The sequence below is a fragment of the Pleurodeles waltl genome, chromosome 3_1 (assembly GCF_031143425.1).
Source record: "Pleurodeles waltl isolate 20211129_DDA chromosome 3_1, aPleWal1.hap1.20221129, whole genome shotgun sequence".
Lineage (NCBI taxonomy): Eukaryota > Metazoa > Chordata > Amphibia > Caudata > Salamandridae > Pleurodeles > Pleurodeles waltl.
The window spans coordinates 436,125,930-436,255,331 of record NC_090440.1 but is presented as its reverse complement, the minus strand read 5'-3'; the positions used below and the strand labels follow the sequence as shown (position 1 = coordinate 436,255,331).

Sequence of the window (129,402 nt, the reverse complement as noted above, 5' to 3'; positions counted from 1 at the left end):
CAAGGACACCTGTATCACAGACAGGATTGTTTTTGTGCAGGAAGGAACACCCTCCTGCACAAAAAAAATACATGGAGGCATTATCCTCTTTCTATATGTGCTGCAGCACACATAGAAAGAGTAAAAATCGATGAGAAATACAGATATTTCTTCTCACTGCGTCTCCCCTGGGGAGAGGTAAGATTTTGACGCATGCCCAGGTTTACAGATTCTTGTAAAAATTGTAATGTGTCCAAATCCATGGGTGTTGTGTGGGAAAACCCACCACAATGCACATGGAATGCCTCCCTAACGCAGTGTAAGGCAACGCAATGACTTGCGCTGCATTTCCTTACACCATATCTACAAGGCCATGAAAAGCAGCACAAAGTGGCTTTGCGTGGCCTTGTAGATACGGGCTTGCACTATGCACTGCCAGTGTCTCACAAAAAGTGACACATCCACGGCTCACTGACCTTGCAAATAAGCCCCTAGCAGTTTATAAACCACAGCAATCACCCAAAAGGGGGTCCTTGTGGTAAGGATCACAGACAAGATGCAAACAGGAGCCACTAGGAACATCATAGAGTCATGTCTTGAGGGATTCGCTATACATTAGGGGCCAGATTTATCATAGTATTGAGTTGCCCTTGTGTCATGCAAGAAGTTGTAAGAGCAACACAGTACTAAAGTTAGATTTACCCAGAAACGCAAGGCCACATTGTGTGGCCCTGCATTGCTTGGTAAATTTGTAAATTTGGTGTGATGCAAGGCAGTGCAAGTCGCTGACTTGCATTACTCTGCCCTGGGAAGTCATTCATGGGTGGTGCATGGGTGTTTCCACACATCCACCCATGGATTTGTGGTGCACTCCTAGATTTATCAAGACTGGTAAACTTGGGAATGTGCCAAAATCTTACACCTTCCCACCATAGGTGCAACGAGGATAAACATCTTTATTTCTCCTTGTTCTGCCCTCTTTCTACGTGTGCGGCATTCTGGTGCTTAGAAAGAGAAAATGCCATAAAGGATTGTTTTTGTGCTGTAAGGTCTCCCCAGTCCTTTCTACAATGTAGTCACCCCTGCACCATGGCGCAAGGGGTTTTGCATTGGTGCTAGGCAAAAGACTGTGCACAAGCGCAGGCAGAGAGCAGGACTGTGCTATACATTGGTGAATATAGCACATTCGGGCCCTCTCACACTCATGCAGTGCAGAGCAAGTTGTCTTACTGTGCTGCATTGCATGAAAAACTAATAAATCTGGCTCTCGATGAATGTGCATCCAATGAAGGGCAGAGGGTAGATAATATTTAGCAGCAAACAATGAGATGCATGGTCAGATGGGAACAGGAAATCACCTATGGGCACCAAAATAAATGTGAACTTGCAAAGACACGCTGTATAAGTGATTTTGAAGGTATGGAACATTCCATAGATATGAGCTTGCTGCAGACAATGTTCATTGCAACATCAGGAAAATCAACAGAAACAAGCATTGGCAAAGCCAATAGGTCTTGCCTATACAAGAGCTATTGGATTGGCAATGTTTTTTGCCATGTTGTACCTCAGGGTGGCTGTTGTTCAATAGGCTAAAGGTTAGTGGCTTAGAGTGTCATAGAGTGGAGTGGGGGAGTAGTGTTGTAGAATGTATTTGTTGGAGTAAAGTAGTGGGAGTAGAATGTCAGATTTGAGTAGAGGAGAGTAGAGCTCAGTGATTTAGTGGCAGAGTGTCGTAGAGTGTAGTGGTGTTGAGTGCAGTGGGGTGGAATATGGAGTTGGGTTGGAGTGGATTGAGGTAGTCTGGTGGATTGAACTAAAGTAGAGTGGGGTGGATAGGCTGGGGTAGAGTGGGGCGGATTGGTTGGAGTGGGGCAGATTGGAGTGGGTGGACTGGATGGGCTGGATTGGAGTGGGATGGATTAGATTGGATTTGGGTGGGTGGGTGGGTGGATTGAACTGGGGTGGTAGGCCTGGGGTAGGTTTTATTGGGGTGAGGTGGATTGTGTTGGGTGGAGTGGATTGATTGGAATGGGGTGGTTTGGAGTGGGGTGAATTGGAGTGGGGTGGAGTGGAATGGGATGGGATGGATTAGACTGGACTAGAGTGAGGTGGATTACATTGAACTGCAGTGGGATGGATTGGATTGGGGTGAGGTGAACTGGAGTGGAGTCTGGCAGATTGGAGTAGGGTGAATTGATCCACTGGATTGAAGTGAAGTGGATAGGACTAGAGTGGACTACAGTGGACTTGAGTGGGTAGATTAGACTAGAGTGGGGTGAATTGGATTGGATTGGAGTGGATTGGAGTTGAGTAGGCTGGATGGATTGGATTGGAGTGGAATGGACTGAACTGTGGTGGGGTGAATAGGATTGGGGTAGAGTGGGGTGGATTGAAGTGGAATGGTGAGGCATGGATTGGAGTGGATTGGAGTGGGGTGCACTAGATGTGGTAGACTGAATTGGAGTAGAGTTGATTGAAATGAGGTGGGGTGGATTGGATTGGGGTGGGGTGGAGTGGACTGGGGTGGGGTGGCTTGGATTGGAGTCTGGTGGATTCGGCTGGGGTGGATTGGATTGGGTGGGTTGGACTGGGGTGGATTGAATTTGGGGTGGAATGGAATGAGGTGGAATGGAGTAAGGTGGATTTGAGTGGGGTAGAATGGAGTGGGGTGGACTAGAGTGGGGTGGATTTCAATATAGTGGACTGGATTGGGGTGGGGTGGTTTGGAGTGGAGTGGATTGGATTGGATTGCAGTGGCATGGATTGGATTGGATTGGAGTGGAGTCGAGTGGAGTGGATTAGAGTGAAGTGGGTTGGACTGGATTGGAGAGAGGTGGATTGGATTGAGTGGGTGGACTGGATTAGGGAAGACTGGATTGGGGTGGAGTGGATTGGATTGGGGTGCCGGGGATTGAAGTGGGTGGGTTTTTGGAGTGGGGTGGATTGGGGTGGGGCCAACTGTACTGGACTGGATTTGAGTGGGGAGGATTTTGATGTGTTGTACTGGGGCGGGGTGGATTTGGAGATGGTGAATTGGAGTGAGGTGGACTGGATTGCAGTGGGGTGGATTAGATTGGTGTGGAGTGGACTTTTAGGATTGGGGTGAATTTTTTAAAGTGGGTGGATTGGCGTGGGATGGATTGGAGTGGGGTGAATTGGAGTGATGTGGGGTGAATCAGAATGGAGTGGGGTGAATCAGAATGGAGTGGTATGGACTGGACTACAGTGGGGTGAATTAAGGTGGTTTGGAGTGGGGTGGATTGCTGTGGAGTGGGGTGGATTAATGTGGACTGGATTGGACTGGAGTGGGGTAGATTAAGGAGAACTGGTTTGGAATGGGAAGGGCTGTTGTAGGGTGGGTGGATTAGAGTGGGGCAGAATGGGATATCGGTGGATTGCACTGGAGTAGGGAGGACTGGATTGGAATGGAATGTGGTGGAACGGATTAAAGTGATGGATTAGGTTGGCCTGGATTGAAGTGGGTTGGATTTGGTGTGGGGTGGAATGGAGTGGGGGAATTGCACTAGAGTGGAGTGCATTGTGGTGGATCTGACTGGAGTGGGGTAGATTGAATTTGGCTGTACTGAGCTGGTGTGGGGTAGACTGGAGGGGAGTGAGGTGGATTGTGGTGGACTGGAGTGGGGTGAAATTGGATGGAGTGGAGTGGATTGTATTGGGGTCAGGTGGATTGGATTGGAATGAGCAGATTGGAATGTGGCAGACTGGACTGGGCAGACTGGAGTGGGGCAGATTGGAGTGAGGTAGACTGGAGTGGGGCAAACTGGAGTGGGGCAGATTTTTTCAGATGCCTGTGGGACAGATTTTTGTAGGGTTAATTGTTTTGGACTAGAGTGGTTCTGGTTTGGAATGGGACAGTTTGGAGTGGGGCAGATTGTATTGGATTGGAGTGGTGCAGACTAGAGTGTTGCAGATTGTTTTGGAATGGAGTGGGGCTGATTGGGGAGGTGTGGATTGGAGTGAGGCAGATTATTTTGGATTGGATTGGGCCAGATGTTTTTGGATTGGAGTGAGGCAGATTGTTTTTGATTGGAGTGGGGCCGATTTTGGGGATTTGGAGTAAGGCAGATTGCTTTGGATTGGAGTGGGGCAGATTGTTTTGGTTTGGAGTAGGGTAGATTGTTTTGGATTGGAGTGAGGTAGATTGATTTGGATTGGAGTAAGGCAGACTGTTTTGGATTGGAGTGGGGCAGAGTGGAGTGAGGTGGAATGTAATGAATTGGAGAGGGGTTGACTGGAGTGAATTGGATTGGAGCAGGGTAGATTGCGGTGGGGTGGATTGGGGTGGATTGGAGTGGGGTGAGGTAGATTGGGGTGGAGTAGGGTAGATTGGATTGAGGTGACGTTGACTGAATTGAATTGGGGTAGATGGGTTGGGGTGATTTGAGTGGTGAGGGTTGTTGTGGTAGAGCAGATTGTTTTGGATTTGAGTGGGGCAGATTGGAGTGGGGTAGATTGGAGTGGGGCTGACTGGAGTGGGGCAGACAGGAGTGGGACAGATTGGAGTGGGGCAGACTGTTTTGGATATAAAAAGTCAGACTGAAGTGGAGGGGATCAAGTTGGAGAGAAGCAGATTGGAGTTGGGAAGATTATTCTGATTGTAATGAGGCATAATTGGAGCTCGCAGATTGGACTTGGGCATATAGGAGCCGGGCAATTTGGAGCCTGGCGGCATGAAGTGTGGCAGATTGGAGCCTGGCGGGATGAAGTGTGATGGACTGGAGTGTGCCAGATTTGATTGTGGCAGACTGTTTTGGATTGAAGTGGGTCAGATTGTTTTGTATTAAAGTGGGGTAGATTGTTTTCGACTGAAAGGGAACAGATTGGAGTGGGGCAAATTGTTTGCAATGGAGTGCTGAAGATTGTTTTGGGCTGAAGTGGGGCAGAATGTTTTGGATTTGGAGTGCGGCAGACTGTTTTGGTTTGAGTGGGGTAGATTGTTTTGCATTGGAGGGGCAGATTGGAATGGGGTTGATTGGAGTGGGGCGGATTGTTTGAATTGGAATGGGAGAGATTGCTTTGCATAGGAGTGGGACATATAGCAGTGAGCCAGATTGGAGTGGGACAGATAGTTTTAGATTTGAGGGGGGCAGACTAGAATTGTTTGGATTGGAGAGGGAGAGATCTTTTTGGATTGGAGTGGGGGATAATATTTTGGAATGGAGTGGGACAGATTTGAGTAGGTGAACTGGAGTGGGACAGATTGTTTTGGATTAGAGTGGGGTGGATTGGAGTGGGGCACATTGTTTTGGTTTGGAGTGGGGCAGATTGGAGTGGGGCAGATTAGAGTGGGGCAGATTGTTTTAGATTTGAGAGGGACAGATTGGAGTGGGGCAGATTGGAGTGGGGTGGATTGGAGTGGACTGGAATGCGGAAGATTGTAGTGAATTGGATTGGAGTACGGTGGATTGGAGTGGGGTGAGATAGATTGGGGTAGAGTCAGGAGGATTGGATTGGGGTGAGGTGGACTGAATTGAATTTGGGTAGTTTGGGTTGGGGTGAATTGGAGTATTGAGGATTGTGTTGTGGCAGATTGTTTTGGATTGGAGTGAGAAAGATTGGACCAGGCAGATTGGATTGGGGCAGATTGGAGCGGGCAGATTGGAGCGCGGCGGCTTGGAGCATGGTGGATTGAAACATGGCAGATTGGAGCGTCTGACGGATTGGAGTGTGGCAGATTTGAGTGTGGCAGATTGCACTGTGGCAGCTTGTTTTGGACCGGAGTGGGGCAGACTATTGTGAATTGGAGCAGGGCAGATTGCTTTGAACTGGAGTAGGGCACATTTGAGTGAGGCAGAATGTTTTGGATTGGAGTGGGGCAGATTGTTTTGGATTTTAGTGGGGCAGATTGTTTTGGATTGGAGTGGGTCAGACTGTTTGGACTGGAGTGGGGCAAATTGTTTTGGATTGGAGTGGAGCAGATTGGAATGGGGCAGATTGTTTTGGATTGGAGCAGGACAGTTTGTTTTGGACTGTAGTGGGACAGATTGGAGTGGGGCAGATTATTTTGGATTGGAGTGGGACAGATTAGATTGGGCGGATTTGAGTGGGGCAGATTGATTTGGATTAGAATGGGGTAGATAGGAGTGGGGCAGATTGTTTTGGATTGGAGTGGGTAGATTGTTTTGGGCTGGAGTAAGGCATACTGTTTTGGATTGGAGTGGGGCAGATTGTTTTAGATTGGAGTGGGGCAGATTGTTTTGGACTAGAGTGGGGCAAATTGGAATGGGACAGATTGGATTGTGGTAGCTTGTTTTGGATTGGAGTGGGAGAAATGGTTTTGGATTGGAGTGGGGCAGATTAGAGTGCGACAGATTGCATAGGGGCAGATTGTTTTGGATTGGAGTGGGACAGATTGAAGTGGGGCAAAATGGAGTGTTGCAGATTGGAGTGGGGCAGAATGAAGAGGGGCAAATTGGAGTGGTCAGATCGGAGTGGGGAATAATAGCTTGGATAAGATTATGGCAGATTGGAGAGGGACAGATAGAAGTGTGGCAAACTGTATTGACTGAAGTGGGGCAAATTGCTTGGGATTGCAGTGGGACAGCTTGGAGTGGGGCAGATTGTTTTGGAGTGGAGTGGGGCAGATTGTTTTAGATTGGAGTGGGATGCACCGCTTTGGATTGGTGTGGGGCAGATTAGAGTGGGGTGTATTGTAGTGAATTGGATTGGAGTGGGGTGGGGTGGATTGGAGTGGGGTGAGGTAGATTGGGATGGAGTCGGGTGGATTGGATTGGGGTGAGGTGGACTGAATTGAATTGGGGTAGAGTGAGTTAGGGTGAATTAGAGTGGGGAGGATTGTGGTGGGGCAGATTATTTTGGATTGGACTGGGTGGATTGGCGAGGGGCAGATTGGAGTGGGGTAGATTGGAGTGGGGCTGATTGGAGTGGAGCAGACTGGAGTAGGGAAGATTGGCATGGGGAAGATTGAAGTGAAAAAGATTGGAGTGGGCAGACTGTTTTGGGTTCAAATGAGTCAGACTCCAGTGGAGAGGATTGTTTTGGATTCAAGTAGGTCAAATTAGAGTGGAGCAGATTGGATCTGAGCAGATTGGTTTGGATTGGAGTGCAGCAAATTGGAGTGGGAAGATTGGGGAAGGACAGATTGGAGAAGGGCAAATTGGAGTGTGCCAGATTGGAGAATGGCAGATTGGAGTAGTGTGGCAAATTGTTTTGGATTGGAGTGAGACAGGTTGGAATGGGACAGATTGGAATGAGCCAGATTGTATTGGATTGGAGCGGGGCAGATTGTTGTGGACTGGAGTGGGGCATCTTGAGTGGGGCAGATTGGAGTGGGTCTGAAAGTGGGGCAGATTATTTTGGATTGGCGGGGTGATTATTTTGGAATGGAGTTAGACAAACTGGAGTGCGGAGGACTGGAGTGAGGCAGATTGTTTTGGATTGGAGACGGGCTGATTGGAGTTTGGCATATTAGAGTGGGACAGATTGGAGTGGGGCAGATAGTTGTGGATTGGAGTGGGGCAGATTGTTTTGGATTGGAGTGGGGCAAATTGTTATGGATTGGAGTGGGGCAGATTGTAATGAGGCAGATTGTTTTGGATTAGTGTGGGAGGTATTGATTTGGATTCAAGTGGGACAGTTTGGAGTGGGGCAGATTGTTTTGGATAGGAGTGGGGCAGATTATTTTGGATTGGAGCGGAAAAGATTAGAGTGGGGGCGATGTGAGTGGGGCAGAGTCTTTTGGATTGGAGTGGAGTAGATAGTAGTGGAGCATATTATTTTGGATTGGAGTGGAGCAGATTGTGTTGGACTGGAGTAGGGTGGATTATTTTGGATTGGAGTGGTATGGACTGTTTTGGAATGGAGTGGGGCAGGTTGGAATTGGGAAGATTGGATTGTGACAGATTGTTTTGGATTGAAGTGGGAGAGATTGTTTTGGATTGGAGTGGGGCAGATTGGAATAGGGCAGAATGGAGTGATACAGATTGGTGTGTGGCAGATTGGAGAGGGGCAAACTGGAGTGGGCCAGGTTGAAATGTGGTAGAATATTTTGGATTGGAGTAGGGGAAGATAGAAGTGTAGCGGATTGTATTTGATTGGAGTGGGGCTAATTGCTTGGGATTGTACTAGGGAAAATTGTTTTGTTTTTGAGTGGGAAAGACTGTTTTGGATTGGAGTGGCACAGAGTTTTTGGATTGGCATATGGCAGATTGTATTGGATTGGGGAGTGAAAGATTGGAGTGGGGCAGAATTTTTTTAACTGGGGTGGGGCAAATTATTGGACTGAAGCAGAACAGATTACTTTAGTTTGGGATGGAGAATATTGGAGTGGGGCACATTGTTTTGAAGTGGGGCAGGTTGGAGTTGGGCAGATTAGAGTGGGACAGATTGAAGTGGGGCAGATTGTTTTGGACTGGAGTGGGGCAGATTTAAGTGGGGTGGATTGGAGTGGAGCAGATTTCTTTTGGATTGGAGTGGGGCAGATTGTCTTGGATTCAGTGAGGCAGATTGGAGTGGGGCAGATTACAGTGGGACAGATTGGAGTGGGGCACATTGTTTTGGATTGGAGTTGGATTGGAATGGGGCAGAATGGAGTATGGCAGAATGAAGTGGGGCACATTGGAGAGAGGCAAATTGGAGTGGGTGAGATTGGAGTGGGGTAGAATATTTTGGATATTGGGCAGATAGAACTGTGTCAGATTATATTTGATTGGAGTGAGGCTAATTGCTTGGGATTGCAGTGGGGCAGATTGGAGTGGGCCAGATTGTTTTGGATTGGAGTGGGGCAGACTGTTTTGGATTGGAGTGGCGTAGATTTTTTAGATTGGCATTGGGCAGCTTGTTTTGGTTTGGAGAGGGAAAGACTGGAGTGGGCAGATTTTTTTAGATTGGCGTGGGGCAAATTATTTCAGACTGGAGCGGGACTGATTACTTTAGTTCGGGAGGGGGCAGATCAGATTGGGTCCCATCGTTTTGGACTTGAGGAGGGCAGATTGGAGTGGGGCAGATTGTTTTGGATTAGAGTGTGGCAGATTGGACTGGGACAAACTGTTTTGGATCGGAGTGTGGCAGATTGGATTGGGGCATATTATTTTGGATTGTGGCTGATTGGAGTGGGGCAGGATGTTTTGGATTGGAATTGTGCAGATTATTTTTGACTGGAGGGGCCAGAATGGCTTTGATTGTCATAGGGAAGATTGGAGTTGGGCATATTGTTTTGGAGTGGGGGAGTGTGGAGCGGGACAGCCTGGAGTGGGTCAGATTGTTTTGGATTGGACTGGGGCAGGTTGTCTTGGATTGAGTGGGGCAGATTGGAGTGGGGCAGATTAAAGTAGGACAGATTGGAGTGGGGCACATTGTTTTGGATTGGAGTGTGAAAGATTGTTTTGGATTGGAATGGGGAAGAATGGAGTAGGGCAGAATGAAGTGGGGCAGGTTGGAGAGGGCCAAATTGCAGTGGGTGAGATTGGAGTGGGATAGAATATTTGGGATTGGAGTGGACAGATAGAAGTGTGGCAGATTGTATTTGAGTGGAGTGGGGCTAATTGCTCGGGATTGCAGTGGGGCAGCTTGGAGTGGGCCAGATTATTTTGGATTGGAGTGGCGCAGACTGTTTTGGATTGGAGTGACGTAGACTGTTTTGGATTGGAGTGACGTAGATTTTTTAGATTGGCATAGGGCAGCTTGTTTTGGATTGGAGAGGGAAAGATTGGAGTGGGGCAGATTTTGTTTAATTGGCATAGGGCAAATTATTTCAGACTGGAGAGGGACAGATTACTTTAGTTCGGAAGGAGGTCACATTGTTTTGGATTGGAGGAGGGCAGATTGGAGTGGGGCAGATTGATTTGGAATGGAGTGTGGCAGGTTGGATTGTGGCAGGTTATTTTGGATTGGGGCTGATTGTAGTGGGGTACAATGTTTTGGATTGGAATGGTGCAGATTATTTTCGATTGGATGGGTCAGATTGGCTTGGATTGTCATAGGGAAGATTGGCGTGGGGCATATTGTTTTGGAGTGGGGGAGTGTCGAGTGGGGCAGACTGGAGAGGGTCAGATTGTTTTGGATTGGACTGGGGGAGACTGTCTTGGATTGAGTGGGACAGATTGGAGTGGGGCACATTGTTTTGGATTGGAGTGTGAAAGATTGTTTTGGATTTGAATGGGGAAAAATGGAGTAGGACAGAATGAAGTGGGGCAGATTGGAGAGGGGCAAATTGCAGTGGGTGAGATTGGAGTGGGATGGAATATTTTGGATTGGAGTGGACAGATAGAAGTGTGGCAGATTGTATTTGATTGGAGTGGGGCTAAATGCTCGGGATTGCAGTGGAGCAGCTTGGAGTGGGCCAGATTGTTTTGGATTGGAGTGGCGCAGACTGTTTTAGATTGGAGTGACGTAGATTTTTTAGATTGGCATAGGGCAGCTTGTTTTGGATTGGAGAGGGAAAGATTGGAGTGGGGCAGATTTTTTTTAATTGGCATAGGGCAAATTATTTCGGACTGGAGAGGGACAGATTACTTTAGTTCGGAAGGAGGTCACATTGTTTTGGATTGGAGGAGGGCAGATTGGAGTGGGGCAGGTTGATTTGTAATGGAGTGTGGCAGATTGGACTGGGACAGATTGTTTTGGATTGAAGTGTGGCAGATTGGATTGGGGCAGATTATTTTGGATTGGGGTTGATTGAGGTGGGGCAGTATGTTTTGGATTGGAGTGGTTGAGATTATTTTCGATTGGAGGGGTCAGATTGGCTTAGATTGTCATAGAGAAGATTGGAGTGGAGCATATTGTTTTGGAGTGGAGGAGTGTGGAGTGGGGCAGACTGTTTTGGATTGGAATGAGGCAGATTGGAGTGGGGCAGATTATTTTCCATTGGAGTAGGACAGATTATTTTGGATTGGAGAGTGGCAGATTGTTTTGCATTGGGGTAGATTGGAGTGGGCGGATGGTTTTGGATAGGAGTGAGTGGATTTGATTGGTGTGGAGCAGACTGGAGTGAGGTGGATTGGAGTTGGACAGGTTGTTTTGGATTGTAGTGGGCTAGATTGGAAAGGGGCAGAGTGTTTTGACTGGAGTGGGGCAGATTGGAAAGGGGCAGATTGGAGTGGGGCAGACTATTTTGGACTGGAGTGGGGCAGACTGGAATGCGGTGGACTATTTTGGATTGGAGTGGGACAGACTGATTTGGGGCAGATTATTTTGGATTGGAGTGGGGCAGATTTTTATGAATTGGAATGGGACTTGGAATGTGCAGATTGTTTTGGATTTGAGTGAGTTAGATTGGAGTGGGGTAGATTTATTTTAGATTGGTGTGGGGCAGATTACTTTGGATTGGAGTGGGGCAGATTTTTTAGTTTGGCATGGCGCAAATTGGAGTGGGGCACATTGTTTTGGATTGGAGTGGGGAATATTCCTGTGGATTGGAGTAGGCAAACTGGAATGGGGCAGGTTATTTGGGATTGGCGTAGGGCAGATTGGAGTGAGGCATATTGTTTTGGACTGGAGTGGGGCAGATTGGAATGAAGCAGTTTGTTTTGGATTGGAGTGTGGCAGTTTGGACTGGGGCATGTTATTTTGGATTGGAGTGGGACAGATTGGAAGGGAGTAGAATGTTTTGAACTAGAGAGGAGCAGGTTGTGTTGGATTGGAGTGGGGCAGATCATTTTCCATTGATGTGGGGCAGACTGGAGTGGGGCCAATTGTTTGAGATTGGAGTGGGGCAAGTTGTTTGAAATTGGAGTGGGACACATTGTTTTGCTTTGGAGTGAGGTAGAGTGCAGTGGGGAGGACTGGAGTGGGGCATATTTTTGGGGGATTGGCGTGGGACAGATTGTGGTGGGGCAGATTGTTTTTGACTGGTGTGGGGCAGATAGGAGTGAGGCAGACTGGAGAGGGGGACATTCATTTAGATGGGAATGGCACAGATTGAAGTGGGGCAGATTGTTTTGGTTTGGAGTGAGTGAGATTGGAGTGGGGCAGATTGTTCTGGATTGGAGTGGGGCAGATTATTTTGGATTGGACTGGAGCAGATTGGAGTGGGACAAATTGATTGGATTGGGTGGTGTGGTTTTTTAGATTGGATAGGGGCATACTCTTTTGGATTGGACTGGGGCAGGATAGGAATGGGGAAGATTGCTCTAGATTTGAGTGGGGCAGATTGGAGTGTGCAGATAGTTGTGGTTTGACATGGGGCAGATTGGAGTTGGGCCAACTGTTTGGGATTGGAGTGGGGCAGATTGGAGTGGGGCGGACTGTTTTTAATTGGATTGGGACAGAATGGAATGGGACGGATTGGTAGATTGTTGTGGACTAGAGGGCAACAGATTGTTTTGGATTGCAGTGGGGCAGATTGGAGTGGTAAAGATTGATTGGATTCGGTGGGGTGGGGTGGATTGTTTGGATTAGAGTGGTGCATACTGCTTTGGATTGAAGTGGAATAGATTGAAGTGGGGCAGCTTGTTTTAGATTGGAATGGGAAGATTGGTTTTGATTAAAGTGTGCAGATGTTTTGGATTGGCGTGGGGCAGACTGGAATGGGCTGACAGTTTGGGATTGGAGTGAGGAAGATTGAAGTGGGGCAGATTATTTTCAATTGGAATGGGACAGATTGGAATGGGATACGTTGCAGTGGGGCAGATAGGAGTGAGGTAGATTGTTTGGGACTTAAGTGGGACAGATTGTTTTGGATTGGAGTGGGTCAGATTGGAGTGGGGCATATTGTTTTGGATTGAAGTGGGGCAGATTGTTTGGACTGAGTGTGGCAGATTGGAGTAGGGCAGATTGTTTTGGATTGGAGTGGGGAAGATTGGAGTGAGGAAAATGGTGCAGGTTGTAATGGGGTGGGTTGGGTTGGGAGGACTGGAGTGTGGTAGATTGGAGTGGATTGGGGTGAGTGGTTTGGTTAGGAGTGAGATGGCTTTGGAGTGGGGTGAACTGGACTGGTCTGGGGTCAGTTGCAGTGGAGTGGGGTGAACTGGCATGAGGTGAGGTGGCTGGATTGGCATGAACTGGAGGGGATTGGATTGGGGTGGGTAAATTTGGGTGTACAATATGATTATGTGCTAAAGCATAATTTCTTAAATTACACATAGGAAAGACACAATGTCACGTTGCAATCTTTCAAACAAAATAATCATCACCTTTAGAGAACAGCGCTTATAAGCCAAAACAAAATATGAGTGAAAACTGAGAAAAGAAGACTTTGCAAAACAAAAGAGTTAACTACAGAAAATAAAACTTTGCAGTTATGTTTGTCCTGGTGGGCACGTTTTTAGCCAGTCACACGCCTTCCGTTTAAAGGGCCCTAAAAGTTAAAAAGAAGCACCTTAATCATGCTGGGAGCAGCGGACGAGCACTGGTTATGTTGAATCAATCAGTGCTTGGTACGACTCCACAGACAGGAACGGAAATGGTGCCAGGCCTGCAGTGTCAAATTACAAGGTTTTAAAGAAGAGTGTCATGCAAGCAAACAAATGGCTCCAAGCCCTTTTCAGATAACAAGAGTCTTTCAGGCAAGATGCATGCGCTAGTGCATCCTCTAGCAGGTTCAACCCTAAAAACCAGCCCAGCAGACCATATAACAGGCCGACAAACAGTCAAAAAAGGGCTCAAACGCTGACCTATTGAACCGCCCCTTTGAGCATTGCCTGATTTCCATCTAGGCCAGTCAGACCCTGAGAAGGTGCGACCTCCTGACCAATCCAGTTGATTGTGGTGAATAGTCAGTAGCCTACAAGTTAATGAGTTGAGAAAGCTGGCAGTGAGATAAGTTGATAACTCGCATGAAGATATGAATGAGGCCACTTATGGTAGGTCTGCAATACCAAGAACAGTGATCAGAAGAAAATAAACCTTAGAAATCGGAAGCACAAAAATCCTGAATTCGGAGACCAGTGCTTGGTGGCATAGCCCAAACATTTGTCTCACTACAGAACTGTGTAGTCTTTGATTTCATGGCATGCCCCCTTTCAAAGCCTGCTCTCAACAGGTGTTAAAAGTGCCAAAAAAATGACGCAAGGAAACCTGTTAGATTTCCTTGCGCCATTTTTTCGCACCCCCCCTTACGGGGGAACGCCCCTTTTGCATACATTATTCCTGGCGCAGGCATAATGTAGCGAAAAGGGTTTCAAAGTGGCTCAATGCATGCATTGCGCCACTTTTTAAATATGGTGCAATGTTTTTGGCCTTCTAATGCCACATTAGTGTAAGAAAATTATGGTAATGTGGCATTCGAATGGCACTAGGGGCTCTTAAATATGCCCCACAGTTTTGAATAAGTTCACAAAATAGTGCAAAGGTGATCATAAGCAAAGGAGACAACAAAAAAGACAAAAGACAATTTCTTAATAGAGTTCCGAGAGAGGTATTCCAAAGCAAAAGTTCTATAGTACCAGTAAATTATTTGACTGATTAAAGTCTCTCAGTAATGTTTTTATGCAGAACGGTTTTCGACGGCGTTTTGTCCTACACTGATTCATAAGGTCATCATCACGACAAAACGAAGAATAACTGAGTATTAAGGTTGCAAAAGCTGTGCCTTCAAAATGGTAGGATACAATTAAATCAAGGTGACTTTTGAATGGATGGGTGAACGGAGTGCCGCTAAGTGGTATAGCGTGCATCCATTTCTTAGGAATCAGAAAGAGGAACAGGTGCTAGTGGTGGTAAGGTTTTGAAAGAGTTGCCGTAAGCACGGTGATTAAATATTACCGTCCAGGATAGAACTAAACCGTCTCCTATGGCTGCCTTCAAAATCCAAGTCCACCCTTAAATAGCACATTTTATTATTGCAGAGTAAGTAGGTCAGCAATTTACCACCCAACTACATGAATCCATGGCTTCAAGGTAATTCCAAGAGTACCAGTTAATCCAATCCTGCATTTTTGCTCCGAATCCTTGTGGCAACTTCTTTTGCTTTCTGTACCATAAGGCCCTTTTCCCCAGGTGGGTGGTGGTTAGCACACTGAGTACATTTGGTTAACTGAATGATCCTTCTCTTCAGCAGGAACAGTTTCCCATTGCAAAGAAGGTCCACTCAAGCTGTATATTTTTAAAAATAAAAACCCACACACCCCTCAACTCTGCAAATACATACATCCCTAGTACTGACTAACTGACTAACTGACTAATATCAACACTATTTTGAGGAGTACGTAATAAACATGCCAAGCTTTTCTAAAATTACAAAAGTAGCTCAGGTATTTGGATAATATTAGAGATATTTCAGTATAAAATAATGTATGTTAAAAGTTGAGATTGTTAACTAAATGTAACACAGTCATTATTTTATTATCTTGACTAAAAGCCAACCAATATGTATAATACAACAATTAGGAAAAGCATTGTTATCATACAATTACCCCAGCTTACATCTGAACTGTGGTAAAAATCTAAATGAACATCAACATATAGAAACTCCTTGTGAGCCTTCACTACAGGCCTCCCATTTGAACCGTATTTAGGCTGCTCCTTAAAGATAACCTGGTGCTATTTCGATCCTACTGGATAACGCAAAAGCTTTATGGCTCATAATAATATGGAACTCAATAAGGACAAACGTTTTTCCATGGCAAAACACCACAAAGTAGGTAATTGCTTCCAGCCATCCATCCCTCCTAATTTGTTCCTTTTCCTCCTATATTGCAATCTCACACACTAGCACTGTTCACATTGGCATTCCACTTTGCAAAATATGCGGGTATTGGTAACACCCTAAGTCTAAGCTTTAAATAGCGACAGCGTCAAGTCTTGTGTGAAACTAATTTATTTAGGAATCAATGTCTCTTCAAAGTGAAATAAAAAACTTATGTTTGATCTGGTTATAAATGTTTTGAAGAAAGCACAGAAGGCAAATTGGGATTTTTGCACAATCTGCACACAAATTCACTTCATTAAAATATTTAATGGGTATGGGAAGAGTGACTAGAGGGATCATTTTGCAATTCTTTTACTTCTTACCCACTTCTATTCTTGGATTTCATGGCCAACTCATTTACTTTTTGTGAATCATTCCAGTGACTCAGGAAATTGTGTTCTCATTGTTTTATCCACGGCTAAACACGTTAGTGTAACAATCTAGTATTTAAACCACAGAAGTGGTTGCTATTAATAATGTATCAAAGAATGCTTTAATTGGATATATCCACAACTCTACCAATTGTTAAAATGCATGAGAAGAACATAGCAAAAGTCTAGGGAGAGTGTTCTGAGTGTTTTATTTTATTACTGCCCATAAAATAACTATTTCATAAAAAAAAGATTTTACAGAATTTGACATTAACAACTATATGAGCAGAACAACACGCACAGAAGATACAAAAGATAAGATATTATTTACATATATAATATAACAGCACCCGTTTTTCTTTTTATTACAAATATATGTTCAAAGTGGAATCCGTAAAAACATAAGAAGGTCCTACAAAAGGAGTAAAGAAAGGTGGTAGGTATGCAGACAGGCATCTCCAGATCTGATATGAGGTTTTACACTCTTCAAAATACGTCTTTTGCTATGGTAACAGAATTCAGCACGACTTAATAATTCTCGTTTCCCCACACATAAGATGGCCATAAAGTATATTTTGTGAGGGACCTTACAAGGACTACAATTGTCAAAAATAAAGTTAAGTTAAAGTATACCATATTTCTGTCTATCAAACTTTATTTGTGAAAACAATGCAGAATGCATAACAGGAAATAGTATGTATCACCTTATTAGCCCATCGAGAATGCAAACATGGATGCCTCTGGCCAGTATTTGATGGACACATTAGCACAAACATCTTAATGCTGCTTTCCTTCTGCCTGGCTGAAGGAGCATCCTAGTAGTTACATTGGATCTCTTGCTCATCTTCCTCCTGTCATCTTCTCCTTGGACCACACCATGGCTAGACCCGTATGCTAGCTTCCTAAGCCAGCTGTCCTGTCTCTGGAACAGACGCTAAGATATTTGGCCGAGCTTCAGTGACATCAACATGGCCTGATATGTCCATGTCAGTGCTACTGCATCCCGAAGCTCGCCTAATCTGAGCCTCCTGTGTACATTTTAACACTAAAAGTCACAGTAAATTTCTCAAGTCCTATTGAAAATGTTCAAAACCTGCTTGTGTGGCTTCTCATTGACACTGGCTTTAGTACTATAGTTGTTTTAACTTTGGTTAAAGGCTATTCTCATATGCAAGTTGCAGTGTACTGCATTTAAAGGTAGCTGTCTCAACCATCAAAGCTGGTGTTAGGGCATAATGTCTTACCTTAGACTGTCCTGAGGCAGACCCTTTTTCTTAACCGCTGGTTATTTTTGTGTAGAACTATTTATAAGGTGCTTTTCTGTTTGCTGTAGTTCTCCAGGCAGGGCGTTACACAAACGAGGGACCTGACTGCTGATGCCCGACCACTGATTTCCTCTAACCTGAGCTTGGAAAATATGAGTCAATGTTGGTCCTGCGAACTCAGAACTCTTAGTATTTTATATCGGGGCATCTCTGTGTCATCTATAGTGGGCAGATTTCCATATTATGTTTAGTATTAAGCACACGATTTTAAAACCTGCGTTATGTTGCACTGGGGACCAACTCAAGTCCTTAAGATTTGATGGGCTGTAACCATTGTCTATGGCGAATGAAGTTCGACATGGTTAGTTCCATAAACATGTACAACAGCAAAAGGAATGTGTGTGCTTCTGTTGAACTTGTAACTTGACTGCCATTACAGTTTGACATACATATTGGAAATAGCTCTGATTAGCATTTGCTCTCTGTAACTGTCGATTGTTCTAAAGAAAATATAGGCACACGCAATATTTTTCAAATATTATACTCCTGAGGCAGAACGTATCCTAACTTGAACAAAATAACAGAATATAGGGGCGGATATGGATAGAGCTCTAGTCCAAAAGCAGGACCAATGCCTCTTTTGAATTGTTTTCGATAGACACCAGCCCATTCTATTTTCTATTTAAATTCTATTCTTGACTTCCTTTAGCTCCTCATTCCGTGCAGTATTGTTAGATGGAAACCGACACTAGTGACAGTGGGGAGTGGGAATTACTGCATCTTATCGTTGGGAAGGCACGAAAACATAAAATGTGTTTTCACTCCATAGTATCATGATCTGTTTGCGTCTTGTAATTGGGGTGAAACCTATCGAGAACACTGGCAATATGTCATGATTTCTTCAATTTCCTTCGACTGGTGAACGACTAAACTGAATTCTTTGTGTCATTTTCACAGCTCCTCAAGGACAAATGTCTACGTAATCCAAGCAGGCGCATTTGTTGACTACTCATTGCATACAGCATGGTGTATAGTGCTTTTCAGTTACATGTTAAGCAGTGTCAATTCCACTTCAGTGTCCCCTTTGTGCATCTGACTTTTCTCAACTCTGCCTAGCTTTCTACCCTTGCCAGGGGACTCGTGGATACTGCCTGCCAGAAAGGAGGGACAGCAAGCTCTGCCCCAGCTCCATTTTATTCAATAGCACACAGACACAGGTCCTTAAACGTTAAAGCTAACAGTAACATGGGATCAGGCCTCTCCCATGGATCGCTGCACCTACGACCCTTCGGGAAGAAATGAAGCTACTCAGTAAAACATGTTACCTACACATTAGTGACACGTGAGGTCACAAAACTGCTGCCAAGAAATAGATCGAACCGTCTAGCACTGTACAGCCAGCTGGGGAAGGGAGAGGTTCAACCAATATTTCAGATTTCATGTCAATGGTTCTCAAAAGACCTCTGTGGCAGTAGTGTTCAGTAGGAGGGATGGTAATGACATATGTGCCAATATCAATAAAGATGCAACATTCCACTATGCAAAAGAGAAATAGGATTCCAGCACATACGAAATATTCAGCCTGAAAGCTGTGTTTTTGGGGAGTGCAGTGTTAACTCCATGTTACGGAACCAGATAATGTATGAAGAAAACAGCTTTTGGACTCTATCTTTGGTGGGATGAACTTTTGCAATCCATTCACCAGAGTTAAATGGTTGACTTTCATCAGGCGAGTTACAGAGCTCTCAGGTCAACATCACTGCACTTTCTCAGCAGCCTCTCTTCTATGTTATTAAAAGAAACAAATGCATTTGCCCTTTGACACAAAGCCAAACGAAACATATATATATATATTATTTTAAATAATTAAATATTAAACTGGGAGGCGGCGAAAAAATATTTAGATTGCCTGAAACCTTAAAATGTGCTCTTTATATATCTTAGTTCTTTATGGTGCAGTGTGGTCTTGTCAGTTCAATAAGCCCTCCAAAATGACACTGAAAGCATTCATTTAAAGTGACAAACTATTTGAATATCTTGTGACCATGCCTAATAAAGCGGCATTCATGAAGGAAAATGTTCGCATAAAGGAGACATTTAGCTCTTCTTATAGCAAAATACTCCGAACTTTTGCTGTTTATTCAGGAAACCAAAGCTCCTAACCCCTGGCTCTAGGGGTCCGCAGTTGGGACGAGGAGAGGAGATGGGGTACCGCACGCTGCCGTCTGCCAGCCATGCTGCGTCACAGCGATCCAGGTTGGCAAACTTCCAGGCAGCATAGAGTTGTCCGACCTTGGCGATTTCTGCTCCGTCCTCTTGACAGGCAGCCTTAGCCTCCTCAAAATTCAGTTTATCGGGATGCTCCAAGTAGTATACCTTCCCTGCAAATTCACAAAGAAGGAACATCATTTATGAAGAAATCAAGTACCGTGAGTGTGCTGAGAGAAAAACTGCAGCCATTTTTCCTTAAATCATTGTATCCCATCGTCCCACTCATCTTCCCTTCGGCATTTGTTCTCACTTATTTGGTTCGTGGGAAGAAATAATTAAAAGCCAAGTCAGTGGAGAAATGGTAAGCGCTGTAACCGAGAGTCGATACTGTTCATGGGACTGATCGGCTGCTCTACCTTCCCATGCCACAAGGAATGGCAGCTTGCATCTGGACATACTTCCGTATTCGTAAGCACTTTTTCAAGTCAATAGGCTCTCCCAGGAACCTAAACATTGACTTCAAAATGTGTAGATCAAGATCCTGGCGTGAACACACCTATTGGGGTATAAGGCTGAAGGAGAAGTTTAAAGGGGGGTTAACCTTTGCCCTTAGTCCTTCAGCAGACTGTTTGCCTTTAACCGGAAGCCTGGGTGACTCATGTTATGACCTCGCACGTCTTCTATCCAGCCTCTCTCACTGCAAGCCTAGGCGCACAGACGCTTTACTGAGAAAATAGATGTTAAATCTGGCCTGGGTAAAGTCATGCTCAGTAGAGCTGCCCCCAGAGCGGTTACACATTCATCACCTCATGGCCTGGGTAAAGTCATACTCAGTAGAGCTGCCCCCAGAGCGGTTACACATTCATCACCTCATGGCCTGGGTAAAGTCATGCTCAGTAGAGCTGCCCCCAGAGCGGTTACACATTCATCACCTCATGGCCTGGGTAAAGTCATACTCAGTAGAGCTGCCCCCAGAGCGGTTACACATTCATCACCTCATGGCCTGGGTAAAGTCATGCTCAGTAGAGCTGCCCCCAGAGCGGTTACACATTCATCACCTCATGGCCTGGGTAAAGTCATACTCAGTAGAGCTGCCCCCAGAGCGGTTACACATTCATCACCTCATGGCCTGGGTAAAGTCATGCTCAGTAGAGCTGCCCCCAGAGCGGTTACACATTCATCACCTCATGGCCTGGGTAAAGTCATACTCAGTAGAGCTGCCCCCAGAGCGGTTACACATTCATCACCTCATGGCCTGGGTAAAGTCATACTCAGTAGAGCTGCCCCCAGAGCGGTTACACATTCATCACCTCATGGCCTGGGTAAAGTCATACTCAGTAGAGCTGCCCCCAGAGCGGTTACACATTCATCACCTCACGACAGAATTCCAAGGCTGAGCAGCCCGGTGAGCTGGGATGTAACCTGCTGATGCCTGGTCATTTCAGGCTTCAGGCTCCACTGAGCTCAGGCTGCATAACTATAAATGGCTGCAGCGTTTAATCCAAATGAAGAAGTAACAGTTTGAGATTGCTAAACATAAAGTTACAATGGACATATCACCTGAAGTCAACCCGTCTCACCTTTCAGAGAGGAGGAGAAACAGAAAACATCAAACTGGTGCAGTTGCTTGTGGCGCTCGCCGTAGCTTCGGACTCCAGGAGCGGTCGCCTTTCCACCACAGGGCTCACGGGACAAGGTGATTGGATATTGTACGGTGCCGTCCAGTACCCACCCAGCATTGCACCAGTCCAGGCCCTCCTCCCAGGCCTGGAAGAGCTGATCAAATGACGCCATCATGGAATCCTGACCCTCACAGGCTTTTTTGGCTTCGTGGTAGTTCAGTTTGTAGCGTCCACGGTGTGGCTGGTATGGGAACACAACACCTGAAAAGAAAGAACACACCGATTGCCCAAAAGTTCGTTAAACAAGAAATTGGAGACATGGAGGAGGTGTTGTTAGTGGCACCTAAAATGCCCTACAAAGTGTGACGGAAACGCCTCATATTCAGTTCCAATTAATCTTTTGCTAGCAAGTTACTAAAGGGGTGTGAACAGCAGAGGACAACATACGTGTGCCGGGTGGAAAGCCCAAACCAGAAATCTCAACAATCAATGTCTATATATGGCTATGTGAAGGATGTGCTAACAGTACTTTACACATCACTGCCTGCTGAAACAAGTGGACAGTATAAAAACATAAAGGATAAAGCTGCAGGTAACTATGGTGCACATTGTGTAGCTCAGACCAGGGAAGTAGAGCTGGAGTAAATCAAGATGGCTGTTCCATTTGGATATCAACCTCAAGGTTCTACACGCTGCTAGTTCCCCTTACCTTGCAACAAAACTGATCATGCCTGGTTGGTCCACATCCTAAGGCACCTTGGAAACACTACTCTTAGAAACTCCAACTTTCAAAATGGAACATACAATGGTGTAATCCATCACTGCGACTGTGACTAGAATTTGGAGCTCTCTGCTTTAGAGTGATGCCCCATTACCTTTCTGGTCACCTTCAGAAAACAACCTTCCTCGTTCCAACCTTTTTTTCCCCTTCACTCCATACTTTAGTCAGTTCTCTTAATCCTACCTCCCTTTTTCTCCCGTTTTTTCTCTTTGATTTTGTTCTTCCTTTTTTGTTTACCCTGCTTCCTAACTTTATGGCTATGCGCTTCTTCATATATTTGCACTTCATGTCTACTCCGTTGGTTTATACCTTCAAATCCTGATAGTCTTGCAATTCGAGTTGATGTCTTGTAATCAGCTACTAGCCTTACAGCACACTCTTCTTCTTGCTTTCCTTGCTCTGATACTTCTTCCTACTTTTACAATTATTTTTTTGCTGATTCTGACATTGTCTAGTTGTAGAAGAGTGTGAGATGGGGTGTGCACAGTGGGTAATGGTGCATACATTTCTAGGAAATGGAATATGATTAGGGGTTCAAGTGGTGCATTTTACAGCCAAAACATTCCTTAGTCATTATCCCCAATGTTTCTTTGTCTAAAATGCCCTATAAACACCAAGTCAAGACCAGAACTACCCAAACAAGCAGTGTGTTTCCTACCTGTAATGCCTTCCGTGCACATTCAGATTAAGTTGATCTACTTTCAAAGAGAAGATTTGGTTTAGGAAGCCGTCTCACTCTCTGCCTTTTTCCTACCATAGTGCTAACCACTTGGCACGTGTCACAAACTAGTATGTCACCTGGTCCGCCCGTGTCACATCTATTTACACTTAAAACCAATGCTTAATGCATTTAATAAAATTAAAAGCACTGGAGTCCAGAGTCTGATACCGAGGTTGCCTAGTTTTGATTTCTCCCCATGCCTCAGTCTACTGTCGAACTAACTCACGGATACAGTGAGGTGATTTCCTATTTCAATATCTTCCTCTGTAGCTTATTACAAACGTTGCAGTGCACTGTAGCTACGTAGTTCTATATAATGCAGTGACCTGTCAATTTCAAGAAACTCTGAAAACATATTTATATAAATGTAATTATTACTTTAAATGTACTGACTCCATTTTAAATAGTTTATTGAATGAGTGACTAAAAGCGGAGGGTTGTTGGACGAAAAACAAAAGTCCAGAATTCCGACCCTTGCAGGTTGAAGAGAGGGGAATAAGTTGGGGTGCTCGGCTCGGACAGGGTACTTTGTCTAGGAGTGGGAGAAGCAGGGAACCTCTTCAGGAAACAGGGGAGACGTCGTGATCTAAAATAAGAGAAAGATGACATCGGTGTTCCCATTCTCGTGCTTAGCAACGCCTGGGGCGGGGGAGGGAGGGTTTGCAGGACTACCGCGGTTGCCCTTTCTGATTCCTGGGCAGGCTTTGGTGCAAACCGTGCTCCCCAGATACAGAGAGCCCAGGTCGCCGTGATTAGGTGAACGACCACCGCAGAGCTCTACAGTTTCCAGATAGGTTATGTGCTCCGGGATATTTTGTTGCAATGTGGTACTTGCAGTCTGATTTAATAATAGCATAAATAGAACTGTAAGCCCCAAAATGCAAAGCAGAAACCTGGAATGGATGAGTCACATGCATGAATCTGTGAAACCTGAGGTTCTGCTATTTTGGCCTCATATGAAATGTTCTACATTTGCCAGACTCCTACAGGTATTCCCGAAATGCTCCTCAAATGCGATTCGTTCGTCTGCATGGTTGCAGATGGGAGTGTCCGCCCTTCAACATGCCGCCTCCGGTCTGTCATCATTGGGGGTGGCTGTCACAAGCCTGCAATTTTTGGTGAAAAAATGTGTATACAAATTGCATCAAAGCTGATAGCGTTCTCGAGATAACATTTAAATGGATTTTCACATTGGATTACCTAAGGAAAAAAGAGACTGCAAAATGTGTAGGGCGCCCAACTTGTGTTGTTTTAGTCATTTTAGCACATTACTTTTGCCAGAGAAGTAAACCAAGGAAACATTTTTCTTGAAAAGAAACACCTACTGATAAATAACAAAGTATGTGCCATAAAGTCAGTGTAACAACAACCTGGAATTTCTAGGCAAATGTTTCGTTTCACCATGCCTCATTTTTTTTTAGGTCGAGTATGGGCTCTATGTCGGCTTTTAACCACGCCCATCTCACGCCCATCACTTTCACTCATTCGTGGGCTTGCCTTTAAAAAAATCTTTGTTATCATTGGTAAATGATTTTTTGTCCCTCCTTGAGGCAATTTTGTTACTGCCTTGGCCATTGACCCTGTTACATGGATAATTGCACATTTGCCGATATGTTTGACTGGGAGCAAACTTCATTTTCTTTTTGTGTCTCTCCTTCGCACTCAGGCTCATGACGGCTATGGCACTTTGAATCAGCTCACTTTTGTCAACTGCTTTACTTTACATTTTCACATTTATGTGAAAAGAAAAGACCAGTTAGGAATTTACAACGCTAATAGCTCTAACTGGAGCAAACGCGAGACCAATTACATTTCAAATGCTTGTTTCTCTAGGGAGATGCCATCAGTCCTGGGTTTTCAGAGGCATCCGTTCTGCACTTTCAGGCAGGATGTTCTTACCTGCTGCAGTGCAGATGTTGTCTTCCCTCTGCTCCACCACGCACCTTCCTAGAGCCTGTGCCCTGCTACTAGCTCCGATACAAAATATGGGGAAAAGCACTTCCCCTGTGTTATGAGGGATGAGGCCTTAGATACTACAATTTAATACAGCTCACAGCAGACCTGTGTGAACTTGTTTACCGCACTTCATGCAAGAGACCCTGTTCACGTGTAAAAGGACAGAAATATGACCAATCAGAAATATGACCAATCACTGTGTGGCTTCAAATAAAGCAACACAATGATTGGCCATGGTTTTTAATATGCCCGCCCGCACTGCCTTTGAAAGTGAGGCAGCAAGTATAGCCAAATCTGAAGCTCATAGTGTTGCTATCATGCTATTTATAGAAGTAAACAGCATGAGAACCACACAAGGATTGGTTGGAGCAGGTTTAATCAAGCGTGCGGAGAGAGACTAGGTGGCAGCACTGCCTTCCCCCTGGCTACCTAACACAGCACAGATTCAAGGGGTGGAAGTGCGCATGTGGGGCTGGACACAGCAAGAGACCTGTCGACCCAACATACACATTTGACTTTATCCTAACCCTGCAGCCTGACAATCAAAAGGATAGGCTGTGCCTTGTCCAAACAGCACCGTGGATGAGGATTTTTTTAAAATAAGGAACATAATAGAATAATGTTTAAGGCATGTGGCAGCTGGAGGGGGCAGCGGGGCATTGCTCTTATGCCCCTTAGGAGCAACCGGCCCTGCAATCTATGAGAACCACCCACAAAAGACAAAGGGTCTGATTTAAGAAATGTTGTGCTGCACTTAGTGCAGCGCCACTTTTGTTGCGGCCCTTAGCACCCCCTTACCGCCACCATGTGTGTGCCGTATTTAAAATGCGCCGGATCATGGCACAGTGTAGCGGGCAATAGTGTCAGAATTCCTGACGCTATTGATGTACTCTGCAGGAGTAGCGCCAACATTTTGGCTCTACTCCTGCAGAGTACACAGGGGCCCATTGTATTCAATGGCATGCCCCCTTTTAACGCCTGCTCTGAGCAGGCCTTAAAAGTATAGAAAAAAATGGTGCCAGGAAATCTCTTAGATTTCCCTGCACCATATTTTCGTCCTCCCCTAATGGGGCACACCCCTCTTGTATACATTATGCCTGGCACAGGCATAATGTGGAACAAGGGTTACAAAGTGGCACAATGCATGCATTGCACCACTTTGTAAATATGGCGCGTGCAAAAAGCCACTTTAGCGGCGTCTTAACGTCAAAGCATGACGCTATGGCGGTGCTAAGACCTCTTAAATCAGGCCCAAAGAACGAGTTGCGAGAAAAGATTGCATTCACTTTCAATACACGTGCAAACATCTAGGTCCAGATAGTGGGTGCGCAAACTGTTGAACAATCAGCATGAGGGTGGCCAATTTAGGGATTGTCGCATGACTCCAGGGTTCGGAGGCCTGAGGCCTGCTCTCCTCAACAGCCATCCTTTCACATTGGTTCTTCAGCTGGACCTGGGTAGGCTTTGGGGATGGCTACTTCAAATGTATTATGGTGCAGCTGGAGGAGTGGTGAAACACAACATGATGGAGGCTTCCCTTGCAGTACGTGAAGAGGGGTGTGCCCCTGAGTCTCACAGATATTAATTTTCCTTGGGCTGAATGCCCCCCCTCCCCGAAGAACAAAGGGCCTCTAAGCAGTTGGGCACCCCCCTTGCACCGCAGGGGCTGCAGGAACCTGGGTTATGCTTCTCAGCTGGAGCACACAAGCATTGAGCAGGCAGGCACTGGACCAATGTTCTCGTGGCTTTTATGAAGCACTTAAAGTCTCGGCCATTTTAAGAGATCTCAACCATTTTGTTCGTCCTCGGTGCTATAAAAGACTCATGGCTGATTGATACGTAAAATGAAGAATGGCATAATAAATTGCACCATAGCCATACTCACAACAAAGAAACCGTAACTACGTACTTTTCATCTTGCTTTCGGTTAGGCGTAAAGAATCAATCATCATGAAGGAAATATCCTACAGGTAAAAATATAGGACGAAGCATAGCCATATCCATTGCTCTAACTTTTACCTAAGGTTCTCTAAACCTCTAAATCCTTCCCTGCCCACCCCTACCTTTGTCAGCTGTCATGTACTGCAATCATAATTCTCATTATGAACCATTAACCATACCGTGATTGTAAAGTACCCTGACTCCATCATTAACCCTGACTGTAACCCTGCCCGGGCCCTGGATTCCTCCTTTACTCCAACCACTACTCCAATCCTAACATCGACCCAGCTTTTTCATCCCTAGCCTATCCTTAATTTAAACCATAACCACTTTGCATTTAATGATTCATTTTTGTTTTTCCATTACCCATAATAACTGCATGCTAATTACTTTTCTTCATAATGGAATTTCTTCATTTTGGTTACTGTAATCTTTATTATGGCTTCTTCATTTTCACATAATGCTGGTTAATGTGCATTCTGAAGATATGTCCTGATCATAATGAAATAACATCTCAGTAAGCATCCTTTGTATTATTGGTAGTTGGAAAAAAGCACATCCTTTTTTTGCTTCAAACACAGAGAGCTTGTTACAGCTTATTAGAACCAAATACGCTTTAAAATGTTGGCAAAGAGTGACACCCAGTGGTCAGAGAAATAAAAAAAAAATGTTTGTCTTTTTGCAACCCTATAGTTCACATTCTACGTTTATAAAACGGTACGGTACTTACATTAATAGGCTAACTTAAACAAAGACAGACTAGTTCACTTGTAAAAAAAAAAAGGCATTGCCCTTGATTGTGGTTCCTGTGTCTTGCATCCATTTAATAGCTCCCTTATAGATACAAAAAATGCGGAGTTATGATAAGAATATCCATTACCACGCTTCGAGATCGCGGATGAAAAATTGCAGAACTGTGACGGCGAAGCTGGTTTTCATGCTAGTGAATTCAGTTACAATAAGAATTTCAGTTTTCTGTTTTTTTACAAAGCATTTGTAAATTATCTCTTCACATTGGTGATAGTGTGGGGAATTGAATGCGTTTTCCAGGCCAGCTCTGAATATGAGGTGTTTCCAAATCCCAGAATTGGATTGGCCAATGCTTTTGGTTTTACCCCGGGGCCTGACTTGGCTGATTTTCATGCTGTGTGTAGGGTAGTGGGAAATCTGGCAATATGCTTGGCCTAGAGTTTGGTCAGCTGATCTGCATGATAAGAGAACGCAGTATATATGATCAAAGTCAGCGTCGAGCTCAAGTAACGGGAAAGAGCGAGAGAATGCGAGAGAGAACAAGCGAGAGAGAGATGTAGGGGCGAGAGACAGACTATGGGCCTCATTTAGAGCCTGGCGGACAGGATACTCTGTCAAAACGCTGCCAAATATCACTTCTGCTGAAATCTAGATCCCATGGAATACATTGGGATTTAAATTTTGGTGCACAGGATATCTGCCACTGTTGTGACGGATTGACCCATCCCTCGAGCAGTCGCGGATGGCGTGAGGGAAAAGGCGCAGGGCGCGCTGTCCGCTCTGTGCTGTCTCCTCAGACTGCAGGCACAGGTTCCCAGCCTGTCCTGCGGCCAATCCTGACGCAGCGCAAAGCAACGTCAGGATGGGCTGGGAGTACCCAGCCAGGGTGCTCCCAGGCAGACTGGGAGCCTGTGCAGGTTCTCTCTAGCCCAGCAACTATGTTGCTGGGCTGGAGAGAGCCGTGTGCGCTTGTGTGTTTGGCCGGCCCTAGACGGCTGGCCAAATATACTTGCGCAATAAGGGGGAGTGCTGTCCACTCCACCTCCGTCCACGTCATGCCAGTGGCCCGCCCACTTTTACAGAAACAGCATAATAAACTAAGTTTATTATGCTGTTTCTATAAAAGTTTTACAGCTCCTGCTGCTGGCGGGGGGCGACGCTCCTCCGTCATAGTGGAGGAGCCGCCCCTGCCCTCGAGTTCTAAAGCAGGCCCTATGTGTCGTGTCTACGTGTTTTTCTGTGTGTATGAATGTGTGTGAATACATATATGGCTGAACCTTTCCATACTTTGCACAGTAGGAACAAGCCTGATTCTCAGGTAGCATACAAGAGTAATGTTTCTGATTACAGACAACATATTACTCATTTTTCAAAGATCCGAAGCAAATTATATCTTCTGTTCACTAAGCTTAAATCAACGTTAATCGAAGTTCCCCACCAGAAGCCTTGGAACACGCACCTTGTAATATTTTGTCTTGGAGAACACAACTTTGTATTTCTTAAATGTGGCCTTGGTGGAGAGATTACACAGGTCTTCCCTGTTCCTTTGTGCCATGGACGACGGATGCATCCTGGCTCTACAGTATTTACTATGTATGTTAATGGGACTGTAGAATTCTGAATAATTGTACTCCCAATGCCTTTAGTCTCATTGGTAAAACAATACACCCTCTTATTTGTCAATGACGCCTTTCCAGTCTTACATATGTGCATGGATTTTCAAAATATAGTTAACAAGTTCTCAAAAATCTGTAAGGGGAGAGGCTTAGCAATACACATCTCAATGGTTACATTTATAGTATTGAAAACCCCAGTTAAATCTTTTGACTTTGTATTTATGAAAATTGAACCTTTCTAGCAATGTTTTCAAATATTGACAACCTGGGTATTAGAGTTTGTTTTTGAGAAGTTGTCCCAGAATGTGCTTAAAAATTACAGTCTAATGATACTTTCACTGGTGCCATGGTTTGGCTACAGCCTCAGTAACTCAGGAGCTTTACCTGCCCTAGATGTCTATAAGGGGCAAACAGAAGTTGAAGCCACTTATGTCACAGATATCAATGGCCTTTATAACAGGTTAGCTGCCTTAGAAATGCAGGCCCAAATTTACAGGATTATGGCGCAGGGCAGCACACCAAGTCGCCTTGTTTCATTGCCCTGCGTCAAAGGGCAGGTATGTACTGTATCCATTGCATACAGTGCATTCCTGTCCTTTCCCCCTGCACTGGTGCCATTGCAGCAGCCTAGAACCAACTCAGGAACCATTGCACCATAGCGCAAGGGTGCCTGTGTTGCATGCAGGATTGTTTTTGTGCAGGAAGGGGAACCTTCCTGCACTAAAACAATCCTGGGAGGCTTTCCCTCTTTCTATGTGTGCAGCAGAATACAGCACATATGGAAAGAGGAAATAACGAGGACACATGCTGATATTTATCCTCGTTGCACCTTCCTGGGAGGAGGAGGTTTTTGGGGCATCTCCGGGTTTTACAAGGTCTTGTTAATCTGGAGATGCATCAAAATCCATGGTTGTTGGATGGGGACACCCACCGTAATGCCCAAGGAACGCCTCCCTGCTTAGGTATTAGGCCAATATATGGTGTGTGCATGGATTTAAACTATCAAAGATACAATGCATGGCAATTTGAGCTAAAGTTTAGCCACTAATCTCCTGTTAATCAGATAGATTGTACTACACTAACTTCAATGAGTTTTGAACACAACTGCTCGGACCCATGTACTACACTGGATTCAATGTGCTTTGGATACTACTAGTCATATCACTAGTCCCTTCTAGCACTATATCTGAACTACAAAAAGTCTATTGGTGCTGGGCTCAAACCATCAAACCACTTTGCCACCGTCAGCTTGGCCAAATGATTCAATCCTTGCTGATCTACTGCATTGCATAATGCGAACAGGAACTTAATTGGGTCGAGACACAGTCAGCTAAGTCAGTGTGCATCATGCTTTGCCTGTGGTATTTAAAAGTGTCATTGTTTACTTGCGAGTGAGGGTCAGTAGGCGGAGTCTCACAATACTGTTAAAAGTGTCTCTTGATAAAAGAAACAAAAGCACACCTTTTGTTTTCAACTCTGCAAGTATTATACAGCATACTATACAGCAACTAAGTTGAAAAATATGTGAATTGATAGTACTAATGGATACATTTTAGCGGGTATAGTCAATACTTCCAACTTTATTATTTTTGTCTCTCATTATTTATTTTCTGCCAAGAGTTTTGACCTTACGTTACCAAACCCATTTCATATCTTAATGTGCAATGAGGGTGGAATCTGTATGAGATTATTTGAGTTGGTTTGCTTCTCTTTCAAGTGTCCTCCCCAAGTTACTCTTGAGACTCCCTTTTGTGCAAAGTGATGCTTCTTACAGCTGGGAACTCTGGGTCTCTCACCATACAGAAGCACTACAATGAGGTATGCAAGCTCTGCACCCAGTTGTCATCAACCACCCTGAAGCAACAATTAGGGACAGAGAAAAAGCAGTCTTGACCTAGAAACTTCCTTATCTTCTACATCAGGAACTGCAGTCCGACCCTTCACTATTATCATCCACCAAAAAACAGTGCTTAGAAAGAACTAATCATCAGTCCCTCGATAATAAAGTCTTTATGCAATCCCTAAAGGGAGTCCTTCTGCCCAGCTCATCACTTCAGTGTCTGGGTCCCCGATATCTAGTCACTGGAACACAGGTAAAATACGACCACTGGCAGTGGAAACTCTTCTCACCCCTATTTTGTGTTGTTCCAAACAACGGACATCAACAGGGATCCCAATTTGCTCTTCTAATTAATAGTGTGAGACAAGCTTTAAGTGTGAACATCAAAAGACATTTGCTCCACCTTTGCTGAAATTCCTTTTTAGTGCTTGCACTATTTCATCTGTATCTTTTCTCACATTGCTATTACAATAAGGTTACAGCATCCTTTAGGTGCAACCTGAAGCTCTTGATATTTCCTTTTATATGCGTCCAGCCATTACTTTACTCTTCCAACCCCTTCACGCTTTCATCCCCTTCTTTTGAGTGACCTTCTCCTTACATTACATCCTTTTTATGCCTCCTCTCTCTGACCACAGTCTACTTTACGTAACGTGTTTACCTTTATCTTTATTATTGCATTTTTGCAAATTTCCCTACTTTCACTCCAAAATTTTAAATAAATCCACTCTCCTTCTTTGAAAGTTATATCTGAAACCTAACAAGACCTAATCTCCATTAACTCACCTATTGATCTCACCAACCATCTGTATGAACTCACACACCCTGTGCCCTCACCAATAATCACACCATACCTAAGTTAGAAAGAAGCTGTGTTAAATGCTGGGAAGAGTTTCCTTAAGACCACACGACTTATTACAATAACGAATAACCACTGGATTAACCGATAACTGTGGGTTCTGGAGCAGCGTGCTGCCCAGCGTAAACCATTCCAGTGTCTCATCAGGGGTATTAATCAGTATATAACTGCAATTACAATATAATGCAATTACTCTTACTTCCAGTTAAAGACCTTGGAGCAACTCTGATGAGTATATGATGGACTATATACACTCTATTCTTCTTCATTAATATTATACAATTCCAATTTTTATCGCTATTTGCAATGAAATAAAGTAAAAAAATGTCATGTGTATTTTTCTGGATGTGTAATTGTGAAATAAATATGTATCACTTACCCTTTTCCAAGTTGATAACATAAAAATAGAATACTTTGTTGTATTGTACCTGCCAAAACTGAGGCCCTGATTTAACAGGGCCTAGCGTCATTTTTGTGACGCTAAGGTGGAGCTAAAGTGGCCTTTTCCCCACACCATAGTTACAAAGTGGGGCGATGCACGAATTGTGCCACTTTGTAACCATTTGCGCTACATTATGCCTGAGCCACGCATGATGTATGCAAAGGGGGGCGTTCCCCCTTTAGGGCGGGGCGAAAAAATGGTGGAAAAAAATCTAAGAGATTTCTCTGCATCATTTTTTTTGGACTTTTAACACCTGCTCAGAGCACATCATTGTTTACAATGGGCCCCTATGTACTGTTCAGGGTTAGCAGCAAACGTTTGGTGCTAACCCTGAACAGTACATCAATAGTGTCAAAAATGTTGACGCAATTGCCCTCTACCCTGCGCCGTGGTGCGCCGTATCTTAGATACAGTGCACACGTGGTGGCGGTAGGGGGGTGCTACGGGGCGCAGGGAAAGTGGCGCTGCACTTGGTGTAGCGCCACTTTCCTTAAATCTGCGCCTGAGTGTTTTAGATTGGGATTCGAAATATTGGCTTAAAGCCTTCTGTTTTTTACCACAGGTCTCCGCGGTTTTTAAAGCTTGTTAGAGATCATAGAAAAATGATTCAAACAGAGAACTCAAGTGTTCATGTGACCTGACCTTTAATTTCCCGTCGGAAATAAACCATCTCTATTCTAGAAGTGCGGTGTCCAATAAGACAAGAACTGAAAGGATAAGCCCCTGTTAGGTGTTAAAGGGATCTGGGCTCAGTGCTTTGGTTTCTGTTGTTGGCGCTTGACGTGGTGCAGACAATCCCTAGAAACACGTGGGCTGCAGGAGATAAAAGAGCCGAAAGCAGCGCTTTGCCGCCAGCTGTTAATTGACCCAAAGGGGAGATGCTGGCAGCGAAACTGATTGAATCCTTTGTTGTATTCAGCTCGTGGTCTTGAGCTCTGTGAGCATTATTCAATCTGTATAAAAAACCTTTGCACCTTTCTGAGTGTCCTTCCAGGCAAGGGATACTAAGCAAACTTTGAATGTCTAACTGTGCCTCTTTGGGTCTGCATAACTCAGGAGGGGCAATAATACTCACTTACAGTCGCAATACATTCCACCTTATTCCTTTTCGCCTAGAAGCAATGCAGTTGTGCAGTGTGTGCTTTATGAGCAAAAATAAATATAAACACAAGCAACTATTTCTCCCTTTCTTTGTTTGCGCCGTGGAGTACAAGTCGATGCGAGCCTACAGTTCATTAAATGCACCTTCAAACCCCTTTTCTCTTCTTGAACCTTCCCAGCATGAGCACAAGTCTAATCTTTCGGTAAAAAAACACATTTCATAAAATCACTAAAGCCTGTCTGCTGCGTGCTCTTCGGCTCTTCGTGTCGCCCTTTAGGCAGAGCAACACCTTTGCCCCTCAGCTTCACTTCATGCTTCCTTGGTGGGCCCTCAAAATATTTTTCCACCTCTCTCTGAGTTGGCTCCTTATTCACCACTGCGATGCATTAAAATTCCTGGAGGTGGGAGCTTTAAGACTTGCCTTGACCGCCAGAGTGCTGCCATTTATCATCGGCCCACTTCATGACACTAGTGCAACACTGTGGTCAAGTGAGGTGGGGGGGCCGACCTGGGCCAGGAATTATTAGCACAATGGGGGGTACTGTTTAATACCTCAGCGAAAGCCTTCTATCTGGACAAAGAACACTTTATCTGAGCACTGATTGGTGAAGCTCTGTACCTGGAGAGACACTGCATACTGTGCCAATTTGAGAAAAACATTTATTACCTCGGGCTCGAAGCGCCGAGATATTTCCATTTGTGAGCTTCCACGTTTATCTGGGTCAAACACACTATTCCAAAGCAATCCCATCGGTGTACTGAAGACTAGTGCTGTTCTAGGCTACATCACATGCCCTCGGACTCCACCATGTCCCCACTCAGGAAGGAGCAGGACATATAAACATTGAGGCACAGCACTGACTGGCACTGCCAATCTAACAGCTCCTTCTCAACTAATGCCTCCTGCCACCCTGACTTAGCTCTACAGTTGGCTCTACAGAGGCTCCTCGAGGCGCTGTGGACAAGATGGAGATGTTGTCAGGTGGTTGCCCAGATCTGTCAAATTTTCCAGGAGGTGGGGCTTAGTAGGGGGTCTCTGGCCCCAACAAAGGGAGTACAGGCGAGGGGGTGCAACAAATAGGCTTCTACTTTGCGTCAAGTAGTGAGATGACCCTTAGGAAGAGAGCCAATGTTTCCGAGTAGTTTGAACATTTCCAAAAGTGTTTAGCCACTAAATGTACATTTTTCAGAACTCAGTAGGATGTTCTGTGCTAAGACTTTATTAGGGAAGTCTGGATGGCTCTCTGGTCCTCACAAGGAAACAGGATATTTGGATATTACCAGAGACACATGTACTTCATTAGGGGGTCACCGAGGGACATACTTTCTTCCTTGTAGTCGCCCAGAGGTGCAGATTATGCAGGAATTTCAATAGTTGAGAGGAGCCATGTGATTGGTTCCTATTAAGCATGAGATGTAAGTGTCCCCGTGCACAGGCACGACTTTCTACTGTAGGAACACGAATGGAGCATATGGAACATAAGGGCAAGTATTTTATGAAACAATAACGGAAGGTTAGGGTAACCTTTAATGATAATCAAGGGTTACAGGTCTGCCTCCATTACTCCTGATGTATACTTCCCACTTCTTATATGTTTGTAAGGTTTTACCCTTACTGATGGTATTTTGTCAACTTTTTGAAATTCATCAGCACTAAAAGCTTTGTGATGTCACTTCTTGTGATGTTATGTGGGTCAAATGGCATGCAATGTAATTTCAGCTAATTGTATAAGTGTGTTAAAGATTGTGGGATGTGATGTCCTCTACTCTCATGATTTTAATCCAATGCCCCTAGCTCCACAGAGGATGGAGTCCTCATGGGGTGCTAAGAGGTAAGATGGATGAGAAAAGGAGGGACAGTTCTAAAAGATAGTCTGCTGTCGAGATGCTAGATAAAAGAATCTCCTGCCATGAATGCAGCAAAAAGGCATGAAGAGAGAAACACCTAGTAAACTATGTACCAACTTTTCTGCTGGATGAAGATACCTCGTTGCTATTTGGATGTAACTGTTTCTTCACAATTACACCCACCCAGCTGTTCTCTGGATCATGTAACCCAATAACCCAGGTCTCTGTTCCTTGGCTTCAGAGGCACAGAGCATACACCAGCCATGATGTGCCTTTGGTCCTTTCCTCATGTAAATGCTACGGTGTCCAAGTCAGTCCGCACATCTCTGATACACAACTCCAGATACAATGGCCTAATAATGATCCTGTCAGAGATGGATACAATTACAAATAAAAGGTGAAAAAGGGGTGAAATGTTAACTGATTTTAATGAAAATGTCTAGGTGGGAAACAAACCTATCTGGTGGTACTAGGTCATTCTTTTGCCACTCACCAGAGAGTACTGGCACATGTTAGCCAACATTGCAGAAGTTGGAAACCAGTAACAACCCGGGTGCGAGGTAGCCTTGCGAAAGCAAAGATGTTCCAGGGGTGGCTTTGAGAGAGAAAATACCTTCTCCCAAAAAAACTTGAGAACAAACATGGGTAAGCAATACATTCTATGTTTTTAAAGCAAATACATTTTCCACATACATAGACTACAAGGAGACAGCTTTTGAGAGAAGCACGTAAAATAAGCCAATACGTCAAGTTTGTCCAGAGTAACCAAGGGCCACAAACTACCCATCAGACAGCATGAATACATGCATGCACAGGCACTGTGTACATTTCCTGTCGCTTATGTGTGCTCACATGTGTTGTCTGGATGTATGCTTTCTTATCTGTATGCTAGTTTGCCTTTTGGGGTCACGGTCTGCAGCAGAAAAATAAATGTATGTACGATTAGAAAATACTGGAAACAGCGCAGAATCAATGTTTGGTCCAGTTTCTTCAGGGGAAGCTGGTACGCAGCAGAACATGTGTCTATGCTCTCTTCAGATCTCCCTGTGTGTCATCTCATTGAAATGTCAGAGGACTGCAAAGGCATGGCTAAATTACAACAATGAGAGGATAGAGGGACAACTTTAATCCACTGGCAACCTCTAAGTCCTGCTCTTCTTTAGGATGCCCCTGACAGCGATGTGGTAGAAGCAGCTTTAATGCTTAGTCTTACACGTGTCATCTGCCATCTATTGAAAAGAGATTTCCAGCATAATATGAAAGTGTCTCTATTGGCCCCAGGTCACACTACAACATACATAAGTAACTGAGCACAGTTAGCTCAAGTGGGGCAATTCACATCTATGTCCCCATCTGCTAGACTCTGGTGTTACTCAAGGCTCTGCCTTGTCACCCGTTTTAATGAACATCTGTACGATTCTACTGGCTCGTTTGGTCTTCTGCATCAAATCTATGTAGATGATTCCCAGATATGGTGGATTTTCACAAACAGTTACACAGTGGTAAAACTCAAGCTCAAAGCGACGGGACTGGAATATCAACTTGTGCACCTAGCTGATGGTGATCTCCCTAGCAAGTCCAATGTCTTTGAGACATCAGAATCCGTGCAGTACATGGCAGAGGAGTGGAAGGATCTATATGGCAGGTCACTTCATGAAGGGGTCAGGGAACATGTGAATACTGATGGCTGCTACCTCTCCCCTGACTGAGAGGGAGAAGAAATCGGAAGCACTAGGAACACCAAGCAATACAAGATTCTGACATTCACCAGAGCACAAGAGATCTGTCCTATCTGACACAGATGGAGGTGGCCAGGTACGGGATCGAGGCCAACAATTTGCAGCTGATAGGGGTCATAGTCATTCTTTAAAATTCTTATTCTGATCTTTTCTCTCTATCCTAGCCTAATGCTCAACTGCATGCAATGATCTCCTTGTACTCCTTAGTCCTTTTGGGGGTATTCCTAGCTGTACCAGGCATCCACTCACGCTTACCTGCCATGGCCATCATGGCCAGCGGTAGAGGGATTGTTGTTGGGCAATCAACCAGCAAAAGCCCTGCAGCCGGTACAGCACCCGCTGTGTTATTCGGTGTCAGTTAAAAGTACTGAGGTACTCACTGCTGTTGAAGTCACCTTCAGTGGCTCATTTCCATATCTATAAGTTGGGGGGCCCGATGGCAGATGGGAAGACATTTATCTTCTCTATCAGGGGCAGGATCATGCACACAGGCAGATTTAGGTCTTGATATCACGGACCAGTGGCAGGGAAGGGAAAAAAAGGCATCTCTCTTCACCAGGCCAATTATTCCTCAGCAGTGCACCATGTTGGGGAGGTATTGCTTACTTCATCTGAAATAGCACATTTTCTCTGTAAAGGCCAATTACCCGAGCCAGACCACCACCTCTCCTTTAGGCCACCATCTTTCCCTCCAGACTGTCTTTCGTTATGTCTGGTCCTCCTCCACCTGCCCACCTAACACCTCGGCCAGGTTCAAATCCCCAGAGACGTCACCTCACCTTAGTCCATGCACCACCACAGGGTTCCTACAAGGGAACCAGTCATCTCTCTTGAGTCCAAACTAGATGCAGGCATCAGTCACGCCTAAGTCCGTGCCCGGCCTGCTCTGCACTAGTGGCCTACACTGCCCTTCCAAAGAAGGGCACAAACAGCCGGATTGACACAATGGGCTCCAAAGAGTCTGAAAAGAAATAGGGAGCAATGGCTAGCAATTTTGCCACCAAGCCTTCACCCCAGGAAGTAATCTGTAGGATGTAATAGGTTCCGTTGCAGAGTGCACTCGAACACTTCAGTCATATTGGCTATCCTGGCCCCCTCATCTTACTTTATGAATAAAGACTCCTATATTGTGCTAGTATATACCTGGCTTTCAGTCACTTTAATTCAACAAAACTACAAGGGTTTAAAAAAAGAGAGACACTGAAATTCTATGAGTATTAAAATGTGATCACTTAACAGATCATTGGATACATTTAAAATGATTATCTGTGTTCTCCAGAGTTCTAAGTCATGATTGGAAAGTTTTGCATAGCTTGGGTCCAGACTAAGGGATGGATGGTGTGAAATAATTCAAACAACCAAACAGAAAGCTCCATTAAACAGCAGATCATAATCTAGACTTTGCAAAATGGAAACTGGTTAAAGCAAGAGGGGAAATGGTAAGTGTGGCAGCTATATGGAATTCCCTAGTACCAAGTTTAAGAAACACTCTCGATTTGATTCTGGTTGTAAGGCACTGATACCTCAGCTGATCAAATGTTTTGGTCATATTAATAAAAAATTAACTTCGAAATAGTTTGGGTACTATTTGTATCTGCGTGCTTTGAACCGGGTGTCCCAGAATGCATGCAGATGTAAAACAAATAAATAAATAAAGCCACCTTAAAAATTCAAATAAATCAAACAGAACGTGAAGGGGCATGTTATGAGTACATTTGAAACCACAGCACATGATCCATTCCCACTTCACACAGACCCCACCCACGCCTTTAATGTCATATCTGTCACACAGATGGACAAGCTGGCTAAACACGAAGTTATCACTGGAACCAAGCTGTATTCGGGTGATGAGCCCATAACTAGGGTGAAACCAGTCTTGAGTTGCTTGTGTTCAGGTTCAGGGAGGAGCGGGCCTGGAAGCTCGGGCTGGACTCTTCCAATGAAGAACAGGGTCAAGACTGATTTGTACATGGCTTGGTCCAAACTGAGGTTGCATGGTGAGCAATAGAGCAATGGGCTGGTGATGCTATCCCGGAGAGATTGGCAATTTGTCAGACAAATTACAAGCATTCCTCCCATCACTTTGTGTTTCATAAGCAAAACTGAATCTGTTTTAAATATTTTTTCTACCTATATTGGGGTGGTGAAAGGGTTGCAAGATGTCAAATGAGGAAGAATTTGCTATATGTCAAAAATAACACAAATTCCACTTTTACATATAGAGCAGTTATCATTGGCTCTTCTCTAAATTGCTCATTCTCCATACATCAAAAATGCTAATAAGTATTCTTACCTCTTAGTTCTAGTTCCACGATCCCACTTTCATCCTCCAGACCATCAATCACCTCACACTTGTATTTTCCATAGTCTTCCAACCGCAGGTCCGAGATGACTAGGGATGCCTCCTGAGGACCCTTTACCTGCAGGTGCACGCGGCCACGAAACTCACCAAAGCTGCGGTGCTTCAGTCCCATCGCCACTAAAACATCACTGTCCTTGGTGTTGTCCTGATTCAGTTTAGACCACTTTATTCTAATCTTGCGTGGCGCTTCGAGCTTCGGCTCATAGTGGAAGTGACAAGGGAGAATGATGTTTCCACCACGGTGTGCAAAAAGAGCATCCTCTGGGGTCTTCACAATGAGTTTCACACCGTTAAAATGCACTGCTTGGAAGAAAACACAAAACCTTAGCAATAAGAAGGAAGTACAAGGTCATAATCTGTAAAAGCATCACGTTTAGGAGGAGTCAAGTCAAAGTATATTTAGTTGAAGTCTCTTTTGCATCTACCAACTACCTTTTTCATTCTCTTTTTTTCTGTTCAAGAACGAGAAAGGTACACCTGCCTCTAAAAAGGCCACAATTTGGACACTTCCATAAAGTCTTGGTACTGCTTTCCTTATACTGAAGTGGATAATCCACAGTCAAGTCATTCATGCTTAGTTTCATCTGAAGCCCACGTACCTTTCGTGCTGAGTTACACAGAATACGAGCAATATGAACTCCTGGGTAAAAACTATGAGATGGAACTTTTAATTTTTAGAGGTGATTTATGTGAATCAACATCACTGGTACACTTGAAGCAAACAATTCAGTTAAAGATTGTCACCTCTACTTAAGCAAATGGACACATAAAGTTCACATCAAGAAGAATTGTAATTGCATTGTAATTTCTACAGTAATTCATTGGATTCATTGAATTGGTAAATTTATATCCCCAAAACTACTTGGAAAATTCCATGTGCTTATTGACCCACAGGTATAATGCCTCTTTTGAAGATGTTCTTCTGGAGTTAATTTTCTATATATATGATGTTAACCAACATACAGTTGTCATGGAGGATTTCAATGACAAGGACCACTTGGGACTACACTCCTTTTGTAAACATCTCTAGGCCTCTTATTTGTGGCAGTTTTGTATTGGGGAATCTACAAGCTGTTGCTTCCAAATGGAGCCGTTGTTATTGGAATGCTTTACACAGCACTTTCCTTCTCAGACCAAGGACTGATTTGTTTTTGGAAACTCTACTTTAGGAAAGGTATATGTCATGCTGGTCCCTATTAGGAAGCCACAAGTAAGAGGGAAAAGCATCGTCACTTTAGAAGTGGTGGTTTTGGAAGCTACAGGATATATAAGCACATCTTTGCTCAACTAACAAAGGGAGGGGAAAGTCAGCAGAAGTACCTAAGCAAGAGCGAGGCTACTAATTTGTTTTATTTGAGTGTCAGAGTTGAAGACTTTGGAAACCGTACTATGGGGCTTTTTTAAGACTGTAAAAGAAAGGACAGTAGATAGAATACCCTCTATGTCAGTCTTGAGCCGCCAGCTCTGCTCATGAAATCCATGATTTCTTCACCAATGAGGTCTGTCTAATTCAAAAAACAATAGTCTCTCCAGGACGTCCCCTGATGGGTCCTGGAAGTCATCTTGGGAGAAGTCCTGTAGCCATCTCTTTGGCTGCTCTACAGTTAAAGTATTTGATCTAACTAAAGTTCACCCTGCAGAAGTGAGAGCCATTGCTAAAGGAATAAGCACTACACTTTGCCCTGGGGACTAAAGCCCTTCATTTTTATCTAATGACCTTGCTCCTTTTATAGGTGCGATTGTTGTTGAGATCATTAGTTGTTCATTGTCAAAGGCTTAATCCCAGCCTGCTTAAAAAAATTGTAGGTCACACCAATTCTCAAAATCCTTCTCTTGACCTAATCGAACCAGGCAGCTGCAGGGAGAATTCAGGGACTCCTTTCATGGGGAAGATTATGAAAGGTGTGACTTTGCAATTTACATTACAATTAGAGTGATACACCATGCTGGGGAACTTTTAATATGGCGCCCAACCCATAGGAGTACTGAAATAGCATATCTGAATGTCAAAGAAAGGCTGCTCTAAACAGTGGTCAGTTCTATATCACTGATATCATGAGACCCTTCTCTGTCAGCACCAGTAGGTGCCTGGGGTCACCCAGTCTTCCTTCAGTTGATTAAGTGCCCTAGCCATGGTGGCCACTTGTGGAGTATTTCATGCCTGTCCCCTTTGATCTATGCTCTTCAATGTGTATATGAAACCAATGCACAATTTGTTGACAGTGCAAGGGGTGGGGTTTTATATTTTAGCTGGTACTTCCCCTGACTGGCAACGCTGAGGTTGATATAGCTTGACTGACTAACATTACAGTTGATATCCAGACATGATGAAGCAGAATTGCTTGGCGCTGAATGGTAGCAAAATTATACAGTATTGCTAGTTGGCTCTAAGTCACTGCTGAAACACATCTCCTTTTCTCATATGGACTGGACCACTGGTGTAGAGCAAGATTAAGAGTATTAGTCTTTGATAGTTACCATGCTACGGAGGATCAGGTTAATGCCCTTGCTAAAACTAGTGAATGTTATAGCCATATATAAACTAAACTGCAGTTTTTCTTGTCTGAACTACACCAAGCTACCATTGCCCATGCCATCAGAGGGTTTCTAAGTGATTACTGTTATTCACTTTTTAGGCAGCACCGGCAAATATCTTGTGACAGCTCCAATGGCGCTAAAAAGCCACCCACCGTATGAGCTGTGATTGGCTACATTCCTGCAATTAAACTGACTGCCGGTTGCTGGCTGCATAAGCTTTCAGGTTTTAGTGACCATCTTTAAATCCCTTCATCGGAAAGGTTTCTAATCCTGAAATTCGCAACTAAAGGCCTGCACTCCATGACACTCTCTAAGGAGCTACTTCCAGAATTAAAGCTTTAAAGAAAGATACTATGGATAAGATATTGCAGTGTAAAAAAAATCAGCAGTAGAATGACTTCCCACGAGAATTGAGAAAATCTCCCGTTTGAAAATGTTTCTCTATTTGGATCTTTCTCATTGTTGCTTCGGGGGAAGGGGCAATGTGCTGGTCATTGGATACCTTTAAGGTAAGGCATCTAACAAATGTTTTTACTTGATTTTATACTTGCCCTGGTAAGACCATGTATTGTCCCTTGCAGCAGCCATTTTAGAGTCAGGCTTCACAAAACTCAATGTAGTTCATCCAGTAATCACCAAAAGCACTCTAATAATTGTTATGTCTCATTTTTTATAATACAATAATTTGTTCTTTATTTCTGATGTAGTTTTATGACCACACAAGTGTATTCTCTTTAAAAAGAACATAATTAATGTTTCACCGTATTTAAATACTTATTAACATCATAGTTCAAGTAAGCATTTAGTTATCATGTAGCATTTGTTGTTCTTTTGCTTGCAAAACTTGCTTTTCAAGATGGCTTCTGTATTCATTAAACAGTTCCTGCTAGATGTTGGAAATACTTTATCATAAGCATTGTAATGGAAGCGCTTCCTAGGAGGCGAATACGTGAGCATGACAGTGAAGGTGAAAAAGTCCTCTGAGCTGATTCAACCCCCTGGGTGCCTGGGACGAGCTAATCTTGCCCTCTGCCACAGTTCCCATGTGCCAGGGACGGGACCAGCTCGTCCTGCACCCACTCCATACCCCCTCCTCAGGGTTGGAAGGGGAATCACTTCCCCTTTCACACCTGACCTCCCGGCAATCTGATGACGTCAGCGCACTCACAGCGCGCTGACGTAATCAAATGGTGCTGGGGACGTGCTGGAAGCTATTTGCTTCCAGCACGTTAGGGGAGAGGACCCAAAGGAGGTGAGGCCTTCTCTTGGTGGGTGGAAAACAAACACAGGGTGAAAGGAAAGAGTTTGCCTGTGATCGTGGATCAGGAATGCACCACTAGGCACCAGGGATGTTCTCTTTGTGTATTTTGGGGGGCGAACCCTTGGGCATGGATTGCTCCTCTGGGGGCATTAATGTATCTGAGTTTTGGCCCCGGGGGGTTAGATCGGCCATTTTGTCGCCCGATTTGCCCACAAGGAACCAGGAATTATCTGTATTATAATGTTTTAGGCAGCGACCCCTTAGGCAAGGGTCACTGCCCTGGGGGCAAGATTTTTTTACATGTTTTTGCCCCCCCTGGGGCTAGATCAGCCATGTTTTCCGCCGTTATCACCCCTGGGGATTTGAAGCCCCAGGGATTGTGTTGTGTGTGTGCTTGTGTGTTTTCTGTGTCTTGGGGGGCACCCCTTGGGCAAGGGTCACCCCTCAAAAAGAGGCACATTAGTGATGGCCATTTCTGCCCCCTTGAGGGCAGATCGGCCTATTTCTTTTTAGGGGCAGAAGCCACCAATACGCTAGGGATTTTTTTCCCCTTTTTTTTGTGTTGGGCGGTGCCCCCTTTGGTAAGGGTTGCCCCCCAAAAGTAGCACAGAACTGTTGCCCATTTCATCGGTCTATTTTTTTAGGCCGGGGCAGAATCCACTTAGGCACCAGGGATCTTGGGTGTGTGTTTTGTGTGGGGGGTGACCCCTTTGGTAAGGGTCGCCCCCAAAGGGGACATATTACCAATGGCCTTTTCTGCCCCCCTTGGACAGAGCTGTCTTTTTTTTAGGCCCATCTGCCCCCAAGGGGAGCAGAGACCACCAAGACACCAGGGATTTATTTTCCTTTGTTTTATTTTTGTTTGGGGGCACCCCCTTTGGTAAGGGTCACCCCGCAAAAGTGGCACAGAACTGTTGGCCATTTCTGCCCCCCTTGGGGGTAGATTGACCTCTTTTTTGTAGGCCCACTTAGGCACCATTGAAAATGTCTAAATGCTTGGTGGTGGGGTGTTTGCATTTGTGATTATAACAGTTTACTTCTCCTTTTTGTTCTAGTTCAAAGCTTTTGCTTCCTTTGCTGTGGCTCCTTGCAGTTTTGGCAGTGGTTGACCTGTGGTTTACATAGTTGCCTGTTTTAGGTAAGTAAAAACAATTTATTCCAAAGGAGTATGGTTACCATGCATGAATGACATGTTTGTAGGTGGTGTACTAAATGCAGGATGGTGTGTGAAATTGTCCTTAGATTTGTGCACAATGATATTTGTGTTGTCTTATGTCTAATTTGCTTTTCTTTTGTCTTTTTGGTGGGATATCATTGGTGATTGCTGTGTCTGTGCAGAGTAGTTGCTGGTGAGTCTAGCTTTTTCAGGCAAGTGAGTGGTATAGTTTTTGAGTACACAACTCTTTGTGATAAATCCACACTTTGTTACTTACTTATTTTAGACCGTGCTGGTTGTTGTTGGTGCATTTGTCAAGTTACACTTCTTAGAAAGGATCATGGCTAGCTGCAGAGTGCCCGCTCAACAGATTGCTGGCATGCTTTGTGAGCCATCTTCTGATCATGATTCTGAGGCTGACTCTGCATCTGAGGCAGAGGCGAAAGTGAGAGATTCTGGCAGTGAGTTTTCAGTCCGGGAGCAATCTTCTGATGAGGAACCCACTCTCAGTTCAGGTGAAGGACCTGTTTTAGAGGAGGACACTGGTGTGCCAATAGTGCAGCTGCCTGTGGCTGAAAGGTTTCCCACCGGAAGACCTGACAGCTGGGTTGCCCCAAACATAGAGCAGCCACAGTTGCCTGCCTTTACTGGTCTCCCAGGGTGTAGAGTGAATACAGAAAACTTTTTGCCTGTCAATTTCTTTGGACGATGTATTTTTGGAAGAGATTGTTGAGCAGACTAATTTGTATGCGGAGCAGCACTTGAGGGACAACGCTGCCAGACTTAGGCCTCAGTCTAGAGGTACCCAGTGGATTCCCACAAATCTGGAAGAGATGAAAAAGTTCTTGGGTTTGTCTTTTTTGATGCAGTTGATAAGGAAGCTGTCACTGGCTTCTTATTAGCCTGCCAGTCCCTTGATGGCAACAGCTATATTTCCTGCAACCACGTCTCGTAATCAGTATTTGCTTCTTCTTTAGATGCTGCATTGTGTTGACAAAGCTTTAGCCTTGCCACAAGATCACCCTGATTCTGACCGTCTTTTTAAGATTAGGCCTGTCCTTGATCATTTTGTACATTGGTTTTCAGAGGTCTATTTTCCAGGGAAAGAAATATCTGTAGATGAGTCTCTGGTTCTGTTCAAGGGGCGTTTGGTTTTTAAGCAGTACAATCCTAGCAAGAGGGCACAGTATGGAATTAAAATGTATATGCTGTCTGAAAGTAGTACAGGGTAAGTGTATAATTTCCGGGTCTACACTGGTAGGGATTACAGTATTGACCCCCCCTGGTTGTCTGCCCACTTTTGGAGTTAGTGAGAAAATTGGGTGGGAACTTGGTAGACGACTGTTTAACAAAGGTCACCATTTGTATGTAGATAACGTCTACACTGGAGTGTAGTTGTTCAAGGAATTGTTCAGAGTAGACACTGTTGCTTGTGGCACAATCCATTCTAACAGGAAAGGCTATACAAGGGAGCTTGTCTGTAAAAAACTTGAGAGGGGACAGTGCAGTGCCTTGCGTAGTAATGAGCTGCTAGCTCGAAAAGACAGGAGGGATATGTACATGCTAACTACCATCCATGATGAGTGTACTTCTTCTGTGACTGTTTGGGTCAGGTTGCAGATGTGTGCAAAGCTGCTAGCATTTTGGACTACAAAAAGCACAAGGGTGGTGTTGCTAGAGTAAATCAGAGGTTGGAACCGTACACTGCTCTTCGTAAGTCTTACGTCTGGTATAAAGAGTTGGCCATCCATTTGTTTTATTTGGCAACTTTTAATGACTTTATTGTCTTCAAGGATTGTTCACCTGAGTCAAGGATAACATTTGTTAAATTTCATGAGTCAGTGATAGACAGCCTTATTGTGGTGGAACAGACAAGAGATCCTAAAGGAGCAGTGGTGGAGGATGTGGCTAGACTGAAATATCGCCACTTTCCTGATCACATTCCACCCACTCCCAAAAAAGACTTGCCCACAAAGAAATGTAGAGTCTGTGCCCAAAGAAGTATCTGGAGGGGGAGCCAGATATACTGCCCGGACTGTCCTTCAAAGCCTGGGCTGTGTGTTTCTGGCTGTTTCAGGAGTTACCACATACAGAAGAAGTACTGGGAACTACCATGAGCGTAAACTGTTGTTTTATATTTTCATATGTTCAGTTTCACAGTTGGCATTACTGTCATGTATTCGGTTTGAGCTTTTGTGTTTGTAGTTTTGTACTTATTTATAATCAGTTAGTGGTTCATGAATGGCGCTTGGCTGGCAGTGTGTGTGGAGTAGCGCTTGGCTGGCGGTGTGCGTGGAGTGGCGCTTGGCTGGCAGTACCAGCCAAACAGCAGACCACACTCTCCCATCAGCTGGTGTGATTGCTGTGTCAGGCATGTGGGCGTATGAAAGTGATGAGCCCTTGAACGGGGCTGTCTGTTGATGTGAGTGTTGTAATGTACTGGGCCTGCAGCTAGCGGACAGAATGGTCTTGTGCATGTCATGTATGAAAAGGTGTGTGAATGGACTGTAAAGCGGTTGGTGCCTTGACACAGCTTTATCGCTCACAAGCTGTGAGTCATTGGTCCTTTTTTTGGCCTTTCACTTATTAACAGTGCATTTAATTTTTGTGAAATCTCTTGTTAAAAAATTTTGATCTACTGATGTGAAATCACTTGTTAACAAAATTTGATCTACTGAACCAACACTCACCCTTTTGCCAAATCCAACCAGAATGTGTGGTAAAAATGACAAAACCTGCAGCGCTGTAATCGGGCGTCGCAGCACACCAGTGAAATGCTAGGTGTCTTGGGTGGGACCCCAATGATGAAGCATGCCACCAACTTGGTTGGTGGGTGAGGGGTCTTTTTAACATAATCTAAGTGCATTTCTTTTCACAATTTTTGTGTTTGGAACATCACAGGAGGACATGAACATATCAAAATGATCTATTACAAAACTACCTGGGTTTTGGGGGGAAAGGGGCACCTATGTTTTTGGTCCCAGTGTGGCCTTCATCTAGAGAAACTCACCAAACCCAGACATTTTTTAAAACTAGACACCCGGAGGAGTCCAGGGAGGTGTGGCTTGCGTGGATCCTCCAACATTTTCTTACCCAGACTCCTCTGCAAACCTTAAAATTTTCTAAAAAAAAAGCATACTTTTCTCACTTTTCTTTGTAGGATCACCGCGCAAGCACAACTTTCCTACTTCCCAGCATTTCCCTCAGTCTCTAAAGTAAAATGATACCTCATTTGTGTGGGTCCTCAAAGCAGAGTCAGCCTAAAGATGTTTAAAAGAAAAAAAAATTGCTTATCACCTCACTTTGCTATTCCCTCAATCTCTACACGTTTGTGGCCTTTTCCTGTTGCAGGCACTGGGCCACCCACACAAGTGAGGTATGTTTTTTATCAGCAGACCAAGGGGAACATTGGGTGGTAGGAAATTTGTACCGGCACAGAGATCCTACTAAGAAAAATGTGGAAAATGTGATTTATTTTTTAGGAGGAGTCTGGCTGAGACATTTTTGGGGGATCCACGCAAGCCACACCTTCCTGGACTCCTCTGGGTGTTTAGTTTTCAAAAATGCCTGGATTTGGTGGGGTTCCCTAGATGACCGCCGCACCTGGGACCAAAAACGCAGGTGCTCTCCACTGTGCAAAAACAGGATGTTTTATAATAGATCATTTTGATGAGTCCACATTGTGTTTTGGGGCATTCCATGTCACGGGCACTAAGCCTACCCACACAGGTGAGGTACCATATTTATCGGGAGACTTGGGGGAACACTTGGTGGAAGGAAATTTGTGGCCTCTCTTAAGATTCCCGAACTTCCATCACCGAAATGTGAGGAAAAGTGTTTTTTTTGTTTTACAAATTTTGAGGTTTGCAAAGGATTCTGGGTAAGAGAACCTGGTGAGAGCCCCACAAGTCACCCCATTCTCAATTCCCCTAAGTTTCTAGTTTTCAGAAATGTCCAGGATTGGTAGGTTTTCTTATGTGCCGGCTGATCTAGAGGCCAAAATTCACAGTTAGGTACTTTGCAAAATACAGTTTTCTTTAGGAAAATGTGATGTGTCCACGTTGTGTTTTGAAGCATTTCCTGTCACAGGCACTAGGCCCACCTACACAAGTGAGGTACCATTTTAATCTGGAGACTTGAAGAAATGCTGAGTGGAATGAAATTTGTGGCTCCTCTTACATTCCAGAACTTTCCATCACTGAAATGTGAGTTAAATGTTTTTTTTTCCCTAAATTTTGAGGTTTGCAAATGATTCTGGGTAACAGAACCTGGTGAGTGCCTCACATGTCACCCCTTCCTGAATTCCCCTAGGTGTCTACTTTTCAGAAATGTCCAGGTTTGCTAGGTTTTCTTAGGTTCCGGCTGAGCTAGAGGCCAAAATCCACAGCTAGGCACTTTGCAAAAAACAGGTCAGTTTTCTCTGGGAAAACGTTTATGTGTCCATGTTGCGTTTCCTGTCGCGGGCATTAGGCCTAATCAGACAAGTGAGGTACCATTTTTATCTGGGGACCTGGGAGAACACAGAATAGAAGAATAAGTGTTATTGCCCCTTGTCTTTCTCTACATTACTTCCTTCCAAATGTAAGACAGTGTGTAAAAATGACATCTGTTTGAGAAATGCCCTGTAATTCACATGCTAGTATGGGGACCCTGGAATTCAGAGATGTGCAAATAATCACTGCTTCTCAACACCTTATCTAGTGCTCATTTTGGAAATACAAAGGTTTCCTTAATACCTATTTTTGACTCTTTATATTTGACCAAATAAATTGCTGTATACCTGGTATATAATGAAAACCCACTGCAAGGTGCACCGCATTTATTGGCACTGGGTACTTAGGACTCTTGATAAACCTACAATCCCTATATATACCCACAACCAGAAGAGTCCAGCAGATGTAAAGGTATATTGCTTTTGAAAATCTGACATGGCAGGAAAAAGTTACATAATAAAACGTGGAGAGAATTGGCTGTTTTTTTCGCCTCAATTTCAATATTTTTGTATTTCACCAGTTTTTTTTTTTGTAGGAAAATCTTGTAGGATCTACACAAATTAACCCTTGCTAAATTCAGAATGTTATCTACTTTTCATAAATGTTTAGCTGTCTGGGATCCAGCACTGGTTTCACACCCATTTCTGTCACTAACTGGAAGGAGGCTGAAAGCACAAAATAATAGTAAAAATAGGGTATGTCCCAGTAAAATTCCAAAATTGTGTTGAAAAATTTGGTTTTCTGATTCAAGTCTGCCTGTTCCTGAAAGCTGGAAAGGTGGTGATTTTAGCACTGCAAATCCTTTATTGATGCCATTTTCAGGGGGAAAAAACACAAGCTGCCTTCTGCAACCCTTTTTTCCCATTTTTTTGAAAAAAACAACATTTTCCCTGTATTTCTTATTTTGTTTTCACATCATTATAACATAATAGACTTATATTTATTTGTTGCACACTGCAAAGGGGGACCACATTGTGTGTACTTTCATTGTTGTTTTTGGAGTTTGTATTATTATTTTTATATTGTTGCTGTTTTGTATTCTAAGAAGATGGTTATCATTAAATGTATCAATTTTAAAGACGACACATTATTGTTTGCAGCTCTCTGTTAACAGGAAATGTTTCCAAGCTAAATACTACTCATTTATCAACCTTGACAGGGTGAAAGGCAAAGTTGTGTTTTCCTAACTTTAACTGACCTGAAGCTTAAAAATACAAGTCTCCAGCAGGCACATTAACTTCCGTGATTTTTTGTTACCATTCTGCTCTGTGATCCACACTTTGCACAGATACATACATCTGTTGATGTTGTATTAACAAACCAAGCTGAATTATTTTACCAGGATCTGAACCTGTGATCTGCTCATTAGAAACAGTGCTTTCAAGTAACCACAATAAACAGGTGAGTTATCTTACTAGAATTTGAAAATGTAAAGCACAATTACATACACATTTCCGCAGTAGTCACATTAAACCCCTGTCCTGTTTTAGATGGAGGATAACCTTTCACATGTAGACTGCAGAAGGATCATCTGCAGTAATCAATTTCACCTCTTCCTTGATCTCACTAGAATTCAACTCTGCGACCACTATACTGCACTCATATTTCCATGAAAGAATATTAACCTACCAATCTTTTCTACTGAAGTTCCCTTGCCTGGCAAGGGACACAGATCACTGCATCACATGAATTAACCTTAGAATAAATCATCGTACTAGAATGTGAAACTGCGACGTGAAGGTTAGACTCAGAAAGCTAGACTAGGCACTTTAACCCACTAAGCTATCTTACTATGAATAAGAACTGTGACCAGAAAAATTACGTACAGATCTCTGCAGCAAGTACATTAACCCTCTGACCTATCTTCACTGAAAAGGTCCAGAAAGTGACAGAGGCTGAACTATCTAGGAAAAACAGCGATGTTTCCAGACTTGCCAGAGCTAGTGAAAGACTGGTAGCGCCTGAATATGTGATAGGTGACTGACTTTCCCCCACTCCAATTAGATTTGAAGGAAGTATCTGCACTCCTCGAAAGGGCGGTGACTGTGATTACTCGAGAATGGTGGGTAGTAGAGCTGTGACATATGAGACATCATTGGGATGTAAGGTACTCTCCTCCAGGCTCCTGGCAGGTACAGATGAGTGTCAAGTCTGTCTGAGCAGCAACAGGCCCCTTTCACATGAAAGAATTGTAGTGCTTGGGCCAAATTGCTCGCCTGTCAGATGCAACTGACATATGTTAGTCCTACTCACCTTGTAGACACACTAGCCTTTTAGGACTATCCCCGTTCCCCTATAAAGTAGTGCATCCTTCTCAGTTACTCGGAACACCTCTCTCTCTGTCTCTTTTTTTCTCCCAAGAAGGTGTGTGTTTGTGCCCTCCTTCCTGTTCGTCTCCTTCCTGCCACTAACCCCAGGCTTACATCCTACTACCTCACTCAGCCTTCATTCTTTACCTAGCATGTTTGCAACCTCTTTCAAACCTTGACCTCAGTCCCATTCGTACAACAATGGAATGGTTCGGGACTCTGAAAGGTCATTTAAAAACATTTTTCACCAAAAGAATACTAAACGTCGCTCCCATAATTTATTCTCCACAGACCCACACGCCAGCATTGCTGGCTGTCATATGACCTCACTCGGGAACCCTTTCCTAAAGGCGGTCTGTAAATCTGTCACAGGAAGGCATGTAAGCAGCGACACAGATCTTTCTGTGGCCTTCCTGCTTAGGATCTATGAATTCAAGTACAAACGTTAGGGTTCCAGGCGCGTGTTTTCTTTTACACAAATATTTTTCAAGTAAATGGCTGCAATATAAGAGATCGTCCATTAGATGTGTTCAATATTTAATGAAGGTGATAATGCTTTCGGGCGTGAAGATGCACCGCAAGCACACCAAACAATAATCCCATTAATTGAAATATATAAAGCACCCCGTAATTATGATCTAAAATTTGCTAGCAGGAAAGCTTGGAATGAAAAACACAAATTATGCATTTCATAAAGCTCTCCGCGCGCGGGAACATAAGGGCCCAGGCAAATTGAGTAGGAAAATCCGGAGGCATGTTCTGAAGCTGTTGGGGATGCAGGTAAATCGGTCGCGTACTGGGAGAAAATGCCAGTGCTTTTGGAGTACTGACAGAAGTCGTGCTTATGCTTGAATTTATTTAGAAAAACACGATGTGCGTCTTCACACTAAGAACTTTGGGCCAGATGTAGGAAACGTTTAGCGACTCGCAAACGGCAAAAATTGCCGTTTGCGAGTCGCTAAACGCGTTTCCCAATGCAGAAATGCATATTGCGAGTCGGGACCGACTCGCAATATGCATTTCAGAATCGCAAATAGGAAGGGGTGTTCCCTTCCTATTTGCGAGTCTGAGTGGTATGCAATACCATTTGCGACCGCGTATGCGGTCGCAAATGGTGTCGCAGTTACCATCCACTTCAAGTGGATGGTAACCCACTCGCAAATTGGAAGGGGTCCCCATGGGACCCCTTCCACTTTGTGAATGGACCCAAAAATATTTTTTCAGGGTTTGTAGTGGTCCAAGGGACCACTACCTGCCCTGAAAAAAAAAAAACGAAACAAAAGGTTTCGTTTTTTTTTTTAAAGTGCAGCTCGTTTTCCTTTAAGGAAAACGGGCTACACTTAAAAAAAAAAAAACTGCTTTATTGAAAGCAGTCACGAACATGGAGGTCTGCTGACGACAGCAGGCCTCCATGTTTGCGAGTGCCTATACTCGCTATGGGGCCGCAATTTGCGACCCACCTCATGAATATTGATGAGGTGGGTCATTGCGACCCCATAGCGAGTTGCAGTCGGTGTCTGAGACACCGTACTGCATACCAATTTGCGAGTTGCAAATTGCGAGTCGCATGGACTCGCACGTTGCAACTCGCAAATTTTTTATTTGCTACATCTGGCCCTTTGTGCTGTTGGTAATTGCGATGGCACTGAAGATGAAATAAGGCTGGGGGGAAGTTTATTGCGCTGCGACGCAACGCCGTCTCAAGGTGCGCACAGGTAAGGTACATGTTTGGCACCTCCCGGGACGGGTTTGTCAACGTGCAAAACACATGTGCTCTTCCCTCCTCTCTATTTGTGTTTCAACACTCCCACAGTCCTGTGGGAGTGTTGTAACAAAACACCGAATATTGATGCAGAGTGAATAAAAGAAATAACAAAGAATTTTAGAGCTGGCAAAATAGGTCAGTGATTTAAGTGATTGCTGCAGTTATCTATATGTGACCTGCAGGTCGTGAGGTTCAATATCAGCAGGACCAACGGTTGTTTTCATTCTTACAAGGTCGATAAGTGCTATTAAATGGGATACAATGACAATTGGTTAAAGAAACGTATTTATGGCAGAACTGTACCTTTGAGTGCTGCAAGGACAGGATATTGTTTTATGGACAGCGACAAACCAATTGTTGCCAATTATAAAGGTAGACATTTCAATTCTAAGCAAATTGGTATAGACAGATTTTGCAAATCAGTATGATTTGAAGGTCACTGCACAGGGAGTTTGAACATAGCCCGCCCCCGCCCACAAACCGGTGTGAAATATAGTGCAATGGTGCACTTTAATTACCAAAGTCCAGTAAACTGCTCAGAACATTTTAGGGTTTAAATACCTATTTACAGCGGTTTTGAGACTACTCCTGCAATGATTTCTTGTAAAATTGGGAGTAAATGTCCCTTTGCTTTCAAACATTCCACGTTTCCAGTTATGTCACGCAACACGCACGTAGACTGTCTCTCCCAACATACTAAGCTTTTATATTGAAATTGAAGCCTGTGGCTGTTCCCTACACGGAGGGCTTTTGAGCTACTGCCTTAATCCACTGAGCTATTGAAACCTGTCACAAAATGGTTACTTATGTTCTTCTGGACCCACCCACTAGATGGCAAAATAATGCTCAGCGTGTAAACCCAGAAAAGACTCAGGTTGCAAAACGTTGGTAATACCCACAGTACTAATGAGAAGAGACTGAAACCTTACATTCAGTCCAATGCACTTCAATTAAAAGTTAAAGACACCAGCATTTTAATGTCAACTGAACCTGCAGATTGGAAGCTATGCAGGCTATCAATGACGTTACTGAAATTGTATTGCATTTGTGAGTGTATTGCAAGTCATTAAGGAATTCCATAACCAAAAAAACATGAGGTAGGAGGCTTTGTGCTTTTCTATGGGCTGAGAACTCCGAGCTGACTTGCAATTTTCCTGCCTGACTTACCCAGTGAGGCGGTGAAGCTGAGAAAAAACACTTCCTTTCCCTTCCTTCCCCTTCTCTAATTGCCTTATGTTTAGGCTTGTGCTTACAATTTCTTAGCTAAGAAGCAAGGGATGGCTAGATACTGCAACTAACATTATGTCGCTTGGCATCTAAACTTAAGTTGTAGCCAACAGACAGAAGATAAAAGCCAGCAAAACAGTATTGGGGTTAAGAGACACTACCAGTTTATGAATAAAATATGCAAAATAATAATTGCTTGTTTGTCATACATCAGGGACAGAATGAGAAGTGCCCAGCTGCTGCTAACAAGGACCAATTATATGTTAAAGAGGTACTACAACTATGGAGTTGATAAAGAAATGTAGAATGAAAAAGGCAACATTGTCAGGGCCACTTAGGCAAGCACATAAATTCTCGTTCATCACAGTAGGTGGCGCTCTGTGCCACGGCTTATATCCTTTTTGTTTAGAGGAAGTTCTTCTTCTCCTAGGATATTCACCATTTTTTACCCATTGCATTTATAGAGGTTGAAAAGCCTACAAATGAACAGGGAAAGTAAGGCAGAGCCGTGCCAAGGGTCTGGCTTGGTTCTAAGAGGCTGTGCATGAGCTGAGCTTTGGAAATAGTTGACCTGTAACTCATGCAACACAAATCATGTAAAAACAGGACACACACTCCTCAACATTTTAAAAGATGAGTTTTAACATGCAGAAGTGTTTCACCTAAGTACATCAGATTATATCCCTGAATTGAAAGGCATTTATTAAAAGTGATAGTTTTTAAACATGAACTCTCCCAGCGACAACAGTGGAGTAACATTAGCCCCTGCAGCCCGCAGTGTGGGGGCATCCTGAGCTATAGGGGGCTCCTCAACACAGCCAGCACTGTGCACAGGTGGCAGGTCCATGGTCTGAAAGCTCCTGACTGGGTCGGGGGGCTCCTTCCATGTACTTTGAAGGGGCACCTCTCAAGTTTCGTTACACCACTGGACGACAATGGCATTAGTGAACTAAGAGGCAAGTCACTTGTCATGTGTGCTCAATATGTGGCCTAATTTGCTATTAGACATGCAGCTAAATTATAGTCTTTTATTCAAATAGAAGAGGATTTTGTACAGTGCAATTCCTCAACTCAAGTATTCGAAGGAGCTCTTATATGTAATAATAATGTAGAAAAAGGAGTCTTCATGAAACTAAATATTTGACAAACATCACACAATTTGGCCAAGTGGGGAAGCTACAACAGGTTTTCTAGTGTCACATTTTGCAATTCAGCCACTAGATGGCTACCAATCTCTCCTTGATGCTTTATTTTAAAGCCTGCCACAGGAGGGGAGAGAGTAGTTGGCAGTCAGAAGCCACGTGAAAGCTTGGCTCCCTTTAGTGCCGAGGGAACAAGATGACCTAAATTTAAACCAGAGCCGGGTATCTCGCTCGAGCATTCGGGGCCTCAGCCATCTATATACATTTATGATTTATTGCATATGGACACTGAACACGTGACCACCACGTACCTTCACCATTTCCATTGCCTGTACTGTTGTCGTCACCATTCTGGATGTGATCATAATAGAATCCATTGTAGAACGGGATGGCTCTACAGCCGACGAGCAGCTGAAGCATCACCACCGCTGCTACCACCAAACGCATCGCTCACGAATATGAGGATGGCTGTGAACGGGACGCAAAATATTCTGCAAGGGAATAAAATACATTATGCATAGCATTTCACACTATCACACTACACAATAAAACAAGACATTGGATTATGTAGCATATGTTTGGGGTCAGTGTCTGGCTAAAATGTAAAAGCTTGTTTAATGTAAATTAAAACGAGGCATGTTCAATACAAACCTACATGCACATTGAATCATACGATTTTCAAACAAAACTATACAACATTTACAAACTGAAGGTAATTGCCAAATTAGTTAGTATTTTAAATGTGTGTGTATCCCCTTGTTCATGACCCCGATCCCTCACACTGTGATTCACAGTTTTAAGGTTCAGGGATACTTTTACACGAAATTAAGTACTTAATTACAACCAGTGACAAACCTATTAAAATGTGGAGCATTTGAAAGAGAAGACATTCATCTAATGTATAAGTATAGAAACATTCATCCACTTTGTTTGACCTCATTACACTGCAGTGAGAATATCTATCTACCTTCTTTAGTACTTTGTGGTAATCCATTGGGAATTTCTCAATTTTTTCTCGCTCCTCATTGACATTTTGTCTTTTTTTTTTTTGCCATTATACAATCCGTAGATCCCTACATTTAACATATCTCCACATTCCTGCATATTCTGATTGCTCACCTGACATACAACAGAAATTAGGCCACATCGCGCAATGTTTGCAGTGGTTTACTAAAGTGCCCTCACTTGATAGCCTGGATTGGATATACCTGACATTGACTGTTCTGTGCACATCCCTATTAATCTCGCTAATATATTCTTTAGCTATTCCTTTTTTGAAGTGGTTATATGTCAATTATATATTCTGGCCTTGAAAAGGGCAGGGCCCTGCTTGGCATGAAAGGGTGAAACACGTGTTGACTGTTGGCTCTTGATTTTAAAGAAAGCAGAATACATTTTACCTTGCATGGGATCTCCGTTACCAATTCTTTATCAAGTGGATGAATGTCTCTGTACTTATTACATTAGATGAACGCCTTCTCTTTTAAATACTTTATATATTAATAGATTTATTTTTCACAAGTCTTAATTAACTACTTAATTGAATGTAAAAGTATGCTCTAACCTTAAAACAACTTTTACAAATTGTGATTTAATGTACATAAATGGTTTGTAATGAACCATATTATACACTTTTAGGGCCACATGTAAAAAGGTAATCATTTGCAATTACCAAATAGGGAATCTTAGTGATCCACTATTTAGTAATCACAAACATCAATGTATAAATGTGTCTTTGGCACATTTTGCGATTCCCAGTGGGTCGGAAATAGATCCACCTGATGAATATTAACGAGGCAGGTCTTGGTTTATGACCCATTGGGAATTGCTAAAATCACAGGGATAATGGCCTGCTGGAGTCAGCCCAAATGCAGCCCATGTACCTTAAAGGAAAATGAGATGTGTTTTTAAAAAAAAACTAAAGTTTTCTATTCATTTTTCACTTTTGTGGTGGACCACTGCTAGCTCTTAAAAATGTTTTTACAAACATTCTTAAAGGGTAAGGGGTCCCTTGAGGACCCCTTCTCATTTGCGAATGGGTTACCACCAACTTTAAGTTGCCAATAAAGTGCAAATGTTTTGCGACTGCATTTCTGTTGCAGAATATTCATACATACCATGGCAGTTCGGTATTAGTAAGGGGCACCCTCAAAATATTCTGCAAGTGAGCAAAATACATTATGCATAGCATTTTACACAGTCACATTGCACAGCAAAACAAGGCCTCAGATTATTTAGCCATATTTTAGGGTCAATGTCCTGCTAAAATGTCAACTTCTGCGAATCGGCCCGTTTGCGACCAGAATAAACTTTTGTGCATGTGGCCCTTAATACATTCGAACCTTTAAGTGCAGTTAAATTCTTGTTGGTGCTTTGTTGCTTTGTATTCAGTTGTATGCTTTGAGGCAGTGCATATATCTCTGTAAGGTAGTAGCATTCCAAATAATTCTTGAAAGCTTAGATAAGCACTCCTGAATAGTTTTGATAAGAAAAATTTGATTTATCTGTTCATGTTGCTATAGAATTGGGAGGCAATAAAAACACTGCATAGATAAGGCGGTTTGAAAATTCCCTGTTGGTTATAGTAGGAGGAGGTGATATTCACTGTAGAGTACCACATGCACCACAATAATAGTGGTTAAATGAATTGTATCTACCCTAACATAAATCAATAGGGCTGTTGCAACGTGTCAGAGTGGGGGACACACCTGGACAACACTGGGAAACAGAGCAGGTAAAGAAATTTGTGTTGAAGCCCTATTATCTGTACATGTAGCTGGAATGCATGCAGGAGAATGCCAGGGTATGTTGTTGTCATCACACCCACCTTTGAAAGACTGCATGGAGGGATACAATATTTTACCACTCTCCGGCTGCCCATAACTCTGCTGCAATTACCCCATTTTCCCCGTTCCTTTCCTCATCACTATCCACTTGCCTCTCTTCTTCCCCACCCCATTCTGTCACACTTCCCTTGTCCATTCCAGTTTACTTTTCCAGTTCACTCATTGCATGTTTTCCCCAGTCTAAACACTTGCCACATGTCCATGTCCCATCAGCAGTACAGTGGTATAATGTTGTACTACTGTTGCATAATTGTAATGGTATTTTGTTTGTGTTAAAAAAAGGGAGCTGCAGTATGCCTTTCATTCTGCTGCCCCTGTCATTAGTGTCTATGCTGTGACATCGCTCACCTATGGTCCTATAGGATGAATGTTGCAGGGGTCAGGGGGAGGTTTTAATAGTGGATTCCTCCAAATGTCTATTGGTGAGGGTTATTTGACAATGTGATGTGCAAGGGACAAGAGGTGCACACTGAAGACAATAGGGAAACAAAGTGCATATTATCACAAGACAGCCAGAATATACTACAAACACACCCTTTGTGCACAGCACTGTTTACTTGGAGCACAAGGGTATGGCCAATCACACATAGATGTAAGCATGCCTCTCAGTGGTGAATGCCACACATGATACATAAACAATGTACACCTAGCACTCCGGTGGGTTCACCCTAACAGACTGCTGTTACACCAGAAACACAACACACTCACAAAACATGTACCTGAACACAGATACACAGTAAACTATACATTATCATTCACTGACTTTTCCTTCATTGAAAAATATTCACCGAGGCTTTCTATCAACTAGAGCTTAAGATTGGGGGCTACGGGATATTTGGATCTTGCCTGTCTGCTTTTGGGTCACAGTGCAGTCCCACCCAAACCCCACATAAAGGACATGTGGTAGTTGAATTTTGTTTTTCTTGATTATTGTGATTTCAAACCGCACTTCGAACAATGGCAGGATAAGTACAGACCTTCCCTGAGACTTGCCATCACCAGGGGCTGCAGATCAGGGGCTGAGAGAGGACTGGATCCAATTCAGGGTTGCCCACCCATTCCATCTACATAATCACACACTGACATGTAGCTTCAGCCCCAAGTCAAGTGGAGTGTATCTTAGAGCCATTAGACCATTCCAACAGAGAAACAAGGTAAGGGGCACAACTGTTACAATCTAAATTTCTAAATCTACTCTTTGGTTTTTAGCATACTGTTTCATGGTCAACTCTTTTGGTAAGTTTAATCAAGTATTTTACCTTGCTGTTTTAAAATGCTAAAATGTTAGAGTGCATACACCAATAACGTGCTACCAGTTAAGAGGCAATACAGCAGTGAAGAGTTTCTATGTAAGACCATAATTTCAGCAATTACTTTTCTAATTTTCCATAATACTTCTCCTAGAATGACCTAATCTCCATTGGCAGTGTATAACATGTGAATAACGACCCTTTGCTGTCTACAGCAGGTGCCTCTTTCCCGACTGTGGAAGATCCGGTTATTAAATTCAATTAGGGGTCTATATTACCCTTACTGGCTTCAGATCCTGGTAGATATAATGCTTCCTCGTTAGAGAAGATAGAATGATTGGGGTCCCTGATACTATTCCAAAGCAATTCACCAATTTGTCATCATCACACCTTAACAAGGCAGCTTTATTTCCTGCAAATTTAAGGGGCTTTCTGCTTGCACTGGTTGTGTATGCTGACAACGTGGTCTTTATTAACCAAATTCCTTTGGGTCTTCAAAGCATTATTGGTTTTGTGACAGATAACTTCACTAACCACACAAGATTAACTTGTCTAAAACAAATATCCTAAAATTTGACAGGACATTTTTGCTGGCATTAATCTGGGATTAAAATCGAACACGTGTAAGCCTGTAAATATTTGAGGATGGCTTTAACACCAACCTAACAGCTTTACAGCTGACATACTGTTGGACTTTTTTGCTTATGCAGGGTCATCCTTAGTCTTTTTGCCTCCTGCCTCCTATTTGTTTCTGACCTGTTGCTGTTGGCTTTTGAACTCTGAGCACTTTACAACTGGTAACCAGTGCTGAAGTGCATATGCTCTCTGTGTAAATTGTATGTAATTGGTTCATCCATGATTGGCATATTTGATTTACTAGTAAGTCCCTAGTAAAGTGCACTAGAGGTGCCAGGGCCTGTAAATCAAATGCTACTAGTGGGCCTGCAGCACTGGTTGTGCCACCCACACAAGTAGCTCTGTAATCATGTCTCAGATTTGCCATTACAGTGTCTGTGTGTGCAGTTTTAACTGTAAATTCGACTTGGCAAGTGTACCCACTTGCCAGGCCTAAACCTTCTCTTTTCTTACATGTAAGGCACCCCTAAGGTAGGCCCTAGGTAGCCTCAAGGGCAGGATGCAGTGTATGGTTAAGGTAGGACATATAATAATGTGTTTTATATGTCCTGACAGTGAAATATTGCTAAATTAGTTTTTCACTGTTGCAAGGCCTGTCCGTCTCATAGGTTAACATGGGGGCTACCTTTAAATCTGATTAAAGTGTAGATTCCCTTTGGGAGCGGATGGGCATGTGGAGTTTGGGGTCTCTGAGCTCACATTTTAAAAATACATCTTTTAGTAAAGTTGATTTTAAGATTGTGCGTTTGAAAATGCCACTTTTAGAAAGTGAGCATTTTCTTGCTTATACCATTTCTGTGACTCTGCCTGTTTGTGGATTCCCTGTCTGGGTCAGTTTGACAGTTGGGCTGGTTGCACCTCACACTAGACAGTGACACAAAAGGAGCTGGGGTGTAGTCTGCATTTCCTGATGAGCCATCTGTGTTAGGAGGGTGGGGAGGAGTGGTCACTTACACCTGAAAGGGCTGTGACTGTCCTCACACAATGCCGTCTCTGACCCCCTGGTGAGTGTCTGGCCCTGGCCTGGGAAGGGCAGGATTTCACATTCAAAAGAGACTTTACTTTGAAGTAGGCCTATTTCAAAGGAGAAATTGGGTATAAGAAGGGCACCCAAAACCACAGACTTTAAAACATTTCTGGAAACAAGAGGAACCTCTGCCTGAAGAAGAGCTGAAGAGCTGAGGAGAAGTGCTGCCCTGCCTGTGACTGTGCTTTGTGGAGCTATCCTGCAGTTGCTGCTTCTGCCAGAGTAAGAGGGCAAAGCAGGACTTTGTGTGCCTTCCATCTTGTGAAGAAATCTCCAAGGGCTTGATTTAGAGCTTGCCTCCTGTTGTTTGAAGTCTCAGGGACAGCAAAGACTTCTCTCTGCCAGCACCTGGAGTCTCTGGAGAGCCTCCTGCTCTGACAGGTGGTGCCCTATCCAGTCCCTGGGCCCTTGGAAGGAAAGCTGGTGGAAATTCAAGGGAATCGACTTCAGACGACTTCGGACCGATGCCGCTGCTGAATCTGGTGACGCCGCCTTCAACCGACTCCGTGATCTTCGCTGGAACGCGACGACCTTCGCAGGCCAGACGCTGCTGCAGCCCTGCTAAAGTCCGCGACTCCGTGGAAGTCGCCGAACCACGTCGTGACCGACGCCGCTCAAAGTGCGCAGATTCAACATTTCGCACAGACGCTGCGATCCCCGACTTTGCGCATCGACTTGTTTTCACTCTTCACCAAAGGTACTATACTTGGGGGTCTATGCGACTCCGTGTCTGGCGCCACTGGTGTCGGCTTGTTGAGAACGACTCCGTCACGACGCCGTGCTAACACTTTATCAAAGCATTTTGTGTTTCTAAGCACTATTTTTGAGTTTTATCTTTAAAAATTCATAACTTGACTTGTGTATGTCGGATTTTTGTCTTTTTGGTCTTGTTTTGTTTAGATAAATATTTCCTATTTTTCTTATCTGGTGTCATTTTGTAGTGTTTTCATTAAGTTACTGTGTGTGTTGGTACAAATACTTTACACCTAGCACTCTGAAGTTAAGCCTACTGCTCTGCCAAGCTACCAAGGGGGTCAGCAGGGGTTAGCTAAGGGTGATTCTCGTTTACCCTGACTAGAGTGAGGGTCCTTGCTTGAACAAGGGGTAACCTGACTGTCAACCAAAGACCCCATTTCTAACACATACAATCTGTTGTTTTTTGCTCAGAAGAAATAATCTCAGGCTTGATGACTTTTAGTAGGTAGTATGATTATATGAGCCTTGAGAGACAATCACAGGTGTCTCTCAGCCAGAAATATTAATGAAGTAAGCAATTCACAGAAAATAATTAAAAGTCTGCAAAAACGGTTTCAAGTATTGTTTAACTGTGCAAGAAGGGTGGCGCCACACAATTCAAGAGAGTGAAATTTTCATTCTGCTTATGCAGACATGGATTGGGCTCAGGAATAATTATTTGTGATCAAATGTCGTGGCATATATTTAGACTTCTAGGGATAATAATCATATAGTCACTCTTTCTATTTTTAACAGGTTGATCCTACAATTCAGTGCAAAGATGGCATTGAATTTGCTAGCAACCATACAAGTATTTTGTAAAGTATAACTTGTACTGTTGGTTGAACCAATTGTGTTAGAGGAGCACCGTGTAAGATAAGTAAATAGATAGAAATGTGTATGTCTGCGGATGTGTGCAGGTGTAAGTATAAATGTGTGTCCGACAGCAAAATATAACTGAGCCTCTCTCCTGCTGGTCATAAGTCTTTCAAAATGTGTTTTTGTATTGTTTTCAGAAAAATCGAATAAAGTTAAAACAGGATTAAACCTAACTGAAAAGTTTTAAATAGTGTTTCCACGTGTGAAGTACCTGTTTTTTACTGCTTGCCCTTCCACAGAAAATGTAGGATGCAGCACCTAGCCCTTCAGAAAAGAACGTTTGCTTTCCAAGTCCCTGCACTACAATCGTCTTAATTTTCCAAAAAACAGTATATTTTCATCTCAAACCTGGCCGCAATGCCTTTAAAACTAGGGAAATTAACTGATATCATCAGACCCTAAGTACAGTCACTGAATAAACAGATGTCACTCTGTAATATTCGGATGCGTGTAATTTTGGAAGATCTGACCACTAAACAGAGACGGGAATAAAATAATATATTATATGTTTCTATTCTCTTTCTGACATCATGTGATTTTTTTAGACGTTCTCAAGTTGTTCATTTACATAGCACATGGGTTTGACTTAGATCACATGGAGTTAGTTACTCATCAGGAAATCACAGCAAGCATCAAGTAATTCAGCTTTAGAATGTAATAATATGACACTCTGTATTGAGAACACAGAAAATGTATACCCCTTTCCATCCTTTAATGTGAAAACATTTAATGTGAAAAAATCTATATTTCTTTAAGTGAAAACAGTGTATCAGATTAACAAGGAAACCCTTTCGGGGTGATGGGGTGGGAGTTCAAATCCAGTTGAAATGAGGTCAAGAGGAAACTTCTGAAGAACAGAAACAAACATGAGCAAATAAAGCCCTCCTTGTTCTAGCAGGCATCCATTCTGCACTATTAGCTAGCAGCAGAATGTGGCCTGGAAATTTTGAGAACTCTGAGGCCGAAACACATATGTCACTCTGTACATTTAATGCAGCTGGTATTTCCACAGTCCTTGAGTACAAATGTGATTTCTTGCACACAAGCCCTTGTTTTACCATGTCAGAGGAACATCAGACAGAACATCATCTGAGCCACAGTACTGCATCTTTGTAGTTGAGGAGGGCAGGGACATCAAAGACGACTCAAAGGAACATGAATAGAGAGAACGTCTGTAATTAAGAGTTGATGATGGATCACGACTTGAAGTAACAACCTCTTTTGTACTTTTATGATCTGTAATTGCGAACTATTCACTCTTCTGAAAAAACAGGCTTATGTATGCACTTGGATAATGCTTGGCTTCATGCACATGTGCCACGATTCCTTTGTTAGCATTGCCGCTAAATTATTTTGGTTAATGCACCATGTAACCGAGATCTCTTTGCAAACTGAAATCCGAGGCTTGGACTGTGCCAAGGCAAGCTATTCATTATTTTTCCAAATTCGACAAAATAAGTTACCTTGAATTCAGTCATGTAAGCACATATAGTTTGCAAAGGACATTGCTGCCTTACTTTTTGCTACACGTAGTATCATAATTTAGTTACCATGGGCAAGAATGGTTTGATATATTGAGGCTTCTTTTATCACCTCACAAGAGCGAGAGCCTGAGTTAAATACCTGGATTTTCAACACTTGACTTTAGACAGTTCTACATCAGATTCCTTAGTCCGCTGAGCTATATCACCACCCTAATAGGATAGAATATGGCTGGGCGGTGACATTCATGCGGATATATGATAGCACCGCAAAAACAGCTAAAATAGAAAATAGTATTGCCCCAAGCCTCCCATGACATATAATGGACAAACATTCAATAGAACTGTGTTTTACTTTGCACACTCCTGCAACGCACACACACAAAATCAGAATAACAGACGTGACCACATAGGCACACACACACATAACGGCACACTCCTCACATGACACCGCTGCACACAGGGAGGCACAAATGGACACACAAAGGCATAAGTCATTGACACACACACTATCAGCGATCACTCTATTTTTATCAGTAGTAGTAGCAAAGGTTTGCTTACGTTTTAAAAAAATCATATAAACCTATAAAAATTACGTAAGAAAATGAATTGCATAATTCATTAAAATCAGTCATAAAGGAATAGTTATTTACGATTAGATAATAGATCAAGATTCATAAAAACCTGAATCAGCTAAATCCCATCTTCCAATTTTAATGAAGTTTATGTACAGCGAGATACCTGCCTCCAAGCGCTGTGAATCCTTCATAACACAATTTTACACGGATGGAGCTTTTCAAAATCTTTTTCACGTTATCATCCCTGTCTGCTTTCTGGGACCCTAGCCATCTTCCAATAACATCCAGTGAGCAGATATCAATAAATCCCCAAACAAGAACGTTTTCTGACTGCTAGGATCTGAAAAAAGCAAATGAAGGTCTGTGTGCAAAATTATTCCAGATATTCTGTAGAAATCATACTTTAATCATCCTTTTATCCGCACACTTGATTGTAACTGCTCTAGCTGCTGATGTCCTGGAGCTGCAATTCAACATTCAAAGTCCTCACCCAATTTTCACAAAACGTTGCGTATTCATGATATGGGCCAAACTGTATCCTAGTTGATACCGTGTTAATTCCAGCCTCAAACAGACAGTAGAGGCAGGCCGAATTAGAAATATCCATGTAAAAATCTGTTGGGGGGCTCGAACGCAGTCGTCAAGTAGGAGTGTTGATCCTTAAACACAGTTCTTAATTTGTAAATAAAAATGTGCCGGTGTTAAAGCCCTCCTCTTAAACACGCGGCTGCTGCAATTAAATATGCAAACATAGAGGACTGAGGAAGCGTAATCCTGAAGCCATCTTGGGCTTCTTTAATCCATTTACAGCCACTCCCTGCCCCTTCAGCTCACTCTTGCAACTTTCTGCTTTCTCCCTTTGTGAAGCTATTTTGTTTTTCTCTTCCTCCGTCTTTCTCATATGTGTATTTTGCTCGTAGCAAATTCTTAAGGCAAAAGAATGAGCGCCGGCCCTCAAAAATAAGTGCCGGTGCTCAGCACCGCAAACAGCAAGCACAAATTAAGCACTGCTTAAACTAAACAACTGTTACCAGGCTATCCTTTATGTCAGGTGAAATCCCTTTCTAGGAAGGGTGGAGAACCAAGACCTAGGGCACATACATCTTTTTAGGAGCTTCTATTGGCACTAATCAGAGAGTTTACTGACCACTACCAAGCTTTTAATTAAAAACAATGGGGCAATAGATAAAGCCAATACAAATGTCCATTATATTTTATAGAACAGGTGCTATGAGTGTCTCACTTCGAATAAAATCTGAAGATATTTAAATTGAACGATTACATCTAATTTGGAACCATTTTTGATTAAAGTCCCTTTAAACAGTACTTACCTAAAGAGACAATGTGGCTTGCTTGAATGATAACAGATTTGCCAATGCATAATCATCTAAGGATTTTGTTTTGTGGCCCCACAGCAGTGTGGGTCAACAGAAGAATGTCTGCATTAAAGAGCAACACAATACTCATGGTGCCGATCAAGGTGCATTTAGAACAGTATGGATGAGGGCAGAACAAAAAGACATTAATTAAATATGGTACTGTTGTACTCTGGTTAAGACAATATATTATCTTACTGTCCTCTAAACCAACTTCTGGTTTTATGATGTATCTGTGACAAAACGTGAATACAGCTTATCGAAGTGCCCTACTTATGCCATAATCCCCAACTAAAGACCCTGTCTAAAGGCTTCAAAAAATAGAGAAATGCACAATGCAAAGGCTCAACTGCCCCCTAAATTCCCCCTCCCCTTAACACTTCAGCACCACCCCTACTATAGAGCTGTGCTAGCCATCAAGGCCTATGCCATTGCAAAAAGTATCCCTTTTTCATTCCCAGCTAATTTTGTTATTTTCGTAACAGTCAGCTCCTTTAGCAAGCATTCTCATGAACGCCTTCCCTGGTGAATTTAGGATGGATAACAAAGGCTATTTTCGAGAGTCACACTTTCACCCCTTCTCGAACACTGGAACTATATAAGCACCTCAATAAACCTCAGGAATGACCCTTGATTTTAGAACTACATAAAATAGGAAGTTGTGCAGATTTACCAATCACATAGTAGTGTTTCCAGTCCATCCTTTTAGGTTAGCAGCAATTCAGGATTTCATCTCATTGATGATGCTTGTGAGTCTTGCCAGATAAATAACAATATTATAATATGGTGTAGGGTAGGCTTATGGAGCGTAGAGATGTGCTAAGTTTCATTATGTTCTCAGTCTCTACTCACCGTACCTCCATAGTTTCATCCATACAGCCCACTTCTACCACCTTCTTGAACTTTATGAGGTATTGGAAGAAATGTCCTTCTGTGTTATCTGCCTGTTTTGCAAATGCTCATGTCTCGTTGCATACTTCATAGTATTTTTCAATGATGTATTTCAGCGCTTATCTTTCACCGTTAGTTATGGTGGTAGCCATATTTCTTAACTTTCCTGACTAAGAAATCAACGCATACGTCGTTTAGAGCAGATCTACCTGTCAAACCATAACGCATTCCCGATTTGTAGTTCTCAAATTTGCTGCCCCATTTAGCAGATGCTGCACGAAATTCTTGAATAATGCTTCAACATCACCCAATATTTCAGTCAAGTTTCTCTGTATGATACAATACTATTGCTCTGTGCCATACCCACTCTGTACTCTGCCTTTGTCTGAAATGTGTTCTCCACAAACTTTGTGTCTCTGTGAGCTCTGTTCCTTTGTTCCACCAAATTTCTAGTGTACCCTTTTTCTATGCAGCGTGTTTGTTTGTGCTGCCTGACAATTTTTTTGTCCCATCTCTTGTTGCTACTATAACTCTTTCACGTTTGAACCCTTTGTCTTACAGGCTGTCCTTCCTGTGCTCCCTTGTCTATTTTTGCTTCTTTCTGTGCATTTGTGTCTTTTTACAGCCATGTCTCTCTGTGCCCACATCTCTTTGGGTCCACAGCCTCTATATGACTTTAATCATATTTTTCCTTCTTTGTTTTTGTTTTTCTTTATGACCAACGCAACAGTATTACTTTCGTATCTCTGTGGCTCAGTTTCTTGGTATCTTAGTAGCCAAAACGTTTGCATCCTCTATGTCTTCGGTTCTTTGTGTACCATGTCTTTTGATGCCACAACCGGTCTCTCTTTCCTGTTCTTTTTGCCAAAACAAGATTTTTCCCAACCCCTTGATTGACGTTGCAAAAATTCGACAGGTGGCACAAGGGCAATATTAGAAGCAGCTGTCACCTGCCACTTGCTCCTTGTGTACAGGTGATCGTGGAGAGGCACAGACACATAGGTAGGTTCTCCTCTGTCTGGTGAGCACTCAGAGCACTGACTACCCTCACAGGGCAGCACAAGCTACTCGTTCAAGACTGGGAGCTTCACAGTGGTGCTATAAGTGCTCCAACTAAATCACAACACCCTTTAGGCAGAGGATGGCCTAATCAAGAGAGACACCGGCACATTGTTTTTCCGTTTCCGGTGTCTTTTCAAACACAGTTAGGTGCTGCTGCTTGCATTATTGTGGCTTTTAACAGGCTGTTTGTTTTTCTTTAGCAATGAGACGGCATATGCATTTGAAAGGCTATCTCTGCCCTCTCAACCACTGGGCTATTAAACCCTTGACTGCCAACAAGAAGAAAATCAGAAGGTTGGGAACTAAATGTTATATTGCATTTCACAAGTCTGCCAAATGACTCTATGCCATGGTATGATATCATCAGCCATTCCTGGACTTTCAGCCAATAGCATATTTTATTGTAGTTCCAGTAGTGTTGTTTTTTAGCACTGTCATTATGGGCTCAAAACCCTAACCTGCAAACTTTTGTTGGCTAAAATGTCATCATTGACACATGACATCGAGCCACTTCTCAGCTATCCATTAAATATCTGCTGTATGCTCTATGTACATATAAACATACAACCAAACCTCTTATGAAATTAGCATACTTCCATGTACTCATATAGGATGACGAACAATCGCCTACCTAATGGGGTATGCTTCAACACTGGGTTTCATCTCTAGTGCTGGGAAGCACACTAGCTTACTACTGTTCACTTGATGTACAGTCTTCTATTTATGGGATCCCGAGTTTGATTGAGGTGATGTCCCATATGTTGACGTCTGTGTCATTGTTAATCTGTCAGACCTATATTAAAATGATGTGTGGGTCACATAAAAATGTTTTTATTTCTGATTTCCTATTACCAGAATAAAAACAGAAGGGTGGAACAAAGGATCCTCTTCTCTTTTCAGTCAACATGTTTTGGTGATTGAATATTGTCTCTAAGGACCCCTTCCACAGGGCTATAGGTCTCACTGTCTCACATCAAACATTGTGAAAGAGTACATGGTTCATAGGGTACGTCATACAAGTACATTCAATATATCCTTTAGGGGGAAACACTAGGGGAAAGACTCCATCTTCGAAGAAAAGATACACCTTGGGAAAAACAGTGCAGGCTTCCCTCCTTCAGAGGACTGACACAGCTAGGTCAGCCAGCGAAAGCACAAGCTTCCCCATCACAGGAATGTACAAATCAGACACCATCTAGGCTGGCTTTGCTTCCTCAGAGAACAGGTACAGCACTGCAGTAAGGAAATCTTCTATTCAGAACAGATCCAGCAGGGAAGAAGTATACAATCTTTCATCACATACTGAACATGCACATTTAAGACATGAGTGACACGTAGGTTACAAACTGATCTTGAAAGCAGATGCTAACTCGCTGACAGGAATATGTAAGTGGATGAGTGAGTGAATGTGTATATTCTGATACCATTCCCAACTGTATCTAATACCATTCAATATCAGCATACTGAAATTCCTGCTGCAGTCACTCAGAGGCCTGCTGTTTGTGCTGATTCTTTGGTTTTCGACCTATTGAGAAATAGCCGTAGGTCATTATTATTATTTGTACCAGCCCAACCACAGCCTAAGCACCAATGCCTAGACAGGCCCAGTTGCTAACCTATTAAAACGTCTTTAATGTGCATGTATTACACGGTGTGCAATCTCAGCCTCGGTGCTGCATCGCTTCGAGTTGTTGAGGGCCGCCACTGATGCACAGCCAGCAATGGGTGGCAGCAGCTCTTGTTAATGTGCTCTCAGACACTACTCGTAAGCTGCAGGGACACTAGTAAAAGGGTGAAGGTTAACTGGTAGTTGGCGAAAAGGGAAGAGATCATTGGAAAAAGAAATGAGAGAAGTCACAGTGCAGAGGGCAGGGAGGCTGTTATTGTGTCTTATTGTTTAGAGTAGGCTGGCTTACACGACCTACTCAGCAGTTTACTGCTATGACCCATGTGTGCTTGAGCACCCCAGCCACTGGCTGTGAGGAGAGTCTCACTGTGCGTAGAGAAGTGATGGTATGGAAATGGGTAGTGAACAAATTATGAACTGGTGGAAGTTCAGGCCATCTGTATCATTTCATGGAAGAATGTGCACTATATTACCAAAGAATGTTGTGAACTGAACTCTCAGTCAAGAATGGTGCAGTAGTCAATGTCTCCTGAATCAAGACTGAGGATGACATCTGTCACCTATCACTGGATGCGCCCCCTTACAAACTCCAACACTGTCTTTGATCTCAGAGAGCTAAAGCTTATAGCTAAGTATAAAATAGGTATTATGGAAGCGTGGTATCTGAAGAAGGGGCAGTTTATTTCCAAAAACAGTATCATTGGAGCTGTAAGGGCCCAAGGATAGCGAATAGAATCAATATCTATAATCATCAACAAATTGGCGCGTTACAGTCTGCGCGCTCTTTCTGCTGGTGCAAATGTGGGAGTTAGTGGACAAACCCTAATAAATCATCCAACAAAAATGTAACCATTACATTCCAGGAAGTCTATTTGTCAGCTTATGTATTTAGAAAAAGTGTGTGCTTCCACCACCTGACGAGTTCTGACCGACAAGGGTCTTGATCACAGGTAACCATTGTCCCTTTTCACTGCAATTTATATAGTCCTATGTTTGTGTCCATTACCGAAGCATTCTCGATCATGTAGTTTTACAGAGAGTTTCTTACATTTTTAACATTTTTCATATACCTTACCTCATGAGCATGAACATAGGACGATATAAACTGCAGGGAAAAGGGACAATGGTTACCTATGATCAAGACCCTTGTCGGTCGAAACGCGTGAGGTGGTGGAAGCACACACTTTTTCTAAATACATATGCTGACAAATGGACTTCATGGAGTGCAATGGTTACATTTTTGTAGAATAAATATCTAGTACACACAAGAATGGACAAAATATTTCCCCAAAAATTATACAGCAATACATCATTTCTGTCCCAATGTTTTCATCAACCAGAACCGAGATAATGTAATTTTCACTGGTTACCGTGCATTTTTTTGCTTTGTAAACCACAGTGAACAACTATTAGACTATGAACACATACGACATTTACAGTGCTTCATAGTTGTTATATGACAATCTATAGAAAGAACGAGTCAAACTTATTCAAATGCTAACGTGCTGGTAAAAATTAGTAAGAGGACATGAAATATGTGGCATTATGTAGAAAGTCTAGAACTGGAAGGAAGGAATACAAGTCAAATAATTATATTTAATAATAGTACATCTAAAATACAAAATTCAACATATTACTATCATTAACTTTGAATCTCTTTCTGCCAAGCAGATTGTTTTAAATAATAACCATGATCCGATTGTAATATGAGTACTGATTTGTGAGCCGAAGGAATTTGCTTTTATTTTATTCTGCAGGGGTTCACGGCCTACCATTGCTCAGCCAAGAAACTGATCAGTTGAAAGGTCTTTCTTGGCTGATTATATGACTTCAATATAATGTTGGCAGCATGTGGATTTGTAAGTTGTTATGAACACTTTGGGCATGTAGATTTGTGATACATATGGATGCATTGTTGATGTGGCAATGCTGAACCCACTCTACAGCTACATGCCTTTATTACCCTATTGGGCCATGGTGTAGGGCGGAGTGCAAGCATAAGAAGAAGGGGCTGAACAAAGTGCAAAGCTGATGAGCAGTGCTTTGGCATTTTGGAACTGTGGTGGAATATGCAAGATGTGTTGTGTGCTGCGGTCTACTGTTAGGGGATTTTGGGAGCATTGAGACAGCTGACTCTGTGGCGCACCTGTGCAGGACAGAATGACTGTGGAATGTTTAGCGTGTTCTTTGAGAAGTTGAGTTGTCCTAGGTCCAACATCATATGAAGAATACATCAAACCTCTCCAGACAGAAAACCTATGTGATCCACTTGTGACCATAGATTTTGTAAGAACTGTGGGCCATATGTACGAAAGCTTTTTCCCATAGACACAGAATGGGTAAAATGCTTTCGTACATCTGGCCCTAAAAGTGGGAAGAGCTGCTTTGCCCTCCGGCAACTCTACCTTCCAAATATGAACACCGTAATTCGCAGAGCAAACCATTCATGGTGGCCTCAGCAGTTTAGGAGCTAATACATTTTGGCCTCGGAGCAAGAACCTTTAATAGGTAATGTTCTACCAAATTTGTACTTTGAATGCAACAGCAAGTTTGATTGAATAGAGGATCAAGCATAGCTTGACCTACTTTGCTGATATTTTAAGGTTGCTAGTAATAAGTTTATCAAAACCACCTTTATAAAATTTTCGAAATGTAAACAGATATTATGCCCTTGGTTTTCTGTTAAACATTAAACAGAAAAAAACAGGCTTGTAGTGATAAAATTCTATTAGAGGCCCTTCAGATTGGTCAGGTTCTGGGAGAAATGAATTTATGGTTTAGGAAATCGTTTTTCACAATGCACTTGAACTTTTATTTGCATTTTGTTTACCAATTGCTTATGGGCAGTTTAGCTGTCTCTTCTTAAATGTCTCATTATGCATGCTGATGTATTGATACTCTTATTTTGCCTTTTCATCGAGAAATCCAATAATCTCCATACATGTAAATTATATGTAAATCATGGTTTATGTGATTGCTTCATCTCTAAGACTTCACCTGCTATGGTCACGTGAATTGAAAATGATAGAGCCATTACTTCTCTAGATACTCACCGATTTAGTTGGTGGTTGGTGTTAGTTCAGTTACAGTCATATGAATGCAAGTAAGTACCACATGACTGTTCACAACACTAAAGTGAGGCTGACACACAGAATGCCTACAGTATGACAATCTGAAGAACTGTGCAAAAAGAGAAGGTGATTATGACGGAAGTTATGAAGAAGCTCGGGAGTAGTAATCCGTATAAGAGCTCTGATCCATTTGACTGCCCTAGACTGAAACTAATGCCACAGAAGGCATGTTCTAACTCAGATTCAAAGTGTGCAGGGGGTCTAGAGTGCCCAGCTCCAGAGCTAATGAGGTTTGGTCTTAGACCCACTTCTAGTTTACAAAATGTACAGACACTGGAGAGGTCACACAGAATTGACGTATCAGATACCACAAACCTATTCTGTAACTTTAGTAGCGGATGGTGCTTTTCAGCAGTAGTCCTTCTTCTGTCTGGTCACAGTCCTCTGTACTTGTGTTTGGTAAATGTAAGTTACCGGATATACTAGCATTTCTTGAGGGAGCAGGTGACTTTTTGAAACAAGTGATGTTTTTTTTATGCAGTGTTCATACATTTTTTGTGAAAAGATTTTTTTTGTTAGGACTGTGTCAGGTCTGACCTTCCTAGGTGGTGATGTCCCACAATTCTGAAGCAAACTAAATACTTATACAAAACTGAAGCCCCAAACAACTCAACAAAGTTCTGGAGATGTGTGGGACTCCATTTCTTTGATCCTCAATTATAATTGCCTACTCTAAAGGAACATAGAATATCCTGGAATAAAGTATAAGTAGTGTGTCTCCAGCATGGGAGGAGATACAGCTAGTTCAAGTATTCCTGGGACTACTCTGAGTCAGAATGCCGCCTTTGACTGCATTTCTGACACATGTGGCTTTCCATATTCACTTCCTGGGCAACCCTTTGAGGACTTGAAGAGCAACTAATCTTGTGCGTGGTCACAAAAATTGTGGCACTTATAGGCTTTAAAATCTAGGCCATGACTTAAAAGAATCTGGCGCATCAGTACTGATGCAGCAGATTTCTTGCCCCCCACCCCACTGCCACCTAATGACACCTTGGGTGCGTCATATTTACAGTACAGCAAACCATGGTGCACGTTAGGCCAACAGAGTAAAAAATGTTGATGCTATTGTGGCGCTTTGCTGCACTAGCATCACAAATGATGACGCTAGTGCAGCAGAGTGCAAGGAGGCCCATTGACTTCAATGGGTGTGTCCTTTTAACTTCTTTGAGCAGGAGTTACAAATGGCACAAAAAATGGCAGAATTCATTGCGTCATTTTTGCGGGCCTCCTAAAGCCAGAACTGCCCCAACCTTGCATACATTATGCCTGGTGCAGGCATAATGGGGCGCAAGGGGTGACAAAGTGGCGCAATGCATGCCGACCACCACCCCAGCACCCTGCAGCAAACGGGGCAAAGGGGAGGGCGTTTCCATGTATCACCCATTGTTCATCCGGCGCGCCCCTCCTGGAATCTGGGTGCGCTTTCTTGTGGGTCTTAGAGGGGGTTTCGCTCTGGCCCCTCTAGCCCTTTTTGGGTGCGGGCCTTTGTCCTAAACACATTGTGCCATCAGCACGTGTTTCTTGATGTTGGGATTCCTTGAGTCCGGGCAATTTTTGAGGCTGTTGAGACTTGCACGCATCCCCTCATGGTTGAGGAAGGTTACTTACACTGAGTTTTCTAACACGGTCATTTGATGAAGGTTGGTGGGAGCTTAAGCCATGGATGATAATCATATTTTTAGTTTAACTATTTTATTGTGCATTTTCCAACGTCTTCAGAAATTTTGCTTGGCTTCTGTTTTCGTTGGGTGGGTGGTAAACACTTCTCAGTCATTAATTTTGAAATAACCCAGAAAACATTTGGCCTCGTCAGTGGGTTAGTGCAACTGCCTCAGAAGGGAGTGTGCACCCTAAGGTCAATTGTTCATCCTTCAGAGGTCAACTAACAGCCATTTCTGGTAGTTACCGACCTAAGAACTCAACAATGGCAAATGTGTTAGTCAAAATTCTATCATTAGTGAAATGGGGATCAAATGCATAAAATACTGATTTTCATGTTTTATTTAACCGATGGCTACGTCCTGTTGGAACAACACTTCAGCTGAGGCATTAATTACCCGCAGGAGGCGCCCTTGTTATTATCGCCTACTTAACAACTATTGTGCCTGCTGAGCAATGAACAGTATCCCATTTTCAAACTATTAACATGAAACAAAGGCTGTGCACGAAATGGAAAACATTGCGCAATGTTGCCTTTTGTCTGCTATCAGTCTCCGTACCCGGGTCGTTTCACTCCGTAACGGAGACAATTTGAACTCTGGAGAGTAGCTCAGGTCGGAAATTCAAGCCCCGGGGGGCAGTGACATGCATGGCATCACTCACTGTCAACCCCAGGGCTGTGAATGAGTGCGTGCCGCACGTGTACGTTTGCACAAGTCTGGACTTCTCCTGCAGTCAGGTACAGCTAAGGCTGCAGGGGAAATCCTGGGCAGACCTGTATACCTCGCGCCTTTGTGGTCACTGCTGGGCCTATTTTAACATGCCGGTAAGCAAATTTGCATAACGAGATTTAATCTGGCTGCGGGTATGTAACCTCTTGTACTCAGGTCTAGCTAATTAGAAATCAATCAGCAGTCAAAATTGGTTAACGTTCTGCATAAATAACAGAATAAAGCTAAATTGCGTGCTTTTTTATATTACAGTGGGCAATGTTATTGAAATATTAGCGGTCTCCGGAGTGCAGTGCATGAAAGGTAATAAACCATAAGCATACTCTAAAACTTCTGAGCTGGAGTATTCTAGGAAACAGCGCTCAGCCAAAAGTCCCGCACGTTAAACACTTCCCTCCGTTTCATGCGCTTCATAAAAGGCGCGTGTTTAGTAATGACTTCTCCAGAGGCTGAGTGACGGTGAAGTCACGAAAGACAACTTACGCCTCCGCCATTAGGAAGAAAAAAAACCTTGCCGTTGCATATCGTATTGAGGAGCGCGGCAGTGAGTGCCAGCGACTCCATCTCACTTTCACCAGAACATCCTGGTGATCGGATGTCCAGCCTCAGAGGCTGGCACCAGAATCATATCCCCTTTCAATGTTACACCGAGACACATATTCCAGCCGCGGGGCTCACCTTTCCTGAGAGTCTCTGATGACTCCGGGCCTCGGTTCTGAGAGGTCACTTGCAGCTGCACAGCCAAGTCAGGGTGTTCTTGTTTCATACCCTGATTTTTCATCAGCGGAAGCATTTTAATTCACTCAGCCCCTTTCCTCAGGAACTCTCCTGCCTAGGTGGTTTCAAACCTTGAACAATATATGTTCGAACGTATCTGGCAGATGCCTGAATTTTGCACATGGACACAAAAGGGACGACAGACTGACGCCCAGTGCTATTCTCTCTCCCGGGTAAAAGTGCAACCTTGTTACCTCGTGTGGGCTTCACCTGCACCTTCCTTGTGGACTCTGCTCGTTTCTACAGCACTTCCATTTGTGACAGGACACGCTTAGGGCCGGTCATCCAAACTAAGGAGAATCTCTCGCCTCCCACCATGGCCCTTCACTTCCATAGCTCAGCGGTCTTGGCCTGGTAAAACATGGAGAAAGGACTCCCTCTGGCAGCTGCTGGCATAGGGGTGTCTGAGAGCCTTCATATGAAAATTTTACAACCTGTTTTGGATAATTTCCTGCAGAGGTATGAGCCAAGACAACACAGAGCAAAGCACGGCCTTTCTGCGATCAGCCCTGGGCTAGATTATACACACTGATGATTTAGAGAGAAGGGCAACTATGTAGTGACCATCAGTACGCAAAAAGAGGAGGCAGGAGGCCCCTGAACAGGGTCCCACTAGATCCGCAGTCTAGCACGTCCTGTAACTGGGTTAGAGTGACTGCATCTATTCCATCCTAGGCTACGGAGTCCCACCCCGCCTCACCCCCCCCCCCCCCCCCCCGACCAACCACACCGAAGGCAACCGCCACACATCCCTAGAAAATGTTTACACCCCACCTTGCTTTAATCAATAAAGCACCGACTCCTAATGGAGGCGCCTTGAGGCATTTTAGTTTGCAGAGCAGCGCCACCCATGCCCCTCATAGTTGGTTCACTCCAGCCCCTCACTCCCTGGCTGTGAGATTGAGGCACTGGTGCTCGTACAGCACATTCGCATCAATGTGGCCACTATAAACAAGTGAAGTTGTGCTCCAGTGTGTGAGACTATAGAAGCTATGCATAATCCCCATAATTGTCTAAAAAGCCACCTTTTCAAGGTTTCTAAACACTGTAAAGTTAACATAATGTATTAAACAGTTGCACCTGTATCTAGAGCATCCCTTTGAAGCAGGGCCAGTGAGGTTACACTAGTTTGTTACTAATGTGTCAAACACAGAGCTTTCATTTACTGATATTGAAATATATGCACATTCAACGGGTTTCCGTAAGGACGGATGAAGTATTTGCTTGTTAGTTTCCATTTTGGCCAGCAGGGGGAAGCCTGCACCAATGTGTCCTTCCCTGGAGCAGGCGTTTGACATCTGTGCCCTGTTTAGACAAAAGTTACAGCCTCCTTTGAAGTGACCACAGTCCAGGGAATGTTAAGGCTTAGCTGGATGAACTATGCCGAAGGCATTGGGGGCGGGGTGGGCAGTGCTACTCAGCAGCACTTTCATTGCCCTTGCCAGTAGCCACGGACAGACTTAAGAAAAAGCAATTTATCATGTTAATTTATTGCACATAAAATAAATCAAAGTCTCTCAGGACCGTGCTGCGTCACCGCGCTATTGCCAGGTTACATTAATTACAGCAAACCCGGATCTGACCGATAACTACTTATACGCAGTGCATTTACAGTTCAAATGCGACATGTTCTAAAAAAAATTACAAATCAGTCAACAAGTGCCAGGCACGTCATGAAGAAATACAACTTCAAAGAAGGCAAACAATGGGTACTCAGCGCACAGCGGATAACGTTTTGCAAAGCAGAGTAAAAGAAAGTTGAACAGTTCCCACAGATAACACTTTTTACATATAAAAGAGAATATCTCCAGCCTCACTGCCCAACAAAGCCTTGGCGGCTTCACTGAGCCGTAAAGAGATGCACACGAAGTCGAAGGAAAGTGGCAGTGAAATGCTGATTAGACGTGACAAATGACTGATGCCAGCGCATTGTCCCATGTCTAGATCTCTCGCTTTTAAAGTATTAACCGCCCGGCCCTGGGGTTTCTGGAAAGAAATGATAACAGCTGCCTTCAGGTGAATCTCACATTTCACACCCTGTAAAAATTCAAATACCAAGTGATTATGTAAACTTTATTTTTAAACCAAGTACACTCAAACTCCAACTTCAGACATCCTAGCAGCGTTCTTTAAAGAGTGTACGTACAATACCCCTAGCTCTGAATGCGCTCCGTAGTTTTTTTTATTGCTCCCTCAATACCAGTTTTGCAATATTTAGAAACAAACGGTGCATTTAAAGTTCTCCATTTTTAAAGATGACTATACAATGCACTCTAAGTGCAAGTCAGTCAGTTATATTTACAAAATGCATACTGCAATGTAAATACAAGTACAGTGGCAACCTTTTTTAATTAAAAATGAAAACAAGTAAATCCAAGTCGTTTCGCAGTTTCTTTAAACTGAACACACAATACATTAAAGTTAATTTCGTTTCCTAATTAAACAAAGCGAATGCAGTTCAAACTTACCTATGAGTGTAATTTTACCGTTACACTTGTTTCTGCTCTAAAGTTAAAAAAGAAAACCTGTGCTCTGCTCTTCCTTACCAATGCGGATGTCTGACACCCTCTTCCCTCACTGCTTCGAGGAGCTCACGTCACGGCAAGTGCAGTGTCCCTACTGAGGAGCACCCGAGCACGCGAGGCCACAACTCTGTAGTAAAATGTGCTCCAAACTCCTGTCCTAATTACTCTAAACGGGCCAGCAGAGGAAACGGTGGGCGTGTCAGCAGGCAAAGCCCAACTTCTGCCGCTCCATTCTCTTAAAGGGACACGATCCCTCGTTCGCCTTTTCTTGTAGTGTGGTCATTGCCTCCTGTCCATTTAACAATGAAGATGGCTAAGCATGCTGAGCTAGAGTCTTTCTTATCTATGCTGGAAAAGAATTGGCCTGCATTTATTCAGTGCTTATTTTTGATGCGCGCTTGTGTTGTGTTTTTGAGGATATGCTGTATAGTAGTGCAGTACCCAACACCTCACGACCTGTTTGCTTCGGAGAAGTAACGGTACTCTCCAATTGAAAGTATTGTACCTCTGCTGAGAAGTGTAGATGTCTCTTTTTCAAAATAAGTAAGTCCAGGTTCACAGTACCTGACAGTACTAGCCCATTTAAAGCACAACACATGTATATGCAACAATCACTTCACAATGGCACTTCTGCATTTTGTGACAAGTATTAAGCGCTATGGGAATGTTGTTACAACTCATGGCTGCCTGTACCCCAGTCCACTACTGTATTTGTGTTGGTCCTTCCATCACCAGCGCCCTACATTTGAATGGCAACGAGCTAGCCCGGACCCAATGTGCAGCTGCAGCCTTGACGAGGCTTGGTCCCGACCTTGGCGGCTGCTCTGGCCCAGTATTTTCCCCAGGTATGCACGCACACTTCTCTACCCATGCTGATGACGTTGACGATTCCGAGAATTATGTGAGCAGAGAGTGGTGCTGGAAGTTTGACCCACGGACAGGAAGCAAATAATCGCCACAGACCAAGGATGGTCATGCCCATCACTAGCTGCTGTTCTGTGGTTTCAGGCCCTGTCCAGTGCCTGTCTGAAAAGAGAGCCATCCCACTTCCCACAAGGCCAGGGAATGAAATCTGGCTTGTAGCGAAGAGAGGGGGGCATGAAGCACTGGAGAAACATCCCAAGAAGCTACATGGTACACTGCCAGGGATCGTGTGATACACAGCCCCGTAACAAGAGCAATAGTTATCAGTTTTGCCCTTTGGACACCAAGGGCGCCTGTCACCGTTGATTCCACATCTTCTGTTTTACAGGTGTTCCCCTACCTCTAGTGTTGCAGCCAGGAAAGGTATTGGCCCTGCCCCACAGCATACAAGGAGTGAGAAACACCTGCGTATCTGCCCTCGTGACTCCCCCCGCATTACACCAACAATGTTTGCGTGGACTACAGTACATACCACACCTAGCCAAAGAATGAAGATGTCTGACCCTGTTGCCAAAAGAGATGAAGGACAGCTATGAGGATAAGAAGCTGCTGTATCCCCCCGCATTACACAATAAGTCCAAGGACTGAAGCTGGCCACTGCAGTGACTGGTCCATCTCCAGTGGTGGGAATGAAGCATTAAACATGGGCTGTTTCCCTGAACTCAGTTAACTGTCATTCCCAAGGCTCCAGAGACAGGTACTGCACTAGCTGCCATACTACCGCTGCCTCCTCCTGCACCAAAGGTGTTTGACTGGCCTTAGAGGGGAAGAGGCAGCATTAGTACCTACAACGTTTCTCGTGAGCATCCCCACAGGGAACGAAAATGGGTGCTGGACATCCAAGTGCCTGCCGCCATAAGTTAGCTACTCCTCCAGCACCTGAAATGCCTGGCATATTGATGAAGAGGAAATGACATGGCACCAGGAGTCCTCCACTCCCACACCATTCTTCCTAGCAGTAAGACGGTTGTACCAGCCCATGCAAGACTGCAAATACATCCCGTGCCTGAAGCGCCCAACAAAAAAAATAAATCAATGTCAGGACACAAGGGATGGGACATGGCCAGAGTGTTCCTCCAGCCCCACTTTGCGCCTGGGAGCTAGCACATCATGTGCCCCAGCGTTACAGGCTCCCCACAAATCAACAAGCACTGGCTCCTGAAACCAGGCCTACCACAACTGTTGCCTTTGTCACAGGGATGTGGAGAGTTCCTAGGCCTGGGTCTGAAAGGAATAGACAGTAAATTGATGAAGGAGCTTAAGTAATACAGCCCAGTCATGTCCCAACATGCTCAAGCAGGCCGTTGCTTAAACATGCCTGCGGCACCTGAATGCAGCTCTTTGCTGCCGCCTGTATGCCCATGATCCTGAAGCTCAGAAAGTCCCCTTTGAGGAAGAGTTTGAGGCACAAAGCCTCAATGAACTCTCAGCAACCATGAAGAAGTTTGAATGCTGACGCCTGCCACCAGGGTCCCTCCGCATCACTGCCCAGACTTTATCCCACAGAGGCTATGTTGTCCTGTATAAGAATAAGGTGCCACCCCATAGCAGCAAGAAGAAAATTACGTGATCTGCCAGTCCACACTGGTCCCAGGTACACCCCTGCAGAGGAGAAAAGAACTGGAAATGTTCTAAACGGTGCAGCTCTGTCTTGAAATCCTATGGATAAAGAACCCACCACAGCCTATATTCCGGCTTGGTCATACCTAAAGATCATGCCATGTGTGCCAGGGCATTAAGGACTACAAGTAAAAGATGTCTATGCTACTGATTGAGTATGCCTCATCAAACCTCAGATGGGCAGACAGAACCAATGAAAGGGACAAAGGCAATGTCAATACAAGCACTCCCATTCCTAGCTCACAATCCTGACTGATGAAGCTCAAATGATTCTTCCCTGAAAGTAAAATAGAGTATCAATATGTGCCAGCACCCAAAGACTCCATAGGTGTAATAGTTGTGCTGCAAATAAATACCCAAACATAAATAAACAAATACATAAACTGTGAAACACTGACTTGCCTAGTACTTCAGATAGCTACCAATCCACAGACCTGCTCATGCATTCATCTAGAAGTGACAGCATTTTCTCACACTCATTGGAAGACCCTACACACATTGTAGAACTTCTGCAAGCATGTGTACAATCCATTGGAATTCATGACCATTACCACTGAAGCAAAAGTTATAATTGCTACAATTCTCACAAAAGTTACAATTGTAAGAGCAGCTCACCAATGACCTTGCCACTCTGGATGTCACATACCTTTCTATCCTGCTGGCATCCAATTAGCAATGAATCCAGACATCCATGTAGTAGTTGTGACTAAACAGTTACTTCTGAAGCACACTCATGACATTAGAACAAGCCACTGAACAACACAAACTTTGAGGAGATCTATGTCTTGACTATACAAGGTGCCTAGTTACCTCTTTCCTTGTCAACAGTACTGGACCTACAACCAATCAGAGGTGGATATCCACTGTCTTCCCCACTCTCAATCAACAGGTACACAAAGACTGATTTGCAACAAGTGAAATTTGTAGCTTCAACTGCAGACTTCTGACTGTGACTGAGTATCAAGTCACATGAAAATGTCCTGTTGAGCAGTCAGTGAAAACCGTTTAACACAAAACAACTTTGGCACAGTGACATTCTGAGGTGAGCATCGACAAGCTCATCCAACTGCAATTATGAGAAGAAAATCAGATCTCAGTAACTATGATCTGCCCGTCCAACATCTGACCACTTCTGGGCATGCTGTAGCTCATTAGTGGTCCTGTAGCATTCCAATACGCAACTTAGGGGTCAATTTGGGGTTGTGTAATTGAGGAATCTGTAAAAACATTAACGTGACCACAAAGAGGACAGACAAGTTTTACACTTATCAACATATTCCACATGCCACTTTTGCAGTCTTTGGCATCATCCAATGTCACATGACCACCAATAACATGGTTCGTTGGACCATGCACTGACATACAACCTGAAAGTGCTCAAGGCTGCACAGCATCTAGGATTGAACACTTGTCCAGAACTCATCTGTCTCATAGATCAACAAATGTTGAAGTTACGGCGCATATAATCTGAAGGGTGGAAACACCGAATAAAGGGAGCTAGTGCACTCGTGCCACAATTCAGGTGCCCACCACTGCTGTGTCTATTTCACTCCATCCATTTCAGACTGTTTGTTTTTCTAATTTTGACAGACATGTGACCCGAGGCACAAGGCTATGAACTGATTCCATAAATGTGGCAAGCCAGGAATGTCAACTGGTCCTCTTCCTTGCCTCAGTCCTTCCCAAGTAAGGTGTGTTACCTCCACCCAAAACTAAGTGACTCCAATGTTTAAACAAGCTGTATTCAAGTTGTCCTTGTTTGAACGCCTCGCATGAAGCAAAGGTTATGTCTCATTTTTAGGGTCTACACTGCACCTTATTCTAATTGATATAGGCCATACATGAGGTCAGGCTTGAAGTAGGGATGTGGCAGAGTGTCAGTCGTGGCTAAAAGGCCAATAAATGTCTAATGCCACATTGATAAGCCTTAACTAATACAGAAAGGGATAGTATTTCTCTTTTTATTGCAATGCTGGTGCATATCTGCATCTCTACATAAGGCTCCTGGTAACTTGCATGTCCACAGTCATTGGTCAAGGATTCTTATTCCCAAGCTGTGCATTCCAGATGTGCATGCAATTGACAATTGTGGCTGATGTGTAGTGGAATTTTTCCTATGTACAACTCTCCTCTTCACCGTGCTATGAAGTGTGCACAAGTTGATGGCTTGGGTGCAGGATGGAGTTACACAGGGCTTAGCTAAACACAAGCAGGCAGGAAGAGATTATCCTCACTCATCTTACTCTTCTTGCAAATTTGGAGTCAGGGGTATAAAAAATCTCAGCGGGTTAGAAGATATGATTGTAAGAGGGACCCCAAACCTTTTCTGCCTCTTCAATCTTCCCTCAGTCTCAAACTTAAGATATAAAGAAGGAGGCTTTCCTAGGTGTCTGAGATGTAAAGGTTAGCTTGCATAAGGGTTCTTATAAATCACAACAATAGGGCTCTTCCTGTAGTTTTTTTTACCCTCCTTCCTGACATATGGCTTGGGTAAAGAGTGCGATGTAGATTTATTGACAAAGGAAAATATGTAGCTTTTGAGAGACAACATTGTTCATCTGAGAAAAAAGTTGTGATTCCCAGAGACAGACGCACCCTTGCCTTAAACAGATGCTCTGCTGTTCAAATACTTCAGATAAGGGCACAAAGAGGAAGAACCTACCTTTCCAGTAAATGTTCAGATTGACTCTCATTTCCTGAATTTCAGGCATCACCCGCTTGCCTCCCCACAGTATGCGACTGCTATTGATGTGACAGAAAAAGGGTGGCCGGAGATCTTGAGAAAACATTTTAAGGTTTTAATCTGATGTTAAGAGCTGAGGAGAAAGGTCCCTAATTTCTCAACCCATCAAAGGAGTCCAGACCCTTTTTGTTGTACATTATGAAGATTCAGGTTCCTGTCTAACAGCTAATTCTGTTATGCTGCAACCTTAGATGCAGCAATGTCAGTCTAACTAAAAAAGGAACGTGTGGCTATGTTGTTGAATTGTAGAAGGAGAACAAGGAATAGCTTTCTTAAACTGTGATTTCAAGGTAAGAAACCCTTCTGTTTGAAGGAGATCTTAGAGAAGGACAACATGCTGTTACTTTTTTGATTGTTGCCTTAGAAGGTCTATGTTTTACATCAGTTTTTAGGTCGAGGCCTACAAGACAGCCCACCTGTCTGGTTTGCAAAAGACATCTTGGGGCCATTCGGATAGCTTTCCCAGGAATGTATTTCACTGATTGCTTTCCATTGGCTTTGTGATTTGTTACTCATATTTGCTTGGTCTCTAATTGTTCGCTTAATTTGTTTTAGGCTGTCCAGGATGCGTTTGTCCCTCCCCTAGAGCATGCCCTGTTCACTGTATCCTTCCACCAGTGTTCGATTTCTGTAAACAGGCCTTTAAATCTTGTCCTTATCTTGTCACATTTGCTGTGCACCCAAAGACAGAGGTCAAATATCACATTTTGTCTTCTGAGGGAGCTTGGTGTTTGCCTTTCTTTCTCTCTGACTTCAAAGTGAGAGGATTTATGTGACAATCATGCTGGCTAATGGGAATGTGCCGAAGAAAGGCTGTAGGATGTTATTTTTGTCTAGCACACAACAACATTCAAATGTCTTTAAATGAACTGTGCAGATGATTAAGAATATATCAGAATTAGGGAAGCACAAATGAAGCACATTTTTGGGTAATTCTGTGTGGTGTGGTAGAAACAAATATTTTAACAAGATCAAAACAAATCAGTACACTAGGTGATGGCATATCCACACATTATTTTTTGTGCGGTGTATACGTTTATCAGTAAAACTGTATGTCTGTGAAAATGTAATGGTCATTTCAATAAAAAATGTGTTGTCTGTCATAGCAGTGCACTGCCATACCATGCATATGCCACTCCTCTCTGCAAGTCACTGCACTCTACCTTGTACCATACCACTTTATGGCACTCCACCCACTTCCACTCCACTCTACACCTCTCTAATCTACTCTGCACCAGTCCACTGTATGCCAATGGACTCTATGCCACTCTACTTTACTCTGCACCACTGCACCCATGTCCACTGCACTCTATTCTACACCACCACACTCTATGTCACTGCACTCCACGGCGATGCATGCTACACAACTTTACTCAAAATCAAATGCACTCTACGTCACTGCACTCTACTCCAATCTACTCTGCACCACTGTACTTACGTCACTTCACTATGACACTCTACTTGCAGTCCTTCATACTCCACTCTATGACACTCTACTCCATTAAACTCTACTCCACTCTACGCCACTCCACTCTACAACACTCTACTCCACTGTCCACCACTCTACAGCACTCTGCTCCACTTTGCGACATTCTATGCAACTCCCTCTATGCCACTCCATGGTACTTTACTTCACTCTATTCTAGGACACACTACTCCACTCTGTGCTATTCCATGACACTTTGTGCCACGCCACTCAACGATGCTCTACCCTTCTCTATGCCACTCCACACTATCACACTCTACTCCACTCTATGCCATTCCACTCCACTGTATTTCATTCAACTCTATGACAATACACTCCCCTCTATGCCTCTATGCCACTATATGACACTCTACACAACTCCCTCTATGCCACTCTACTCCACGTTACTTTACTCCACTCTACTTATGCCTCTCTACTCTATGATACTCTATGCCACTTCACTCTATGACAATCTTCTCCACTCTACGCCCTTTCACTCTACTACACTCCACGACGTTCCATGCCATGCCATTGTATGACACTCTACGCTAAGCTGCTCTATGACACTCTACGCCATGACACTCTAAGCCACACCACGCTACCCCACTCTATGCCACACCACTCTATGCCACACCACTCGACGACACTCCACGCTACTCCACTCTCCTTTAATCCATTATCCTTTAGCCATGCTGAACACCAGCCATCCGGTGAACAACATGGCTAAAATCATTGGCAAGGCCATTAGCTCTTGAATAGGCAAGACCTATTGGTTTTGCCAATGGTAGTTTAGCCCTCTATTCTACCAGTCTGGTAAATGGCAATGTGAACCTAAGTCACCCTGCGACCCCACTACAGAAAAACTTGAATCTATGTCTCTTGTCGTCAGGGTGCAAAGGTTACCCTAGTTCCAATGTCCTAATACATTGTATAGCTCTGCCTCATCATCAGCTGAGCTACATGCTCGTGCCGCATCTCACTAGGGAGATTTCTCTCTATGAAATTTACCAGTGGTGTGGTTGCACACATGTCACTTGAGCCCTTCTGGAGGAATCTTTGGATCTGTTGTCTTGCTAAATGTTGTTTCTCATTGCAGCAACACTTGCTAGGTGTTGGATGGAAATGAGGCAGTTGCTCTTTATCTTTTCAGACCTGAGTATTTTGTCTACCAGACTGGTCTCGCAAATGTGTCCCTCATTTCCTCTGTTTGTCCTGCCCTCGTTCCATATGAAGCAGGATAAAATGATTGTGATGTTTATTTTCCATAAATCTAATCTATGTAGAAAATGACTCTCTCTCCCTTTTAAGATATATTTTCTCCCTTATAGAAGTCACATACCTGCTTGTCACCTTTTGGGCAAAAGTGTAAGATAGAGCCACAACGGCCCCCTGAATCTTGTGCTCTGACCGCCCTTCGACGTCTCTAAGTCTAAGGGAGGAACATTCATGATTTAATTTCTCCCATTAGGTTGTGGGTGGGAGAATATGCTGTTGCTGTTTTGGGTTCGGAAGTGCTGAGTTCAGTTGTTCCCTTCTCTGTATTTGCATTATTTGCTTAGTAAACCACTGATGTGTGTTGCAGCATGAATCTAGTATTATATTCATCGATCAATGCTCTAAAACTGATTGGGTATAGAGTTCTTATGGATTAATGGTTTAAATAGTAATAGTAATATCAAATAGTAATATTCTGTATACCTCTAGGTATAAGGGTTCCTTATTGCAACTCTCATTCTCTCTTCCCGATGCTTTAAGCTTGTTGAATATGAAGGAGGGACCAGCAATTGAGGACCTTTTAATAAAGTTGGCAGAGCTTTTTTTTGGGGGGGGAAGCAGTAAGGATTCCAGGGGCAGACATTGATACCAAATCCCCAAAATGTCAGGGGCTGTGGAATTTATATTATGTACTCTTTGACTAACAATGCCATCAGAGGACGGACTTCTTATACCTCCCTTAGCTATTAAACAGGCTTCTATTTGCAGCGAGAGGGAAGGGAAAAGCCAAAGAGTGAAAGATAGAGAAAGTAAACAGGGATTTCAAAGGCATGTTTACTTTCTATTCCTGTATGTGCCTTCATGATACCCGAGACCAGGTAATAGCAAGGGCAGTGATAAGGTTACCAAAGGGCGAGTCAGTAGAACGCATTTGCTAGTCCCTCGATGCGCACTTGACTTGTATAGAGAAGTAGCTATCATTAGTGCAGTTGATGCAGGAACAACAGGGCCAAGATGGTTTATTGGTCCACAACATTGAATTATGCTTATGTTTTACCGCTAAACTCAGGGATAAGGGACATTTTCTCTACCTTGCATTAAGGCGTATGGCATCGTTTCTGTGCTGTGCCATTGAAGCCATTGAGGTTATGGGTGAAATGATGCCCGTCTAAAGAGTGCAAGTATACCTCACCAATGTAAAGAGTGTAACAATGAAGAGTAGTACAAAGAGAAACACAGATTACCAGTAAGTATTCTGCTAATTTCACAGTAGATAATCTAGTAAAATTCGAGTTTACCACAGTACAGCACCATTTACACTAGAAAAACACTGTTTAGAGCCTCCCAGGTTGCATGTAAATATCGCTGTACACCAGCGGTTCTTGACTTTTTGCCTTTGTGGTACCCCGCTGAATATTAGAAGCTGGGGACCGAGCCTAATCAATTCCTACAATTTGAACCTCAAAACAGTTTGCAAAACTACAGAAACAAGCATGCATCAAATAAATGCAACAATAATGAAACATTTTGCTTGGTTGAAGAATAAAAACATTTATGAAAATAACGTTTTTCATAGAGAAGATGGAGTGTTCCAAAATGTAATCTTATTTCTAAAAGACAAATTGATATGCTAGAATGCATATTTTTGTCCCTAATTCACACACAAACCAAGATAAGGATGCCAACTTCATTTTTAGCCTTTTATTTCAAGTTCCTACACATTTACATAGCGCTTTCAAATTTTCAGTTTTACATTTTGCTTTTTTCTTTCTACTTACTTTATTAATCTACTAACACTAGGTTATTAAACAGTCATGGATACACTGAAAAGACTGTGCAGACAACCAGGTGTTCTCACACCACAGGCTAAAAACCCTTGCTTTACACATTGAAACCACTCTTCTAATAGACACAAGAATTTTACTTAACTGCACAAATTTAACTCCTTGCATTCTGGTTTCAGGTAAATACCCTTTGTTAAAACAAATGCACTTGACCCTGCCTCCTGATATTGCTGGACCTCATAGCTGCGTTCTACACAGTTGACCATCCTACCCTCATACACACCCTCAAGTCACATGGGATTTGCCGACAATGTGCTTCATGGGTTTTCCTCCTACCTTTTCAACTAACACTAGTTTGTTCACATAGGCAGCTGCATGTCACAAAAGATCCCTATCATATGTGGAGTCCCCAAGGGTTCCATACTATATCCTGCCATCTTTAATCTTTAAATGGAGCCACTTGATGCTGTACTCACAGATAACAGCATCAACATTCATCAATATGTCGATGATACAAAACTCTATTTGAAAGTCTCCTCTGCTTCAGACATACAGTGCCTCAAACACTGCTCGCACATCATCCAGACCTGCATGTCCAGGGCCTAAATGAAGCTCAACCCAACTAAGGCATAATTCCTATTATTTGCCAAGAACAACAAACAAGGTGCAGTACAAACCTGGGTCAATGAAATGATCCTTGATGATTTAGGATCCTAACTCTCAATGAATGCCAAATCACTTGGATTCATAAAGGACACCAACCTCTCCCTCAAGTAACACATTGCCAAAACATACAAAGTCAGCCTGGTACCAGCTCTCTCTTCTAAAGAATAATTTCTTCCAGAAAGCAACTTCAGAAGTGTCATTCAAGCCGTGAAAGCAACTACAGAACTGCCATTCAATCCGTACTCTTGCATCTGTAAGGTGCTAATGCCCTACTCTATGGCCACACAGACTCCAGACTGGCACCCCTTAGAGGGGCATCCTACACACCACAGCATGTTTCATCCAGGCCTGAAGAAATATGACCACATCAAGCACACCCTGAAGGAACTCTTTTGACTCCACTTGCCAGCCTGCATCATCTTCAAAAGTAGCTGCAACATTTACAAAGCCATCACAACCAGCACCTTCATTTATCTTCAGTGATTTAAATGGACATATATCAGTCCAGTTACTCATTTTCTAGAGTACCTGTATGCTACTGAGAAATGCTGGTACTCTGCCCTGAAATGTAATTCAGTAGTGTGGAGAAGTGCAGGTACTCTCACTCTCAAATTAAATAAGTGCATGTACTCAGTACTGGACAGTACTTGCCCATTTAAAGCAATACTTATCTTTCAGACAAGCTCACTATCTCTGGTTGTCCTTGGTACACCCACAGCCAAGAAACCATCAGACTGCAGACTAAGTGTAAAAAAAAAATAAGACAACAAGCCCTTTCCATCCATGCATCGAGTACCTAGAACAACATCCCCATTAATCCACCAGGACCAGCCCAATGCTACCCCAACTTAGTAAAGAGTTGACAACTTACCTCTTTAAAGACCACTGCATCACAATGTTTTAATGATCAACAACTCAGCTTCTTCACCAGTTATTCGCCAGCTTTGAGAATGCTTTGGCCAACTACACTACTCTGCTGCCTTTTGACTAGATTCACACTGTAGAATTACCATATACATTCATACTTGAAAAAATGTAGCACTTGTGATCATCATTATGTAGTTATAGTTAGGTCAGACTTTACAGAGAAAAAGCCTTTTTGGTTTCACTAATTTCTTAACCCTGAGCTCAGTGTTAAATCATAACCATTTGATGAATCTTCGTGAAGCTTTCCAAAAAAATGTCTGCCTCAACTCATTCCTGGAAAGCATCGGGGTGATCCATCAAGCAAGAATTGAGAAAAATGGGTGGTCCAGGAAAACAGCTGAACAGAATTACATCAACTTTGGCAGAAATCTAGATCTTTCCATAGAAAATGTGCTTTTGTGATTTGGTGTAAATCCATTCAGAGGTTTTGTGGAAATTAAGGTTACATAATTAGGCATAAATTGCCAGTTGGTCCCTCAGGAGTCCATCAGGACTCCCACTGGACCTGGAATTTAAAAAATAAAGTGGTGTGAATGGCAGAGCAAGCCCTTTGTCCCATCCGTCAGTTTGTTCCTGTGGGGCAGAGCTAGGTCTCTGATAGACAGGCTGCAACATCAGAAGAAATGCTGCGGCCACCATCACAGGACATAGGCACTCAGGCCTTGTGTCCTGAAAATGTTAACAAATACCATAGAAGGTCCTGCATCACTCTGGTGGGCAGGGAGTGTCTTAAAGGGACCCCACCAGGCCCAAAATGAAAACCAAAAAACTGGGGATCACTTCAATTCTGCTTAACTCCAGAAGTCAAAGGCCATGTTCAACAGGGGATGGGCGCTTGTAGGGGTTGGGTGGAGATATGGCCAAAGGCTGTGTGCAGCAGGGATTAGTTACCCAGGAAGGGATGGAGTAGGCCCTGTGCCCAGCCTCACACTGTGCAAGTAGGATCCATGAACAAAAAGAATAAAAAGTAGCGTGATCAGGTAGGGGTAGCAATGTAGATGGAGACAAGCAACTTAGAGATGGGGCAGGCAACACAGGAAGTGGGCAGAAGCAACACTGACTGCGGCATAAACAACATGGGCGTTATGCCCATGTTGTTTGGGGAGAAGCAATGCAGGGGATGCAGGTAGAAGGAAGTAACACTGAGGGCGCAGGTAGGGGTGTGGGACCAAACTGTACTCCAAACTTTGGACACCCAAAAATTAACCTCATTTGGTTCTCCCGTAGTTTATTGGCTCAGAGACAGTGTTAAACTTCAATTTCATGGGGCGATGTGCCCCTGCATTAAGGCACCTTCGCAACCATCAATTAGCAGAGTAAAACAGTTCATTGGGTCCACTGGATAATTGTGGTCTGGATCATTGAAAAGTTAAAGGGTTTATTACAAAATGTTCAAAATAAGCTATACAGATTAAGTGCCGTAAAAGGCTCTCAGATGCAAAGTTATACAGAGTTTGTAAAAATCTGAAAATAATCTAAGTCTCAATGTGCAGCAAAATCATAAGAAAATCAGGCTTCATCTCTAGTAGAATAGGAAAGTCCTCTAAAAATTCGACTCACCTACAGAACCAAGGGGTTCTGATGCACAGTTCTTGCCTAGTAAATGAGAAAAACTGCCGAATCATGGTGGTGTGAGAGAAGGTTTCATTTCTTTAGCAAATCAGAACACAGGAATAATACACATCATTACTTTAACACGTTACCACTATCCCAATTCTAGAAAACGTATTCATCACTGACTATGATAATGTCATTTGGAGATTCTAGAACAAAATTATAACATTTAGACAATAAGACTCTGTATGAATGAATGGATCTGGTGAAGAAATCGAGTGAGATAGATAATTTTAATCTTACATTCGCACCATAGCAAGTTCAACACTGGCAAGGCAACTAATAAGCTGGAGTAAACCATTATGTCATCAGCTTAACTCCGAAGCCTGTGGAAAAGAATGTATGCAGAGGGTTAGGGGGTGCAGGAATTAATGGCATAGATCACATCCATCTTGTTTAAAATGGACATTAATTCAGACATGTGGCCTAACTAAAACACGTCAATAACTTTCCTTCTATGCACCATATGAAATTAGTTTACTTATATTAAATCAGTCTATATATGTAGGATTGTGAACGTCAAAGCAGGACATTTTTTTAATGAAGCAACATGGCCTGGATTACCACATCTGAAGCACACACCCTTATATTTAGATTGGTACAACAATTTACCCTTACACTCTTCATCTTTTATATCAACTTTACTTATAGAAACGTTCTTCTTTTTATCTAACTTTTCCTCACAAGCCAATGAATATTCCACATGTTTTGCAATGGTTATGACTTCAGTAAGTGTGGGATCCTCTTTCAACCACAATTCTTGTCTTACCTTGTTAGAACGACACCTACACATGAACTGGTCTCTAGCTCCACACCTACACAACGAATCTAACTTTTTGGGACTAGTAATATAATCCTCCACACTCTCACCATATTCTTGCTCCCTCATCCCAAAATACCTTATTAATACGGTGCTAATGTAGATTTTCCTAGTAAGTTATGAAGGAAAGTCTTAATTTTATTAAAGACACGGAGGCGAGTATTACGCATTTCTTTTCTTGTTTTATTAAATAGCAGGAGTCAAGAGAAAATAACTACAAATCCCAGCAGGCAAAAGAAACATGGCCAAAGGGAGAAAAAGAGTAGTCCGTGAGTATACACCAATCACAGTACAGTGTTCCCCTAAATACTAATCTTGACTGTGAACAGCTCTCTTTTCTTGTGCGAGGGTCTAGAAAGTGAAAAATAAAGGAAAAATGGAACAAACATTGCAGATTGCCATAACTAAAGCCAAGAGGTCTTGAACAAAGTTCAACAACGGAGACTTGGAACTGGCGAAAAGAAAGCCGTCCGGGTGTAGAAGGCAATGTTGAGAATCTGGAGGTGCAGGAAGAGTCCATCGTAGGTTCACTGGGAACAGATGATCAGGATGATGATTGTGAAGAAGTAGAGGCTGCTGAAAGGCAGGGAGAAAACAAAATATCAAGATATGTTGAGGTGGGATAATATTCGCCTCGGGGTCTTTAATAAAATTAAGACTTTCCTTCATAACTTACTACGAAAATCTACATTTTAAGCAGGACCGGAGGCTCCTATTATGCTAGTTTAAAGCGAATTCATTACAGTTAACGAGGAATGTTGAACCGGCTTACAGTAAAATACTTTAAAAATACTATCATTAGACCAGTCAGCCGATTTGAGAATGTCTTCCAACCGAGAGCCAGCCCAGAAGGCTTTAGAGGCCATAGCCCCTCTGGTCGAATGGGCCCCAAAAACTGAAATATCTAGTCCCACTAAAGACATTACCCACTTGACCCAACGGGCCAGAGTTGGGAAGGAAACAGGCTTAAAAGGTTTTTTAAGGAAATCAGGAGTTGAGAAGCGGAAGAAGGTCTCAAAACGGCTGTCTTTTGTTCATATATTTTCAAGCATTGCCCTACACAGAGTTTAGGCTGGTCAGGAATATAAGGATAAAAGACTGTAGACAAATTGGTTTTAGTACATCTATGAACAGTAAATAATACACCTGAAGGAGTAAAATGGCGAGCTGTAATGTCCAGGCGTTTAAGAGAAACATCTGAAAGGCGTTTAAGAGAAACAAGGCACAATAACATAGCAAGTTTAGCCGATAACTTTTTTAAGGAAACCAAAATATTATCTGGCCAAGATAAAAAGAGATTGAAAACAGCATTAACATCCCACAGGGAACTGTACTTTGGAGTAGGAGGATTGAAAAACTTTACTCCATTCAACAAACGACAGACCAAAGGGTATTCGCCAACTGGTTTTCTATTGATGTAAGGATGGGCAGAGGAAATGGCTGACCTATACAAATTGATAGTGCAATAGGATTTACCTTTGCTTGCTTCCGCTGCAAGGAAATTAACAATACAAGTTCAATCTGCCGAAAGGGGATTCATACATTTTCCCATACACTAGCTATGCCAAAATGACCAGGCTGATTTGTAAGCTTTCTTATTGCCGGAGGCCCATGAATGTTCGATGAAGACTGAAGCCTCTGCCGAAACAGAAGGTTGGGAATCCCCGACAATTTCCATGCTGAGAGAGTGAGAAGATTCTCTAAAATCAAGTTGTGGGGAAGACCGAGGGGATTGGAGAGGAGGTCTGGAAAGGACGGAAGCAGACAAGGGAAATCTGTTGCTAACTCCATTAGAGAAGGGAACCACACTTGGGATTGCCAAAAGGGGGCTGCGAGAACCACCACGGCCTGTTGACGTCTGACTTGAGCTAGAAATCTTCTTATCATAATAAACGGAGGGAAAGCGTAAATGAGGGAGGTTGACCAATCCTGAGAAAAAGCATTGAATGCTAGAGCTAAGGGATCTGGACGCCAACTGAAGAAAAGGGTGAGTTGAGCATTGAGACGGGATGCAAAAAGATCTATCTGGAAGGGGCCCCATTTGTGAGAAAGAGCCTTGAAGATCGTGGGATGAAGTCTCCAATCGCTTGAATCCAGGAGATATCCGGAAAGCCAATCCACCACCATATTCAGGTTGCCTGGCATGTACTCTGCCTGGACGGAAATCCTGTTTTGGAGGCAAAATTCCCAAAACCCTTTAGCTAATTCCGCTAAAGGTTTGGATTTTGTGCCTCCCAAATGGTTTATGTAACGGACCGCTGAGATGTTGTCCATTCAGAGAAGAACTGAGCAACAAATCCTGTCCCTGCCAGGCTTTTTATTGCAAAGGAGCCGGCAAGCATCTCTAAACAATTGATGTGCAACGGTGACTCCTGTAGAGACTATGTGGGTCATTATGACCCTGGCGGAAGGCGGAGAAGCAGCGGTAAAACCGCCAACAGGCTGGCGGTCTTTTTTTTTGTATTATGACCATGGCGGTTACCGCCATGGTCATCTGCCGGTTCTCCGTTACGCCCGCCACGGCGGAGAAGTCCGCCGGGCTAGAGACCTGGGTCTCCAGCCCGGCGGCCGTCACTATACCGCCGGCAGTATTTTGACCCGGCTTACCGCCGTGGATTTCCTGCGGTTTGACCCGCCATGAAATCCATGGCGGTAAGCACTATCAGTGCCAGGGAATTCCTTCCCTGGCACTGATAGGGGTCTCCCCATCCCCCACCCCCACCCCGACTCCCTCCCCTACACCCCCCCACCACCCCTTCCACCCCCCAAAGGTGGCAGGGCCCCCTCCCCACCCCGACCCCCAACATCACATCACCCATACCCACACGACACGCACGCAGGCACCACCTACACACTTACACGCACACATGCCAACATACACACAGTCAGACACGCACACCCACATACAAACATACACATCCATGCAGATATACCCACAGACATACACGCACTCATTCCCAAAACACGTAACACCCCCGCAAGCATACACGCACTCACACACCCCCTCTACATACACAGACGCACACCCCCATGCACCCACACAACACCCCCCTCCACCCCCCACCCCTAACGGACGATCGACTTACCTGTTCCGTCGATCCTCCGGGAGGGGACGGGAGCAATGGGGGCAGCTCCGCCGACACCACACCGCCAACAGAACACCGGCACGGCGAATCACACAATGTGATTCGCTGGGCGGTGTTCTGTTGGTGTGGCGGTGGAGGTGGAGCAACCTCCACTTCCCCACCTCCCGCCAGTATGGCTGTTGGCGGGTCTCCGTCCGTAAAAGGACGGAGAGCTGCCAACGGTCATGATAGGCCGAGCGGCAAACCGCCACCACTGGCGGTCTTCTGCACGGCGGTCCCTCGGCGGTCTTGGAAAAAGACCGCTGAGGTTGTAATGACCACCTATGTGCCTCCAGTCGAGATAGGTCCACACCGGGCTCCCCACCTGGAAAGGCTTGCATCGGATTCTAATACTAGATCTGGTGCTGATGCAAAGATTATCCTGCCATCTAAATGGTCTATCCACAATTGTAGTTCTGCGCGAGATTCTTGATCTAGAATAACGTCATCTAAATAAGAGAAACCTCTTTGAAGATGATGTATTTTGAGTCTTTGAAGAGCTCTGTAATGGAGCGGACCTGGAAAGATGGCCTGAATCGAAGAAGAAAGAAGACCTACTGTCCTTGCTAGGGCTCTTATGGATATAGAAGATTTGCGTAGGGTTTGAAGAATTTCTGATTTTATGGATTTTACTTTTGCGGAAGGAAGATGTAGGGTGGCTGAGACAGAGTCGACTAGAAACCCTAAGAATTCTAGTCTTTGTACCAAAACTAGAAAAGACTTCTCGATGTTTATGAGAAAACCGAGGCTCGACAGAAGGGAACGGGCTAACTGGAGATGAGATAGAAGAGAAGAAGCACTCTTATTCATGATAAGGATGTCATCCAGATAGATAATTAATCTTATTCCTTGGGCTCTGAGACAAGCTACCACCGGTCTGATGAGTTTTGTGAAACACCAAGGAGCTGAAGAGAGGCCGAAAGGAAGAGAGGAAAAATGATAAGTCTGGTTTAGCCATTTGAATTGCAAGAATTTCCTTGACTCTGGATGCATGGGAACAGTTAGGTATGCGTCCTGTAGGTTTAAACGAACCATCCAATCGTTCTGAACAAGAGAATCCCTGAGGTGGAGAATGGATTCCATTTTGAAATGTCGATAGACCACAAAATGGTTGAAGAGTTTTAAGTTGATGACTGGACGCATTTTCTAGTTTTTCTTTTGAAAAAGGAAAACCAAACTGATGAAACCGGTAGGATCTAACTGACAAAGAACAATTGTGCACTTTTGCAGAAGGGATTGGATCTCTGTAGAAATTAGCTTTGTCATCTGTAGAGAAAACTTGGGGGGATGAGGAGACACCCATTGAACAGGCGTTGAGTAAAGCTCGATAGAATAACCCTGAACAGTGTTTAATACCCAGGGATCTGCTGTAATCGACTGCCATGTCTGAAGAAACAACAAAAGACGACCTCGTGCAAAAGGAAGGCCAGAAAAGGGACATACTGGTTTGGGAAGAGAATCTGGAACCTCTGTTGCCTTTGTTGCAGAAACCACAACCTCTTTGCGGGTAGAATTGAGGTCTATATTCTTGGTAGGTGGAATTGTAAGCACCACAGGAACCCTGATTGTTGTAGGCTCGGCTGGCAAAGCAGTTCCTGTCTCTGCCGGCCCTGGCAAAAACCTGGTTGGTGAACATCATCTTAAGGGATTGCTGGGCCTTATCCAATGAAGCAAAAGCAGCCACATGTTTGCTTAACTCTTTTATGAAGGAACCCCTAAAAAGGAGACCTTCTGCCTTGATGGCTGGATCTGAGGTGGCCAGGTTGACAAGTTTGGGGTCATGCTTCAGAAGAAGACCTTTCCTGCGTTCATGAGTAATAGCAGTATCGGCATTAGCCAAGAGACACAAAGATCTTTGGACCCATAAGGACAAATCAGTGGGATTAATAGAGGAATTGTTCAGACGAGCTGCTTCCGCTGTATCGAAAATGCGAGTCAACGGACCCACGACGTCCGAGAGTTTGTCCTGGCATAAGGCCCATGCCTTATCAACCCCCTTGTGGGGATCTTTGCTGAACTTGGTAAAAAATGCCAGTAGAGAAGGATCAATAGTTGGAGTAGCAGTTATTTTGGATATTTCGCTCTAGATTGTTTGTCAAGGGGAGTGCGCAATCTGGAAGTGACATAATCCCCAACATGCCGGAAACCATTCCATGGAGTGCGGATGGTGTATGTCATTTGAATCAAACATAGGAATCCCTTCCGAGTCGGTAATTAATAGAGGTTTAGAAACCTCTTGCTCTGAAAATCGTGCTTTTTTAGGAGGAGGAGAACTAACAGTATCCCCATCATCCTTATCAGATTTGTCTGCATCTGAAATCACATCTGGAATTTCATCATTGGTATCCAAAATATTTGAAATAACAATAGGTGCAGTAATATGCTTGGATTTTTTGGAACATTTTAAAGACAATTTGTTTATGTTTGAAAACCCCTCCCTTAAGGGAGGCCTGTGAGGAGCTGCGTCCTCTGCCTTTGGTGAGGAAACCTCACCAACCAATGCCGTTTTAGGAGTAAAATTAGAAAGTAGGTGTTTTCTGCTATCCCCCGCAGACTAGGCCAACATCGTCTTGGATACCAAGCTTAAAACAGCATTTTCCAAATTTATGGACAGTTTATTTATAGAGGCTGAGACATCCTGTTCAACAGAAAGTTTAATAAAGTCATTGAAATGTCCACTAATAATATCCTCCTCTTCATTCATTGCTTCATCCAGAGAGAAAGAATCTGTATCCATAATAAGAATAGGGTAGAAAAACTGAGGATACTAGAGGGAGAGAAAGGTTTAATAATTTCCTCAACTGGAGGAAAAATCAACTCAGCTCTGCCTGTGGGCGGAGAAAGGAGCGGAGAAAGGGGAAGGACCGAAAGGAAACCCAGATGAAGAGAGGCAGACAGGACCGGAGGGCAGAGAAAAACCCTCACGGGAAGAAAAATACCAAAATATTAATTTTGAAGACGAGCGGTGACTGGAAACAATGTTTCTCTCAACCGTTGCTCTGAAAATGGCTACGCGGTGAGAGAAAACGCCAAACATCGACAGGGAGCTCACGCTGGGACAGACGTGCTTTTATGAGACAGACACACATTTATGTGCGGCTACAAGCCGACTAAAATTAACATTTCACCAAATAAGCGTGATAAAACATAGCGTACCACACATTAACAACCAACAATGTGAATAAATAAATAATGAAAGAGAACATTTTTGCAATTATTATCTTGACTGCGAGCAGCATGAAAAGAGGGCTGTTCACAGTCAAGATTAGTATTTAGGGGAACGCTGTACTGTGATTGGTGTATACTCACGGACTACTCTTTTTCTCCCATTGGCCATGCTTCCTTTGCCTGCTGGGATTTGTAGTTCTTTTCTCTTGACTGCTGCTATGTAATAAAACAAGAAAAGAAATGCATAATAGGAGCCTCCGGTCTTGCTATAAAATTTCTGATAAATAATGTGAATCTACCTTCTTTTCACAGGTATCAAATTCATTCAGCTCCTTGTCCTCCTCATCCTATTACAACTCTGGTACATTTTAAAATAACTCTTGTCTTTCACAGCCCACGCAATGCCTTAATACAGATGTCTTTCTTTCTGGCCTAAGGTTTAAGGCACATATGTTAGCACAATGCATGGAAGTTTTTTTCCATTTGAACACCAGATAGGAGGTTTCCCAGGTGAAGAAAGGAGGAATGATTGGGGTACAATATTCTGCATTTAATACCTACAATGAAAAGGTTAGTTAAAAAAAGCAAAATACATTATTGAAAACTATAACTTCAAATAGTAGGCAAAGGGAGACTTAGAAATGGCAACTGTAGAATCGCACTTTAAGGTTTAAAATGAAAAGTTGCAGTCCAGTCTCCAGCGGAGCATAAAGTGATGAATATCACTTGAGTAGTCCTTAAACTCCACACCGTGGATTCGAGGAGGAAATATCTAGCAAAGGTTAGTCGCATGCAGTGGAGAAGAAGAAACACAATGGTAAGGCTGGTTACTGCTCGCTGTACTTTCCTCATTAAAGTGGTCGATAGTGCCAGCCGTGCAAGGCTGAGAAGTAAATTACTGCCAAAGTCAGGCGTGCCAGCCGTGCAAGGCTGAGAAGTAAATTACTGCCAATGTCAGGCGTGCAAGCCAATGTGCGCATCCGGTGCTGTGGTGGCTGCCAGTGAAGTGTCCCAGCTCAGCGCAACGAAGGAACAATCTCTGAGTTGCAATGACAGACTCGAAGGGAGATGTACACTGCAACCTTTATGACATTCACAGCTTCCTGGTAAGGCGCACATCTTCTTATGGAACAGAAAGTACTTTACAGGCGGGCCCACATGCTTCTTCCTTATAGAATGTTGGGCGAGTAGCGTTGCAGATGGCAGACACTGTTCGAGGTAGGAACAAGCACCCCGCAGGCTGAACCTGAAAAATGCAGAGCCCTCGAGCCTGGTCACAAGAGTGATGTGGGCGCTCTCTCGCACCTCTATGAGTTTGAATCCAAATCGAGAAATGTAGCGCTGGAGATGCGTTTCAGCTTCACACATTGCTTGACTGGTGTAAAGTAGATGAGCCAAATAGCAGAAGAAAAGAAACAAACCGATGACCCAGGCCGTAGTAAAATCTTTTTAAAGGATATGTCACTCCTAGTAAAATTCTGCTATAGGTCAAATGTGCTGAGGTGCTCTCGTCTAATCATCGCCATTGTAGAGAAGATAAACTCCAGAGAATGGTGAAGTAGGTTCTTTATTCAAAAGCACCCCATACACAGGTCAGATACCATCCAGGACCAGCAGCAACTAACCACAATGGAACTATGGTCACATCATCACTAACCTGGAATTCCCCAACACTCTATTCACCAACATTCCATTAAATACATCTGAAAATACCACAGTGTAGTGTTGTAGAGTGAAGTGACGTAGAATGCAGTGGCATAGATTGTTGCAGAGTACAGTATAGTGGTGTAGATTGCTGTGGTGCAGAGTAGAGAGGCATAGAGTGCAGTGGCAAAGAGAAGAGTGGTGCAGAGTAGAGTTGAGTGGTGCAGAGTGGAATGGCACAGCATAGATTGCAGTGGCATAAAATGCAGTGGTGTAGTGTGAAGGGGAGTGGCATACAGTGAAGTGGTGTGGAGTAGAATGGCATAGAGTGCAGTGGTGTAGAGTAGATTGTTTCAGAGTAGAGAGAAGTGGTGGGGAATCGGTGCTGGGTAGAGTGGAGTAGTGCAAGGTAGAGTACAAATGCGTAGAGTTGTGTAAAGTGCAGTGGCCTAGAGTGCAGTGGTGCAATGCACATTAAAGTGGCATAGAGTGAATTGGTGTATAGTGCAGTGGTGTAGAGTGTAGTGGAGAAGAATGCATTGATGTAGAGTGCAGTAGAGTGGCATAGAGTAAAGTGGCGCAGAATAGAGTGCAGTGGCATAGAGTGCAGTGGTACAGAGTAGTGTGGCACAGAGGTCAGTGGCATAGAGTGCAGTGATGTAGAGTAGTGTGGCATAGGGCTCAATAGTGTAGATTGCAGTGGCGTGTAGTAGACTGGCATAGAGTAGAGTGCCAAAGAGAGCAGTACCTTAGAGTAAAGTGGTGCAGAGTAGAATTGAGTGGCGTAGAGTGTAGTGATGTAGAGTACAGTGGTGCAGAGTAGAATTGAGAGGGGTAGAATGTGGTGATGTAGAGTCCAATTGTGTAATGCAAAGGGGCATACAGTGCATTGGAGTAGAGTGAAACAGCTTACTGTAGAATTTTGCTTAGTAGAGTGTAGTGGCACAGAGTGCAGTGGTGCAGAGTAGAAAGATTTAGAGTGCAGTGAAACAGAGTTCACTGGGTCTGAGCACAGTGACATAGAGTGTATTGGCATAAAGTGCATTGACGTAATGTGCAATGGTGTACAGTGCAGTGGTGGAGAGTGGAGTTGTATAGAGTTGAGTGGCACAGCTTAGACAGCAGTGGCATAGAGTGCAGTGGCACACAGTGGTGTGGCGCAGAATGGAGTGGCGCACAGTGGAGTGGTGGAGAGCGCAGCAGTTTAGAGGAGAGTGGTGGAGAGTGCAGTGGCGTAGAGCAGAGTGGTGCAGAGTAGAGTGGTATAAAGTGTAGTGGTGCAGGCTAGATTGCAGTGGCATAGAGAGGAGTGGCTTGGAGTGGCACAGAGAGGAGTAGGATGACATAGAGTGCAGTGTCGTAGAGTGCAGTGTAATAGAGAAGATTGTTTAAGAGTATAGCGAAGTAGGGTAGTGTGGAGTGGTATAGGGTAGAGTGAAGTGGTTCAGGGTAGAGTGAAGTGGTGTAGAGTGCAGTGGAATTTAGCAGAGTGGAGTAGAGTGCAGTGTTGTAGGATGCAATGGTGCAGAGTAGATTAGAGTGGCTTAGAGTGGATTGGCCTAGAGGGCAGTGGTGTAGAGTGCAGGGACATAGAGTGGAGAGACACAGAGTAGTGAGGCATACAGTGCATTGCCATAGAGTGCAGTAGCCTGGCGTAGAACAGAGTAGTGAAGAGTAGAGTATAGGTATATTTTGCAGTTATGCAGAATAGAGTGGCATAGACTTTCTATGGTGGGGAGTGCAGTGTTGTAGAGTGGAGTGTCATAGAGTGGAATGGTGTAGAGTAGAGTGGCGTACAGTGCATTAGCATAGAGTGCAGTGGCATAGAGAAGAGTGGTGCAGAGTAAAGTAGAGTGGCATAGAGAGCAGTGGCCTAGAGTACAGAGAAGACTAGAATAGCGTAGAGTGCAATGGTGTAGAGTACAGCTGCATAGAGTACAGTGGCTGTTGCAGGGTAGAATATAGTGGAGATGAGTGCAGTGATGCAGACTAGCATAGTGTGCAGTGGCAGAGAATGCATTGATTTTGATTAGAGTGCATTTGTGTTGAGTGCAGTGGCATAAAGTCCAGTGGTTTGAACAGAGTGGCGCAGAGTGCAGTGGTATAGAGTGGTTTACAGAAAGGAGCACTGATGGAAGAAAACAAGGGGCCCTTTTAAACAGCCTTTGCTCCATGGAAGGGACAATCTCAAGATGGACAGCCTAAAACAAATAAAGCCAGCAAATAGAAAGCAAGCAACTGTGAGCAACAAACCACAAAGCCAATGGTAAGTAATAGACGAAATGCATTGCCAGGGAAGCTTTCCAAATGTCCCTAAGATGTCACTAGAAAACCAGACAGCTGCACTGTCTGGTAGACTTCGACCTAAAGAGAAAAATTTGTGCCTACAAATTATGAAATACATAAGTAATGAATCGATGCTACAACGGAGAGACAAACACAAGAAGAGGAAGTAAAGCCCAAAAAAGCTATCAAATAAAAAGCAAGCAAATGGGAGTGACAATAAAGGCAACCAATTGTAAGTAACAGGTGGGCTATAGGAGCACTGTAAACAGGAAAATACATCCTGCAACAGAAAGTGCACCTGCATTGTAGTAGGCGAAACATAATAAAACAACAATGTAGTTCAGTGTAACTAGAGCTATTGTTTTTCAAAGCTCTATTGTTCGCAACGCTCTACAAATGAGATTAATCAAAATGGAACATCATAAAACACTCCCACTAAAATGAATACTTTGTATCATTTAAGTTACTTGTAAAGGGGTTGAAAACCTAAATGCTTATGAACACTGGATTAAGGCAGCTGCAAGGCAAGGAGGTAGTGTCTTGGAGTTAAGGCACATACAAGTTGGTATGGTAAAGGTATGCTGGCCTTGGAGTTGCAACTGCCATACATAGGGGCCTTCCCAAGACTGCACAAAGCTCAGAGAGGACAATAAAGACCAGTGCCTTGTTCTGGTTTGTGGATACGGGACCAATATGCACTACATGGTCAAGGGAGAAATGAGGAAACTGATAAAATGGTGCAAAGGGAGCTTGGTAGGCTGAGCCCCCACCAACTACACACTCTCAGGTAGCCCCTCTCCATCACTAGTTCAGATTAGGCCAGCTCCACAGATGCTTGCGAATGTGAAGTTGATTTCTTTGCGGCCCACCTGCAACGCGTGGTGACTGGTACAGTGGGATCAGGCCACTTCATGCTCGCTGTAGGTGCAGGGCTCCTTGGGGCTGGCTAGGGATTTCAACGCTGGGTGATGCAACAGCAGTACAGGCAAGCAACACTTCAGAAAGACCTTGCCCAAGTCCCAGCCAGGGTCGAGCTCTCTCCCCCACTTCTCTATCATGCTCTCCTTCTCTTTCTCTGTGTCATCCCCATCCCTTCTGTCTTGTATGTTTTGGGATATTTCAGAAAATATGTAAGTATATTTTACATCATCAAGCTGTGAAGCGTTTAGAAGGAAAATAGTTCATTTGCTGCTTCTTGGGATTTTCTGAGAACTTGCACCATGAAACAAGGGAACCATTTCATGTTTGAGCAATATGCATTAATTATGTCTATGCTAAAAGTCTTGAGTTTATGTAAAAATGCACTTGAGATTGTCTCTAACTCCTTAATATGTTGTCTATAATTCGCAGAACATACCCCGAAGGAACCGTAAAACTAAAAGAAACCTGGTTTTATGTCAATTATAATTTCTCTAAATATAGTCAGAAACAGACGAGGACAGTGGCCTAATTGTAGCTATGGAACGAAATGTCACTACATTGTGTAATCCTGTGTATATAATTACATATTTTCTCTCTTCTAAAAAGATGGCAGCACTCAGAAACAGGCTAACCGCTAGCATTATGGGTATAATCAAAAACAGATGGCTTTTTAAGATGAAGAAGCTGTTATGTATTGTCTTTTTCACAGTTCTGATTTACCATCCAGATTTTGTATGTTAGGTTGTTTAATTTAACCTTTTTACTCGAACTATGGAAGACGAATCTCAAACATGTTTATTGTGCAGGTAATAGAATCGTGTGGGGGCTCACTGGGCATTGGGATATTACTCTGTACATCTGTTTTTAATAAAGTATTGTTACGTTATGTTATTTTATGTACATAAAATAACATAATAACAGAACTTAATATAACATTGCCATCTGTATAGCTCATCGTTTCCATTTACAGGTCCTTGTACGCGTAGCGCTTTCTGCTGTCCATAGACCCATTCCAAATGAATATATGCTTTACATACCGGTCTCGCTCGCTGCGCCACTGGCTTATGGATGCAATTTAACAGGCTCGTTGTCATGTGACTGACGCCAATGAACTTTTATAAGGGAGCAGTAAGTCGAGACTCATATAACCAAAATAGAAAGAGAGACAGGACGAGGCAGACATGAGCTAAAACCAACACGAGATACCTTTCTTAAAGCATTTATCCCAGTATGAGATAAGGTGTAAATTACCTCCAGCTGCACCGATTACAGGCATACGATACCATCAAAGAGCTTGATGACATCATAAACCACAAGTCAGCAGCTCGGTAATCAGTGATGCCAAAGAACACCCAGGGGACCTTTTAGGGACCTCTGAAAGCCTCAATTTATACTGTTAGGCAACATGGGAATACCCCAATAAACTGATAAAGATCAAGAGCTGGTTCAAGAAAACCAAACTCCACAATGTGAAACAGCCTGTACGAGGGTGAAAAACGTAAAACAAAATAGATGTGGCCTAACAGCAAGACCTGCCGTCTTTGGGACTTGGGTAGGTCCCGGTGCCCGCTCAACATCCTATGATTATGGGCAAATCACTTGATCTCTCCCTGAAAATACGAACAAAGTGAATCTGATGCTGTGTAACGGCGTCGCATTGCTTATAGTGACATCACTTTGAACTACATAACCTAATTAGTACCCTAATATAGTCGTAGGAAGCGTGCCCTGTGCAGTGTGTGGTGCAGAGTTGCAGAGTTGCATGGGTTTGTGATGCACTGTTGGGCCTCGAGGGGACTGTGTGGCGTGTCCTGCGATGAACAAATTAAACAACGTTGACCTGTACATTGTGCCGAAAATTAATTATAGGGCTGAAATGCACGCAAGCACCATGCAAGTACACTTAGCTACCCCCACCAGACCTTGAAGACTTTAAGTATCACACATTACAACGAAGTTGTTCCGATATAAAATGCCTGTGTAAGATAAAATGTAAACAGAGTTACTCCTTTAAGTAGTTTATTTTGAAAGCCCCATTCTCTTGATGGTTTCAGGAGAAGAAACATTTATTACTGAGCCTAATAGGATGTATAATGTTGTAGTGGTTGACAACACACCTACCTGTTTGGAGACTGTAGCACTCGCACCTTGGAATTTGGTGTAAACGAGGGTCTGAGCAGCACTCCTTAAATCGTCTCCCCTTGCTGGGAACTAATCCAGTATGCTCCACTGTGAAATCGCGCTACCCAGAATTAAAGGCCAAGCACAGAATTCACATTTTTGTCCCTATAAATGTCAGCTTCCAGTGAGTTTTGCCCCCTCCTGCAAGACAACATCACGTTATCACGTGTGTCTAACTGGGTGGAGTTTTGGCGAAAACTGATACAAGCCTCATAGCCTAAAGTTCAATCCACGCCAAAAAAAGGAAATATCGACAACCAGGGTCGGCTTTAGGACTGGTGGCGCCCTGTGCAGCGCCCCACACTCCATGACCTCTTCCTCGGTTTCACTCACTACCACCCTGTAAATGTGCCCCTCATCAAGCACTTGTAAAGGCTGGCTTTACTAATCCACTCAGCTAGCAGCATAAAATATAGGGCCATGTTTAAGAGCCCCTAGTGCCATTCTAACGCCACATCAGTGTCAAGCTAATGTGGCATTAGAAGGCCAAAAACGCAGTGCCATATTTACAAAGTGGCGCAATGCATGCCTTGCTCCACTTTGTATCCCTTTGTGCTACATTATGCCTGCGCCAGGCATAATGTATGCAAAGGTGGCGTACCCCCATTAGGGATGGCCAAAAAATGGCGCAAAGAAATCTGACAGATTTCTTTGCTCTGTTTTTTTCTGCCACTTTTAATGCCTGCTCAGAGCAGGCGTTAAAAGGATGCGTCTGTTGGTTACAGTGGGACTCTGGGTGCTTTGCAGGATTAGTGTAAACATTTTTTACACTAATCCTTCAAAGCACAGGACTAGCGTCAAAAATTCTGACACTAGTCCCCTGACTACCCCCATGTTGCACCATATTTTAAATACAGCACACACATGGTGGTGTTAAGGGAGCGCTAAGGGGCACAAGAAAAGTGGTGCAGCACTGTGTGCAGCGCCACTTTTTTAAAATATGCGTCGTAGGGGCATATTTAAGAGCCCCTAGTGTCATTCTAATGCCACATTAGTGTAATTTTTTCTAAGCTAATGTGGCATTAGAAGGCCAAAAACGCTATGCCATATTTACAAAGTGGCACAATGCATACATTGCGCCTCTTTGTAACTTTTTGTGCGACATTATGCCTGTGCGCATAATCTATGCAAAGGCAGCATCCCCCCGCTAATGGCGTGGGGGCAAAAAAATGGAGCAAAGAAATCTGACAGATTTCTCTGGGTAATTTTTTTCCAGCACTTTTAATGCCTGCTCACAGCAAGCATTAAAAGGAGGCGTCCATTGGTTACAATGGGCCTCTAGGTATTTTGCAGGATTAGCGTCAATATTTTTAATGCTAATCCTGCAAAGTGCCAGACTAGCATAAAAAATTCTGATGCTAGCCCCCAAACTACTGCCATGGTGTGCCGTATTTTAAATATGACGCACACATGGTGGTGTTAGGGGGGGTGCTAAAGGGCGCAAGAAAAGTGGTGCAGCACTGTGTGAAGCGCCACTTTTTTAAAATATGCCCCATAGGGCAGTGCTTAATTTGTAAATAAAAAGGTGCCGGTGCCCAAAGTAGTCCTCTTAAACTTGCTGCTGCTGCAATTAAATGTGTGAACACGGAATACAGAGGCAGCGTAATCCTGAAGCCATCTCGGGCCTCTTCAATCCATTTACAGGTACCCCCTGCCCCTTCAGCTCACTCTTGGGGAGTTCTGCTTTTTCCTATTGTGATGCTTTTTTGTTTTTCTCTTCCTCTGTCTTTCCCATATGTGTCTTTTTCTCGCAGTAAGTGCTTGAGGCAGAAAAATAAGCGCCATCCCTCAAAAATAATTCCAAGTGCTCCGCACCAGAAACAACAAGCACAAATTAAGCACTGACATAGAGGTATATTTAAGAGCTCCTAGTGCCACTCTAACACCACATTAGTGAAATTGTTTTTACACTAATGGGGTGTTAGAAGGCCAAAAACATTGTGCCATATGTACAGCACTGTGTGCTGCGCCACTTTTCTTAAATATGCCCTATAGTTCTGTTTTTTGCAGCAGGCATATTAACCCTCTATGCTACTTTATGTTGAGTCAAAGCTGCCACTAGGCAAAACTCCCATCTCTGTCTCTAGCAGTAACATTAATCACAAGAGGTATCTTGACATTTTAAGTGTTTCTTGAAGGCTGGACCCACAAGAAACTTTTCAGCAGGTGCTCTTTAATCTCAGGTTTCAGAAGTTTTTGATAAACACAGCGTCCCCCTGGGGTCGGCTCCCGGTGCGGTCGCACTGCTCGCACCCCCCAAAAGCCGGCCTTGTCGACAACTACTGATGAAACCGCGAATCATCATTAGAGTAATTCAATTTGGTCACAGTGAAAGCTGTAGGGTGCACGGAAGTACACACACATACCCATTGTTTACTAAAATAATTGTTGAAACCGTTGGTTGGTTTTATATGTAGAGGATTCACTGGGTGCCAGAATGACATTATTGTAGGCCTTAGCAGAGCAGACATACAGCAGCATCCAGAGAGACACTGGAGCACTGTAAAGATGGAACACATCTGCTCTTATGGAGTGCGGGCATAAAATGAAAAAAGTACCTCAGAAATGCAACGTTAGTGGAACGACACTGGTTGCCAGCCACACATCACCAACCAGAAAGGGTACTTCATCCAAACTCCAAGGAATAGACGAAGCCCACAAAGCTGAGGAACAAAGAGAGGAACTGCAGCCAGATGACGTGAAAGGCTGCTGCGGACCAATTAGAAGAAAGAAAGGGCGAGTGACCAGGGAAGCCTACCTATGTTAAGTAATGGGAAGGCAGAGGTAAGCTGTAAGCCCCATTTAAGATTTCTTTTTCAAAAACAAAAGATTTTGCCACCGGGCGAGTACTGTGCAGGCGAAAGGTGAAACCTAATGGATATATTTTCAAACATTACAGTTATATGAGAACAAGAGATATTGGTCCATGCTGATAAAATAAGTATTTTTGCTGATGTAACGAAAATGGCAAGGAACCGAAAAAAGAAAGATCACTGTGTAAGGGGTGGCCATCCTACAATTGGGGCTCCCACAGGGGTCCAACCAGAGGAGCACCAAATCACCCTCTCGGGCATTCTCATCATCATATCTGCCTCTGCATCTGAGGAAGCATCCTAGGTAAAGCTTGAAGGCCTATAACAGGAATGTATAGCACTATCAGCACACTACTCCCCCGGGTCCATCACTGACCCTCCAGTCACAATGGCAATCTGTAGGGGGTGGGAGCTCATACTTTGCCTTGTCTTTGACCAGCAGCATCCTGGTGCTGGTGGTGAACTGAGTACTTGACTTACCACATTCTTGCCTCACAAATGTTTTGAAAAGCTATTACACAAAACTTCCGGTCCAAAGTGAACATTATATGAACCATATAGAGATCCAAAAGTGTAATCTTTTCCATTTCTAGTATTTGTTATATCACATGCATGTGTGGACTCACCGTCTCAATTGAAGAAGTTTGAAGTGTTTGGTTTTCACTGAAAGACTTGGCAAAGACTACGGCCTACGGTCGAGTTGGCCATTGTCTCAACATTCTGAATTATGCACCCTCTGTATTACACCTGTCATTACCTGGTAGACTCACTTGTTGCCCTTTAATACAATCTGTCATTACACAACTGTGAAAATGTTTCATTTAAATCCTGACACCTTCAACACTTATAGACTGAACCGCTGACAGACCAGTCTTTTGTTAGCCGCCTGAAACACATTGCAGGCAGTAGGAGAACTTGATGGGCACCACCGAGATCCCCCTTCACCACTTTTTCTTTTAACATCTACATAATACCACCTCTAAATCCAATCTGTAACCATAAACTCATATCCCCATCACACAGGGACCACAACTGTTTCCAAAGACAAAGTTCACCAGCTATGTTTATTACACAATTCTTACTAGGGACACAAGCTATGTTTATTACACAATTCTTACTAAGGCATGTACCTAATGTCTTTGAAAAAAGAAATTGCAGTTGAAAACAAGCTGCAAACCTGAGATTCCACTTTGATGATACCATCTATGAGCCACCACAAGCACAGAAAATTAATGATGGATCTTGGGTACTTCAAGGGGATCCATTTAGGGACCATTGTTATCAGGATCACACGGGCACATTACAAGGACATTTCCAAGACACATGTCACTGAGTTACAAAGAACACAACATTCTGAGGTTCTCTTAGAAACAAGCCTTGGTATAACAGAGCATGTCTCAAAAGCTAGTGTAACTCTTTCTTGGATTTGTGTTGCAGCCAGGATTTAGTACACACATAAGTGTTTATTCTTTTAACTACAATCAGCAACAGCACACAAAAGAAACCTTTGATCTTAAGAAACACGTGTTAGAATCTCTACAACCTCAAGCTATAAGGTACCAAAGATTAAGCTCTCTGCAGTATTCAATAGAGGGACTTCTTCCAAATAAGCTTTGCTCACAGTCATCATTGTCTACATTCAGATATGAACTGAAGCCACTTTTCTTTTAGCCTGGTATTCGTTTTGGTAACTTTATCACAGGAGCAGTGCCTAGAAACAACCCCAGATATTTAGCATGATTCATAAATGTCTTACTTACTTGCCTCTTGATTAAAAAATGGCACATTGTCGATGACAGTAGAACATTGTTAACATTCCAGACAGCATTCCAGCATGCTCCAAGGCAATCTGTTCCCCAGCACACAAAACTAGAAGCCTCTTTCACGCACACACACACGCCCATTCACAAAACAGAATACCATACTCCTTCCCTTTCACTCACACACACACACGCGCATTCACAAAATAGAATACCATACTCCTTCCCCTTCACAAAAATATAATGAGAGTAAGCACATTTGAGAGTAAACATCTATAACTATTAGAATATTAGAGGTGCTAGTCTTCATAATCTTTAAGGTAACTTGATCTTGCTAATGACCAATTACTCCATTTCCACCAGACAGCAACAACACTCGAAGCTCTCTGGTATCAACCATATTCCTGCTACTCTCAACCTACACACCCACCAATTTGACAATGAAATTGAGATTCCATTATTCCATCACCCAACCTCACATCATGCTCCAGACACATTATTCCTCTAATACGGTCTGATTTTAGATTCAGTATTCTTGCCCTCTTCAGGCAACTTCTTCTGCACCATACTTCATTCTTTAATTTCAATCACTGCACCCTTCAACCCTAATTTAGGAACATTCCTGAAAATGATCCAGCTTATTTCCCGTGGTCTCCACATCGATGTGCATTATGCAAGCTGGATTTAGTGTCCATTGACACAACACCCTGGTAATAAATTAGGTTCCTCATAACAATTTGAAACGAACCTCCCTGGTGTTGTCTTTTGGCTTTGCATTGCATGGCAACACAAGCCTTCAATGTGGGTCTGCGATAATAGCCATCAAGACAAAACTGTAGCCCATTTACTAAACCCCTTACCTACTCTTTTCATGTCTAGGAGATATAATAAATAAGTCTGATGTTCACTCAAATTCTCTTTAAGACATGATTTTCTAGATGATGTTGCAATCTATTTATGAAAACGATTCATAAACTCCATAAACATTCATAGTCAGTATCTGAGACAACACATAACTATCAGCAGTAAAAATGGTCCACCGGACAAAAAAGGCAGCACCCTAAGAGCACAAATAGGTCCTAAAATAAAAAGGATAAACCCCTGTTTCCCAGGACTTCTTGGGCAATTCTTGAATAAAAGAGGTGGTTCCCTTATGGACTTGGGCACATGATGTTTAATGTAAAAAGTTGTGCATAGATCCCTCTAGATGTTTATTAACTGTGGGTCGAGTCTCTTTGGTTTTATCAGTCTGGGAGACGATACCTACTTTTTGTGCGTTCTTAACTTCATTCTCTTGTATCAAAAAGCAAATATCAAATTCTTCCCAAAGGAACCTACAGGACACTTTTATACCCTAACATTAATGTGCACAGGAACTGTGCTGGCATAACTCTAACACAATTTAGAACCAGCCAGCCTTCCTTTTTATTCTATGTGGTCCTCTTCTGCCTCTTTAGGTTCTGTAGTTGTCTGCTTCACAACATGTCCAAAAGAGCACCAAGCTTACATTATTCCCTGTGAATTTTACTTATGACAACATGGTGCACTCAACCTCTTTTGCAGTGGTAGAAGTTTTTGCCAGCATTTGGCCGTCATTTAATCTAACTTCCTTCCTGATTTTCCCAATTTTGCTCCTGTCCCTCAGGCCCAAAATTGTAATGGTGGTGCAAGGTTCTTTAGAGCGCTCGCACTGACCCTAGTCTTTATCCAGCTGCTTAATTTTCAAAGGAAACTCATTCTCGGTGTTACTCTTAGCATCCCTGTCACTTATCTATGAAACATGACTGAAGATATGCATGTCCCAGACCACAAACAGTGCCTCAATACTACTATGTAAGGTACTGCAGGGCAGAGCCAGATCATTTGGACTGTAGTTCACTGATTGACAGCTACAACAACAACCATTTCTATTCAGCAGTCAACTGATTGCTTCCTTCTCAGATCTAAAAATGTATACCCTCCCCATCCATGACCCGCCAGGCAAATTCAGTCGCCTCCTCCTGCTGGCACACACTCTGCAAACTTTGGAAGATCTTCAGATGGATACCAGCAGACTGACAGAGGACAGTCACCCGTGCCTTAGTCACTAGCAAGCTCGACTACGACAACGCCCTCAACGCCGGCACCTCAACTAGAAACATCAAAAAACTACAACTCATCCAGAATGCTACCACCAGACTTATTCTGGATCTCCCTCACTGAGAACACATATCCCAACACCTGAGAACCCTCCACTGGCTACCCGCTGAGAAGCGAATCACCTTCAAGCTACTCACCCACACATACAAGGCCATACACAATGCAGGACCAGCCTACCTGAACCACTGCGTCTCCTTCCACACCCCTGCCAGATCCCTCCGCTCCACCCAGATGGCCCTGACCACCATTCCTCTCATCCTCAAAACCATCGCCAGATGACGATCCTTCACCTACATTGCAACAAAGAGCTGGAACAAGCTCTCCCTGTACCTCAGACAAAGCCCATCGCTCATCATCTTCAGGAAGAACCTCAAGACGTGGCTCTTCGGATGAGGTCCCTCCCCTCCCCCAGTGCCTTGAGACCCTCACGGGTGAGTTGCAGCGCTGTATAAAAACTGATTGATTGATATGCATCTTATTAAATAGGCCACCCCAAAGCAGGTGAACCTTTTTTGGCAACATACACATTCCCCCATGTTCACCTGCCTTAAATTATGATTTCCTCCCACATGTACTCCTGTATACAAACGTCCTCTCTTCTAACCTCTCTAAAACATCCCTTGGTCATAATAGTGTCTAGAGTAACGTTTTTTTTTATATGAACTATTTTGGGTTTTCTTAGGATACAAGCTGCATGTATAACGACCAATGGTGCATACTTCGACATCATATTATTTCCGTTAATGTTATCAGATCAAAAATCCCCAACATACCCACTGCCTCCCCACCCGCTGCTCTTATGACAGGTCTAGTAGTAAACACTGAAGGATGTTCTTTCATGGATGTATTGTGAAGCGGTGATGGGGATCGTTTGGTTTAGAGTAACTTCAAAACAAAAATTAATTAATCCAGTATGTGGGAGAAATATCCAGCAGACTGTTGTACACAGCAGACACATGCACGAAGATTCATGTGCAGCTACAAAAGTTAAGGGAGATCACAATGTGCGACATGAGCCGTTCATGAACAGTACCTTGTTGTGGCACATAGAAGCCTTTATAACCACTAAATTATTTAGAAAACAGCCAGAAATTGTCAAGTTGTTTTCCAGTACTAATGATCTCAAATGATATGATAAGAACTTCGAGCAATGCTAGTTTAATTTCATGATAAACTCCCTACGCTCTCATACATACCACTAGAAAGCATGCTTAGCGGACCTTTCCAATATTGAACTGAGCCTCTTGAAATTTGTATTTACTTACAGCCTCATGGATAATATTTAGAACTTGATTTTTATTTTGGACCTATGTTGGGCTTTACAACAAGCAGTATGATTTTTCTTCCAGTTTACATCCTCTGAAACTCTGACTTTGTGGCACATCCCAATTCAAATTTCCATCTTATTGGTAAGCAGTCAGAACTTGACATGCTTTACAGATCCATGTTAGTTGTCTTTTCTTACCAAGTACTTAATTTTGTCGAATCCCCTGGTTCCTGCATGTATCTACACTTATATGTAAGAATGGGTAAAGGAAGGAACACTTCACTGGCTGGCAGCTTGCTCACAGCTTGCTCACACCTGAGTCACCTGATCACTAGTGAGCCTTTTAAATCTTCTACCTCCGTGTCCATTTCTCATTGATGTAGTGTTTTGGTCTGGCTGAGTGCAAACATTGTTTGTATTAACTTTTGTATATAATTTAAATAATGAATAATGTATTTTGGGGCACTAATACAATAAAACAATGTATTTAACAATATACAAACACATACCAAATGTGTAATACATTTAACAATTGAATTACACTGTTATTGGCTACACACAATGCATATTTCACCACAATTAACAAAACAAGAATTTACTTGCATATCATTTCTAAGGATTTAGGCTTCCGAGGATTCATTTAATTTATATATATAGAATCATTTTTGAGGTACGGAATACACCAACAATTGAGAAGTGTCCATCCTGTCAGTCTATAAACATTTGAAAAAAGAAAAAAACAATTGTTCTTCAATAAACATGAATACATAGAACATATAAATTCAATTTTCACATACGTGAGATTTTAAAATTTTATATTTGTATTTTAACTTTGCAAACTAATGGCCTCATTACGAGTGTGGCGGTCTTGAGATTGTCACACTCGTGGTGGCAATGGGACTGCTGAACTCCAGGCGGTTCCAATTCCACATTACAACCTTGGCGGACAGACCCGCCAGGGGACCGCCATCACTGCCAGGAACATGTTCCTGATGGGCTGGCGGCAGTCTGAGTTGTACTCTGCCACAGCGGCACTGAACTCAGTGCCGAAGTGTTGATTTCAACTTAACTTTCAGCCAGCCGGCATGGTGGTGGCGTCCTCCCCATGGCAATGGTGGTCCCATGGTGGGACCACCACTGGCATAATAAGGCCCTCAATATTTACAGAAATATTAAAGTAAAGCATTTTTTAAATGTATTTTGATTGTGCTGATTTTTTTGTTTAACATTGTAAAAAAAAATATTTTAAACAAGACTATTAGGTTTTCTTTTTCTTTTTATATTTTTTAGGGTGAAGAACATCAAGGTATATATAACTTACATTGGAATTTATCTCTATATTTTGTATGGGAGACATTCTAAGTGATTTTGATGGAATCAATGTCACGAATGGCGGACACTTGCATCAAATTTGAAACACCTTTCCACCTTATTATCAGTATAACCAAGCCTGATATTGCAAATTTTATGTTACCAGATGTAGCATGGCAGGTGACTGACATATCTATCCTGCACGATGGACTAATAAGTGTTGCCTGCACCCACCGCAATGGGTGTCCACTGTCCTGCATTGGTTAAGCCCTGAATTGGGGAATCATTGATCCTGGGATGCACTATTTCGGGGTCAGTACAACCACAGAAGGCCTCAGACACTTACCTCTGAATCACTGACCAGAAATGAAGCAGCTTACTAAACCTCAGAGAGCCTCAGAGATCTAGAGTTTCCGTATTCCTTAGATTAATTACATGGCTATTATAAATACCATAGTTGTTGAACTGTTACATCTCGCAGGATTTCTTTGTGTGGTATTGTGTAGTGGTAGAATAAAGTACATTTTCCTGTTAAAGTAAAATCACTGGCTGGACATTCTGTTATTGTATAACATTGTGTGACAAAGTTCTGAATTTCAAACCCACTTCACCTCTTTGAGTAAGTCTTTGACTGCTCGCCTCACTACCCTGCCTAACGGGTGTACTTGGTGCCCAGTTACCATTGTCCCCAGAAGGCTGGACCCAGGACATCAGTAGTCAGTGATATTGAAGTCCATTAACCATGTGTGCCCTGGGACCCCAAATCTGTTCTGACAAGTGCCCATTAGTGTCAGTGCACAGTGAGAATGACCCTAGTGGCTTCCAACATCTTTCGATCGTAGCTGCACCACTGTGTCATGATGTAAATTTTGGAGTTGCTCTAGTCAGAAATTATGCTGCCAGCATCCCTGGTTTCCCAGAAGGGCAATGGCAGTGCAAGTGGGTCTGAATCTATCAGACTTTCAATTGATTCTCCCCCGGCCTGTGCCTCGTTGTTTCCTCATGGCACTATGCATGTCTTATTATGCATCTTTCCCATCCAAAACGGGACCCTGATGCCCTCACTCCCCTTCCTGTTCTGTGAAAAAATAAATGTGCATTCCTTCTGCCCACCCATACATGTTAGTGAGGGAGTAAAGAATGTACTGCGTATGCCCTTGTGATATTGCTTCTGTGTGCATTAGGGGTGATTGTACTGATAATGTGTCATGGAGGGCCTGTTCTGTTGTCACGTTGCTGATGTCATGTTGTACTTGTTATCTAAGGAAGTTATCCTGTTCTGCTGATGCCCATGCTGTGTCTGCTCTCTGGGTGAGGAGAGGTTGGGCTGCTGATGCACGTCACATGTAATATATGAGAGGGAAGCTTTTATTTGTGATGGCCATTATGTATGTTTTCTGTTTGGGAGGGATATTTGCACTTCTGATGTACATGCTGTACCTATTGTGTTAGCCAGCAATTGAAGCTGGCACTGCTGAAGTTCATGTGGTACCTGTTTTATGAAGGAGAAGAGACTGCAGTCCTGGTGCTGTATTGTAGCTTTTCTGTGAGCGATGAAAGATCCACTTCTGATGCACTTGTGATTCCTGTTTTGTGTCTGTGAGGAAAGTTAGCACTGTTCATGCCTGATCTTTAACTGTTATATAAGGAACTGATGCTTTAACTAATGAAGTCTTGATCAAGTGTTCCGGAGGGAGGAATCCTTGCACTGTTGACGCCGTGCTGTACCTGTTCTGTGGAAAGGTCACCTTGTTAGGTGATGAAGCTTGCTCTCTACATACCCATGCTGTTTGATACCCATGCTGTTTAAATTCTGTGAGGGAGTCAATCGCACTGCTTGTTTCAATGTGGGCTGCAATCTGCTTTTTAAATATCTGATTACTTCCTGTATATGGTACCAGCTAATTTAGTTCCGTATTAATCCTTATCTGTTGCTCCCATTCCTTGCTGTTTGTCTTCAAAACTTTCCATCTATCTTTAGAAGTTCCCTACCATCAATGGTGTCCAATACTTAACCACGAAGGTGAAAGCACTTCCAGATTTAAAGGATAGCTAATCACTATGTCAATATTTTCAGGTTGGATTCATTCTATATATATTTATCTCATATGGGTATTGTGAAAATAGAGCTTTATTAATTGATTGTGGCCCAAAATTGGTCACCCCTGGCATCAATCAAGAATGTTGAATTGGAACACTTACAGTAACTACAACTTCACCTTGAAGATGAACTGAATGTCAGCTGTAGGTACCGAAAATACAGAACCTAAACAGAGAGAATTATGTACGATTATCATTTATGCAATTACAGCATAAAACAATGAGAGTCAATAAAACAAAAACGAATTCGTTGATCTGACTACACCTACTATTTACTGCTACACAAAGAAAATGCATTTGTTAAATACACTAACAGGGTTGGTTAAAATGAATTGGTAAAATCAGGTGCAAAACACTTTAGCGCAGAACAAGGCTAACAATGGGGACTACTTTTTAGATGGTTTTCCATGGTGGTTATGAAGCACTAAGAGCCATATTATAGAAAATGTATAGGAGACACAATGGCCATTCCTGTCCTCTTTTGCACCCCTGGGCACTTTAGTATTACAGAAGGGCTGCAAACACATTTTTGGCTCCTTGTGAAATACGGATTGCACCAGGATATGTGTGTATATGCTAAATCTGGTTTACATGGAGACGTGACTCCATACAATTTTAGGTCCAGCTCACAGACACTGCAAGCAGTCTGGCTAATGTTGGATTACCAAGAATTTACAGAGAATTTCAGCCAATCCATTGGTTGGTTTTATTGTTGTTCTCATTTGGTTGCCTCTTTTTCGATGGCTTTCCTCATATGATCTTATCCATCTTGTGTTTGTGCAACCCCAGGAGAACGGCCTCTTAGCCTTCTTTCTGATTTGCCATCTGGCTGTCTCCTATCCTTCCACTGCTGAGTTTTAGGGAACTTTTTTTTCTTTTTGCTTAAGCACTCCTGAGAGTACATTTGTTTTCCAGCATTTTCACTCGTGTGCTTCTCTGCTTACCAAAACTCTGTACAACAATACACAGTGTTGCTGTTTCCCTTGTGCTGCAAGCCCTCTCTTTTGTGCTTCTCCCCAGTCAATGTCGTTTCATCCCCATGTGTTGTGTAGCTTTCTTGCCTGTGTGCGTCTACCCATTCCTGTGTTGCTCTCAATCATGTTATACTTTATCCCCACAACTCACCCACTCTCTGTTGCTTCCCCCACCACACCTACATTGTCCCATCCCAAATTTGTTTGTTTTAGAAAAAATATGATTTTTTTTTTGGGTGGAGAGGACCAGAAAGCTAACAGCTGCAAGCCTCTCCAGCTTAAAAAAGTGCTTTTGAACACTTTTCACTTTTTTATTTACTGATCAATCGTGGACCGATAAATTTAAACAAGCATTTGCAATGTAATCGGTCTCGCGTTTGCTCGTGCTGGAACTATTAACGTTTGTAAATTCCTAACTGGACTTTCTTGCCACATAAATTGAAGATGACACAAGCAAGCCGATTCGAAATGCCACAGCCTCCATGTGCATTAAGGAGAGACACAAAATGAAAAAATAGTTTGCTTGCAGTCAAACATTTTGGCAAACATCCACTTGTCCAGATAACAGGGTCGATGGCCAAGGCGGTAACAAAACTGCCCCAAGGAGGGACAGACGTAAAGCATTTACCAATGATAACAAAGGGTTTTTGAAAGGCAAGCCCATGAATGAGTGATAGGGATGGGCATGCGGTGGGCATGGTGAAAAGCCCACAGCCAGATTACAACATGTCAGAGCACTTGCGCTCGACCTAAAAATGGCACCATTGTAATTATGCAGGCTTACAACCACAATAATGCATGCCTACAACATGAGGTGACTACTGCAGCCATATCAACTTGTCCCCTTTTTGTCTTCTTTGTTTATTTTGACCATTCTGCACAGTGTCTTGCTGACGCTGTGCAGCATTGCTGGATGGTACTGACAAAGCCAATAGATCCCAAAGGCGATGCCTATTGGGTTTGCCAGTGCTTGTTATATTGCATTAAAAATGTATATGAGGAGTACACTGGCCGTCAGGAGGCACACTCATTGTGCTCAATGCATGAAGTGGCACACAGTGAGTGTGCTTCCGAAGGAGGTTCCTTGGGAAGGGGGCATAGAGTCACAAAGACTCTCCGATACAACCCCTCTTTAGGCATAAGCAATAACACACTACACTCACCTGCAGATCCCTCCCCCTCCTCAATATGATGCTAGTTCCCCTGCATTAAACGACGGACCAGAAATTCCAATCTCATAGTCTGTTTTTAATGCTGTGCTGTCCCCTAAGTAGGCACAAGTTCATGCCTGCACTAGGGAGAGTAATTATTTGTTCATGTAATATGGCACAGAGTCCCTGTCTGTGCCATGTGCATTCAACTGCGGCTCATGGATTGCAAGCTGTTTTCTGCAATGCAACATGAAGTAAGACTTGTCATGAGTGCAAATGAAATACTGGAGAGAGTACAACTAGTACACATCTTCAGTTTGGCTCTAATTATAAAACAGGTACAAAATGCCATGCTCTAGGATCAGGTGCATAACAAAACTTTAGGGGATGCCCTTGCAAAATACCTGGAAGGGGACCCTTCCATCTGGACCCAGTCAGAGGCCTGCCGCCCCTGCACAGTGTGTTGTGCTGAGGGGGCCCCTGTAGCTTGTGGGCCTACCGCACTTCAGGGGATGCGGGGCCTTTGTTATATTACTGTCTAGGATCTAAAAGGTCTTGTTAATAAACAGGGGAACTGGAACTAGAAATGCAGCAGGTAATACAACACCTCCAGACATGGTGGTATTTCAGAATGTGGAAAACAATAAAGCCCTTTAATCATTTTTCTTTTTATGCTATATTAGCTGTTTGCTCAAATTCAGTAAAAGGAGAATGGTCATTAAGCTTTGCTCAGAGAACAACTTTTAACAAAGCACTGCCCATTCCACTGCCAGGTTTGTTTAACTTTACATTATGTGGGTAGAAAGAAATGTTGGTTGCTAACATACTTTTGTTACTCTTGTGTTCAGATCCCCTGAGGGGTGGGAGGGGTTATTATTTTGGGGTCCCCACTAACCTAGTGTCCTCACCCAGAGATGATGTAGACAGAAAGAGCGTTTTGAAGGTGGTCCCATTTCCTAGGACCACCACAGGCTGAGTTGTGAGCAAAAGGTTTTGTAAAAAGAATGCCCTGCAAAGCATTAAGAGGTGAGTTTTCATGCTGTGAATATTATAGTATGTTGACTACAATGCTCAGAACAGTCTCTAGAGGACACCACAACAAAAAATAGCATTTGGAAGAAACATCGTCATGTAACCATACAGTCAGCCCTTACAGAGCACAACCACATTGAAAGAGAATTGGAGAAAGTGATGAAGTGTAACCATATATGTAGCCCCTAGGAAGCATAGGACATTACCCACTTACAAGGCTAACAGGCCTATTACAGTGACGTTACAAATAAGGGCCATAAAACGTAACTTCTAACAACTGTAAAACAAAGGTTCCAACCATAAGAGAGCTTAAAAAGATAATGAATGGTGGTAGTGGTTATTATTTTGGAGCCCCCGCTAACTTAGTGTGGGGGCCCAGATGTAGACAGAAAGAGCACATTGTGGTGAATGTTTTGAGGGTGGTCCCATTGCCCCAGGACCACCACAGGCTGAGTTATGAGCAAAAATGTTTTGCAAAAGTAATGCCCTGAAAAGTATTAATGGACAAGTTTCCATCCTACAAATATTTAGTATGTTGATATGACTGTAATGCTTAGATCTGCACCTGGAGAACACCACAATGAAAATAGCATTTGTAAGACATATGGTCGATAACTATATAGTTAGCCCCTATAGAGCATAACCACACAAAAAGAAAATGGCAAAAAATAGTGCAATGTAACCATACATTTAGCCTCTAGAGAGCGTAATGCATTATACATTCTCAGGAATAGCAGGCCCATTGCAATGCTATTACAAACACATCCCTTAAGACACAAGCTATTCCCAGCTGTAAAACAAAAGTTGAGACCATGAGAACACTTCAAAAGGCACCAAATGGTGGGAGGGGTAATTATTTTGGGGTCCCCACTAACCTAGTGTGGGGACCCAGTGATGGCCTAGACAGAAAGTACATCACGGTGAACATTTTGGTGGTGGCCCCATTGTCCTAGAACCACCATAGGCTGAATTATGAGCAAACATGTTTTGTAAGAGTAATGCCTAGCAAAGCATTATGGGGCAAGTTTCCCGAGTGCAGTGAATATTTTAGTATTGGCTCTCCCGCTGTGCTGGGAGAGCCGCTTTTGCTTCGAGGATTTCTTTTTAACATAAAGCATTTACCAATTTCAAGTGTTTTAAAGGGAGAGCCACAAGAAATTACTCTGATTAGGTAACTGTGAACAATGTGACCAGCGCCCCAGTACCACTGAGTGAGTGCACGCTGTTGTGCCGGTTCGCGCTGTGAGTGCCATGGCCACATACAGCAGGAAGGGGAGAGACAAAAGAAAAAAAATAGTTTGCCGCACTGAGGTATATCGGCAGTCGTGCAGTAATCCATGCAACGGGGCGATCTGCAAGGTGTGACAAAAACAGCCTCAAGGAGGGCAAACTTAAAGCATTTACCAATGACATCAAGTGATTTTTGAAAGGTAAGCCCAGGATCGAATAAAAGTGATGGGCGTGGTTAAAAGCCCACAATACTTACAACAGGTCAAAGAGCTTGCGCACTTGCCTAAAAAATGAGGCCCATAATGGGTCATATGTATGGAATTTAGGTATTGTGAATTCCTAATTGCGATTTTTTGCAAATTGCAACTATGAAATCACAATCCCTAATCTACATAAATGTAAAAGTTAGTAATTGCAATTCCTAAAAGGGGTCGCAACAGACCTACCTCAGGAACATTAATGAGGTAGGTCCCGATTCGCGACCCATTAGGAATTGCAGCCATCACAGGGATGGTGGCCTGCTGGAATTAGCAGAACACCATGTCTGTGATTGTTTTTAATCCCTTCTCTGCCAGGCCTTTTCCCCCTAAGGTGGCAAGCCTTTTTTTGGCTATTTGGGGCAGTTCATGCTTAGGTCCTCATAACATTTTGTCCACATAAGCTACCCATGCCAAATTGCATCCTTTTTCCCCAACATCCTAGGGATTCTAGAGGTACCCAGACTTTGTGAGTTCCCTTGAAGGAGACCAAGAAATTAGCCAAAATACAACAAAAATGTCATATTTTTCAAACAAATTGGAAAAAAGGGCTGCAGAAGAAGGCTTATGTTTTTTCCCCTGAAACTGGCATCAAGAAATAGTTTGCGGTGCTAAAATCACCATCTTCCCAGCTTTAAAGACCAGGCAGACTTGAATCAGAAGACTCAATTTTTCAACACAAATTTGGCATTTTACTGGGACATACCCCATTTTTACTATTTTTTGTAGACAAAATTCTAAATTTAGCAAGGGTTTATTTGTGTAGATCCTACAAGGTTTTCCTGAAGAAAATAACAGCTGAAATACAAAAATATTGAAATTGAGGTGAAAAAAATAGCCATTTCTCTCCACGTTTTACTATGTAACTTTTTCCTGCAATGTCATATTGTTTAAAGCAATATACTGTTCCGTCTGCTGTACTCTTCTGGTTGCGGGGATATATAGGGCCTGTAGGTTCATCAAGAACCCTAGGTACCCAGAGCCAATAAATGAGCTGCACCTTGCAATGGGTTTTTATTTTATACCGGGTATACAGCAATTCTTTTGCTGAAGTATAAAAAGTGAAAAATATGTATCAAGAAAACTTTTGTATTTCCAAAATGGGCACAAGATAATGTGATGAGAAGCAGTGATTATTTGCACGTCTCTGAATTTCGGGGTGCCCAAACTAGCCTGTGAATTACAGGGCATTTCTCAAATAGATGTCTTTTTTACACACTGTCTTACATTTGGAAGGAAAAAATGTAGGGAAAGTTAAGGGGCAATAACACTTGTTTTGCTATTCTGTGTTCCCCCAAGTCTCCCAATACAAATGGTACCTCACTTGCGTGGGTAGGCCTAATGCTCGCGACAGGAAACACAACATTGACACATCACATTTTTACATTGAAATCTGAAATGTTTTTTGCAAAGTGCCTAGCTGTAGATTTTGGCCTCTAGCTCAGCTGACACCTAGGGAAACCTACCAAAAATGTGCATTTTTGAAAACTAGACACCTAGAAGAAACCAAGATGGAGTGACTTGTGGGGCTCCAACCAGGTTCTGTTACCCAGAATCCTTTGCAGACCTCAAAATGTGGCCTAAAAAACACTTTTTCCTCTCGTTTCGGTGAAGGAAAGTTCTGGAATCTGAGAGGAGCCACAAATGTCCTTCCACCCAGCATTCCCCCAAGTCTCCCGATAAAAATGGGACCTCACTTGTGTGGGTAGGCCTAGTGCCCATGACAGGAAATGCCCCAAAACACAATGTGGACACATCACATTTTCCCAAAGAAACAGAGCTGTTTTAGCAAAGTGCCTAACTGTAGTTTTTGGCCTCTAGCTCAGCTGGCACCTAGTAAAACCTATCAAACCTGCACATTTTTTAAAACTAGACACCTAGGGGAATCCAAGATGTGGTGACTTGTGGGGCTCTGACCAGGTTCTGTTTCCCAGAATCCTTTGCAAACCTCAAAATGTGGCCAAAAAAACACTTTTTCCTCTCATTTCGGTGACAGAAAGTTCTGGAATCTGAGAGCAGCCACAAATTTCCTTCCACCCAGCATTCCCCCAAGTCTCCCGATAAAAATGGTACCTCACTTGTGTGGGTAGGCCTACCGCCCGCAAAACAGAATGTCCCAAAACACAATATGGACACATCACATTTTCCCAAAGAAAACAGAGCTGTTTTTTGCAAAGTGCCTAGCTGTGGATTTTGGCCTCTAGCTCAGCTGGCACCTAGGGAAACCCAGCAAACCTGTGCATTTTTGAGAACTAGATAGCTAGGGGAATCCAAGATGGGGTGACTTGTGAGGCTCGGGCCAGGTTCTGTTACCCAGAAGCCTTTGCAAACCTCAAAATTTGGCCAAAAAACAAGTTTTCCTCTCATTTCGGTGACAGAAAGTTCTGGAATCTGAGAGGAGCCACACATTTCCTTCCACCCAGCGTTCTCCCAAGTCTCCTGATACAAATGGTACCTCCCTTGTGTGGGTAGGCCTAGTGCTTGCGAAAGGAAATGCCCCAAAACATCATCTGGACACTTTAAAATTATCAAATACAAAACTACCTATTTTTGGAGGGGGTACCTGCGTTTTTGGTCCTGGGTTCAGCAGCCATCTAGGGAAACCTACAAAACCCAGACATTTTTTAAAACTAGACACCCGAGAGAGTAAAGGGAGGTGTGACTTGCGTCGATCCCCCAATGTTTTCTTACCCAGAATCCTCAGAAGACCTCACATTTAGCTAAAAAATCACTTTTTTCCCACATTTCTGTGTGGGATCACCACACCGGGATGAATTTCCTACCACCCAACGTTCCCCTTAGTCTCCCGGTAAAAATGGTACCTCACTTGTATAGGTGGGCCAAGTGCCTATGACAGGGAAGAGCCAAAAACATGTCGAAATTGAGGGGGAACTAAAGCGGGTCCAAAAGGGCAGTTTGAAAAAGAAAATTTTTAGGCTGACAAGTGCAGCAGAATTTTTATCGGTATAGATGAGACAATGTTGGGTGGTAGGAATTTTGTGGATTCCTGCAGATTCCGGAAGGTTCCATCACAAAAATGTGTGATTTCCAGCAAAGTTGGAGGTTTGCAGGGCATTGTGGGTAAGAAAATGGTGCAGAGTGCATGTGAAGCACACCACCCTGGAATCAACCAGATGTTTAGTTTTCAGATGTGTCTAGGTCTTCTGGATTTTTCTACATTGCAGCATCCCAAAGTAAAAAAACTGCAGCGCTCACGATTCCAAGTGGGACGATTTCGAGAGTTATCAAGCTCTCATGGCCCAAATGTAAAACCAACACCCAAAATAATCCAATGTCCTCTTGCTTGCCGTGGGATAAGTTGTTTTAGTGTGCAGGGGAGAGCTGAAAGACTGTTACCCCCTTCAGTTGGGGTGAGGGCATAACCAGGCCCACACTGGTTGTTAGCCACCACCCCACTATTTTTCTTTTAATTCCATGGCATCTAGTAGACTTTCTGTCCCCCGGGGTGTGGATCGGAGGTAATTGCCCCATCTGCCCACTGGTGGGCAGAACAACTTTGGCCCCATTTATTTGGGGTGGGGTATGGCTATACCCCCACCCTCTTATTTTGAAAAACAGATCTTCATTGGTCTATGATGGGCTTTCTGCCCCCCTTGAGGGAAGATGGGCCTTCCAAGGCAGGCAGATATGGCCAACAGTAATGTGCCCCCATGGGGAGCGACCCTTGCCAAAGGGGCTGCCCCCAAACAAAACACACACATACACAAACACCAATCCCTGGTGTCTAGTGGTTTCTGCCCCCTTGGGGCAGATTGGCCTAACAAAAATAGGCCAAAATGGCCTAAATACAATTTGCTCCCCATACATAAAAACATAAAGTAAATAAAAAAATATATATCCCTGGTGTCTAGAGGTTTCTCCCCCCCCCCCGGGGGCAGATCGGCCTAATTTTATTAGGCCGATCTGCCTCGGGTGGGCAGAAAAGGCCTAAAAATATTCCCCCCCCCTCCCCAGGGAGCCGTCCTTGCCCAAGAAGCTGCTCCCCTTATGCGTTAGTTTTAAAGAAAAAAAATCCCTGGTGTCTAGTGGCTTCTGCCCCCCCGGCATCAAAAATAAATATTGTTTTGCAAAATCTCTAGCACTTGGCCACAGACCAAGAAATGCCACTAACACAAAACAGAAATAATGATTACCTTTTCTGAAAATGCAAATGATCGCATACATGGCATGGGGGGCAGAAATGGCCTAAAAATAATTTGGCCCCCGAGGAGCGACCCTTGCCTAAGGATTCACTCCCCACATATAAAAAAATAATAATAAACAAAAAAAATTATCTCTGGTGTCTAGGGGTTTTCTATATTAGGCCGATCTGCCCCAGGGGGGCAGAAATGACCTAAAATTATTTCCCCCCCCCGGGTAGTAGCCCTTGCCCAAGGGGCCTCTCCTCTTATGCGTAAGTCTAAAAAAAAAAATCTCTGCTGTCTAGTGATTTCTGCTCCCCCTGAGGGCAAATCAGCCTAATTATATAAGGCCGATCTGCCCCGGGGGGGGGCAGTAATGGCATAAAAACAATTTGGCCCCGCAGGGAGGGACCCTTGCATAAGGGTACGCTCCCCACACATACATTTTTTTTATCCCTTATTATATTAGGCCGATCTGCCCCCCAGGGAGGGCAGAAATGGCCTAAAAATTATTTGACGACCTGGGGAGTGGCCCTTGCCCAAGGGGCCGCTCCCCTCATGTCAATTTAAAAAAAAAAAATCCCTGGTGTCTAGTGGGCATTTCTGCTGCCCGATCGCATCGCGATCGGGCAGCAGAAATTCTTGCAGAGACATGAAAGGAAAAGCCTTTCCTTTCATACCTTTGCTGGCCCACTCCTCCCAAGCGGAAGAGAAATGCTTTTGCATTTCTCTTCCGCATCGTGCTGGAAGCATGCTTCCAGCGCAATGGGAGGTGACCTCTGATGAGGTCAGCACGCGATCGTGTGCTGACGTCATCAGACATCACTCAGGGGATCGGGGGTGGAAGGGGAAGCGATTCCCCTTCCAGCCCTGACCTGGGGGGCCATAGGGGTGGCCCTCGGGGGGAGCGTTAGCGCTTCCCCCGTGGGCCTGTACATGGACATAATGGTTACGTCTGTGGCGCCTGAGAGGCGCCGCCACGGATGTAACCATTACATCCGTGGTGTACAAGGGGTTAATAAAGCAATCTTTTTAAAAAAAAAATACAACCTGTTTCCTTTAAAGGAAAATGGGATGTGTTTCAAAAAAATACATTTGAAAGTAGGCAGTGGTTCCTTGTACCACTGCCTGCTCTTAAAAATGATTAGTTTCAACATTCATAAATGGAAAAGCATCCCGTGGGGACCCCTTCCAATTTGCGAATGGTTACCACCATCCTGGAGGTGTTGGTAAAACATGAATGTATTGTGACCTTAATATGATCGTAAAACATTCATACATTGTACTGCTATTCGATATTTCGAAGGGTCACCCTAAACACGCCCCTTCTAAATATCGAATCGCTAAACACAAATTGTGATTTGGTAACTTGTCACCTAATCGCAATTTGTGCTCTGTACATGTGTAAGAGCATGTTTGAGGTCGGAAATGGCCCTATTCTGAGAATCAGGCCATTCCCAACTGCAGAAATGGTGTTGTACATTTGGTCCTTGGTCCTTTTAATTGTGCAATGTGGTAGCAGGCAAGTGTTAAAGTAGGTTTAGAAAACAAACCAATACACATCTATTTTACCCTTGTGTACATGCATGGCTAAATCCACTCTGATTTATTCGTCTGACAGTTCACCCACATGTTTAAGAATATTGCATCATAATACACAATTGAACCATATAGTTTTGCCCAAAAAAAGTCTCGGACTACCATCTTATCCACCTTCTTTCCACCCACAAACATACACTACTCGGTTGGTTTTTCCCTCCTTTGCTGCGCTCCCTCGCACACCAGGATTTTTTAGTATCTCCATAGTAAAACACCTCTCGTTAGAACATTGTTCTCAATTAGAACATTGTTCTAGTACCACTATTGGCGAATTTATTATTTAATTGAATTCGAGTCTACATTATTCTGTTAGACAATATATTGTTTACTTGAAATACCCGGACTGCGTTCTGCGCACTACTGGAGCAGCTGTCTGACATTATTGAACGAAAGGTGACGTGCTAAACTGTGACATTCGTGTAATCCGTACAAAGTGCACTAACTAAATAGGCATTTAACTAGTAAAAGGAGCAGATGTGTTTTCATGTCTTAGAGCAGTCTTACGCCCGCTGCCTCAAGGCCTCATTTTATTTTATCTACTAAGTGACTTTTACTAATGCCCTGCCGCTTCACATGTCACTGTTTCTTGACTAAACTTCGAAAAACACATTTTTCCACTTTAGACGCATTCCTGTCTAATATGATGCCCCCGGGCGAAAGTTGTGTAATTGTATCTGTTGTCTGAGTAAATGTTGCAGACAACATGGGCCAGATTCTTTTGTAAACAGCCCCCTTGGCCTCTCAGGTCACCCTGTAAAAACATTTTTGAAGACTGACCAAATACCATTCTAGCCCAATCAGTTTCTTCCTTTCCCCATCTATACAGCGTGGCTCTGCTTCCGGAAGTTGGTTCATGGTTAGGCATCTTTTATCTATTCTTGTAGCTTTGGGGTGGCTGTGCACTGTATTACTATTTGCTATATGCGTGGTTTATCTTTAGGCACATTAACGTCTAACTCGTCCTGAGTTATCTTCGAGAGACACCAGCTGTTAAAAGTGCAAGTTTGGACATTTGCTAGGAGGCCTGTCACTTGAACCTGGCTCGGTCTCACCTGCTGTGCCAAACGTGAGCAAACAGCCTATGCTCTAAAAATCCAGGAACCCTGCTGAGGAGCTTGTGTGGGGACAGCCCTCGCTTCCAGCCCAGCTATTCTGCCACCCAGATCCTGGTTCGCCCCCCCTCCCTCCTTCAGCTGGAGCAACTCAGACGAGGGCAGACGAACCTCTTCTCTTCACTGCTATCGACGGTTTCATGGATTAGAACGAGTGTCTTAAATTAACTCATGCCATTCCATCCCTAGCCAAGATCCCGGCTGCTGAAACTACTAGTCCAGTGCGCTTGGTTATTCAATATGTTTATTTTGGACCAATTGTTTTCTTTACCCGCATATTTCATGTTTGGTTGGGGTGTCCTTTTGCATAGTCAGACAGAGTGTCGCCAGAGAACGGAGAAACATCACAACGCTGCCTCATGTCTTTTTCGTTCTAAGAAACGCATCCTAAACTCAGTTATTTCTCCTTTCACTCACTGGATCTGAAAATCGCCCGCCTGTTCCTTGGCAAGTGTTTGGATTGAACGGTTTATTGTAAAGTTTCACTGAACCAGATTAATTTCTAACACTAGTTTCAAAAAGCATTGCTTTAGAAATGAAAACTTCGAGATGTATATTTCATGTAACATTTCAGCTTGAAGTCCAAAACACCAATATCCACCCACCCAACTTCCCGCAGGAGTAAATAAATCTACACTCCTGTTCGCGCGCCTGGTCCTTAGTAGGTACACATACAAGGGGATGCGTATAGGTCGATGAACCTTTTGGATCACATGGAGTATCCTACTATGCTGTAACCAATGACCATCAATAATCAATACACAATCAGTAATCAATAAGCAAAACATTAATCATTAGTGAATAGCATCAACATCTCATGAATAATCAGAACTCAATTATATGTTTTACCACTTTTTATTTCCCAGTTTGTTACAATTCTAAGTAATAAGGTTAATTCAAACTTTAGTCAATTCACTCAATAGTAATTCATTAGTGACCACCAATAACATAACTAATCAGTACTTGAGAAAACATGCGTTCCAACGCCTCAACATAAGCCAATGAAGAAGAATGTGTTAACATGAATAGCAGAGTTCAGCAAATCAGTCCATCAATCATTTGTCACGGTATATGTCAACGTCTCAGAATCAGAACCCTACCTAACACAGATTAGCATTGGCATGTGGGACTTCAGTTTGGAACATTAATTTAGAAAAACATCTAGCTAGGAGAAAAATTGGTACCCAGAAAGAAAAGGCACAAAAAGTAAATCAGTCACATTGTCATAGCTACCTAACCACGGTGTGGATCAGCAACAAAGTCAGTCTTCGTCTTCAGGTCATCAATCAATCAGC

The 129,402-nt window shown here is 43.4% G+C and overlaps 1 protein-coding gene across 2 annotated transcripts; it reads right to left on the bottom strand.

Annotated features, from left to right (window-relative positions):
- Positions 1 to 16,149: 16,149 nt before the first annotated feature.
- HAPLN3 (hyaluronan and proteoglycan link protein 3) lies at positions 16,150 to 78,277 on the bottom strand. Of its 2 annotated transcripts, none has more exons than XM_069222712.1 (5): positions 78,139 to 78,277; positions 55,215 to 55,394; positions 38,944 to 39,315; positions 21,014 to 21,316; positions 16,150 to 19,603 (listed from the first exon to the last, which is right to left on the bottom strand). In XM_069222712.1, exons 2-5 carry the CDS (start codon positions 55,348 to 55,350, stop codon positions 19,320 to 19,322), a joined length of 1,095 nt encoding a protein of 364 aa, XP_069078813.1. In that variant the 5' UTR covers positions 55,351 to 55,394; positions 78,139 to 78,277; the 3' UTR covers positions 16,150 to 19,319. The 2 variants fall into 2 exon arrangements, with proteins under 2 accessions (XP_069078813.1, XP_069078814.1); XM_069222713.1 differs by having other exon boundaries at positions 38,944 to 39,312.
- Positions 78,278 to 129,402: the final 51,125 nt, after the last annotated feature.

What these genes read in the sequence shown, in the direction of transcription:
- HAPLN3 (XM_069222712.1), bottom strand. Translation starts at nt 55,350, where the DNA reads ATGCGTTTGGTGGTAGCAGCGGTGGTGATGCTTCAGCTGCTCGTCGGC. An exon ending in AGGCAATGGAAATGGTGAAG is followed by an intron (nt 39,316 to 55,214) that starts GTACGTGGTGGT and finishes TTTTCTTCCAAG; the next exon opens with CAGTGCATTTTAACGGTGTG. An exon ending in TTTCTCCTCCTCTCTGAAAG is followed by an intron (nt 19,604 to 21,013) that starts GTGAGACGGGTT and finishes GTGAATTTGCAG; the next exon opens with GGAAGGTATACTACTTGGAG.